This window comes from Drosophila busckii, chromosome 2R (genome assembly GCF_011750605.1).
Source record: "Drosophila busckii strain San Diego stock center, stock number 13000-0081.31 chromosome 2R, ASM1175060v1, whole genome shotgun sequence".
In the NCBI taxonomy this organism is placed as follows: domain Eukaryota; kingdom Metazoa; phylum Arthropoda; class Insecta; order Diptera; family Drosophilidae; genus Drosophila; species Drosophila busckii.
In genome coordinates, this window is record NC_046605.1 from 13,811,208 (window position 1) to 13,953,251 (window position 142,044).

Here is a 142,044-nt window from a genome sequence, read left to right on the forward strand (position 1 = left end):
ATGCGCATTTCCGTTGCTTTTCTGAATGTAAAGAAACTTTTACTTTTGTTTATTTGTCGCTTATTGCAGTTAAAGTTTCTTGCTCTTGTTTTTGCGCTTTTGTATTTTTGTTGTACATCATTTGCAGTGGCAGTTGTCTGTCTGCTTGCCTTTAAATGAAAGCTAATTAAGTTTTATATTTCAACAGTTTGTACACTGTACTCTTTTTTTGTTTTTTGTTGTTTTTGTTGCCTTTGCCTTTGGCTTTAGCTCTTTGGCAGTCAGTTTAAGTGCCTCCATCCGTTCAGTCAGTCAGGCAGTCAGGCGGTCGGTCAGGCAGTGTCCATCGGCTTTGCTGGTGGTGGTGGTGGTGGGTTGTTGGCCTGCTTTTGGTCATTACAAGTTGATTAACTCATAAACATTTACTGACAGCTGACAACTGACGTCTGACAAGTGGCAACTTTGTTAGCGCCAACTGATTTTTATTTTATTTCTCTCTTTATAATGTACTTACATATATTTGGCGCTTAACTTTTGCAATATTGCTTTATTACTTATTTAATGCGAATTTCTTTTCATTCTTCTTCCAGCAGTAATATTTGCGTTTTCCGGAATTTGTAACCAACCTTCCAGCCCTGGCTTTCATTTTAGCATTTGCTTCAGCATTACGTTTGTCTGCTTGTCTTTTGCATTTCGAAATTTAATTTCAAAGAGTTTTATTCCATCTTTTTTTTTTTTTTTTTTTGCCTGCGCTGTCACACACTTTTTTTTACGCCGCTTTAAATTCACAGTTCACTTTTGTTGCCGTTGTTGTTGTTGCTGTTTTCTTGTTATTTGCGCTTTTCATTAATTTGGCGCTATATATTTTTTTCTTCTGCCCGCTATCGTGCGAACGCACTTAATTTTAGCCTTTATTTTTATTTTTACTTTTTTGCGCTCTCTTTTTAAATTATTTCCAGCTAGGTACATTTTGGTCAAAGTAATGTTGATTGTTTGCTTGGCTAACTTTGATTACGAAATTGTTCAAAATAAATACAATTACATTTGGCAGTAGCCAGGCCTAAGCTAAGGGCTCAAAGCTAAAGCTAAATTTTTAATTGCGTTTTTTTTATGCGCAGCAAAAGATTTTAATTACAGCGCGGCATGGGATTAATTTTTAGTGTTTATAAAATTTAATAAAAATGGCAAGTACTATAAGCTCCAGGGTAAGTTGTAGTCTCGACCACAAGCTGAACTCGACGCTTTTCCATTCCAGCGCATTTGAACTTCTGACAAAATGTCTTGTAAACCTTTTTCATTCCTTGGTTAGGCAAGTCAGAGGTAATTACAAAAGTGACCTGTTGATTTTTAAGCCTGATTTGAGCTTTGTTCTTATTCATTAATTAGCCTGCTCAATTAGTGCATTAAATTAATTCTGACCTTAACTTTATAATTACTCAACAATTAAAGCGAAGCTGTGATCACGTTGATTATTCTGTTATCGATAGAGCGATAACTGGAGCTACACAACAATCTAATTTTAGTCTTTATTCCACAAAACAAAACTGATTTCAAATTTCTGAAAATTAAAATGATCACAAAAGCTTAAAGTATAAATATTATATTTAATTTATTTATTCATATTAGTTGATATTATTTTTTATTCAATGCTCATCATCATCATCATTGCATATCAAGCATAAAATATGCATTATTTTATATATGTTAGACTCTTAAAAGATTTATTACTTCAATTGTTTATTCACTTGATTTTGCATAATGGATCAGATTAAGATGAGTTAACAACATTGACCAAAAAGAAATGTTTTGCATATTTTGTATTAAATATCTGATAGCTCTAATATTAAAAATTTCAACAGATTAGATTTCAATATCTCTATATATTAATCATATTTTACTCATTATTTTTACTCATATTTTTTTTTACTTTTCAATTAAACATTTACTTTTTCAATTAAACTTAATTACAGAATTTAAGTTATGGTCTAAACTAAGTGCATAATAAAAATTATAACATTAGTAAAAAAAACACCCTTATAGTTTTTTTTAACTAGTAAAGCAAATGCTGACCGAGCGTTAAGCCAACTTAGAATGCTTAGTATATATTTTTACTACTAATTACTAATTTTTACATTTCTGCAATGAGCCGACATTTCTCTATAATATTTGCATTTTTCATGTGTCCCACTGTGCACACTGGTACGTACGGGGAGTGTGGAGTAACGCGCGTTTTTGAGCGAAACTAAGACTGGCAATAAATAATATTACAGTTCAATAGATGAATTTGTGATAAAATACTGCGTAATTAAATGCAAATACTTTGGCTGGCAGAATTTCAACAAACTCATTTCAAAGTTGAACTGCCATTTTATGCTTGGCTATTAGTTTTGCTTCAGCATTACATTTTTCATGGCTTACTGACGTCCTTTGTGCCCGCCGCCGCCGCATCCTTGTCAATTTGATATGCCCCACTGCAATTTCCGTAAATTGCGCGTAAATCGTTTCAAATTTTCACTTGTCTACGTTTGATTTTGCCTGCATTACACACACACACACACACACATACGCACACATACAGACATAATACACCAAACATTTTTTCCATTACAAATTGTAGCTGGCGCTGAAGTTGGGAGTGGGATTGGGATTGGGGGTTAAGACTGTAAGCCAAAAATAAATCAATAAAAAATTATGCTTTATAGCTGCTTGCTTGTGTACTATATATATATAAAATATATATAGCAGAATTATATGTGTGTGTGTGTGTGTGGCAAAAGTAAACGAAGCCACAGCGAAATGAAAAACAAACTGCCCGCCACAATTTTCTCCTTTTTTGTGCTGGCTTGTTGTATAGAAACGTTTGGCAGATACGTTACGCCAGTGGAAATTTTAAACGGCATCTAAAGCCTGCAAATATGAAACTTATGGCAATAATATTGATGTCGTCTTTGACTCGGCGCAGCAGCACCCCAAAGGCATGAGATCTCTTCCTCTTGCCACTTATTTCTATAACCATTATATCAAAAAGACGCCCGCAGCAGCAGCAGCAAACGCAAGGACTTGGACGGCAGACAACGAATTGCGATAAAGATAAATAAGCAGCGATATACTTGATGATGTCCTTGTTGCTCTTGTCGCGCTCACAGCTTTGCCTACGATTTGTTCCTTCACTTGTTGTTGCTCTCCTTGTTGTTGTTATTACTTTGCTGGTTTGCTTTGGCGTTTAGGGTTTCCCCTATTGTATTATTTAAATTTGATTTTATTTCACAAAAATTGAGTTTCGTTTGCGGGCATTGTGCATATTTCTTATTCCACTGTTCCAAGGGCGGCCCTGTTGTCCTTTCTAACGCTTTTTATCGCTAACGAAAGCGCGGCAAAATTTTTATGCCTCCTTCGTTGCCTGCGCCTTTGCATTTCCCTTTTTATCGTTTCTTTTTAATGCCGGCGAAAGTTCGTAAACAAATTATAATATTGAACTTGTCATAGATACCAACGCCCACTGCCCACCCACACACACACACACACACGCACATTTGTATCTGTATAATGCCATTGTAGGCGTTCCAAATTTGTACTTTGAGGTAGGTCTTAACAGCTAAGCGGATAATGTGTGCGCTCTGGACATCGTTTTATAGATTTCCTAAGCGCTGAAAACAATTTGAATAAAATTAATTCGTTTGCTTTTTATAGTACACTCAGCCCTCTCGGGAAACGAACTCAGTCTGACACGTTTATAAATTGAATTCTATTTTCCCCTTTATTTCTAAGAAATAAAGCTTAAGAGCGAGTTGAAAGCCAAGAGTCAAGATAGCAGCTTTATGTCTGCTAAGCAATGCAAAATTAAATATTTCTCTGACATTAATGTTGACAAATAGGCATTTAAATATTATTATAAGTCTGACATAAGCATTTGGAATTATTGCATAGGTGTAATACGTTGATTTTGAAATTCACATAAATATTAAGACCCAAACTGCAGATAAATGAAATATTTGTTAACTGAATTATGCAACTCAAATCTAAACAATCTATTTGCATTGTTTAATGCAAAAAATCTTAGTTAACACGCTGTATTGATTTCATGTTAAAACCTTTTAGCGCTACCTTTGACCCAATGCAATTTCAGCCATAACCTTATTTCCCAGAAGTGATTTACCCATGCCATGTATTTTATGGCTTAGCTCAAACATAATTACAAAAAACAAAACACTCAAACCAAAGCTAAATGTATTTTAAAATTAAACCTCAACAGCACTTTTAATCTTTGACTTATTGAAAAGTGTTATGTCTGCAAATGAAATAAAATAAATAAAATTCATTGTCAGGCTTCAAACTTTTGTAAAAATGCACAGCAAAACAAAATGTCAGTAACTTAAGACTTAAGCACTTTTAAGATTTTTCATATTGACTGCATTTTGCCAAGTAAGCAAATTAATTGCCACATCAGCTTGACTAAGCTGCTTTCACTACGAAATTCTTAAACATGGATTTAGTATTGTCAGACAATTTTATAACAGAGCAGAGAGAATTTAAAATGCATGCAGGAATTAAGCTTAAAGTGCTTTGCAGTCAACACAATTAAGCAGAAGCACCTTTTCGCTTTCAATGCAGACAGGTACAAAAAGCAACAACAACAAGTACTATATATAACAATAAACTGTGAGCTATGCAAACTCAGAACCAAAGAATGTCATTACAGTGTCGCCGACATTCGTCCTTGTGACTTTGCATGCACTTTGACAATGCCAACGCCTTTGGCTTCATAAAAAAGAATTTTCGCTTTTTGTCATATTTTTTCTGTTGTTGTTGGTTAGCGTTTCATATCAAAATTGGCTTACCACGCATAAACAGACACCAAGGCCCCAGCAAACTGTCTACACTTGAGAGCTCAAGTTGCTGTGATTATCGTGCAATTTCGCTGGCTAGCAATGACAATGGCTGCTGCTGCTCCTGGCTGGCTGGCTGGCTGGCTGGCTGTCCTGGCATTTGACATTACGTGTTGAGGCGTCGCCTTGCCGTGATTATCACTGCCTTACGCTTCAATGCATTTTTGCTACTTTTTCTTTTCATTTCACACACACACACACAGTCAAATAAAAGTAACTGAAGCTGAGACGCTGTTGCTGTTGCAGGTAGACAACCCCTAACAAATGCCTTTGCCTTAACCTTTGGCTGTCTGTGCATCATTTCATTTGAATGCAGCCTCACACACACACACCTAGAGACTTCAGCTGTACGTGTGTCTCGCTCACTTTGCTTAATTAACGCGTTCACACAGACACGCACGCAAAAGGCTACGCCTCGACTCTTTGCCAATCATTGCCCCCCGCTTTAGCCGCATGATGATGACAATGCCAATAGCCCATTGCATCTGTCGCATCACGTCTTGACTTCTAGCTGCTGCTGCTGCTGCTGCTACTTTCCTCACATGTGTGTGTGGGTTTCTTTTTCTACTTTTCGGGGGTTTTCTCAGCCACATTGTGTGTCATGTTTATTTAAACATTGCACACAGCCAGCACTTTGGGTCTCTCCACAATGCTATTTCATTGAGCTCCGACTGTTTACCTTTGCTCTCGTTCATAATTTCGTTTGCATGTTAATTACCATGATTATTGTCTATGCCTCGTACGTTGCTTACACCTTCCCAACTGCTAATACACCTGGGAAAGTGGCCACCAAACCAAATCCTCGCTCTGTCTGTGTCTCTGTCACATTAGTTTGTCTACACATGTAAATGATTGAGCAAATCTCATGCGCAGCGTAAGCTTCACACTTGTAATCTTAAGTAGCTGGGAAATTATTAAGAGCAGCAGCCAAAGCCATTAATAAATGCAAATAAGCTAGTAAGCATTATTCATTTACCAAAGCTATTGAAATCTTAAGCGGTAACAAATTTTCAGCTGTAATCGCCTTCAGTTGAAATTCCTGGAAATGAAACATTTTAAATCGAATTTTCAAAGCAATTCTTGGCATAGCTCTTCTCATTTTCATTTGAAACATAAAGCTTTTCAAATATTTACAGCATGTTTTGTTGTAAAATGTTGAATGTGGCACAACTTTTGATTGGGCATGATATTATTGTTCTGCACATAGCAAAAAGCTAGAGAAAGGGCTGGTTACAATATTTTATGCAAATGCTGAGAAATTTTTTTTATTTTACGCTGGGGACCTGTTTGATTTTAAATTGATGATAACTCCTAAGTCACCCCCAAAAGTAGAACACATAACCTTACTTTTATTCCTAAATTGTAGACTTCTGCGTATTTTAGAACTTAAGAAATTGTTATGGGTTAAGAGGGTACAACCTACAGGGAAAACATTTCAGTTTTGAATGATTTAAGTAATCCACATATTTAGTTAGGCTGCAATTGCCGCAGAGCTCTTAGTAAGCGATTTATTTTAACTTTATTAACTTTTAATAATCAACACTAACCCAGACCTGTTTGGGTTTATTGATTTCCCCCAATCCTTGCAACGAATGTTGGGTCTCCCAATCTATAAGCTTATCAAATTTAAAGAACAACAAAAACTTGTTTAAATTGAATTTTAAATATTTTTTGTAACCATTTTTTCTTACCATCGACTGTTTAACTTTTTACATATTAAAAATTAATACTAATCCCCAATCCTTGCAACGAATGTCGGCTTTGTTTAACACTCCCAATCTATAAGCTTATCAAAATTTAAAGGAACACAAAAACTTATTTAAATTTAAATTTAATTTTAAATATTTTTGGCAATCATTTTCTTTTACCATTCGACTTTTCATAGTTAACATTAAATAAACAAAATATCACTAAATTTATGAGATAAAAGATTACTGCTAAATTATTTTTAGTGCTAAAGAGCAGAACTGATTTAAAAAATAAACAGTTTTAATTCGTTTATTGTTTCATACCACTGTGTCTAAATTAAATTAAAATTTGCACTACATGTCTAAATCCATTTAGAGCAAAAAAAATTTATTTGTCGTGCTAAAAAAATAAATTAAGCCGCTTGTCTAAATACGTTTATTTATGCATTATAAATTTTCTATTCATAAAATTAAGAAGATTAAATACATTTAAATACAAAAAAAATTAGAAATGCTGCTCTTAAGCAAATAATAACAAAGTACAATAGGTCAAAGTACTTTATGTATTTTCTATATTTCTTACAGTTCTAAACTTTTGCAACTTTTAAAACTTTGCAGGACTTCACTTGGCTTAACATTAAGCCCACAAACAAGCTTCATTTATTTTCAATTAAAAGTTAATCACAACTTGCACATGTCAATAAATCCAGCCATGCCCAGTTGCCTACATGTCTGTCCGTCCGTCTGCGTCCAGCAACATCAATAGAAATACTTAAAAAGATTGTTGTTGCAATTATGCTGCAATTTTGTAGCTCGTTCGAGTGCGCCCCGCCAACATTTTAGCTTTATGCATTTTCTATCCGCTAACGCCAATTTTGTGAGCCAGGCCAACAACAATAAAAATAAAAAGAACCCGCGCACAATAGCACAAAAGCAAAAAACAAAACAAAAGCGAAAACAACAAACTTAACAAGTAGTTTTTAATAAGCTGCCGCACTGCGCTGCTGCTTGCAACTGCAACTGCCACTGCCACTGCCACTCCCAGTTCGCCCCCCTCTTAAGCCGTTGGCATTAACTTTGTTTTTGGACAGCGCGTTCGCTGCTTTCTGTTGATTTTTCCGCTTGCCAGTGAGCGTGAGCGTGAGCGTGAGCGTGAGTGCGCTGTTGATTTTCCAACAATTTCATGAATTTTCTTGTCTATTTTGCTTTTCCACCTTATTGGAAAATATATCTAATTGATGTGCTTAAATGAAATAAACGGATTTTCCTTTGTTGTGCACATTTTTGTAGCTGGGCTGCTTGCATTTATTTATAAATATTTCGCCATACATATTTTTTAACTTAAGTATTTAAGCAATTTCTATAGCATTGTTTATTTTAATTAAATTTAATGCCAATTATCGAGCCCCAATGTTTGTTATTTTGACTGATTTGTTTGTACTTTTGCCTTTTAAATTATTATCAATATGATTTCACAGTAAATTGCCCCCAGCCTGGGGGCAACAGCAACAACGACAGCAGCAGCAGAAGCAGCAGCTGTTAAGTGAATTTGTTTTGTTTTGCTAACTAGCTTTTTACCAAAACATTTTGCAATAATAGCCCATGCAATGGGCAACAACAAAAGCTAAAACAGAGCCACAGCAGATTTGTAGTTAAAAAACAAAAAGAAGAGTGCAAAGTGAAAATTATCCCTGGGTCAAAATGCAATAAACAAACACACACAATCGCCAAAAAAACACAAAAAGAAAAAAGATGAAGGGCCAACAACTAACGGCTGTGCAACAAAATGAATCCTAAACGGAAATGTCGATATAAGCATTGCGACTAGAGTTGCAACAACAGCAAACAAGAGACGACAGCCAGGCAGAGTTTAGAGCGAACGGAGAGGGGAGGGGAGCAGAGCTTGCATAGAATATAGAAGCGGTGACAGTCAGAGCTCTGTTTTCCCAGTTTACAGTTGACACACATACACACACACATACATATGTTCGATAGGTTCACTGACCAGTGCATTAAGGATGGAAGCGTGAAGGGAATAACTTGCGGTTATGACAAGTTAAAGAAAGTTAAAGCTAAATTCGAGTAGAAATTAAGAACTATAAGTTTAGTATAGTCAAAGAACATAGAAAATATATAGAATTTATAATATTTGGATTCAATTTTATGCCCAACCTTTACAATAAAAACTTAAACGCTTTTACTAATTACTTTTATATAAATTTTATTCTTTATATAAAATATCGTAAATTTAAAAAGGAATAACTTGCGGTTATGAAGTTAAAGAAAGTTTAAGCTAAATTCAAAACTTAAGAAGAAATTAAAAAATATAAGTTTAGTATAGTCAAAGATTATAGAAAATATATAGAATCTGTAATATCTGTATTAAGAAAAGCAACAATCAAATTCAATTGTATCCTCAAGCTTTACAATAAAAATTTAAGCACTTTTATTAATTACTTTTATACTTTTATATAACTTTTATTCTTTATATAATGTACATTTAAAATAAAAGTTACAATATATGGCTGATTTATATTTTATGCTATTTTAATACTTTTATTATTTATTTATTTAAGCAAATGTTTGAATGTTCTCTCAATCTTTTAATAAATTTTGGTTTGTGCTTAATTTTATTTAACTCATATCTCATATAATTGCAATTGCTGTTTAAACGTTGTTTTGTCACTTTTATAAATTCTAAAGCTTTTTAAATTAGTTTGAGATATAATTTGCTCATATGCTTTAAACGGAAAACGCAAAGAAATTGCTTATTTTCCAGTTGAATGCATTCCAATGTCTTAGCTTCAATTTCGAGATTAAAGATAGCAAATCTCGCAGCTTAAGTGCTTAAGCAGCCAAGTCATAAAAGCAATAAAAACCGAATGCCTTAACTGCTTTCAATTGACTATCTATCTATCGCTTTAATATGCACAGTCACGTGCGCATCTCTAAAAAAATCAACAAAAATTTACAGTGTTCGCGACAACTTACAAAAACAACAAGCGAAGCAAAATGGCAAAGAAAAACGGCCATATTGACCAACTGAGTGCAGCAGCATGCAGTGAGCAAGCATTTGATGATGATGCGTGGGGGGTGCGAGATAGAGGGAGAGAGAGAGTGGGAGTGGAAGAGAGCGGCAGAGGTTTGCCCATTCGTTTTGTTTTTAGCCAAAGTGCGCGAACTGTGTTGACAAACGCGAATGGTTAGCAAGCAAGTATGTGTGTGTGTGTGTATGTGTGTGTTTATGCATCCAGCTGTCTGTGTATGTGTGTGTGTGTGTGTGGTTGCCTCTGTGTGCTGGCAATTCAAAATGGCATGCACTTCACTAAAAACTGCGCATTTCCGGTCAAAATGACGACGACGACGACGATGCGACTGCGACTGCTGACAACGCCAGCCGCATGTTTGTGTGCTCTCTAACTCGCGCTCGCTCTCTCGCTTGCGCTCTCGCTCACACACCCGCTATATGCCTGGGGCTTTCCCAGCTGCCATGTGTATGCATGTGTGTGTGTGTGTGTCTGTGTGTGTGTTTTTTGGGAAACTTTTTTACAGCTTTAATAGTTCCACTTGGCAGTTTTGTGTCCCAAAAGTTTTTCGCCAGCGCTGCGCCAAAGTGCGTCATAAATGTGCGTAATAAAATATTTACTTTTTTTTCATACACATATAGCAATGCTATAGATATATATATATATTTGTATATGCGGCTGACGATAAATTAGCAAAGCCCCAGCTTTAAACAGCAGTAAAGGCAAAAGAAAAGCAAACCAAGGGGTTTGACAGAGAAATAGAAATGGAAATACGTATAAATAGCAATGGAAATGAAAACTGCTGCATTACGTATAACTCTCTGGTCTGTGCCTACAACAACCACAGCGCCAACAATAGCTTGAAGCATAGACGAAAGCCACCACTGACAGCCTTCATGTCCTGCGTCCTTTGCTTCAGCTACAGCCATTTTTTTCTTTTTGCTGGCTGCAATTGTTTACTTTGTTTACCAGATTTACAGATTTCTATTTGGCAACTGAATACACAGCATTTTCCTCGTATTTATGGCCAAGCAGTTTTCCAGCTCTAACTGAAAAATAAAAGAAAAACAAAAAATGCGGCTCGGCTCGGCTTGGCTTGGCTCGGCTGCAAAACTTGCGAGTTGGGTCTGACATGCGTCTCTGCCTGGCTCTGCCAACTCTAATGTTCTCATCTCTACAACTGCATGTCAGCAGCAGCATCCAGCGGCAGCAACTCCCCCACGACAATAACGTAAAAAACTTGTATTGTAGTAACCCTGAAAATTTGCTCGTCAACCGGGCTTAGTAGCGGCTTTATTGGCCAAAAGGTAAGAGTTGCCTTGGTCGCAGCCAAAAGGGTTCCTTACTTAATGTCTAGTTGTCGCTCACAGACTCTCGCATTGTTGTTGTTTTCAATTTTTACTTTTTTTTTTTATTTTTTTGGTTTGGTCTGGGGAAGTTACGTGCCCGTATTTACTTGCGAGTGAAGCTACTATAATTGGCTCTGGCAGCCAGTCCGGGCTGCTTAACGAGGCAATAATGGCAACATGTCCGGTTTAAAGCAACAAACTTATCAAAGCGTTTAATATGCCCAAAATAAACACATCTTATAAATGTTTAATAAACACATTAGCATATTGTAGTGAATTATTTCTAAGCGTATTTTAAGTAGGGGCATTAAAATATTTTACAATTTACTAATCATATTTTTGGTTATGGCTTTAAGACTTTCCTTATATGCTTATAAAAACTATTAAAATCTTTTAAAAACAACTTTACAAATTAATTTATTGCAATGCATTATTTTTAAGCGTATTTTAATAAAAGCACTAAAATAGCTTATAAAATGTACTAATCATATTTTTGGTAAAGCTTTAAGACTATGTTAAGCAACTCAATATATGTTTATAAAAATAACCATTAAAATCTTTAATTAAAAACTTTTGAAATTTAAATTTATTTTGATTATAATTTTTTATTTTTAACTTTGTATTGCTTTAACGCAAAGCTTTAAATTGGTTGTTAGTTAACTGCAATAGAAAGCGTGTGTAATTTAAATCTAAAAAAAAAAAATTTATATAATAATAAAGGTCTTTTTTTGCATGCAAATATTAAGCATACTTAAATTGAATAAAACAAAATCTGAAAAATATTAGCTGATACTAAAAAGAATGTCTAGCATACAATTGTTATGGATATAAATTAAAAATGTGTCTAAATTAGTTTTTAAAAATACAATAAAATGAAAAAAAGATAATCAGCTGTAAATTCGAATGCTTTTCTACTAACATCAAAAGTGTTGCGTGTGAATATAATTAAAATTCAATAAAAAAAAAACTACATAATATTATTGAATTAAACAGAAACAAATGTTAGAGGTATACATAACATTTTAATCCCATTAAAATATTCCTACAGGTCTCGCTGAAATCAAAGTTTGAATTGTTCATTTTAAAAGCATCTTGTTTTTTTTAATTATCTTGAAAACAAACAATTGCTTAAAATCAAGCGCTGCACCAATAGTGCTAATTAAGAGCTATTAGTTACACTTTTTATTGAAATTAAAAAATGTTTTGGCAACATTGCTCATACGTATTTTATTTAAAATAAATGTCTTTCAATGAATTGTTTCAAGCCAATTTGAATAACATATTTTAAATATTAGAATATATGTATTATTTTAAAAAAGTTACTCACATATGCAATATGTAAACTTTTATTAAGCATTTTATAAATCATATAAAGTACGCATAGTTTAGCCCTTTAGCCCTGTCCTTAGTGCTGGGGGGCAACTGTTTGAGAAACTTTACTAGACTTTAGCTTGGCTTGGCCAAGAGCAGCTTGGCCTTTGCAAGTTTGCTGCAATGCTTTTCCCTTTGCCTGCTTTGTGGGCCAAATCCTTTGGCTGTGCGCTGAATTGCTTAAAGCTTAAGTTTTCAACAATAGCGCGCCTTTCACTAAATTTGGCCTTTAAAGCCGCCGAGGCTGAGGTCAAACTTTTGCCCCAAAAACCCCACCAAAGTCATTGGCTTAGCAGAAAGTTCTCTGCTTAAAGTGTGCGCGTGCTATAAATTTGCAAATATCTATTTCACTTTGATGTCAGCTACAATTTTCTCTTACTTTTTCACCCTTATGCCTGCAATTGTGCGCTGCCATTATTTATATTAACTTGGCTAGCGCTCATCAGCCAGCCAAACAGGCAGGCAGACAGACAACAACCCTGCAGCAACATAAGTTTGCCATTGCTTGTTTCATTTGTGTATGGCGTCCGAGTAGTTCTTTTAAGCCAAGAGGCAGCTAAAAGCCAAGGCGACATTGCATTAACTCAAACTCAGCGCAGTCATAAACAAGCAGCGGCCACAGATCGCTGCCAGGCTCCAGCTCCAGCTCCAGCTGCTGCTTCAGCCCACATTTGATTTGAACGAATGTGCGCCACACACAGCTACACACTTATACATATACATATATATATGTATATATATGTATACATATGCAATGCGACACTTTGGCAAGTTTTAGCTTCATTGCGTTGACGCTATTTGATAGCTATAGCTCCATTGGGTTTATTGCCAGACGCCGCACACTTTCAGTTTTGCAGATCAAAAGTGCCATGAATTATTTTTCTATGCAGTCGAGTGTTTTGCTCTTGGAGTAGTTTTGGTTATGACCTAATCAAGAGTTTGTTTATAAATTCATTTGAAAAGGGCCCGTCTTAATGGACTCGTGCGACCTTTGGAGTTCATGGAGCACTTTATATTGTTTAACGGCGACTTTTCACTGCACATTCTTTCACTTTCATCAAACTCATCCTATGACCAAGTCAATCGCACTCTGTCATTGTCAATCCTCGAATTCCAGTAGCGCTGCACAAAAGGCCAAGCAAAAGAAAGCGAGAGAGAGAGAGGGAGAGCAAGCGGCTACAAATAATAAGCACAAACAAAGATTTTCGATATGAAGTAAATAAGATGACAGCAACAAGAGCAGCAAAGCAGTCGAAGACTGTTGGCCAAGTTAGTCCAAGTGAGTGAAAAATGTAACAACAAGTGTGCTGCGCTGTCTCTGTGTGCGTGTGTGTGTGATCTCATATTCATATTTATTGAATTTACGCTTGACAGCTCCGAGAGCGACTCAAAGCACGAGAGGGGAGACCAAAGACTTGTTGTTGTTGTTGTTGTTGTTGTCTGGTCTTCTTCAGTTTTCACTTAAGGGTAGCACACACACATACACACACGCACACATGGGAGTTTAACTGTGTGAGTTTTCATGGGACTTAGTGGATATTTATGTGGCTTGCAATGCGCGACGCTCAGCGCTTAGCGCTCAATGCTCGCACTTTTGACTTTTGCCATTTCTTTTTTCATAAATATTAAAGCAGCGAAAAACATCGCCAGCGCCAATTCCCACTCACTTATTAAGCCGAACTTGACGCTGTTAATCTGTCTCTATGTCTATCTCTCACTTGCTCAGTCGCTCTTTGTTAAATTTGTTTATTAATTGCTAAAAAACCATTTTGTGCATATTCAAAAAATTTTGTTGTTCGATGCAACTTCTACGTGTTGCAGTCAAACTGATTGTTGTCTTGGCTACGTAACTTATATTTTCGAACTCACAGCAATATAAGTCAACTTATATTGCGAGTATAAGTATGCTCATGCGTAGCAGAGCGTCAGTTTATGCGTAGCAGCTGACACTTATAAACTTAGTATAAGTTTAGCAGAGTGACACATTATGCGTATAAGAAGCAGCTTATAAAAATTGTAGCAGTGCGTAGAAGCTGTTACTTATAAACAGCGTAATATTGCGCTTATTCGTAGAATTTAGCTTATAATTTTATTTATGCATAGAAGATGTAACTTATAATTAGATGTGCATAAAATGGAAGTAAGCCTATACCTAAGGAATGTAACTAATAATAGAATATTATAATAAATATACGTAACTTATATTCTGCATAGAAGTACGCTTAGCAGTAGCAGATGAAACTTATAAACTCTTATAAATACGGCCTAACAAATTTATGACAGTTTCAGCTTCAAACTTATAAAATTGTGAACAACAAACGCAGGCAACTTCTAATATGCTATTTTTATACAATTGCTGCTCCTATGATTTATCTGTAAGTTAAATTACAAGCTGCAATTGAGAGCATACTTGGACTTATATTGTAGCTCTATGATGATTTCGAACAAATTTAAATAGATGTGTTGTTCATAGATAAAAACAGCAGCTAAGCTTATACAACTAAATTTATAAAATTTATTATTATCTTTACAATTATATGCAGTACTGTAAGTTACACTGTATGTATTATTAAATAAAAATATATTGTATGTATATTAAGCTGAGGGTATAAAACTCCAAATTTCCTTTTAAACTGTTGAAAATTGAGCTATTTGGCAAGAGTGTGCATTGCTTGCTTCTCAAATTGGAAACTCAGCGCATGAATCTTATTTATTTTGATTCCGTTTGATTTCTTCTTTAGCCCACTGCAATCAACACATGCTGCCCAAAACCCTCGTACGCAACTCTCAGACCAATCACAAAATGATTACCTTCATCTACACACACACACACACACACACAGACATGGGCAAGTGTGGATGAAAGACCAAGCATAATTTTGTATAGCTCATGTTTTTCAGCAAATTAATCACCCGCAGCGTCCACAAGCAGACACACACACACAAAAACACACACACACATATGAAATGAACAGAAAGTATTTGAAAATTGCAGCCACGAAGCGTTGAATAAATACAGAGAGAGTTGTGTGTTGTGTGTGTGGCGCTAGAGCAACCACGAAATATATACTACAAATTCCGAACCGAATCAGAATAATACTAAAAGCAAATAAACAGGAACTTGGGACACATCGAGGCGGCGAGCGCGGACATGCGGAACCCGCGGGGCAATAACTCTGCGCGACACGCAGTTAAATTCACTGGACGTCGATATTCATTTGTTGCTCCAGTTGTTCTCGTTGTTGTTGTTGTTACACTTGCAACTTTAAACCCGCCCGCAGCGTAAATATTACCCCTGTCCCGTCCCTAGTCACGAAATTAACCGAAAAAAAAAAACGTAACTACTAAAGTTGCAGTTGGTTAGTGTAAAGGCATGAGGGGGCAGCTGTTGCTGCTGCAGTTGCTTCCGATTTGTGCGCCGTGACCGCGGGTAACTTTTTTTTTTTTACCAACCCGCAGCAGAACTAATAAATGTGTGTGTCTTAGCAGCGAGGGTGGTTTGAGCATAAACAGTGCAAGGTAATCAATTGGGAGTTATTAAAATCTGGCAAGCTTCTAAATAAACATTTTGCATGTTCATGAAGTTCTGTGAAATTTATTTTATTGTGGGGTGTGCTATCATAAGGCATTGGTTTGTGTTTTAAGCTGCTAGAAATCGGGCACTAAGCGTAGCTTAAACAATTTCAAGCTTTGAAATGCGCTTACTCAACAAAAATAAAGTTGAACTTAAAAGACTGTTATATCTAATATACTTTTTAGCCAATTGATGAGCTATATCTAAATCTAAATCAGACCAATTTTATGTAGCATCAAGCAGAGCTTACTGGCGGAGAGAGAGAGGGTGATAGAGAGAGAGAGAGAGAAAGGGAGAGGGATATTAAATAATATTTACAATTTTGCTTATTGAAGCTAAAATAAAATAAGAGAAATAAAATTTTATGTTAATTTTTAAATACATGCCAAATCAATTTTATTTATGTAAGTTTATTACTTAAATATCAATTTATATATATTTCATATATTTAAGTTTATTACTTAGTTTATTACTTAAATATATAAAATTGATTTGACATGTATTTAAAAATTAAGATAATATTTTATTTTTCTTATAATCAATTTTATATATTTAAGTTCATATAAAATTGATTTGGCATGAGAGCGTTAGTAGCGCTAGCACTCACCACTTTTAGTTATTACATTAATTTTTATGATAATTAATCTTGTGAATACAAATAAATAAATAAATGATTTGGCATGGATATTTATATATATTTTATATAATGTAAGTGTTTAATAGTTTGGAAAAACTGAATAACTTAATCAGAAAAATTTGAATATAAAATATATATTTTGTTCGTGATTCTTTTTAAGCAACAACTAAAGCAAAATCTATTTTAATAATTTTGTCAAGTGAGTTAATTTATTTAACATGTTGAGACTTTCAGCTTGAGTGGAATTGAGATCTCGTTAGAGTCTGTTTGTAATTTCAAAACATTTACATATTGGAAAATCTTAAGCCCTTGCATGGCTATAAAGTTTTACTTATTGAGTTTCTAGTTGACTTTAGCTACTCCCATTAAAGTCGACTATACCGTTGTTTGTTGGTATTTACTGCTTTCTATTAGCGTTACCCTGAAGATGAATAAACCGTTACCCTTCGCTCTCCTGTGCACTGAGTCGTGTAGCCGTTGAACTCGTCAATGCTCATCTAATTTTAATTTACCACCGCTGGGTATAAACTGCATGTAACTGACGTCTCCCAATCCATGGCCCAAAAGCGCAAATAGAAAGAGAGAGAGAAGGAGAGAGAGAGTGAGAGAGACACACATATGAGCGAACGTATTTGGGAACTGAATCTGTCCGCAATTTAAGCTAATTGAAATGTCTGTCAACGGGCATTGGCAGCCCCCAAAAACTAAATGCAACTCAATCAGCGAAAGTTTCCATCAACACACACACACACAGAGACACACACACATGCAGGCGAGCACTTTGTGTCTCAAGTGTTGCCAACTTTGCGCAGAATAATTAAAAAACCAACAGACAATTAAACATGAATTATGTATTAATAATTTCTGGCGCTGCAGCAACAACAACAAAAAGCGCTTGAAATACTAAAAAAAAGTAGAAAAAGCTGCACGGCAAAGTAGCCGGCCAAAAACTCTGAATCAGCAAAATCGTGCAGGGGGTTCTGCGTTTGGTGGGGTGTAGAGAAAAAAATTATGCGCTGCAGAGCAACAAAAGCAGCGGCAAAAATTTTCCAAACAAACAAAACATTGAGATGCTTCCCACGCGCTAAACCCCCGTACCGAAAACAATGGTGAGAGAATTTCGGATTGCTTTCCATTGGTAGCACAACAATCAAATCGGAGGCATATCGGGGCCTCTTGCGGCCAAAGTCTTTTGCCCACATGCAAGCCAAGCCAAGAGGGCAGGTCGACTGGCAAAAAAAATACAAAAAAAAATACAAAATAAAATAAAAGAAAATCTAGACGCTTGCCAGATAGTCAGAGTTTGATAATAAGTTATTAAAGCTGCAGCTCGGCAAAGCTTTTGGCATTAAGCGTGGCAAATTGTTGAAATGCTTGTCACTTTTGTTAGCTATTTTTATTATAAATTTTTTCAACAGCAGCAGCAGCAGCAGCCAGCGCATTATTTTATTATTTTCATATATTGCTGCATTTGAACAACAAATCCCGACAAGCTTTGTTTATGCAGCAGCTTATAAAAAACAATTAAACAACAACAATTAAATTTGCTTTTTTATTTTCAATTTACTCAATGGTTTACATATGTAAGCTTAACAGCACAAATCAAAGCTTTATATATAGATATATGTATTTTATAAGCTTGTATATAATTAAATGTGTGTGTGTGTGTGTATGTGTGTGTGTGTGTGCGTTATCTTTTGAATGTTAAACACCCATTGTGCAATATTTTAGTAGCACGCGTGGGAGTTCACATTGCAGTTTACGTGTGTGTGTGTTTCTCTCTCTCTATGTGTGTGTGTGAGTTTTTCCGTTTGTGACGCCATTTTCATAAGCAGCCGGGGCAACGTTTGCTGCCTGGCCCCGTTGTCTATTGCGCTGCTCTTTTCTTTTACTCTTGTTGTTGTTGTTGCTGCTGTTGTTGTTGTTGTTGGAGTTTGCGGCGTCTAAATAAGTTTTTCCGTTGCTTGTTTGCATATTTTAAAGCCAGTCGCTTTGTCTGTTTAAACTGTCTGACCATTTATTTATTTTATTTGTTTGTATTTTATTTTTACTGCATTGTGTTTTAATTTTGGCTTTGGCTTTGGCTTTGGGGCCACTTTTAATTAAATGCATAAACCAAAAGACTGACGCCATAAAATGTTATATTAAAAATCATTTTTGTTAAAACAAACAACGAAAGTGTTACAATGCGCAGGGTGTAGGCGTAGGCGTTGCAGACGCCTGTGGGCGTGGCAAGCAACTGACTGACAAATTACTGAGAGCAGAGCAGCGCTCTGGCTTTCATACTTGCGGTTATTTTTATAACAAAATGGAGCAATCCGTCTGTATGAGCAACAGAATCTCAGAAACTGTAAAAGGTAGAGTTACCAAATTTGATATTCAGATACTTCTACATAGTAGCTCACTAATAATATTTAAGAACTTATATCCAATTACTAACAATACTTAACAGCTTTGTTTTATATTAAAGTGTATTAAAGTGTTGGCTTCAACCAACTTTAATGCAGCCATGTTTTGTTTATAATTGCATTGAAACTTAAAATCGAGGCCAACTACAGCCCATAGAATTGAATTGTGTGTGTATGAGAAATAAAAATCTTAAGTACTTAGTATCCATAGCAGCCACAAAAAAATTGCGCCAGCAAGTTGACGCTGATTAAAAACTTTTTGAGACAGTTGACGCTACAGCAAAAAAAATGCCTTACAGGAGCGTATGAAAAAAAGTAGTAGTAGAAGAAGAAGAAGAAAAACTACAGGCAAATTAGGTTAGTAGCATAGCGCCACTTGCTGGTTAGTTGAAGTGTTTGCCTGGTGCGGTGGCTGATGTGGTTACATGTGCAATTTGATTAAATTCCATGGCGAGCAACAAGCAAACAGCAAATAGCGTAAATAAACCGCAGCTGCTATGTTTCATATTATTAAATTGTTATATTTCTTAATTAATATTATTGTGCACATTCGTGCCTTTGCAATCGCGCATTTGAATTCATAACTGCCAGTCTAACAATTAAGAGTTTTAAAACATTCAGCTTTGCAGCGTTAGCTCACTGTATGCGCTTTAGCAGCCATAGAGAGCGCCACTTATTTTTATTATTCGCTTAGCTATAGCTATCAGCTTTCAACATGTTGCACTGCTTGCTGTCAGTTACTGCTTAAAACTAATAAATAAATACTCAATGTATGCAATTTATTTTATTAAACAACAAATATATTACGCTATATATTTTAATTTTTATATTTATAATTAATAATATAATGTTAATTGCTTCAAACTTTTTGTAAATAAACATGGCGGACAGCAAGAGCGCAATATGTAGAAATAGAGAGTGAGAGAGAGAGAGCGAGTAAAGGTGAGAGAGTGCGTGCTCCGGAATGCGCGCGCTTTTTCGACTTTTCATGGCAAAGGCAACAACACAAGGCTTCGTTATAAACAGGAAGCTTTCCACACATCAAGCACAATTATTGCGCGACTGCCAATCGTTGCGGCAACAACAGCAAAAGTAACGCTCAGCACTCTGGAGTGAAAAGAAAAACAAATCATAATAACGTTAGCGTTAACGTTAACATTGTGTAGTGCGGTAGGCGGGGATGTTGGTAGGGAGCGCCGCCTCCAGCGACGGCCAACTGTAAACGGTTGCCCATTCATTGTACAGAATTCATTCGGTGTGTGAGTGTTGATGAGGTTAGTTGTAAAAATCTATTGTGCGGTCTGTCGCTACGCCAACCGATAAAGAAGTTTTGTGCTGAAAATTAAACAACGATTCATTTGTTGCTAAATGTGCCAGTGTAAGCAATAAAAAGAAAGCGAAAATAAACTGTTTAAAAGCATAAAGCGACGTATGCGTGGTAGCGGCAACGTAACGAGCGCCTAGTGACGCCACAAATTGTGTTGCATACGTTTGGGCGGCCCGCGAAAAAACAGAGCGAACATGTTGGTAAGTTGAAGCGCTTTAAAGTATACTACGAAATTGTTTAAACTAGGCTAACCATTTGCTTGAAGGCCAAACCAAATTGGCGGCTATATTATTTGCAATTCTAAGTGCAAACAGTAGGCAAGATTTCCATAGTTTATTATGCATATGGTACAGCTTGTACTAGGGGCAATTAAAAATTTTCCAACAAATGATTTATTGATTTTTCCGCATTGCGAGCGTTTTGTCTGCGTATATTTTTCGGTATGCACTTTTTCCAGAGCAGCCACCCCAGCCCACCACCGGCCCGAGAAACAACAACAACAACAGCGCCACTAACAACTATTGTCGTGCTCCAAACAACCCCCAAGAACTAAAAAGCGCCAACTTCTATTTTTCCATCATCAATACATTCTCATACATAGTAGTAACAGTTGTAATTGTATTGGTATGTTTGCTATTCGAGCAGGCGCGCTATGCAGCAAAAATACCAACCCCCAGCAAACAATGCACACACTCACACCCACACACACACACACACAAGCACACGCATGCAAACTGTAGCTTTAGCATTTGAAAACTACAGCAAGCAAACGATTTTTCCCACTGGGTTGGGTGGTTGTTTTTCCTACCACCGACGCTGCCATGACGCTGCTCGCTTCTGGCTCCGGCGCATATCATAAATTTTGTGTCTATAACAATTTTTGTTATGTTGTTCAGCAGCCCACCACCCACCCACCCACTCTAAGCTACAATGAAAAACTGCAAAGGAATTGTTGCAGTTCTGAGAGCGAGAGAGCGCGTTCTCTCTCTCTCTCAACTGCAATTTTAAATTCTCAATTCACTCAAATTTGATGACGCGCTTACTCGCTCACGCTTAAAGTCGCTCTCTCTCTCTCTCTCTCTTTCGCTCTCTCTTTCGCTCTCTAAATTGAAGTGCTGTTGTTGCTGTTTTTAGTGGGCGTTGTGGGGCGTGCTTTGCATATGGTTTTAGCTTTTTATGCAACGTATGCGGCATATGTTGATGTTGCACATGCAACCCGCACTCACACCCAAAAATTCAAATGCATTTATTATATAATATGGCAATGTATTTGATTATTTTTGCAGCACAACTACCAAATAGCAATTTTAAACCCTTTTTTACCCACGTCGCTAGGCAGAAACCAAAGCGGATTAATAGCCTGTGTATATGCAATGCATGATTTATATAAATTATATATGTATATATATTATATATAACGAACGTCAAAGGCAAAGGCTGTGTGTGTGTATTTATCAATATGCAAACAGACATCTAAAATGCATAAGGGTTGGGGGTTCAAATATATTTTAAAGTAAAGCTCTGCAAGCTTAATGGCTTAATTACTTTTTCAAGCAATAAAGATTTGCATTGCAGCTTTAAAGCGTCGTTGTTCACACTGATTTTTATTCAACTGAGATTTATAACAACTGCTGACCATTTCCTGTTGCTTAAATTCCACGCTGTTCTAGCCAAATCAACACCCAATAACCAAAAGGCCGTGACTCACAAGCCAACCGCAAAATACTATAAAAAATTAAGCGGGGGCTACTGTACCCAAACAACATAAAGACAGCTGTGCCACCCACTCCCAATCCCACGCTCTCCATTTATTGCTGTTGTTGTGAGTAAATTGCGCATGCGTTACCGACGCCCCCTCGCTGAACATTAGACGTCGCCATATTGAAATTATGTTGAGCACGATCGTCAGACACCCCAACTCTATTCTGAGGGTACACCCCTGACCCCTCGAGCTGGCTTAAATGAGACGTGACCAAAGCGCAGAGCGAGAGCAAGAATTGCTGTATTCCTTGGTTCATTTTTTCAGCGTCTTGGGCTGGCGCCTCGAATCTGCATGGGAAGCCCTACGCAGCGACACTTTCTCCCACAGCCAAGGGGCTTCTTGGGACTGGTCAACAAGTTTTTGGTTTTTGGGCTCTCTGCTGATGACGACGCTTTGTAATTTACGCATTGCTTATTAAGGTGCTGGGGTTGGGTTATATCACGCACATAACTCGCAGCACAGCTCAAGGATTGTATATTATTGATCTTGAAGATCGTAGCAGCAGCAGCAGCTGCTTTCCTTATAGCCAGTGGGCCACATGTTAACCGAGCTATCGTTACTGCAAACAGGTTTCCATTATGGTTCCCTTTTTGTAATTTTGGTTGGTCGCGTCATCCGTTCGCCTCGTTGAGTGGCAATGAAGTTTAAAAGTAGGGTGCTCCATTTCGCTGGTTAACCTGTTTCTGATCTCAGTCACCTCAGTCTGTTTCTATCTCTGTCGCTGTCGCTGTCGCTGACGCCGTCGCTGATCTTCGACAGTTGTGCGCTGCTTTTAAAGGTAGTTGCGACTTCATAAAAGGGGTGGAATCAATTAGAAAATTCTAGAGAAAGCCAAATGAATAATTTTATACAACATTTATAATAAATTGATATAAACAAAAATGTGTCATTAGACAATACGCCCAAAATGCATGTGACTTGTATCTTCTCCGAAAACGCTCAAAACTTTAATGTCGATTGTAAAAAGATAATTTTTTTTTAATAATTTTAAAGTCTATCTATCCATGAAAATCAATGCCAAATTCTTCTTATTATTATTATATTATTGTTTGCTATGATATTTAAATGTCTATAATTATTGTTAATCTTATTAATGTACAACTTGGCGAGCTGGCCAGAAGCAGGGAGCAGAAAACTGGTTTAATCAATAATATAATAAAAAATAAATAAAATAAAATAATCTTAAATAAATTTAGTAAATGGCAAAAATCCAAAAGGCAAATTACAAACTCTTATCAATTTAATATCAAACTATTAACGTAATTCTAATTTTAAAATAATGTAACAAGTTTTAAGTTGAAGTCTAAAGTTATATTCCTACTTAATCTTAAAATATCGTAACTTTTGAATTGATAACATACAGAATAAGAACAAATCGATTCAAATTTTATTTCTTTGAAATTTGTTCATGTTATTTTGAAAATAATTTTTGCAAATAGAACTATGGCTATTTGTCCTTAAATTTAAGCTAAATTCTCTTTATTTTTAAATTTTTAAATGCATAAAATTTAAAGCGTACAGCATCTATAAACTTACTTAACCGTTAATTTCATTTTTCATCAACTTGAGCTTATGCATTTTTGCCCATACCGTGTCCTCCTTTTCGCCGAAAGCATCAACAAAAGCAATGCAACTTTCCGCTACAATAACAACAACAACAACAACGAAGCAACAAAATTGTTGCTTTTATGATGATGCACTAGTCGCAGCAACTTCTTCTGCTTGCGCTGCGCTGATTGCGTTCAACTTTCAATTTCATTGACTTGTTGATCTCGTTGCTGCTGCTGTTGTTGTTGTTGTTCCTGTAGTTAGTCTGTGCAAATTCTGCGCTACAAATCATTGAGGTGTTTTCCCGCATGACTCATGCAATTTGCATAGCAATGACAAAGCATTGAAGCTGTTGCTTTTTTCCCTTCTAACTGACTTCAAACTAACCTCAACCAACCCACGCCACCCAGCAGCCAACTACCTGCCCAACCTTACTAACACACACACACGCCGACACCAACACCAACACCCAAGTATGTGCATACATAAATATTCATTTGTATATTTCTGCCTCTACCTGGACCTCCTCGTAAACGAGCCCAAAAAAAATACGCGGCGACCGCGCTAATGAACGCAACAGTCAAATCGCCCCCGTCGCTGCCGTCGTTCTCCCACAATAGCAACAACAACAGCAGCGGCAACGGCGGCGCAGCAGCAGCAACCCACATGCACGAAGATCATTACCAACCAACATTTTCAACCCGCCGACGCCGACGCCGTTGGCTATGCGCGCGCATTGGGAAAAAATAAAACAACAACAACAACAAAAAGCGCAGACAGCAACAACAATAACAGAAATCAAGTTGCGCAGCGGACGCCACACAAACTGACCTGCTTCTGCGCGACAGCGCTGCCCAGAATTCTATAAGCGAGCAGAGCCAAGCCACCCTACGCAGCAACAAAAAAGAAAAAAAAAACGTGCTCTCTGGCGCTCTCTCGCTCTGCAGCCCACACACAATAACTACAACGGCAACGCATTAAAATTGAGCGCAGCCAGCTTTAAAATACACTTTGCCAACGCTATATACATACATAACTGATCGTGCTGCTATTAGCGGCATGGGTCGAGAACATGTGTGTTTTATTTATAATTTTTTCGTTATATATTGTGAGTGTATAGCGGTTGACAAGTTTGCTTGTTCTAGCTCTTATGCTCTCTAAGTTCTGGTTGCTGATACAGACAGACAAACTTGGCTAAATCAACTCAGCTTGTCTTGCTGATCAAGACACAACTTCATGATACCCCGTTTCCATTTCATTCAAATATATCAAAGTGTATAAAAACAACGTGATATGAGCGGGTGGCTTGCCGACTGCGTCGCCGGCGTCGCTGCTTGTTTGTTGCAATTTCTCTTTTAGTCGATCATTCGCTCGCTCAGTCTGTTGGAATTTCTCGTAGTGCACGGTTCGTTTCTCGCAGTGCGCGCATCGGCAAAAATTTACTAAAGCCAAAAACCAAAACACTTTGACAGCGGCCGGCGCGTGTTTTTGTCTAAGATTATAATAAATATATATTTGGCGCTCTGCTTTTTTGAATAATTGCACAGCTAATTGTGCGTGGCAGCAATTAATTGCAATAACAACAACAACAACAAGTGATTTATAAATTGAGAGTGTGTGTGTGCAAGTGCAGCAGGACAACAAGCAAAATGGCCTAAGCTGCCAAAACACAACACACACAGCTAGAAAGAGATAGAAAACTGTCAAAAAGGAAAACAAAAGGTAACTAATAAATTAGCAAAATTGCATTAAAATAGCAAGTTGTAATTAATGATTGGTAATAATTAAATATTTATTGCGGCGTCACTTATTGTCAGTTAGAACTCATCATCATCTTATGCATTACATAGAGACCAACAAAAAAATATTGAAGGCCACAGCCAACAACACAACCCACAGGTAGCGCTAGCGGCTATAAAAACCGGTTACCCAATTTCCAATTATACACAGACACACACACACACAAAAAAGTAAATAGCAGCCACTCCAACGCCCAAATAAAAAAATAACGCACAGCACTCCCAAAAAAAAACAAAAAAGAATGCACAGGCAAAGAGTGGGCACCCCTTTTGCTGTCTTTGGCTACGGCGCGCCTGTGGCAAACACAAAAGAGATGCCAGCACACATAACATGAAAACTGAGTCGCCATCGCAATTTGTCCCTCCCTCGCTTGGCGCAGTCGCGACGCTGCGCTGCAAGGGGCAAATGATAATGAATGATGTGAAACCCACCACCACTACCACCAACACCACCAGCAAACCAAACGAAACGAAAAGAAATCCTTGGCGGCAGCTTGCGTGTGTGTCCCTCTCTCCCACGCTCAGGCTAAGAGCTGCCTGCCCCCCTCTCACTCACACACCCGCACACGCACACACTTGTAGCTTCAATGGCCTTTAATTTCGCAGCAACCTGGCAACCCTGCGCGCTTGCCTACATTATCCTACTTTCTTTTCTTGCACACACACACCAATGCACATGTGTATGCTTGTGTGTGTGTGCGTATATGAGTGGGTGATGTTTTATAAAAAAATCTTTACTTTGGAGTAGCTGCTCAGCAGACAGGCAGTCAAGCGACGCCTACCTCGGCCCTACTTTTTTTTTACTTTTCTGTTTGTCACATGGCCGTTGCGCTCTTTAATTGCCGTTGCGCTCTCCCAACTTATGGCGCGACTGACCGTCGTCGTCTCGCCCGCCGCCTGCTGTTTCTGCTTCTTCTTTTCATTTCGCTGTTGTAGTTTTTTTGTTGGCTGCCTGAAACATTCGCTTGTTGTTGTTGCCTTCACACCCTCTTGTTAGTTTAGCACACACACACACACACGAACATTCGCACATTAGTGCGCTTTTGGGCCTGCAGTTCTGCGATTTCTGACGAATTTCTTACACCCACCCAACGTTTTTATACAATTTTGCATTTTGCGCGCATTCGTTATATTTCTTACTTTACTGTCTGCGTTGCCGCCCCCACAGCACGCTCTCTTGCTTTTTGTTGTTGTTGTTTACTTAGCGTCTCTTCTTTAGTTTTTATTTGTGCTGCGCTTTCATCATTTCTGCAGCAAAGGAGTTCTCGTCTCGTCTCGGCTTACAAGTGTCTCTAAACAAAAGACTGAATAGATCAGCTAAAAGCTTCAAGCTCATGCGCATGCTAGTGCTAACTTTTAGTTCAACTAACGGTACCACTAGCGCTCCCTTTTTCCGCTGCGACCCCAAATGCAAAACTTTACAAAACTAAATTACGCACTTCCCGTTTGCTGCGAGTAGAGGGAGGATCGCTGCCCAAAAAGATAGACAGTCAAGCAAATCTTTTAGTTAGGGTGGCTTGCAGAAAGACAAAAGCAAAGAGATAACAAAACGTTGCTGGACTTGTGTGTACCTGCCATGAAGAGGGTTGGCTTGCCATCTCTTTTGGTGCTCTCGACCCCAGTGCTCAACAATCTCACCAAAAAAATCACATAGGAATTTCCTGTTACAGCGCGTCGGCGACGTCGGAGTCGGCGTCACCCTCCCCCGTTTATATCGACCCGTTCTTGGCCCTAAAACCGCTGGCAAGTTACCTGCCCCGTAGAGAGTTTACCTGTTCCATAGCAGCTGTTTGTTTTTGCGGCTTTCAAGGTTTCTACTTTTTACCTGTGGCTACGATTCGAGCGCGATCGCGCGCGTCCCCTTTTCGCCAGCGAGTTCCCAGTTCCCAAGCGAGAGCCAAGCCACCCCATTGCGTGGCATTTCATCGGTTGAGTCTTTTTGTGGACCAAACCTGGGTTGGGCACTACTCTATGCCATTGGGAGGGGTATAGCGCTTAGCTTCATTATTTTCGTTTCGTTTATTTTTTTTTGGGTTGGATTTTTTATTTTTGGGCCCGCTTTTTGTTGTTGGCCCAAAAACGAGAAACTCGTCTTCAATGCGCGTCGTCGCTTTTGTGCTTTGTGATCATCATTATCTGCGTTTCGCTGCCTCATTCTATGGGGCAGAGGCCTCGTGTTGATGATGATGCTGCCGCACATTGCCATCGCCTCCTCCTACTACAATTTGCCTAAAACCTCAACCTCAACCGTTTTTCAATATACAGCCCAAAAAAGAAGAAGAGATATATGTTTGTATGTGTAGACACGAGACGACGACGTCTGCTTGAAGGTTGTTGTGAAATTTCATTATTGGGTTTCTTTCGTCGGGGTCTCTTACAATATGCGTATGTGTGTGTGTGTGTGTGTTTTACTGCCTGCTACTTCTTCTTGTTGTTGTTAATATTTTTAAGAGGCGTCCCAAGCGTCAACAATATTCAGCGCATTGGGTTTTGGGTTGGGTTTCTTAGAGTACACACACTTATATACAATACACATAGGAATAAATACATAAACTATGTGGTGCATGTGTTGGTGTCTCACATGGCCTAGAACCATCGAAATATTTTAAAGTAATCATAGGATTATCGATTAGAAATGAAGTAAAGCACTTTAAAACTTTTATATTGATATACTTGCATCTTTATATTAAAAGTTAAACACAAGTCAATTTTAATACATTTGTTGGTAAAGATCCCCGACACCTTTTCGTAATACAGATGTTAACAATTTGAATCGGTAATTATAAAGTCAAGTGTAACAAATGTTATATTTATGTATTGGTCATGCCGCCCACATGGCTTAGAGCACTTGTCAGCTGTTGGACAGACACACTCAACCCCTAAATGCCAATATGCTGGACAGCAACAGGCTGTACCCCTCCACCTCTCTCTCCCTCTTTTGCTCTCACGTTGCCTCAATTTTCTAGCAGCAGCAGCTGCAACCTGCTCAACATACCCTCAACCAGATCTGTGACAAGCAGGTTGTTGCAAGAATGTAAGAAAAATAAGAAAAAAAACCCACCCCTAAATTGAAGCAACTGCATAAATTGCTACCCCAGCAAAGAGGGGCTGAGGATCAGACAGACGTTGCACATGTTGCTCAAGTAAGAGGCAAAGATTTCATAAGAAAACGATGTAGGATGAGAAGGAGAATGAGGAGGAGGAGGAGGAGGAGGAGGGTGAAGTAGACACAGTCTAAAGCGGTACAGACACGACCCTCAATAGTCGCCATTTTCATGTTCTTCTTCTTCATACGCTGCTGCTTGGTTTCAGCGCCTGCAGTTTGGGTTGTCTGCCAGTTTATGAGGGCGCGCACCTGCCAACAGCTGCCACCGACCAACAACAACAACAACAACAACAACAGCAGCAACAGCAATAATAATAAGCATAGTTAAAAGCTGAAAGTCAGTCGACGTTTAAATATCTTGGCCCGCACTCTTGTATTGCCCTTGAAGATGTTGCTGCTGTCGCTATTGCTGCTGTTGCTGTGGTGAATGTTGGTTGCTGCTGCGCACGCCCACAAGGCATTACACACAGCAACAGCGCCAAGAGCACCACCCAAAAATCCAAAAAAACATAAATACATACACATACACATATATATATAACACATACATGCATATGTCGCTTTATAAGACGAAACCAGCTTTAAGCCCAAACGTAAAATTGCTTTGTTGTCTGTGCGCTCAAAAAGAAGACGCCAAAAATATAAAAGAAGTATAAAGCAGGCAGCAACAACAACAACAGCAGCTGCCAACGCCAACTTGTTGTTGTTGTTGTCTTTGGACTGGCCACAAAATTACCACCTGCCGCCCATATAATGCTGCTGCCGCTGCTGTTGGCTAACCAGGCGGATGTCTGAGCTGAGCAGCTGCCCAAAAAGAAAAAAATGCAAAAAAATAACAGACGCAGCTTAAAAGACAATCAAAAGCGCATACACGCACATACACACACACACAGATACATTTTGATGTTTACACGCATCTGCTTAACTGACCGACATATTTGTCAAGTCGCTTGCGCATTTTATAACACCCCTAGACTGGGACTAACTAACTAACAACGCAACAGCGACCAACCCACGCCCAACAGCAGCAGCAGCCCACACACACATACACATGTGATCTCGCTGCTGCGCCTGCGCTTTGGGCTGCGTGGGTGTGTGAAGCAGCAGCCAAAACGAAATATTAACAAAGAGCAACGACTAACAGCATACGAACATATTTGTTGTTATTGCTTTTGCTGTTGCTGTTTGCTTGTCCCACTCTGTATGTGTAAATAAAAGCGAAGATTTTATATCGCTGTCATGCGACGAGAGCAGCCACAGCTGCGGCTAGGCGCTGTTGGACACCCACCCACTTTAATGAGTGCTGACTGCGAGTTGTTAAAAGTTACAGTGGGTCAAGCATGCAAAAAGTATAAACAAAAAAATTAGTAACATCATAAAAGCAGCCAATTAAATTTTTAAATTTTTTACTATACACCTCTAATATAAAAGACTAAATATACTAATAATAAACACAAAATACTCAACACTAAATTAATGTAAACACTTTTAAAAAAAAGTTTGGTCATTGAATATTTAAAAAATCTAAAGATTCCTTTCATATTTCATTTTCAAATAAAATATAATAATAAAAAATAAATTATTATTATTCTTTATGCGCTTTTTAAGTTCTTATAATAATTTATTTCTGTCAACTTTCATCTAATATTTGCACCACTGTGCCGCCTGCTGTCTGACAATGAGCGCTTTTTAATCACTGCGTGTGGCTTTGAACTGACCAGCGAAGAAGAAGGAGCAAGAGAGGGGGGAGGCGTAGGTGTAGATTTGAGGTCTGTCATTAGCTGCGGCTGCGGCTGCTGCTGCTCTCTTGTTTGACTCTCAGTCGCTCTCTTAGCCTTTCACCGCAGCCGCACACAAATAATATTGTAGCTCACCCTGAGCTGACAGCGGGTCGACTCTACCCACGGGTGTTATAAAAAAATGCCCACACATATACAAATGCAAGCTCGCATTGTCTGTGTGTGTGTGTGTGCCTCGCAATTTAGCGCCCGTCGGCCCCACTTTGCAAAACGCAAAAGGCAATTCTGACAATTATTAACAACAATAATTGCTGTTGTAATTTAAAGAGCAAGCGAACGCAGTCAATAAGGCTTTTTACCGTTAACACACAGTCAGTCGATCGACTGGCAGCTGCGCAGCAAACGTAAAATGCGAACATCCAAAAGCGGCGACCCGACAGCTGCTTTGACAACATTGGGAGGGAGACGTGCGTGCCTTTAGATTGGACACCACACACTCTCCCCACACTCTCTCCCCACACTCTCTCTCTCACTCTCTTTCTCTTTAAGTTAGCAAAGCTTACAACCGGCATTTTTTGCTGTACAGCTGTCGACCGGTTTATGGGGTCTCTCTCTATCTCTCTCGCTGTCTGGCGATCATTTCGCTCTCAATCGTTGACTCCCCCTAAATTGCGTTGTCATTGGCGTCAACGTCGCTGTTGCTGCTGCCCAAGCTGATGTCGATTTTGTGTGTGTGTGTTGTTGTTTTCTTTTTGCACACCCACCACAGACGACGACGACGTCGACGACAGCGACTGCGGATCGTTTGTATGCGTGTGTATATATGGGCGTGTGTGAGTGTATTTGTTCTTGCTGCTGCGCGTGCTAGAGTTGTTGTAAATTGATTTTGTTGTTGTTGCTGTTGCGCCCATTTTCAGCCCACTCGCTAACGCGCCTGTTTGACGCCCGTCGTTGTTGGGTTTTTTTTTATGTATTTTTTGCTTTTTTGTGCTTTTTTTGCGGGCTGCTATTAGCAAAGCGGATGTTGTTGTTGTGCCTGCTGCCCCCAACTGAAAATAACACCCACACGCTCGTGGCTTTATGTGTTGCGCCCACTAGAGTTGACCCCAAAGGGCCTGGTGGCTTATCACAAGTCATAATAATTATAAATATATTTTATGAATTAATAAATTTTGGTTTTATGTACAAAAAATGCCACAACACTTACACTTTTCAAGCTTCAACCGCAACCAAAACTCTTTGATGATCTTGAGCTCAGACAAAGTCAAGTTTCAATCACAAAAGCAACAACAATAACAACAATAGTGCCCTTGGCTTTAAAAACCACACGCAGAGCTGTCTGTCTCGCTCTAGCATAGGCTGTGGTGGTGGGAGGGGAGAGCGAAGAAGAAAAAGAAAGGGTTAAGTTTTGCCTTGTCAGGCAGGCGCGCCGCCGCCGACCCAACAAAAGCCACACAGAGCAGCGAAAACAAATATGTGAAGTAGTCGAACGAAGAAGCAGAAGAGGAGGAGGAGGAGGAGGAAGAAGGAGAAGCAGCAAACGCCCCCAATGGCGCAGATTGTGAGGGCAACTGTAAAAAGCACACGAAGCATAAAATCAAATATGCAAAAACAACTCAAAATACGAAATATGAACTCAAAAGCAAGCAAAGAAAACGCGCTTTGCTTTGGTCTCACACACACACACACACACACACGAACAAAAGCTGTTCCCTACACCCTATGCTTTGCCTATGCTGCTCCCCCTACTGGGTGTGTTTTGTATGTCTGTGTGTATTTGAGCGTGTGTGTGTGGGTGTAACTGTTGGCTCTGGGCCATCGAAACGTGCCCAGGCAACAACAATTGTCACAAATAGAGTCTTGCTGTTGTTGTTGTTGTTGTCAGCATCCCACCAACAGCAAGAAACTAGGCGCAGTCAACATGTGGCGACCCAGCAGCCGCACCGCCAGCAATAACCAAATATGCCACCCACCCGAACAACAAAAGTGCCGCCAAAAACAAAAAGCAAAAGGCAATAGCAACAGCAACAGTTTGTTGTTGCTGGCAATTTGTCATGGGTTTTTATGAGATGCGCTTTGGAAACCTCCTCAGATTTAGAGACGCGCGCACTTCTCAATGGGTAACTTATTTTTTTATCTGCTCTCATGTGTGTGTTTTTGCATTGGGCACGTCAAGGTGTTGCTGAAGTAAAGTTATTATAAAATATGCAAGCAGCAAAGATGCTGCGCGACCCAAAACTAAAGCCTCCAACACAAGTAGGTGTGTGTGTGTGTGCGAGTATGGATATGGATGGGCGAGTGAGATAGAGGCCACAAAGAAACAAGTGGCTGGCGACAAAAGTGTCAAAAGCGATTTCGTTGACAGCAGCAAAGTAAATTGAATACAAATTAAAGTCATTAGCAATAATTAAATTATTACTAAAGCATAAACCTTACTAAATTAAAATATGTTACAAAGTAAAGTGCATAAATCAGATTGATTTATTTATAAAATTCAATATGATGCAAATATATCAAAAGAGATGGAGTAAATATTGATATGTTGATAAAATACATTTTTAAATATTTTTCAAAAACTCCATGGACATTTTTGTCGCCTTGCGCTGCCCGCACACGCTGACTCAGCTGATGCTGCTGCTGCTGCTGCGGCAAACGACGTCAGCGACAAATCAAAACCCGAATCGCATGCACGTCCCTGCCCGTTAACCCACAGTCGCTGGCCCCCCACACCCCTTAAACCCAAGGCAGGCAGGTTCCAAGCAGAGTTGCTGCTACTCTTGTTGTTGTTGTTGTTGCTTTGGTGTGTCAGCGCAGGCGATTCCCAGAATTGACGTCGTTTGTGGGGGGCTTTTGGGTATTTTGAGTGTGTGTGTGTGCCGGATGTGAAATGTGCGTTTAGCTTAGACACATTGACTAACTTTAAGCGCACGCTCTCTCTCTTTAATATACAAATCTCTTAAAGTTCTTGTTTTCTCTTTGATATTTGCAGCTAACGAAGCGCATTTGTGTAGCTAAAAGCGAGAGTAGCAATCGCCGTCGCAGCAACTTTGAAGCAACGTGCGCTCGAATCCCAGCCCCAGCCCCAGCTCCAGCCAAGGCTAAACAGTCAGAGCAATGGCAACACTAATACCAGCGAACGCAGGAAATCCAGCGAGCGCACAGACCTCAAATGTTGAGGCCACATATGAAGATATGTTCAAAGAAATTACACGTAAACTGTACGGTGAGGAGACCGGTAACGGTTTGCATACGCTCGGCACGCCGGTGGCTCAGGTGGCCACCAGTGGCCCCACAGCGGTGCCCGAGGGCGAGCAGCGCTCCTTTACAAATTTGGTAAGCAGCGAATACGCTGAATAAATTTTGAAATCAAATTCATTTTGTTTACTTTTTGTAGCAACAAATCGATCGCAACGCCGCGCCCAGCATTGAATACGAAGCGAATGCTGCAGCGGGCGGCGCCAGCGGCAACAACGTGGCCAGCTCACAGGCCAATGTAATACAACAGCAACAACAACAGCAACAGCAAACAGAGTCTGGCAACTCTGTAGTAGTCAGCGCTGCCACTGTGGTGCCGGCACCCAGTATCGCCGCCGCCGTCGGCAGCAGCTTCAAGTCCGAGGATCACCTAAGCACCGCCTTTGGCTTGGCCGCACTCATGCAGAACGGATTCGCAGCAGGCCAGGCGGGTCTGCTCAAGGCGAGCGAGCAGCAGCGCTGGGCACAGGACAACAACGATCAGCAGCAGCAGCAGCAGCAACAACAGCAGCAGCAACAGCCACAGCTAGTGCAATGGACTACGGGTGGCAAGTTGCAAAGCTATGCGCAAGTGAGTCAGCAACAGCAGCAGCAGCAGCAACAACAACAGCAGCAGCAACAACAGCAGCAACATCAGAGCACGCCCAAGTCCAAGTGAGCAACACTAACAACATTTTATTATTATTGTTACTAAACTTTGTTGCCTTAACAGAAAACATCGTCAAGATCATGGCAGCGAGCTCATCTATGCCAGTCCCTCCACCTCTGCGAATGCAGCACAGAACTTGGCACAGTCCACGCCCACCTCAGCCCAGCCCACCACCACGAACAGCAGCAGCAGCAGCGGCGGCAGCAGCAGCTCAGGTGGCAGTCGCAAGAAGAACGCCGCAGCCCAAGCCGCCGCCGCCGCCAATGGCGTGCACATTGTCAAGCGCTACGCCTGCACCCACTGTCCCTACTCGACGGATCGTCGGGACTTGTACACGCGCCACGAGAACATACACAAGGATGAGAAGCCCTTTCAGTGCTATGCCTGCCTCAAGCAATTCAACCGCGCCGATCATGTCAAGAAACATTTTCTGCGCATGCATCGCGAGCTGCAGTACGATATCAATAAGACGCGTCGTCACGTCAGCGCCGGCAGCAGCAGCAGCAGCAGCGGTGGCGTCAATAGCGCCAGTGGTGCACATCATGCTGGCGGACGTGGCAATGTGACCATCAATGCTACGGGCGTGAACATAGACAATGCCTTCTTGGAGGCACAGCGTCATCCCACCTCAACCAGCCTCAGCATTGTGGAGACCATCGAGGCGGTGGCCTCTGCCGCCGACATGCCGCTCGCACAGCTCAAGCAGGAGAAACTCGACGATGGCGTGCTGCCATTGCATCTGGTGCAGCAGCAGCAGCAACAGCAACAACAACAGCAGCAGCAACTGCAGCAGCAACAGCAGCAGCAGCAACAAGCTGTGGCCAGCTCTAGTTCTGGCTCCAGCAGCAGCGTTGCCGCTGGCAGCTCAGGCAATGGTCTACTCAAACCAAAGCGTGAGAAGCGCTTCACCTGCTGCTACTGCCCCTGGTCCGGGGCAGACAAGTGGGGACTCAAGCGTCATCTGAATACGCATACAAAGCCGTTTGTTTGCCTGCTCTGCGATTACAAAGCGGCGCGCTCCGAGCGCCTCGCCACGCATGTGCTCAAGGTGCACAATAAACGCGCCTGCAGCAAGTGCTCCTACCTAGCCGACACCCAGGAAGAGTTCCAGGTTCACATGAGTGATGTGCAGTAAGTACAAACAGCTAAATGCTTAACTAGTTTGGGTCTCAAAATTGTTGCCCACAACTCTCTATTTCTCTCTATCTCTCTCTCTCTTGCTGCCTCAGTCCGCATGATAATCGACCCGCGCGCAGCAACAGCAGCAGCAATAACAACAACAACAACAACAGCAATAACAATAATAACAATGGCAACAACAATAGCAACAATAATGCCAATCAGAATCTGAACGTCCTACGTACCATTGGCAACACTCTGGTGGCCAATAATCAACTAAACACCTTTCACAATGCGGGCAACGCTTTTGGGTAACTCTTTCTCTCTCTCTGAATCTCACACTCCACACCACACCCACAAATTAAAAACCTAGCAAGCTCTCCTAACTGTTGTTACTACCCTCGTTCTCGTTCTCGACCCTTCCACAAATTAAATTCAGCGCCTCTAGCGGCCAAACCGTCAGCAATGTGAGCGGCAGCGGCGCCGTTACCATCTACACCACCACTACCAATGAGGGCGTGGCTGGTAGCGGCGGCGGAGGGAACATCACGGGCGGTCCACTGCAGGAGATCATTGTGAATCCCACCTCGATGGTGGGTTGGCGTTTGAGCGCTAATGGCTCGTTGATACCACCGCATGATCTACTCACCGGCAGTCTACCGAATGCCGCGACACAGAAACGCGGCTCGGAGCGTTTATTTCAATACCTCGAAGCCGAGGGCAGCGATCCGGAGGACTATGCGCGGTACTTAAATGAAACTTAATTCATTTCTATTTTTCATTTTACATTGTCCTTTGCCGCACATTTCGTTTTTATTATTACTTTTGTGTTGTTGTCCCTTTTATTTCATGTTTTGTTTGCATTGTTGCCAACTTTCAGCTTTTATGTTGTTGCGCTGTTGCCAATTTTCTTCATTTTTTTATTTGCGCATTACTTTCTTGAATTACTTACTAACATTTAAATTATTTATTTTACAGTCTGCTTAAAATGGACGCCATAAGTCGCAATACAGCTTCGGTCGCTCAGGATTTTCATAAAGCGGGAGGCGTGCACGAGTTGAAAATACCAGCTAATCATCAACTCCTGTTCAATAATAAACTGCCTTCGCAATGGACGACACGAGAGGCTGCTGCGCTCTTACACAGCCTCAGCAACATGGGCAGCCATAACAGCAGCAGCAACATTGCTCAGCGACAGAAGTTTGGCAACCTGCGCGCTCGACAACACTCAACGGGTGAGGATGATGAGAATACGCCCTCGTCGGCTTCATCGTCCTCCTACTCGGGCGATGAGTTCAATATGTCATCAAGCACATCGCCCATGAAGCTATCGCGTCATGGCAAGAGTTTGCGTGCCAGCGATGAGGAGCAGCAACAGCAAATCAACAGCAAGGCGATGGCAACGGCATTTCTGGAAGCGGCTGCCTATGAGCAGACGGCCATTGAGTTGCTGGCCAGCAAGCGTAAGATCAAAATTGAGAACGATGAGGATCAAGAGAATCAACAACAACAGCAGCAACAACAACAGCAACAGCAGCAGCAGCGTGTGCAGCTTATTAAATCGTCTCCCGCGTATAAACTAAACAACAACAACAACAATAACAATAACCATAGTAATAACAACAATAACAACAGTAACTATTATAAAGAGAAAACACATAGAAATGCCGTTCATCGTCGCCAGGATGATAAAGAGAACAGCAGCAACAGCAGCAGCAGCAGCAGTAGCAATGCTGTTAGTGTAGCAGCAGCAACTGCTGCAGCAACAGCACCAATTAGCAACAGCAACTCAACCACAAACTTTCTCACACAAATGGAATATCAGAATCTCAATCGCATTGGCACCGAATTTCAAAACTATGTTAAGGACATTATCAATAAATATTATGCAGCTGAGACGCCGCTTATGTTGGCTGCCGCAGCAGCAGCGCTGCCCACAGCAACCACAACGGGACAGCAGCAGCGCGAGCAGCAGTTGTCGCCAGGCAAACGACGACGTCTGCTGAGCGAAACTGAAGAGTATATTGAATATCTGCGCAACAAAGAGGACATCACGCTCACCATTACGCCCAAGCTGCCAACGCCAACGCCCTCAGCAGCTCCGCAGCCGCAGCCACAATCGCTGCTGAAGCGTCAGCTTGACTTGTCGGCGCCGCGCAAGAGTCCCAAGAAGCCAGCAGCACCAACAGCTGTTCATCAGCAGCAGCAGAGCAACGCCAGCAGCAGCTGCGCAGCCAACGCACCACGCAAGTCGCTTAATCAGCTGGCAACGCTGCTGCCGCTGCTGGCAGATGCTGCAAGTCGTCAAGAGTACTTGGCAGCGCCTTTGGACTTTAGCAAAAAGTCCGAAGCAGAGTCAGCGCGCAGCTCGCGCAAGCAGGCGCAGCCGAAGAAGATTCGGCTCACACCCGAAGCTGTCGTCGCCATGCTGCGCGATAAGCATTTGAATCGTATGGGACAGCAGAAATTGGGCTGCGCCAGCTGCTCAGCTGGTGGTGGCGTCAGTCGTCGTGGCATTAGCTTTAACTATCATACGCTGGGCTCGTTGGCGCTGCATCGCTATTGGAAGCATGGCGCTTTGAAAACGGCGGCCCACAGCTGCAAACAGTGCAGCGCACAGTTTGGGCGGCACTATAGTTTGCAATTGCATCGTCGACTTAAGCATGCCAAACTGTAAGCTCTCTCTCACCTTATGATAATTCGCTCTCTCAAGTTTGCTTGCCATATAAATTTTATTCTCTATGTATTATTAGGCAAAACGCGTTGCAAATTTACTAGAAAGAAATACACGAATATAATTGCATTTATTTGTTAAATTTTAAGTTGTGATGTACCTGAAATATGATTTCTTTAAAAAAAAAATATGAAAAAATGAAAACTGAGCAAATACAACTCGAGAACATGATGTAAATTTGCAAAAACGATTATAATGAATTTCATATTATATTAGTTGTATAAGTTTTGTGGTTATGTAAAGCACTTACACACACACACTCATAAACACATACACATAAATTTAAACACACACACACACACGCTTGTGTAATACTCACGCTTTAGTGTTAAAAGACATGAACAAAAGTTATACTTAAATATTTATAAATGAACAATTTAACTTAAGTTTCGTTACAAAATGATTTTGTGAATTAAAATAGCTTTAACTTTTTGCCATTATTTAGTTCGATTACGAGTATAAATTTTTGCCATTTTTTTTACAATTATATTGCCTTAGTTTTTGATGCCTAAGTTCGGTTTTAAATTTAAGAGAAATGAAAACCTCAATACCTTTTTGCCTTATTTTTAATTTTTACATTAAGCTTTAAACACCAATATAATTATGAAAATATACATTTAGTTTTAGTTATTAGTTTTTGAAGCAAATGCCACGCCCACAGTCTACATACGGCAAACAGCAAAGTCTATATACAAATATTTAACGAAAAAGTAACCAACGTCAAACAAGATCTACATACATATATATAACTAACTGTACGTGTAGTTGTATTTATGATTTTATCAAAGAAAGCATTACTAAACAAAATACTCATACAAAATACATTAAATATACAATACATACACATAACTTTTTAACACACACACACACTGAAGAAGTAGAGGAAGCATAAGAACAACAACAAAAAATATTTGACTGAATTGTGTCGGGGGAAATTCTTAAAAAGTTTAAAACATTAATATTGCATAAACAAAATATTGATATGAACAATTTTGTGTACAATGTGTGTGTTTTGCTAAATGTGGTAAACTTAAACGTAACTTTATTACACCAAATGATAAAAAACAAAAAAACATAAAATTAATATGAAACCAAGAGAAATTCTTAAGTAAAGTAAATTTTTGGATGATAAAAGCCATTTAGACAAAATTTTTGAGACAAAAAAAGACATTTACATATGAGTAAATAAACAAAAACTTAAAAACAAATTACTTTAAATTTTATTTTAAGCACGAGCTGCATAAATAAATGGAATAAGTAAATAAACAAGTATAAGTGTTTTTAGTTTAAAATTATATTTCCAAAAACATTCAAATAAATTAGTTTAAAATATAAAACGAAAATGTGTTTTGTTTTTTCTCTGATCAAGGATACAGAACTGAAATCTTGGAATGCCTGTTGGGCCATATTGAAATGATAAGAAATCTTTTAGTTTGGACAATTGTCTTATATTTTAAAATATTACAGTTACAGGTCCTAATTCTAAAATAGTATTCACTGTTGCCAACTATTTTCCAAGCGGATCCTAACGCGCGTCGAAGACAACAACTGCAAGAAATTAAGTTTTAAATAATCGTTTACAGTTTTGCGCACACTGCAGTTTGACAGCCACTGTCAAATGGAACTGGTGTTACTTACGACGCTTTGTGCGCTTCTTGTACATGATGCGGTAGCCGCACTCGCGGCAACGGATGGGATCTCTTGGGCGCATCTCGTTTTCATGATGACACTCTAAGCGAAATAATATATGTATTAGTGCTTATTTAATAAGTTTTGCAAAAACAAAAGTCGGCACATGGTTTGTTGTTACAGCTGCACTTTGGTACGGTAGGAAAACAACTGTTTTAGTTTATTAAATATGCTTACCGCCACAAATATATGTCATAGCGGTCTTAACATTCTCCTTCGAGCTTGTCTCTGACATCTTGGATTAATAAATTGCTTAACTATGTCAACAAGCGTGTTTTGTTATTTTATGAAATGTTTTCAGCCAAGTGTTGATTAATTTTTATTTAAAATGCAGCTTTTACAGCACTTATTACTGTATTCGATATTCGATAACATTGCTCGATATCAATTGGCCACACTTTGAGCGCAACACTTTGCGCTATTTTGAGTTGATTGTTTATTTTTGTTAAAATAGTGAATTATAATGGTGCGAAATCGCAAAAAACCGTTTGCTATGCATCCGCGCAATGTGCTGCGCACTGCGCCCGATTACACCAAGCTGGCCATAAAGCACAGCAACTTTCGCCGAGTCTGCGAATTGGTTTGTTGTGAAATTCATTGATAAACAAAACAAAAATATTAACTTTAAACTCTTACAGGAGCTCAATGGCAAGGTAAGAATTAATTTTCGCAATGAGCAGACGCTGCGTGAGTTAACCAAAATGCTGCTGCTGGAATATTTTGAGCTGGAAGTGGATTTTGCACCAGGTAGTTTGGTGCCCACTTTGGTGCTGCGCTTGAATTATATATTGTGGCTGGAGGATTTGCTAGCAGCGCTAAAACTAACCACAGTGCATGGCATAGATATAGGTAAGCTAGTTGCTGCACAATGCTTAAGTTTGTTAATTGGTTTTGTTTGCACAGGTTGCGGTTCTAGCTGCATTTACTCACTGCTGGCGGCAAAGAAGAATCAATGGCAAATGCTGGCGCTGGAGTCTAAGCTGAGCAACATAGAATATGCGCGTCAGAATATACAACGTAATGGACTGCAAGAGCTGGTTGAAGTCTATGGACAGCCTGATAAACAGAATATATTCAAGAGCTACTTTGAGGCTAGCAGCATAGATGCAAGAACTTACGAGTTCTGTCTGTGCAATCCGCCGTTCTTTGACTCCAACGCAGCGCATCCCTTTGACGCCAACACACGCAATCCTGCACGACGCCCAGCACCAAATAATGTGCGCACTGGCAGCGCTGAGGAGCTTACTTGCAGTGGGGGCGAAGTGCAGTTTGTGCAAAGAATTATTGATGAAAGTTTGCTCTACAAGCAGCGCGTGCTGTGAGTTCATTTATATTAATTTCAAACAATTTCTAATGGATTTACTTTTGCTTGGCAGCATCTACACGAGCATGTTGGGTGTCAAGGCCAATGTGCCCAAGATATTGGATTATCTTAAGCAGCGCGAGATAAACAATGTGACAACAACAGAATTTCATCAAGGACACACCACACGCTGGGCCATAGCGTGGAGTTTTAAGGACATCAATTTAAATATAGCAACTAAGCACTAAATTTAAACTCGTTACTAAAACCAGTTTGGCTTTAAGCAAACATTATAACAACTATGAGAGGCAGTTACAACTGTTGCCGCCCCTCACATACATATATGTATATAGTCTCTGAACATATCGCATATCGTGCCGTCAAAAAGCTTTTCCACTAAATGAAAATTTGCATGTCAATGCTCAATTTCGTGGCCACAACACTGTACGAAATCGAGCAAACCTAAAGGAAATTATCGTTTCGTTTTTATCATTGGCCACTGCCCACAACAAGTCAACAGATAAACATGAGCACGTTCTATCTCTATCGCTCCTGAAGCGTGCGACCAAAGGCGTTGGCATTTTAAAACTTCTAAACAGACACACACACACACATAAAGTAAATGCGTCATTCGTAGTTAGTATGTGTGGCTAGCGTAGTTTAAATTGCAGCTCATACATATTTTTTATATAATTTAGCAAGTTAAGCAATTACATCGTTATATAGCGCACATTAAATGTGCTGCATGAGCTCAGCTTAGCTGACTTGGGTTAGTATAATAAATTTAAAATGTAAGCTACTAAAATATGTAAAATAATTTAGTAAACTGCAACAGAATGAAGCATAAAATGTGCATTAAATTAAAACAAACTTATAAGTATTGGTTCTATTTTAAAATTACAATTTTAGAGCAACTGCGATTCGCATTCGTTTTCAAATTGCTTGCCCTTTTGACTTTATATATACTCAGCTGCTCGTTTCGTTGCTGTTTTTTCTTGTCTTTTATGGCATTTCAACACGTGAAGGTGTAAAGAACAACGTAATTAAAATACAAGTCCATGGGTACAAGCTTCAACTCTTGGGCGTCATACAGACGCAGACAAAATACAAAAGGTGCGTCCAAGTGCGAAAATATGCTTGGTAGCCATAAAAATGTTGCATAAAATTTGTTGAGTGTGTCAGAGAGAAAATACATAAAAGTACTTAAAGTAGCTTAAAAACGGACAATATATAAATTGTTTGAAATTTTTTTCGCTGTTGATATTTCATATTTATTTTTGCTATACTTTTTGCTTTGCCTCTCCCTTTAGAGCTTCAAGTTGATTGGCTTTAAAAGCGTTTGCTGTATGGCAGTGACAGGCACACAGAGCTCAACCCTTTTGAGCTCCCCCCGCACTCTGCCCTTTGAACAATTGTGCGACTGTCAGGCTGGCGCCTGGCTGCATGCCAAGCGCACAACATTAAACGGCAATATGAGCATAGAGATCATAACAGTAACTGATGCGACGAGAGAGTGAGGGCTGCACCACACATGGCTATTAACACAATAGACGGCTGCCAGACACGGGATATGGACACTGAATCGAACAACAAGAACAGCAGAGCAGACAAGCGGCAAACCAAAAACTGACAGTTCGTATGTCAAAAGTGCTCAATGTTTGCCTTTAAAATCATGCGCCAGGTAAACCAGGTTCAATTACTCGACTTGTTGTGGCAGCGCATTGCCACCCACGCTGCCGCCCACTTTGCCTACATGTTGATTGAAAGGGCTGCACACACATACAGACACGCACGCACACAGACAGTCAAGAGAAACGGACTATTTGCATTATGCGCCTGTCTGCATTTGTAGCATACATTTAGGCGCACGTAAAGCGCCCACAGCAGCAACTGCAACAGTCGCCGCCCTGTCTGCTCGTTACGTGTTGTCACGCAGTCCGACAGACAAGCAGACAGACAGACCGACAGACAGAAACACACAACACTCTCAGCAATTTTTGAAGCATCGCCTTGCATTCAAATGAGATTTTTCAATTTCAGTCTGACATGTCAGATTTCAAACTAAAGCACTGTCATCTACATTCCGCTTCGTGTTGTTGCTTTGGCGCCACGCAGTTTCTTATGACAATTTTTTGCTTAACCCCGAACGCTACGCTACGCATTGATTGATGATTTGTTGCGTGATTGATGCTAGTTTTGTTTTTTTGTCACTTGTCAAGGTTGTGACATGAATCAGACCATGATTTAGCTAAAAATAGCAATTTCAAGCGCTTAAAGCTGCACTTGATGTCTCAATTGATACAACAGCAAGCAGCAGCGCTGCCCCGCCCCGCCCCCAACTCAATTACTTAACAATTTTATTTCCATTTGGTAAATCACACGCATTAAACTTGTTAGAAATAGCATAAATATAATTTGTACAGCATTTTACGACGCACATTAAACGCAACTCCTCACCATTTATATAAAACAAAATAACTGTTGTAAGCTTTTAACTTGGCCTTAACAGTCCGTGGCCCAAATACCATTTGGGTTTTTACTTTTTTGTAGAACGCCATTCATGTAAACACTTCGTGACCGTAGCGCGCTTTTAATTAACAATTACAACGACCAGCAGCACACACGTGTGTGCTCAGAGCAGTTATATCAACATATGTGTGTGTGTGTGTGTCTGGCTGTGGCTCAAATTAAGCTAATAACCAGAAAATTACAAAGACCCACACGAGGCAAACAGCTAAGCGAGCAATACACACAACCGTATAAAAAAAACTTTACAAGGCAGCGCGTATTTATTTAAGAGCTTAAATTAAAAAATGTTTAGTTTTATTTGTAAATTAGGCTAATCAGGCGCTGCCTTGACTTTACTTAATTATTTTATAATGCCAGTCATTAATTTTTTGCGTGTGTCCACACTGGGCGTATGATTAATATATGTTTGCTATTTTGTGCTAAATTGCTTGCATATATCATGTCAACGCTTATTTAATTATACTAAAGCACTTTATTGTGTAGTCGGCTAGCCTAAAATATATATAAAAAGAGAGCCAAAGGCGAAAATGTGAGAAATTCTATGAAGAGTTATATGGGTATGTCACATGATTTATTGAGTAAAGTCTGCATAATATATATAAAAGCAGCTGCTTTGAGTAATGAACTGACATAATATACAAATATATATGTAATGTTGATTTTTTAAGCTAACGCGCCGCTTGATTAAAGTTTTCAAAACAAAACAAATTTATTTTTTAATCCAAGTTCACACAAACTCGACTTTCTGGCTTTGTTTGCGCCGCATAAATTTAGCCTAAAGTCAAAGCGCTTTAAAACACACACACACACACACACACACTTTGCTGCTTTTGCTGTTGCTGTTGCTGCTGCTCTTGCTCTGTTGCTGGCTGTTGTCAATTTTGGGCAGTCTGCACCCTAACCTCAAGCCTCAACCAACTAAAAGTTGTTGCGCGCCATTGAACTAGCGACAAAAGGGACGCGAAAAGTTTAGTCTTGGCAGCTGTACCCGAGGGATTCACACACACACATACACACACAGCAACAATGCTTGCCCGCTTTGTTCATAGGCTGTGCGGCTTTGCCGCCACATGGCGTATACGTAATTGGACTTGGCGCATTTATAAAAATCGACTGCGGCTCAGCTCTGTGTCTTGCGTATATATTTGATTTTATTTTATTTTATTTATCCTCTTATTTTGTATAGCCAAAATAATGACTTTGCATTTCGGCGCGCAAATGATGCGCAAACATGAAGTCTCGCTCCAATTATGTGTAAGCTCAAAACCCCGTTGCCTGTCACTTTATCAACCTCAAGAAGCACCAAGTAAAAAAAAAAGGGTTCATGCCTGTCGCCGGCGCATTTGTCATGCTCGCCCAGCTCTCGCCCGCTCACAGCATTTTGGAATTTTCGCCACTTTCACACGCTCCCATCCCAAACAATGTTTGGCCGCGTTATCTTAAGTCCTGACTGTGACTGTGGCTGGTGACTTTGACATTTGAGCAGCGCAACGTTGTCTAGTTTATTTGTGGTTTTCTCAAGCTTTTGTTTTCCAACAGTGAGCGCCGAGTTTTTGGGGCGAAAGTTGTACAAATTTTCGCATTACGTGCAACACTGAACGCTGGAAATGGTTTCATGTCCCTTGGGGCTGCTTTCAGTTGCAGTTGTAAGTGCGACAGCTGCTGGCATGCTAAGTTCCCTAAGCTCTACCCACACTGGTATTGATATCCTGTAATCCTTGCAGTAGTTTTGATGAGGGATACAAATCGAAAAAATAACAAAAGTTATCAAAATAAATGATATGCAAACGAAAAGAAGTTTGCGAGTCTAAAAAGATTTGTTTGCTTAGTTCAAGCTGAACATATTTTTTTTTAAGTTTATATAAATGAAAATTTTATGCTTCCATAAGCGTTAAGGGGACTCTGGGGACCAATACGAGTTTTAAATGAATATAACTCTTAGTTCGCACTGAACTTAACTATTATTTCTTAAGCTTGTGCGTCTTTCAAGAATAATTCAAGGAATATGCATTAGGATTTATAGCCTCTACTTTCTTTTTATATCAGCGGAAATGCTTGTGAGTAAAAAAAACAACACATCAGCAGTTGAAATTATTTTAATAAAAATAAGCTTATTATATAAAATCAATTCTAATTCAATACTACTTAAATTTTTATTTTCAAACCTCTTAGGTTAAGGACTCTACCGCTAAAATCAATGAAAATGCTACCGCTAGTCCAAGAGTTAATTTACTTTTGCAAACAAAGCGTATATTATACAAAATTCTAGAAATATTGATTAGGATTTATAACCTTTACTTTCTTTTCATACCAGCAGAAATGCTTGTGAGAAAAAGTAACAAATAAACTTATTTAATAAACTCTACTTCAATATTAGCTAAATTTTTCTTTTTGCTGCGTATGTTATCAAGGACCTTACAGATAAAATAAGCATGCAAATACTACCGATAGTATGGGGATCATTTCTACTATAATAACCCTTTTAAAACAAAGCGTATTTTGTAGTCAGCTTAACCCAGTAAACACTTCCAATAGCCAAACCACAACTTAAGATAAGAGAGCACTGCAATCAATGTGCTTTGCTTCAATTGGCTTTTATGCAACTTGTAAATTTTTAAAGCTTTCTCAGCAACAAAACTAAATGTTTTTATGTTGCACAAGCAAACTCTTTGTTGCTTTTATTGGAGAAACAAAAGCGCATTCGGTTGCAATCTCGGTTGCCTTAATTGACTGACGGCAAAGTGCATTTAGTTATTGGTTTATTTTGTCTGTCTGGCACATGCTGCAAGCTGTCGTTATATTTTTCTATAATTGCTAAATATTTGACTGTCAGAGGCGTATACAGGATGCGCCAGCTTAAAGCGTAACACAATTTCAATTTTGTGCTTGTAGCTTCAACTTATGTTTGCATGTATGAGTAAATTTTGATTATGCCGACAGCTGCCACAAAGTGTGGCACACACACACACACATACTGTCGCCAAAACTATTTACATACATATGCGTGCAATCGCATTTTGTATGCAGGTATTCGCAACTAGACGACCATTTGAATTTATGCTAACGACACCCTGTGTTTCGTGTAGGGGAGAAAATACAATAAAAGCAGCCCAATTCATTTGTGAGCGAGTCACACACACACACACACACTAATATACAATGTACACACACACACAAGGAAGTCCCAAAAGGCAACGCAGACAAAACATTCACAAAAGCCAGCTGAAAATACAAAAAGCCAGCAGAGAATCAAAAAAAAAAAAATACAAATTTGTGCAAAAGTAGCAAGAGCAGCCACATTGTGGCAAAAAGCGTAGAGAGTAATGAGAAGCAGAACACAAGAGGAGAAAAAAAAACTAGTTAGCTTGATGCGGCAGCTAAAAAAGCTAAAATTGTAGAACAAACTTTTCATTGATATTTTTATAGCTGAAAATGTTTATTTTCTTCTTTACATTACTCTCTGCTTTGGCTGTAGCTGTTTACGGCTGGACGCACGCAAAAGGTACAAACACACACACACACACAGACATACATACATACATATATTTATTTGATATGCATGTGTGTGTGTGTGATTCTTTTTTTTGTTAAAGTTGGTGCGTGTGCAAAAGCGTTGAATGATGATGATGCCATTGCCTTAGCAACGGCTGCTGCTCTTGTTGTTGCTGCTGCTGCTGTAGCTCACACACTCCTGTCGCTTGTCGGCTTTGCCTGTCGTTTTGTTTATTTGCGAACAGGCAATGGCGGCAGCCGAACGACGCCAGCCGAACAGCGAGCAGCTGTTGTGGCTCTCTTTGCTCTGCGCACACTGAAGCAAAGTCTGTCAATAATAGTTATGAGTTTTAAGTTAAGAAAAGAGTTTAAATAGTAAAATTAAAAAAAAATAGATACATTTTTGTGTGCTGTTATAGAATTTTATTTTTAGAATTAAACATACATTTTTATATTATATAAAAACTGCAAACAAAAAATATTTGTTACTAACTATTATTATTTGCCATACAAAGTAAAATGTAAATTTATCATTAAATAAAACTTGCGCTTCTATATATATTAATACATTGTTACCTTATAATAAAGAAATATTTAAATACATAAAAAAAACAATAACGAAAATAATTGTGTTCAACTATATATGTACATATACCCATAGAGATTCTCAAAGCTCTTTGAATTACATGCGAATAGAACAATTTTGTATAAAGTAATGTAAATATTTAGTTAGACCGTCCACTTTAGAAGTAATATTAAATCGTCAACAACTTGTAATTAATAATAATTTATTTATTTAAAAATAATCAGACTAAGACTCCATCATCAAACCTGTACAAGCTGCAAAATAAAAACTACACCCAATGAACAATAATCTAGTTATAATTATAAGATTCCTAAAAGAAGCAAACATTTTTTATAACATCTAACACATCGAACACTATACACAGACTTAATAACAAAACTATAAAACATTTGTTATAATTAAGAATAATACTATATAGCATAACTAACCAACACTTAACAACATAGCCAAAGGCCCCAGCTGCCAGTCGCTATACAAAACATAAGCTAGATGTTAATTTTAATTATAGTCTAGCTGTACATAATAATAATAAAATAAATAAAAACTACACCTACATATACCACTAGATATTTACTTATAAGAAAGATTCAAATATCTAAAACAAACATTAACAACAATAAAATAGAAATAGAATTTCTCAAAGTTCATTGAAGCACAGTTTAATGCATGTAAATAGATAGATTAATTTTGTAAAAATTAATATAAATAAATATATAAACATATACACTACAAACATAAGCAGTTTGTTGCTATAGTTAAATATTTAAGTTAGACGTAATTTTAATTTATTTTATTTTACAATTCAATTTATTTAAAAAGAATTCAAATAATAACTTATATTTAATCATATTTATTCTGTCTTTAATTGTTGTATATATCAACAGCTCTTAAGCTGCTCTTGCACCACTGTGCAGCAAACGCTATGAGTGCGCGCTTACTCTCTTTTGTCACTGAAACTGCCGCTCTTTGCTCTTTTGTTGCCTCGATTTCTGGGGCTCTGGCAAGCTGTTGACGCTGCCGGCTGACGCTGGCGTCGCAGTCGCAGTCACAGTCGCCGTCGCTGCTCCCTGTTGAGCCTGTGCTCCTGCAGGATAACGCAGTCAGCTCAGTCTTAGTGTGAACGCCTCGCTAGTCCCATGTCAGTCGTGCCTGAGCTTGTGCCAGTGTCAGTCAGTCAGTCAGTCTGCCGAGTCAGCCTAGCGCTTAGTTGGAGGAGCGTACTTTCGAAATTTTTATAAGCTGACTGCTAATTTTGTGGTTGTGAACCTTTTTGTAGTTCTTTTGTAACGGCCATAAAAACGTAAATATTTTGTAAGCAGCATTTTTTACGCAAAAAGGTTTCGCTAAAAGTCAAAGTGCAAACAAAACAGCAAACAAATAACATAAAAACCAGAACTGATAAAGTTCACAAAAACAAAAAAAAAGTTGACGCGTGTAACTGTGTGTGTGTGTGTGTATGTGTGTGCGAGTGTGTGTAAGTGTTGTTGTTGCTGCTGCAATTGATTAAACAACAGTCAAACGCTGGTGCTGGAGCTGGTTACCTAGGCCAACTCAAAGCACAGAGACCAAGCAACAGAGTCCTCAGGCGGAGCAACAATAACAATAGCAACAACAATAAAAATCAGCACACAATGGGCTGCAATACCAGTCAGGAGCTGAAGACAAAGGATGGCGCCGCTCTCGATGCGGTCAGCAACGGCGAGCCCGAGCCCAGCGCACCACAATTGGAACTCGATGGTGGCGGTGGCGCTGCCTCTGCTAAGTCCTCGAACAATCATACAAATCACACCAAATCAAATTCAATTATATCCAATGGTGATGCCAAGGCAGCGGCGAAGGCATTCAGCGCCGCCTCCACAAATGGCGTCGCGGAGCGTGCATGCGATAAGGCGGAAATCACCGAATTCAACGATGATGGCGCAGAGGAAGGTAAGAGCGCCAACAGCTCCAAGAGCGCGCAGCTTCAATTATAACATAACAAATATACTTAGCAGACCCCAACAAATACATACAATCATTGCCTTTCTCGCTCTCTGTATGTGTGTGTGTGTGTGTGTGTTTCGATGTGTGTGGGAGCGAGTTTTGGGTGACTTTCTTTTGTGTGTGTGCGCTCCATTATTATTTATAGCACTTCTGCTTATCAGTTGGGCAGATTACACTGAGAAATATTGTGAGTCCAGAATATAAAACATTTTTTAGGCTGCTAGCCAGTTGATATAAATCGGTTGTCAAGCGTTAAGTCCATAGCGAGCACAACAGAGTAGTTGGCAGAATATTTTGCTATATATTCAGTTGAAATAATTTGGGAGTTTCCTCCCCCAACGTTTAAAACACGAACACAACTTTCATTTAATTAGCCCTTGCTTGTGCTTTTGTTAAAAATCTAAAATTTCAGTATCAGTTTTCTGCTTCGACTAAGATTCAATTAATTTTTTCAGAACCATAAGCAAAAGCAACATTTGATTTTAAGCAGCTGTGGCAATTGAAGTTTAGAAAACCTAAAATCATATGACTTATGCTATTTCCACTTCAGAAATTTTAGTACTGGTTGCCACAATTAAATAATAATTTGCACGCTAAGTAAATTGAATTTGAACTCTTAACTTAAACTTAAGTCTCTTACATTAGACTCAACTGATAAAAAGAATTAGCATAATATGTAAGTAAGCAAAAGCTGAAAGAGTGTTGCATAGTAGCTTAAAATTATTAGTGGCATATTTATTTTCATTACTTTAATTCATTATTGATTCTCTATTATTACTTATAGAAAACTGACATCATAGTGTTGATTATAATCATGTGACATATATGTCACAATTCTTAGCTAGTCGAGTATTTTTTAAATTTATTACTTCCAAGTTGTTAGAGCTTACAAAAATGTATAGAACTTATAATTATTTCTTGCCATTTTCGCTCAGTGTATGCACTTACAGTGCGTAGCAATTTAGCCGCCTGTTTGCTGTCGCCATTTCCAATCCAATAACGTGTTTAATGGCCTCGCAAATATATATTGTTTCACATATTCCGATCCCAAAATTCATGACTTCTTTATGCGACGCTACACTGTACAACATAAGAGCGAGAATTCACCGGCTACACATTTATGCTTACGACTTGTTGGTTTCTCTGCAAATTGTTGCTGCCCTTTGGCAAATTTGTGCTGCACTTAACTTGCGTTAAGTAGCCGCACTGTGAGCCAATGCTGTTTATTATGCTTATGTTATCTAATAAGCGTAGCGTAGCGCAAATATATATTTTTATGATAGCTGCAAGCGCAGGACATATACATAAATCATTTAAGAGAGCAAACTAAGGAAATTCATTGTCTTTTCTCTCGTAAGCATCTTACTGAGGTAATGAGGTGTGTGTGCTATGAAGTGGCAGCGAGGTAGGCGAGAGCTAATAAATGGTTTTGTTTTATGTTTGGCAGCAACAACAAAAGCAGCAGCCTTATCACTATTATTTATGCGTCGTTTTGTTGTGCAACTTTCTCCTTAAATTTGCTTGAACTTCTTTCCGCGCTATGCAAAGCGCGCACTTTGTTATATTTAGAAATTCGCATGAAACCATCAAAGAGCCCAAAAAGAAGAAACCAACTCAAATAATAAAAATAAAATTTCGCGACTGTGTATGAGTCATAAATTACACGAACGTGTTCTCCCATGTGGCAGGTGTAACAGCAACATTCCCTTGGCTTCAACGCGTTGGCAAAAATTATAGTCGCGCATTTTATCAGGACGAGGACAAAGCGACAATGCTGCCGTTTCCTTCTTTCTGCTGCTGCTGCTGCTAATACCACAAATTATGATTATTGCTTAGCAATTTGCGTTGCGTTGTTGTCGTTTGCTTTTAATTCCGTTCAACATTTGCAACTGCGCGCGCCCTATTTAAAGCGTTTTCCATTGAAAAGTAAACACTTTGAGCCAAAAATATGCTTCGTTGCGCTAATTAGTGTTTTGTTAAAAGCTTTTGATGTGCACATAAATTTTATTTCATGCAATTTAATTTAAGCTCGAGCTTTGGTTAACGCAAAACTTGGCAATAAAAGATTCGCCTGTCTTTACTTTTTATGTGCAAAAACAACAGCGGAAAATTTAATAAATATTTGGCAGTTTTATGAACGCCGCACTGCAAAAATCATAAAAAATAAAAATACTGTAAAGCTCAAGCTAAGGCTAACACTAAGCATGAGAGCGCTGCCAAGAATCATAAAATTTTTTATATTATAAACACGTAGCACACAAAGCTCAACACTTTGTGCGGCGTCTGTTTGCGCTTCGGCGCTTGGCTGCAAATCAAAATAAATTACAGCAAAAAAAAAGAAGGCAGCAGCATAAAATGCGCTGCCAGCAGCAGCAGCAGACAAGACTGCCTGTCTGCTTGCCATAGTTAGCGCATTTATCAACTAATTAATAAACGCTGATGTCAAGTCGTTAAGTTGGACAGCGCTTATCTTTATGGCCAGACCAAGCCACTCCTTATTCGCATAATTACCTGACTCAAGGCGTGCCCAGACACAGACACAGCGCCTGCTGCATAAGTAAATTACTTAGCTAGCTATAAAGTTGTCAACTCATGCGTAAATCTGCACACAGACTTAAAAATTAGACTTGAAGCAAGTGCCTAAAAATAAATAAAATGAGCCAAATGCTTGTCGCACACTTTGTTGTATGCTAAGCGCTTGTAAAGTGTCTCAGTGGGTAGGTTTTTGGTCTTAACTTGAATGCAAATAGCTTGGCAGCTTACTGATGCCTGTTGTTGTTGTTAGTGAAAGAGCAATTAAGACATTTGCAAACAATAGAATAAATTGAGAGCCTTAAGCAGCATCCAAGTCTTCATGACTTGTAAATGCGCTTTAAAAAAGTTTTTGAACATATTAAACTGTTTGCGAAAATATTCAGCAATTAAAGTTGCCAGCGCTTAGAAGTAGGCAACAATTTGAGTCAAGCAGCTTATACGCTGCGTATGCGCATTATGCTTGGCTTATTTACATAATTTTAATTAAAAATGCAACGCTTTGAACTACAAGCGATTTCAATTAAAGCCAACACACACACACACACAAACAAAGGCAGCCCCCCCTTTAAAACGTTTAGTGCAGACGCACCCATTTCCGCTGCCGCTTCCGCTTGCTCTTTTAGCACTTGCTTATGCTTGTGTGTGTGTGTGTGTGTGTTTGGCAACTTGTTAATTATGCGGCTTGTGACTGGACACAACTCGAACGTCAGCTAATGTTAGCCTAATTGTGAGTAAATAGCTCGTTTTGCTTGCCTATGACAGCCATTTGATTTATAGTCTGACTAATGATTACCATTTGCCAAGTCGTCGTCTTCTTGGCATTGTAGGTGTGCCTATTGGCCATGTTGTTCAACCTGTCAGTTGCTATACATACATATATATATATATAACACACAACGTGTTTTATTTGTTCACAGCTCGCTTTGTTGCTCGGCGTGAACGTGCACGCCAATTAGAGCTAGATTACGTTTTCAAGGTGTGTAGTGTGTAATTTTGTAGATTTTTATTATTCTATTGCCAGTTGGTCAAGCTCTCAACTATTTCTTATTAGAGTTGCGCCGTTGCGCTCATAAAAACAGCTCATCGAATTTAATCAGTGGGAATGAACTGAATTATTTAAGTCATTTAGTTGAGACACTCATCATTCAACATACAATTAACTTTGATGTGCGTTGAAAGGTAGTAAAGTGAATGATAAGCTGTGGAACAAAATGAGCGATTAGGCATAAGTTGCCTGGAGAACTAAATACAGTTTTCTCAACAAGTTTTCCAAATCGATTTTTATGCATTCTAAGTGCTGCACAGACTTTAAAGTTTAATATTTTATATTTATAAGCCACAAACTCAGTCTTGAAAGCGGCGCAGGAATTTAATTAAGCAATGCGCACATTATCTTGGGCAAACAAGCACAATCGTAATTTTGAAATTAAAAGGTCCCCAGGCAGCTTTTCCCTAATGCAAGGGTTGAACTATTAATTTGTGAGCTCATTAAAGTTACCTTGAAATCATTTATTTTATATATACTACTTTATATTTATATTTAAACATTTTATTCTCGAATTTCTTGTACTTTTTCAACAGCTGTAATGTTTTATGCTTAACTGTAACTAGTTTAAAATACAAGCAATTTAATTTACAGCTATTTACAGCGTCCTAATGGCACCATTTACCGTTGAATTCGAAAAAATATACAACAATAATAAACGCTTAACATTTTCAACAACGACGCACAAATTGAAAGCCATAAATTTTTAGTAGCAGCCGCTACGTAGCTACGCAAAGAGTTGTGACGAGCTTAGCCGAAGCTTAAATACGCTACACATATAAATGTACGCAGAGCTGACCCAAAAGGTTGCACCCTCATTTAAATGGCAATTTAAGAGCTTTGGCTTTGGCTGCTGTTGAGCCGCCATAACAAATATTATGTATACGCCCAGTGTGGACATTTATATTAATTTGCCTGCCAAAGCTGCACACAAAAATAGAACTCAATGGCCTTGCGCTAATATGATGAAAGTCTCTGTGTGTGTGTAAAATGTTTGCCAAAAAGATCCATTTAGTGGTAGAGTAGTGCGAGTGGAACAAAGTTTAGTTAACGACTGCATATTTACACGTAAGAAATGCATAAAGCCACACAAATATTGAGCTAAAAATTGGACACCAGAGCAGCATTAAAGTGCCGGACAAATGCCACAAATGCGTGCCAGAATGTTATTTGATATTTGTGGCATTTGTCTGACTGTCTGTCTGTCCGACTGTCTGAACTGTCTGACTGACTGGCGCCACGCACAAATTATGCATATTTTAGTTATAATAGCACATATATATATATATCTAAGCTTTATATATAAGCATGTCTGTTTGTGTGTTTGTGTGCTTGGGGTGTGGCTGGACAGCAATTTAATGTGCATTCGCACGTGGCTGTAAATCGCTTTTAAGTGCGACTTGGCCCAAGCTATTTGCGACACATTTTAACAAAACAAACAGCAAATGATAAATTGACTTTGGCTGCTTATACCACTGTAAGCATATCCGCTTGTCTCTCTCGTATTTGCTTAGCCTCTTTGCTTATTGACTGTCTCCAGCGCCGGAACTCTGCGGCTTTAGCTTTTTTTCCACACAGCTATTCCCACTTGCCTAGTTGACAAATTCAAGCAACATGCGTTGAGCTCAGATAAATATCTTTATATTTCTTATACATTGATATGGCAGCTATAGCTGCAAAATATGTCTGACATTTGTCACTTGTCGCTGCCGTTTTATGAATTTATTATGCCACAATTGATATGCCACAGCATTATTTATGTTATCTAACAGACATTTGTTATGGCTACTATATTAAACTAATGTCGCATTGTTATTGCTTTGCCAGCGCTAAATAATTGCAGCTGTTTATTTGTGCTTTGCTTTCAAACTGTTTGTTTGCATTGTAGTGTAGTGAAAATTTCCATTCAAGTGGAAGTGCACAATTTCTCTATTGTGAATTTAGCTGAAATAACAGTTTTCTATTCAAATATTTGTGTAGCGTGGCGCAGCGTTTGGGAATTGATTAAAAGCCTTTATCTCTTGACTGCACACACCATGCACAAAAATAAAGTGAATTTAATTTGTCCTGCTGAGCTTCAAAATTTAATTAAAAACTGTCTGCTTAATGTCATAAGCAGCCAATCAATAAATAACGTTAGCTGCCACACATATTACGTATACGTCATGTTAAACAGCATTGACAGCTGAGCTGTTGCTTCCGCTTCATAAAAAGCAAAAACTTAGTAAATGTATAAAAAGCAAAACAAAACAATATAAATTGCTATACAGCAGCCCAAAACACACAACACAACACAACAGTTTTGGCAACTTTTCTTGACAAACAAAAGCGGAAATTGATTGTATTACAACAACAGCACACACACACACACACCACACACATACATACGTAAGTGCTATACAATAAAATTGGCGCCACTTGCTATTGAAGCCTTGTTTTGACTTTCAGCTTGCCCAACATTCTTTATGCAATTAACTTGATTATGTTTTTTTGTTGTTGCCAGGGCAATGTTTTGCTTGTTGTAGTTGCTGCTGTTGCTTTCTTTCTAACGTAGGCTGATTAAAAGTTTAGCCAGCGAGGCGGCAACTCGTTCCGGCCCAATTGCCTAGGCAAACAAGTTGAGGCAGGCAAACGTCGCAGACGTCTGACAGGCGTCTAACTTTGAGCAGAGTTTGCCATCTCTCTCTCTCTCTCTCTCTCTCTCTCTCTCTCTCTCACTCACTCTCTCTGTGTCATTTGCAGCTTGAGTTCATTATGTGGCGGCGGCGCCCCACAGCGCTAACAAGTTTCTGATGTTTATGCATTGAACTTGCATACCAATGAGCTTGATATATTTATAAGCTCAGCTCCCAAGACAAGCGACTGTTGAATAATTGAGCTTGAATTGCAGCTGCTCAACTCTATCAAATGTATTTGCAGAATTTTGTGCTCAAGCAACTATCATAACTCGGGAGCGAGACTATTGTGCAACTTTTTGTTGAGTGGCGCGCACTCAGCATTAGGCTGAGTTGTTGGCATTTTATTGCTTTGCTCTTAAAAAACTTTTGTCGTAACTATGAAAACACACTCAAGTAGCGCCCATAGCTTGAGGCTTTTGTCTGTGGCAACGACTTGCTTGAGCTCTTTATATGTTTAAGGCGAGAATGTGCGGAAATTATGCGTGCGCTGCATGTCATTGTCACATGCTATAAATTGAAGTCGCTGTCATTAATGCTAATCAAGCAGCTGCGTGTTGGCAGGAAATTGACTGACATATGCTACAAAATGTTACGCATACGCCGTGTGAGTGTCTCGTGGTGTGCGCTGAACTTGACTCTCACTTTGCTTTCACATTAATTTTCACAATGTCTTACGCTTTGCTCTTGTTGCGCTTTATAAACAGAATTTCTTTTTCTTTTTGTGCTTTACACGATACACACACACAAACAAATACGTAAAAACACAAACTAAAATGTATGAAAATTGACTGCAGATGAAGAACCGGAAGTGGAGATACTTATACCACATCACCATCATCATCATGGCAGCAAGAAAATACATCGAAATCCGTTGAAAAATTTGGATCTCGATTTTAAATTCGATGTTAATTCGTTTTAGCCAGCACCACAACAAACCACAACAACAATACCAACAATAACAACAACAACATCAACAACAATAGCAACAACAACAACAACTGGTGTGTGTTTTTTTATTTTGAGCCAAGCCAAGCTTTGTTGTTGACTTGGCTTAACTTGTAATTGTTACGGCTTAGCCAGCACGTGTTAGTTCGTCTGTAAGTCTGTGTGTGTGTGTGTGTTTGTTGTATTTGTTGTTGTTGCGTACTAACAATACTATTGTTGAATTACTGTAGTCTAGCTAAAAGTTTATGCACGTTTTATTACTTGCTTTGTAGTAGACACTTGTTAAATAAAAATTGGCATGTTTTTAATTAGTTTTTGAGTAAGTTGACTTTCAAATCTACGTTGAGCTTTGCCAAACTTTTTTGTGCAATGCTGGCAACGCTCTCTAAAAAGCTCGCGTGTTAAGCTTTTGAGCTTTTACTATCCTGTTTACTAACATTTTTATATGTGTTGCTAGCTGAGTGTGTTGCAAATTTAAAGTTTATTATTAATTATAATTTGCCAACTAACTTTATGTTTGCTTATTTAATTGCAGGTAAATATGCGCTTGACACACTTTTCTCTATTGCTGCTCACAGGCAGCTGCATCTTTTACTCAATTCGAAATACTGGTTACGTTTGGCATTGAAACAACAGCAAAAGCTCTGCTGGCGCCAAAGCTCTGCTTGAGCTGCTTTCATTGCATAACTTGAGTCGCATTGCCTAGGGTTAGGTGCCACTCGTTTCGCTTAGACCTACTTACGCTGCGAGCTGTGCCAATCCCATTGTGTTCCGCGCGTTAACAGCGCCTTAACAGCGCAGTATCGTTAACAGTTTCGTAGCACAGCTCAGACCACAAACGAGGCCAGTTTAGCAAATCAAGCAAAGCGTTCGGTTTGATAGGTCCTATCTGCTGCAAGTGAAACCGAAAGTGCGCGCGACTTAAGCCAGTTTTGAATTTTAAACAGTATAAAAAAGTGTTGCCTACATTTGTGCTGCAGCCAATTGGAGCGCCCCCCAGGTATGAGTCAATTTAAGTGCAACCACCACACACATGTTGTGGCATTTTCTTATTCTTTTATTGCATATTATAAAACTGAGCCCAATTGAAATATTCTAGCTGTTGTTACTGTGCCTGCCCCCGCCCTGCATAAATAAATAACAAGCAAACGCGCCACAGAGCGCGCTTGTCCTTGCTGTGCTTATTGCCTCAGCATAAAAATAACATAAAATCTGTTTTCTTGCGCCCCTTTGCTATATATTTTTCCGCTTGGCTATGCCAATCGTTGTCTCTCTCTGTGTGTGTGTGTGTAGTTTTAGTTGTTGTTGCTATTGCTTCTGCTTTGAAGTGCCAGCGGTCCGTGGCTTTATTTGCTTTGTCCGCTTGTTTGCTTTATCGCCTCCATTTGCATCTCAATCTACTTTTAAAAATGGCGCTTCTGACCGTCAACAGACTCGCGCAGACTAATTTCATATATCGATACACATTCTCAATTATTATGTTTATACGGAGCAAACAACAAGCAAAGAAAAAAATCTGGCCTATGACCCCATTTCGTATTCGCAGTACATTTTATGCTTCCTCTTGCAATGATTGAGTGTTGACATTTTTCGTGCTGTAATTTGAGCTCTGTGTGGCGGCTCATCGACCCTTTTTTGCTGAATCGCGTAGTTTAATTAAGTGGCATTAAAATGAGAGCCCAGGCTTTGGGCCTGACACAGGAGGCAGCTCTCGCTGTTGCTTGTTGATAAAAAAAATAAAGGGTTAAGTCTGTTTGGGGTTGCATAAATCGGTGCTTAACATAAATCCCTTCAACGTTGAAGGCTTTATAAATCTTAATATATATATTTGCCTGTGATCTTTCATAACTTGGTTAATTGGGTGCAGATTTATTTGGGAAAAATAAATTTAAAGCTAAATTTTACTTTGATCTTAAAAGAATTTCATTTATGTATTATTTCATTTTTGTTCCTAAACTTATTTACTTCTTCTTTAAATTCAATATTTGGGAGTTGCTTGAATTTGGGGTTTCATTTATTCTATATATATTATTGATTATTATTATATTATATATATATTATACTTTTTACTTTGATTTTTAAAGTATATTTGAATTTCTTAAATATTTTATTTTTACACATTTCTCTGCTATTTTTATTTACACTTAAAAGTCACTTCAAATTATAAATAATATGTACGCTTTTATTTCGCTAAAACTTTCTAATATTAGAGGATTGTCGTTTCATGTAATTCATACATTTAGCTGAAATTTTATTTAAATAAATATGTTAATGCCCCAAGTGTCGATTTTGCATAAGATAATCATAAATTTTACAAGCATCAAGCGCAGGATATTTCAAGCATTTGCAGCTGCTTCCACTTGCCATTGAGAGCTTCAAATTCCAAAGATTCTGCACACCCACTTAAATATGCCATCTACACCGTACTACAAAGTAGCGTAAAGCATAAGCATAAATATTAAATTTTCGCTGCTGGCTGCCAAAAAATGTTTGTTATAAATTGTTGCTAAAGTTTTTGTTCAGCGCGCACCAAAAAACAAAGAGAAAAAAATAAAAAAAAAAACCTTTGCCTTCAGCGCTCAAAGTGCAAACAAATAAGCAACGTGCAGTCAAAAACGGAACTGAGCACGCTGAGTATGACACATGACCTACAACGCTTTTGTTGTTATGTTTATGTATTTTTTTTTGCTTTTGCTAAAATATTTTTATGACTTGTTTTACGTGCGTTGCGGCTCAAAGCAAATATGCCCACAAAAAAAAAAAAACAAACAACTAACAGAGCGAGAGAGAGAGCGAAAAAAAACTGAAGTTGAATGAAAAGTATGAAAACATTTCCCTTATGCGTTAGCCAATCAATCATAACGCAAACTACAAGTTGGCGCATAATTTTGCAAATATTAAAATAAATTACATTTGCACAGAATTAAGCATGCATTAAATTAATGTGTGTGAAACCACAAAATAAATTTTGAAATTGATGCATATTTTCGGCCAACACCTTCAAAAGTTATGCGTGATACGTGAGCTGGGCACAGTGCCCAGTAAACTTTATTTATAGTACGCGCTTTAAAATTGCTTTTGTTACGAGTTACGCGTGAGTTTTGCAGCAGCTGCTTGCACGAATTAGTGGCAAGTGGCAAGTGGGCGTTGACATATATACATACACATATATATTATATAGTTACTGCAGTAGCTTTGAGTGCTTAATGTGTATACGCCAAGTGAGCAGTTAAAATAGCGTAACTGTCTACGTATGCGCAATCTGCTCGGTTGCCACAGTTGGTCTAAAGTTTACTCATAAATTTTATATTTAGTTGAAAGCTCTAATTGCCACAACACAAGTTGACTGCAATTAAAGTTTTGCAAACATTTGTTGGCATAAACATATAAAATGAGAATTTTCTTACAACGCAGCGCGTGTTGATTTATGGCAAAAATTATTTGTTTTTGATATTGGAAAATGTGCTCAAATTTCGACAAGAAATCGCTCTAGCTTACATTTGTTGACTTTAAAAGTTGACAGAGCCATAGCTTAGCTTGAGATGCATGGGCGTAGTCTGAGCAGGGAATTCGCCTACGACTCAAATGACATTTGGCTAAGTTTGAAATTCGCCTCAATTCAATCAAGCAAAGTAAAAAGGCATAAAATATTAACAGACAGCAGTTCAAAAATACTTTATGAAGATTAATTTATTATAACTGAGCATTTATAATGATTTTCTAGAACTTGAACTTTCATTTTCAACATCTAGCTGGGCGTAGCTGCCCCTAGCTGGCAACGCCCATGCTTACTTAGATAAGTAATCTGCCCACACACATATACACGCACCTAAACATTCATATGTCGCATAATATTTATTTGGCAAGTTAAAAGCACATGGCTTGTCAAAGATTTGCTTTTGGGCTCTCTGAAGCCACAACATGACTTTAATTTGTTATAATCCCGTGACTGTCACAATGCTGACAAAGTCAATGCTAAAGCCGCAGGCATTTTTAACAGACTGTGCACAAATATAGACACACACACACACGCAATACACATGCATACAAAAAACAAATATAAATACATATAGAAAGTTATCAATTCCACAATAGAAATCATTCAGGCTGACAAAAAGCCAAAAACACAGAGCCACATTGTACTGCTGTACTGTCAGACTATCCAATTGGCGATGACTATCTAATAGCATGTGTGTGTGTGTGTGTGTGTGCATGTTTTCTTTTTTGTTTTTGTACACAATAAATTGGCTTCGTGTTTGCTCACGTCTGTTTTGTTTGCAAAACTCGCACTCGCTCCCTTTTTGGGTTTTACTGCTGCGTACTCAGTTAGTTATAATTCAATTTGAAATATACAACGACAGCAGAAAATGCATTGCATACACATTTGGTGGGCAAATATAGCCACATATCTGGCACGATTTGTCTGACATTGATACGAGCAATTTACAAACAAGGCAATCAATAAGCTGAACAAAGCGCATGACAGCAGCAAAGTCTGTCAAATCATTTTACAAATTGTCAAAATGCTAGTGCCAGCGTCTAAGTCGCCTCATTTTTCAAACACACATAATAACATGCCACATAATTAATGGTGGAGCAAACAGTAGCTGCTGCCCACTTTTTTGCTGCTGCTGCTGCTGGTTTTGTGCACTTTGTCACATCACTCATACGTCATGTTAGCTGCCCCTGTGTGCGAGGTGTGTTTTGACTTTGCATATCTAATGCTTAGCACTACTTACAGTTAGCTCTGCATATAGCCTGTGGGCCCAAGCTGCCACTTGGCCTTGTCAGCGTCAGCGTCAATGGCAGCGAGCGCGCTTGGTTTAGACTATCAAAGTGCCTAAGTAAGTTGACTGTTTGACTGGGGCGTGCAAGCGAAATTTGTGAAAGGTCAAAGCAGCAAAGTAAACTTGCAATCAACACACAATCAACACACAGCATGGCCAGCAGCAAATCTAAAGCTTTAGTAACAATTTATTAAATCTATCGAATTAGTCATGGCTATTAATAAACCCAAGTCTGAAATTATTCAAACTGTAAGTGGCCAACAATTTAAGGTCACACTGGCATTTATCTATGCTGTGTGCTGTGCTGTGCTTGTGACAGTGAATTCAATTAAATATTGAAACACGAGCACAATAAATTACACAAATGCTTGTGCGTAGTCGCTTTCTCTGAATTATTTCTGACCAGCAAAAGCTTCAGCTCGTAAATACACGACCCACATTAGGGCGGGCATGTCTACAAATTACCTTAATATTTAATAACACTAACAGGGTTGGGGGCTTTGACGCTGCCACAAAAGATTTATATGCATGGGCTGACCAATATTAAGTATACGCCACACGAATATATAACAATAGCAGTGGCTAAATGTAATTTCCTGTGGCTGTATAAACTGATTTATTTTTGGCTACGCATTGACGTTTATTAACATAAGTGCGGCCGAATTTAGCCAAGACTATTGACAAGGGGAACTTATTAATGCAGCCAGGCAGGAAATTGAAAACAAATTTGAAATTGATCTGACGCTTCAATTAGCGCTATTGTTGCTGCAAACTTGGGCAAAGGTTAAAAGCTTTAGTTAAGCCCAAAATCAATTGCATTTCAGCTTAGGCAACAGATGCTTTCTCATACTTTTTGCAACGTTATTTTGAGCTCTATATGCATAACACTAACAATGGCAGGCAGAGCGTGCAAGTTTAATACAATATACTCTTGTGCTTGCTTATTGGCAAAGTTCAAAGTAAGCAAAAGTCGGAAGCAAAGTCCATGCCAGCAGCAACAACTGACAGGCAGCAAACTCGTTACGCATCCCCTCAACTCTCTATCAGTTTGATCAGCAGCAAGAGCCTGCAGCGTTTATAGGAAGCTATTCAAATACCCTATGTTGAGCTTAAATATAATGAGCTTATGTTCAAAGCAAAAATAAATGTAAATTTAAGCATTAATTAAAGCTAAAATGAGTACAAAGTAATGAAATGAATCATTGAAATGTAAACTGCTTGAAGTGTGTTGATTGAACTGCTTGAACATACTGCTTGCGAGCGCCAAGTGTATTCCAAAGTAGTTTGATCATTTTATTGTAAATAAAAGCTTTATAAAACATTCAATTTCATAAAATAAATAAACAAAATTAACTTTTAGTCTTACTCTTACTCTTTGCTTATTTACAGTTACATTTTCACTTTTCATAGAGTATCGTGCGTAGTATTTTGTGCTCATTTTTTTAGCAGCGCTGCTGGCATTGAATTGTTATACTTGTAATATAAACTAGTTAGGCGACTGTTAAGTCTTATGCTAACATAGCAGCCCAACAGTTTGTCCATCAAGCAGTCAGTTCGTCAGTCATTCAATCACTCGAGCATGTGTTTCCTTCCTTTCTGCGCTGCAGCGCAGAATTTCCGTTTCAATGCACTCTGATTGAAAGTCTCAAAGTGCTCGTGTGTGTGCCTGTCTGGCTGTGTGTGTGTATCGAGTCCTTGCTGCCCACATACAGCGAATGATAGTGGCACGTATTGCAATTTGAAAGCGCTGATAATGTTGTATGTAAAGCAGCTCGATAAGGCGGAAACTCAAATAAAGGCGAAACTCAATAGCGCGCATATTAAATATACTACATAAGTTAACAAAGCCTCAAGCCACACTCAAGCACATAAACTGTGTCATTTGCCCCACACAGCAGCAGCTGCAACAACAATAGTAAACCCTATCGCTCAATATCGACCATTATGTCCTGGCATGTCCTGACACAATGCAATTGCTTTGCCTCTTCTATGAGTTCAGTGTGTGGGCGGCGCTCTGCGTCTATTGTGCATTGGTTAAGCATTAAGTGTCTAATTAAATTTTGAAGCTTTTTTGTGAACGTTTCAGTTTTTGCTTTCTATTTTTTGTTCGATAATGCGTCTTAAAAAACTTGTTCGTGTGGCGAGCAAATTGCTTTTACTTTAATTGGATTTGAATTGTCGTTTTGCTGGTGGCCCAGGGTCACGCAATTGCTAACTGTTTGCTCAAAGTAATGTTGGGTGTGGGTGTGGGCTGAGCTGGGCTGGGCTGGGGGGTGGGGATAAGTGCAGCAAAGAGCGCGCCAACTATTTTTGCCAGCTGGGTGCTATTGCTAACGCCCTTGGGCGCATATTCTTGATTTTCCTTACCTTTTGCTATCTCATTTTATTTGCTTTACGGCTTGTTTGCGCCCATAACTGTAAATCCGTTTTTATTAGAGACACAGCTCGCTGCAGGCGACCGACCGACCAAAGGGCCGCATGTTGAGCAGCAGCATCAGTGCAAAAATATGTGTGGTCCTAAATAAATTATTTATAAGAATTTAAATAAACAAATGCACAGCTTACTTAAACTAAGGCGTTGCTAGCTTTTATAATAAAAGCCACAGGCATATTTTGCTTAAAGATTTATAAATATACAACCGAAATTATGTTGCACACACACATGCTTACAAATCGTAGTTATGGTTATGGCTGTGACGCTGATTTATGACACAAAAACAAAAGCTAACAAGCACATTAAATTCTTTGTATGTGGCCTTAATTGAAACGAAATTGAAGACAAAACATAACAAGCTACACATTTGCATAATATAGAAATAAAATACGGAGAAAAGTAAGACGCAGTCGACAATTGAAGACTCGGCACATTAAACATAAAAAAACTAGCAAATCGATTTCAGCAATTCAAGCACTGACACATCTAATCAAATTTGCTAACAAATGAAGCTTCTATTGACCTTTTACTCATCAGCTAAAAGCATTAGTATACACAAAAAAATAGCTTACTGCAAAAACTTAAAATAAAATTAAAGAAAGTATAAATAAATAAAAAAAAATGGTATATCTTGAGTGGGAATCGAACCGAGAACTTTTGTATCAGCAAACGCAACTTTTCACAAACGTAAAATTTTGAACATCAAGTTGGGAATTTTAACAACTGCAGCCCACTCTTCATTATATATTGTTTCCTTAATAACTTTTGTGTTTATTATGTATTTTGTGCGCTTTTCTTTCTGTTTGAAGTTGGAAAATTATCAAAATTTAAAAATAAACTTGATAAGCGCCATGTAGGAAAAGAAAAACACAGAAAACCGTTGAGTTGGACGCTTGTGTGTACTAAAAATAATGAGGGGATTTTATATGAACTTTAATATATTGCTGCGAATTTGTATAAATGTTGAAATATTTACAATTTAATTTTCGTCAGCCTTACTAACTATGAAGTATGCAATACGGATTCGAACCACCGACCCCTCACTTTCCACTGCTGCGGTGCTACCCACCAAGCCACATCCACAGCCGTAAGCCTTTCAATATGTTGAGCACTTAACGTGTAAGGATAAACTTCAGCTGGAATCCTTGGCCATAATATAGTTACGCCCAATAAATAGATAACATATGCAAATTTAATGTCAATTACTGAATTGCGGCCTTTCATTCATTTAATATATGCATATATCGATACTAGCATAAATATATCGATATTAGTGCTGCAGTAACTTCAGTGTTGCATAACTAAGCAAGAATATTCCCAAATAACCAACTTGATGCCTTTTAATTGGTGTCTCTAACTCACACATTTTCATTTTGTGCCGCATCAAATGAAAGCTCAACAAATTCATGGAAAATGTTAAGCCGCTTAACGTTATTTCTGGAAAACTTCTCGCTTTGAGCTTGCTAATTTGAAAGCTTAGTTTACTTAGAGCTGCATGCCCCCACACGCTTGTGTCAACATAAACATGCAGAAATAATTTGCAAGTTGGTTTTGCATTTAAAATTGCATTAGCAGCTGCACATAGCCGCAGGCCCCAGCGCAGCTGCAGCTTTTAATTGAATTTAATACACAATTGCAATGCAAATAAAACGAAGACAGCAACAGCAGTCAATCAATAAACACAGCTGACAGCCATTAGAGTTATAAATAATATATAAAATAAATAGCAGCAGCAGCAAAAGCTCTAAGCGCTGCAAATGGTAATGCAATTCTTGCTGCAATGCGAAACGCACAAATATTTGCACACACTTTGTTAGTGTGTGACAAGTAGTTGCTGCCAACTGCTGTTGCTGTCGTCGGCATGTTGCAAGCAGCTAAGCTTAAGCTGCTGCTACAATTCGCACGCCCCACCCACGCAAAGTGTGAGCAGCGCGTTTGGAGTAGCACAAATTTGTAATCTAGCAGCTGGCGCCGAAAATTTTTAGTGCCTGCCACTTTATGTTTGCCACACGCACCACTCACAGCCAAATTAGCTGTGGGCGCATTTTAAAGTCAACAACATTGACACGCATTGAAGCTGCGAAGCTGAATGAGTGTCTAGTGCGTAGTAAGCTGGCGGTCGAGTGTATGTTGCTTTATGTTTGTTGACTTTATGTTTGGTGTTGTAATTGGATTTTTGTAATTGTAACACACACACACAGCTCAAGTATGTCTATGGCAACAACTTGTTTTGCTTATGCTATGTTAGTTCTGCTGATTTCTTACTCTTTGTTGCCCACATGTGTCGAAAAAAAGGGACACTTGAGACTCGAATTTTTTTGCTGTCTTTTGTTTACATTTACATAGACATGGCCATGTTGGGAGCTCTCTCTATTGTTATGACACATTTGGGGCACTGACAGCGTTCAGTTAATTTAATTCACTGTGTTCTATGCTTAATTGAGTGCCTGGTCAAGCTATAGTTTGGGGAATTGCTGCTGCTGCTGACCTACATCAAGTATACGTAACGCTTATACGGCTGCTTAAGTACATTACATGCTAAGCGAGTTGCAAGTTGCAATTAGTTTGGCGTTAGTTTTTTTTAAGTTTAAGCTGCTTTTATCGATTGCGCGCAAGTTTTGCTAAACTTTTGCTAATTAGTCTTCATTAAGCGCACTTAGTGCTATTTAAACTTAATATAAATGTTGCTTTAAATAAAAGCGCCAAGCATTTATCAACATTAAAACAAAACAAAAGCACAAATCAGCGCACGTGTCGCAAGTTTACGCATAAATTACCACAATAAATATTAGCTGAGAGCCACGCTACTACTCCAAACCATAATAATAATGCCAACTACAATTGCCAGCTTACACTACACTACAAAGCAGAGCAGCACACAAATTATAAAGCACAACAACAACAACAACAACAGCAGCAAGAGCAATGGCGCTCAATAACTTACGCACAAGCGCCTTTTGTATAACGACCTCAACAAAAACAAAAACAACAACAAGAGTAATAATAATGAAAACATAAAATAATAAAAAAAGGCCAGCGGAAACTGTTCTACAGCAAACAATGTGTACAAGTAAAGCTTAAGGCTATATATGTATATATAAACATATTTTTTTACGTAAGCGTGACGTGAGGCAAAAAGTTTTATACGATGTGAAAATTAAATTTTCGCATGTCAGCGTTGAATTAATTCTCGTTGCGTAATGAGCAAGCGAAAAATAATAACAAAAAAAAAAAAAACGCTGAACTTGAGCTGAGCTGCAACATAAAAGCTCGCAATTAATTTCAACAGGTGTTGGTTTTATTTATGAGTTGGCACTAAATTGTGCGCGATAGTGCATTTACACTAGTGTGTGTGTGTGTGTGTGCCACATGTGTGTGTGTGGCCAATTTAATGCTCTGTTTCATTTTGTTCCTTTGACGTTTATGTTTGCATTGCATCCAATACGAAAATGTGTTCTTGGAAAAGAACATTTAATGCTCCTTTGCTGTTTTTCCAAGAATAATTTGCACAGTCGTTTGCCTGTGTTGCATTTTCAACAGAACTGAAGCTTAGGTAGGGCAAGCAAATAATATACTTTATCTTTTTCTCAGTAACATTGCTCAACGGTTCTGAGAATAATAATCAAGGCTACTTTTGAGCTGAATGACGTCAATCAATTGGCTACTCCATAGCACAAGCGAGTGTTTAATTTAAAAGCAGAATGCTGTCCTAGATTTGTTATCATGTTATAAAATTTATATTGATGATTGAATGAGCAAATAATCAGCATATTTTTGTATACGTGTAATTCTTTAATTCTTATTTCATAATTTACTCAATTGAGAGCAAAGTTGATTTATTTAAAAGTTATGAGCTGCATGTCATTCCCACAAATTGGCTTTAATATTTATATGTTGACATTCGTACAACGCTGAAATTGGCAAATTTGCGTCGCATACGCTAATTAGAGCGCATTGGGGTTGGCACTTTGGCAGTCACAAGCTGCCACTAAAGGTTTGTTGCAGGCTCAATTGCCATTTGGCCTGTGCCGTTTCATAAGCATTACGAAATATGAGCACTGGCCAGGACTACAGCCAGACAGCAAATTGCATTTTGGCATGCCTGCTCTTGAACTCTGTCCTTTGCAAAGCCAAACACACACACACACACACATACGGCACACACACACACAGCAGTTTCAACTCGAAACTCGTTGCAGTGGGTTTTTATGAGTTGCAAACGCGGCTTCATCGGTGTAATAAGTTTCCATTTCAATTGTTCACACAACAACAAAGGGACAGCAACTATAACAATAATAACAGCAAAGCATAAAGTGAAAGAGCCGTTAGCAACTGGCACTTGCAAGTGGCGAACAGAACCAAAACCAGAACCAGAAACACTTTTCCCACTATGCAAGCGCATTCGACTATATTCTTTATTAATAGCGGCCCAAGCAACAGACTGCCACAGCAAACAGTGCCAGGAGTTATGCTCTGCATAAATTAAGACAATGGGGTATATAGCCACACAGACTACAACTGCCAAAAATGTATTTTTAAATGAGTTTAGGCCATTTATGGCATCAATTAATGGGAATTCATTGATTTTGTATCAGTTGTATACTTACATATATTTCTAATATTTTATAAAACAACTTTTTGTGGTTATAATCGGATCACTACAGTGTAATAGTAATTATATAATATAGTAACTCTATTAATCTAAGCTGAACTCAGTCAGTATTGTTTATATTCTATTTAAATCGGATTACTGTAGCATATTGCTCCTATAGAACTTTCATAAGCTATTAAGTATCATGTTTTGGCTCGCAGTTAAAGCATAAATACATTGCAAGGTGCAAATTTTTGCATAGATCACTCTATAAGCCTTGAAAAAAATGTTTGACATTGCTCTTCTATTTGTTATTAATCAAAAATGAATACAAGTTTATAACCAAAGGTCACGAACATTAAGCTTAAGATAAAAAGATAAATTGATCTTATAAGCATTATAAGATTTTATCGTGTGCGAGTTGAATGATTTCATAGCTACACTTACATATATATTTGCATTTAAATTATGCGTGTTTTCTGATCGGAACTGCTTACTTTAGCAGCGAATAACATAACATTTTCTAATTCTGTTAAAGTTTTTAGCAACAAAGTATGCAATGCAATGATCAACTGCGTTCTCCCTCACTCTCCTGTTAATTGAACTGCTTGCTGAACTGCTTTCAGCTTGAACAGCTTGGCTCAGTCTATACAATATTTATATCGCCTCCCAGTTCCTTTTTAAGCTCTACAGAGTATCTTTTGCTGACATTCCCTGCTAACGTTGAACTTTAACTTTGTTACATATTATTTTTACGGTCCCAGAGCTTCGGTGCTCGCTGTGGTAAGCAGCGTAGTTTTGATTATAACTCTTTCGCAGTCATCTAACCAAAACGAAAAGCACAAGCCGTGCAAAAAAAAAGGAAAATATAAAATAAAAGCTACTAATATAGAGTTTTTTTGGGCAACTTTTGCTTGTGTTTGCAAATTTTAATATTGTTGGCAAACTTTTTGTGCATTTTTCTGTACTGCCGAAACAGCATTTGAATAATGAATATAAGTAGCAGTTGTTTTGTTTTTCATGAGCAGCAAAAATGGTTTCGTAAATATACCGGAAATGTTGTAACGAACGTGCACGGAAGTGGAAAAAAGTTATTTAACAGCTTGTTGGTAAATGCTTAGGCGATACAAGTTTGTTGAAGGGTGCCTTTCAATAAGATAAAATACTTGCGCGCTGTCCAAAAGTTTAGACAAACATGATGAAGTTTAATTTGTGTGCTTAAAGCCATTACCGAAATTCTGAAGCTCCAGCTTAGCAACAGCAAGAGCGCAGCGCACGTAAACAAATTGTCAACAAATGAATTTTCATATTTTTTTAGGCCGGCACGTGAGCAACGTGACTATGACCATGGGCCCCAAATACGCGCTGTCGAGCTTTGGCCTGAAGCGCCCCAACAACTTATTTATAATCTTAAAACAGGCTGTGTGTTTGGCATAGCAAATAGTTTCGTTGAATTTGAAATTCGTGTATGCGTAGCGCTGTCATATGAGGCGTATGCGCAATCGAATTCTAGCGGCTGTCACAACGTTTGCACAGTTTGTCAATCAACGCATTGAACGCAAGTTGAATTGAGCCGTCAGCTTGCCTGCCTGCCTGCCTGATTGAAATCGGTTGTGTATGAAATAAATAACAAAATAAATTGCAAAAGTCGAAACAATTTCAATGAAATTGTCGCGTAATTAAATGATAAATACTACAATAAAATACTCAGTCGAGTATGGCATATTATTAGCTTTAAATAAACAAGTGGATTACGTAAACAAATGCATTTTTGTGCATGCTGTAATTAAATTATTATTGAATATAATACTATGCGCATTCCAAACTGTCAACAGTTGTGGCCAAAATCATATTTTATTGCCTGCAAATAATTATTTGCGCTTTATGCAAATTGTTTGCCCGCATAGCAGCAGCTGAGCCATTCAGATAAATTCAATTATGCAAAAAGCGTTTTTTATTATGCAACCAAATTTGTGTTGTGCCCAGTGAGTGCGCATTTAATCTGAATTAACCCAGCTGAACAGCTTGTGATATATGCAGCTGAGCGAATTGCCACAAATTAATGCAATTAATGGCTTAGTTGAGTGCATAGATAAAGCAACAGCAACAGCAACAGCAACAACAATAATGTGCTTATTTATGACTGCACAGCAGTCAACATAAAACTAAACTGGGTGTAAATATTGCATAAAGTCATTAATACTTAGCCCTGCTCTGCAAGTTTGCTGACATAAAGTTTCACTTATGCTAAATCAGTGTGTCTAGTGTCTACCACATAATAATAACGTTAATTTGCCCACACTTAGTGTCTAATTAATAAACCACAGACGGCGTCAACTTGCTAACAAGCCAAGTGTGCCTTTTGGCTTTATTCATGACCAGACATTTGGGGCTTTGCAGCAACACGAAAATGTTTGACATGTTTCCATGCGGTTTGCGGACGCACGTGTTATCTCTGGACTTAACAATGCAATCAATATTAGAAGCTATATTGCCATGATTGTGGTTGCATGCAACATACAAATTGCGCATTTATTTGCATTTGCAATTCGTTTATTTAATGCTAGCGCTATAAATTTTCATTATTTAACAATTGTTGTAGCTGCAATAAACTATAGAAAACTAATTGCTAACGCTACTGATGATTTATTTAGTTAAATTCAGACTAAAACTAGAAAATAAAAGTGCAGCAGTAGGCTGTTTAAAATATTCTGTTAAGTTAACATAAACTGTTAGGCAGCTGCTAGAGAAAAACTGTAGCGTCGCGTGGAGTTTCAATCGCAAAAAGTTGAAGTTAAGATCTGAAGAAAAAACGTTCACAAATTATATTAAATACAGAATACAGTGTAAAACCTCTAACAACGAGTTAACGCTTTTTGTATTACAATAAATTTTTATTCATTTTGCGTGTTAAGAATACACAGCGATTAGCATCTTAACAACATAGTTAAAATATATGTAGAGCAGCAAAACAAATTCGCACGAGGATTAGTGTTGGGCAGGCTTCCCGATTATTGAATCGTCTGTTAGCAGTCTTCTGACAGTTAGCAGTCTTCTTTCGAGTCAACTGCTATATATAATAAATCTATCTATCGCTTTTAGTTAGATCTCGAAGTTATCTTTTAGATCAGCACTCCGTACATCGAAGCTATTGCTGTTTCAATAATTTGGTGATACTCAGACTCAAAACTCATATAAGTTATTGACAAGAGTTGTCTGTTTTAGCTCAATAAATTATTAATTTAAGCAGAGACTGTATTCTATATTGCTTAAATGATGAAAAATGTTTGCTCAATTACCTGCCAACACTTAAGTTGTAACCAGACAGCTTTAAAAGCTCACCCCTAACTCCCCACCAAAGCAACTTGGTCATTTTGTGACGTCTCCAGCTGTGGCTGTTTATTTATTTAAGACTGTCATTTAAGGTGCACACACACACACACTAAACACAACTGTGCTTAAGCTTTATGAGCTAAGACCACGCAGAGGAGCAGTTAAAGGCAGCTGGGCCAGGTTTTTAGCTTTGCCTGCGCTTGCTGCATAACTCTTTAATTTTAATATGCTCGCCATGCGGGGCAGGCCCAGGCAGGCAGGCAAGGTAATGTGCTTCAAACATTTTATGTGTTGCTAAAAAACAATGCAATGGCTACATTTTAATTAAAATTATAAATTGCAAGTCATTTGTGGCACGTGCAGCGCAGCACGGCATGGCACGCGCGGGCATGCAGCTGCAGTTTGCAGCTTGTTGCAAACTAAAATGAGCTGCATAACCAGTTTGCCCAGTTGGTTGGTCAGTTGCAAGGTCGCTTGTCAGTGGCCAATGGTCCTGCCCTGACGTGTACACTAGTGTGTGTGTGTGTGTGTGTGGCTAAGGATACAAACAGCGTGGCTAGAAAATCAATAATTTGCCAGATAGGGTGCATAGTTATAGGCGAGTAGACTTGAGTGGCTGCTCGCTTGTGGTCGAGGCCATAAAAGCGGTTTTAACTTTTTAGCCAAGTTTGCGATTTGTTATCGCATACTGACGCCCACTTGAATGCATTAATTAAGAGCCCGAAAAACTCATCCAAAGTCAGTGAGGCAAGCTGCCAGCAATCACAGCAAACAGCCAGAGCAACAACAGCAACAAGAACAGTTAAGAGCGTTAGCTAATGAATTTTAATTACGTATAGAAATTTGCTTGTGCACTTTTACTGCCCAACGCAGAGCAGTTGTTGTCATCTTGCTCAGACTAAGTAGTAAATTTATATAGCTAACAACAGCAACAACAGCAATCAGAATAACAAGAAAAGCTGTAAGCAGCTCTGGGGCAAAGCATAACAAAAGCGTAGCTGCGAAAATTTAATCAGAATTCCTTGCAGACAGAACGGAAATGATTTTTGTTGGGCTCATTTTGGTTGTTGTTGCTGTTGTTGCTGTGTGGGACGCGGAAACATGCTTTCCGGGTAAATAAACAAGTCTTATAATAGCTTAATGAAGTGCGCTTACTTACTGGCAGACAACAGCAAATTGCGCATACACCGCATTGTACACACAGCTATATATGACTTTCATACGCCATTAACAAATGTTTCGCATTTGTTTGACATTTATGCTTTTATGCAGGTGCAAATTTGCTACCAACACATGCTTATGAATTTTATTTTCCATCCGAGTGCGCACTGCACGCCATTTGGGCGCATTTGGCCAAGTTTAATGAGCTGTATGCAAAATTTATTTAATAAGCTGGTCACGCATTATATCACACACACAATTTTATGACTGCGCTAAAATTTAATGCAGACTATAAACTGCAAAGCGCTGCGTCCTTTTAGTTTATGTAAAATTTAAAATTCATTAAATTCAACGCCAGGCAAAAGCCGCGGATGTTTACTAACAAATAACGGAAACTGAAACGTTAGAACTTTGCAGCAACATAACAACATTAGCATAACATAATACAAAAGCGATAACATTATCATTAGCCTCAGTTTATATAGAGTTGGGGCTGAAAAAAATCGACTTACGCTTTAATTAAGAACAAAAAGCTTCAACTAACTTGAATTATTAAACATTAATAAATAATGTTTAATAACATTAAATATATAAGCCAATTAGCTCGCCTTGCTTTGCTCAGCGTAAGCCTTAAACAATTTAAAAGCTTTAAATAAAAATGAAAGTTTGCAACAAATTTTGTATTCAAAATGCTTATGGCGTTTGCTTGTTTTAATTTAAGTAAATTGTGGTTTTGTTGTACCAAAACTTTCATAAATCGATTAAATTGATTTTATGATATCACATCAAAGCGATGCAGACATTTGTCTTTTTAATATTTCAATTTAAGCTTTGAACTTTGCTGAACTTTGAAGCAAACCCAAAATGAAATTAATTGCAAAACACACAACATTTTATTGATAAATGGGCAATGCGCTGTTATTGCTTTGCCATTAGCGACTGCTACGAAAAAATAAACGAAGAAAATTTCAATGGCACTGAATGATTTAATGCCTGCCGTATACAGGCAAGTTGATATCAAATTGGGCCACATTCGACGCTTCAGAGCGGCGGAAAGCCATCAACAAATTGTGGCCTGAGCCACGCCCTGACATACACACACACACACACACACACCTGAGCCTGACAGCGGCCAGTGTGGCACTCTCTGTGGCCACAACAGAGTAAAAAGGAAAAGCAAAAAAGAAAAAAGATAGAAACATTGCACAATAGCTATGGGGTTATTGCTTTTGCTGCTGATAGTGTTGTGGCATAAAAGGCCTTACGTGTCAATTTATTATAAGTTATTCAAGGCCAGTCAAGCAGACAGCGAACACATTTTGGTGCTAGCTGCGTGAAAAATGCTATAAAAGAATAGAATGCCAGTGAGCTAAGCGCTTAAGCAGTCAGAGAGTTTGTTAATAAACTAGCGGTTAGCATTAAGCATGTTGCTAACTTTTCGAGTCAAAGCTGCAAGTTCCACTTAACTTAGCTATTTGCCAACAATTTGGTATCTCTCACATTTATTGCAGTTACGCTTGAAGTACATTAGCAACAAAGCGCTAGCAACTGGAGGCACTGGCACTGTGCCAAAAAATGTAGCAAAGCAAAGCGAGAGCCAAGCAGAAATTCCAACTATTTTACGAGCTCAATCAAAATTGTGATCGATTTTCTGTGCGAGCTTGAAACTTGCCGCAAGTTAATTGCCCACTAGCCAAAGTGCTTGCAACAAACTTTAAAAAAGAATTATGAAGCATGCTTATATTTTATTATATTTGTTATTTCTTTTTTGCAATTTTACAGCTAAAGCCGCTGTGAAAATTCAAGCCGTATTCCGAGGTCACAAGGTGAGAGAGACAATGAAAAAGTCGGAAACTAAAACTACCACCAATAATGGCACCGCTGCTGCCCCAGCGACCAACGTGGAAGCAGCCTCATCTTCGATGGAGCCCACCAAAGCGGAGCTGGAGGCTGAGTTCGATCCAAACGACAAAGGTGAGCGCCCCCGCCAAAGTTTACTTTAAATTAAAATGCCAGCTCGCATGTCAAAGCATATTAAACAGCAACTCACACATTGTTTGCAAATCAGCAACAGCAACTTTATGTTGCTGCCAAAACTTGATATCAGTTTGGCACAACTTTTGCCAAGCACAAACTCAAAGCGCGTGTAGGTGAAAATTTGTCAGCGCAGCTTACGCGCGTTGCTGGCATAAAAGTTTACGGCCCACGCGTATTTAATTGTAGCGCTGACAGTTACGCAATGCTCATAAATAAACCAAAAGCGAAATGCGAAAATAAAGCAAAAGAAAAGCAGCCCCGGGGTGGCTTGGCTTAACCCTATAAAGCCGCTAAGCAGTCAGCCTAACAAGTTAGCGCTGCAAGAATTTAGACAGCGCCTCAGCGCCTATGCTCATTAAAAACTTAGAAGGCTGTCATCAAGGCGAGAGCGAGAGCGAGACAGAGACAGACAAGCTCGTTGCCGCTGAGCTTAATTATGGCACAGTGTATGGTATGTGTGGGCGTGGCTCATGCGCCTCTTTATCATATGTAGCAACAATGCGCTGGCATAGGCTAATTAGGCGCAGTTCAAGAGTCAAAGCAAGTGAAAAGCGTAGCGAGCTGCACTCAATTACATCGCATTGGGATTGACATTGGCGCCCAAAAAGCAAAAAAGGCCAAAAGCCAATTGAGATGTGTGCACAGCAAGCAAAATATAAAAGCCAAGAAGCGCCAAATACTCGTCATAAAATGGCAAGCATCAATTTTTTATATTAGATATAAAAATGCATAGCGCTCCAATTTGATTTACGACTAACAATAAACTAACAATAAAATTATTATTGATAAAATAAGCATAAAGAGAGGAAATATATGCAGTTACTAATTGATTTTAATAAAAAAGATAAATCGAAATATATTTTCATAGCAGTCAGAGCAATTATTTGAACTATTCAACTATTCAAATAGAATAATATATAACAAACTTAAACAATTAATACCACAAGCTTATTGTATATAAGTTTGTGCTGTTGTTTTTTTTAATAATTGACAACAATTATGAAAAATGTCAAGTTATTCCGTTTTATATTTGATTATCATTGAATTACTAAGCTACATTTCACATTTTAAATAAAAAAAAAGTCTAATAAAATTATCAATAGCTTTGACTTGTTAGACTATATTTTCCTCAGTGTATTTATGCTCTTAAGGCAGCAGCTTGCTTGCATTTGTCACACTCAAAGTTTAACAACTTTAGCTTGCATTACTTACTGCTACTTTTATTGTCCTTTCGCCTTCATTGCATTTATCAATCTTTATGCTCCACGCAGCGCTTAAAGTTTTATACGCATTTTTTGCACACTTAACGCTTTCACTTACACATACACACACACATACTTATCTACTGTTGGCTGCAGTTGGCACTGCAATTTCACAGCTGGCCACCTTTGACTAGCCAAAAGTTAACAATTTGAACATTATTCAAAAGTTGCTGCAAACCAACAAATTGTTGTTGTTGTTGGCCTAGTTTTAAATTATATAGTTGCCTGCCCCAACCAGCAAAAACACGACTATTTTTTTTGCTAGAACAGCATTTGCAAATAAGCGGCGCACGTAACTTAAATTCGTAAGTCAAATATGCATTAAGGTAAAATGTTCTTGTGCTGGCAAAGGCCGCAACGTTTGCTTTGTGCATAAAGCATGCTCATTTGCCTAGCTAAACACAGACAGAGCTACAAATACATGCACACGCACACACACACACACACACACACAAAGGCATTAAGTATTTTGGCCTAATGCCTTTGTGGGCTGTGCCCCCACAAACTTGTCTATCTGTTGTTGCCAATTTGTTTTTATGGCCATGCACACGCCCCCACAAAGCCGTTTGGCAATTTTGACCTCATTTCGATTGCATAATCATGCCACACTAATTGCTGTTTACGGCTGTTGCTGTTGCAAGTTGCTGGTCAAGTTAAGCTTCGACTTCGACGTTGCGTATGCGCAACTTTTGTGCTGCAAACAAAATTTGATACACAGCTTGTGCCAAATATTTACATTACGCCACATAGCGTAACAACAAAGCAGTTTATAAATAAATTACGTATACGCATTGCCGCTGGCTGGCACGACTTTAATGCACTCGCTGTGGAGTCGACAACTCTGCCAGCCAAGTTGTGCCCATGCCGCCTGTTGACAGCAACAACAGCAACGACTGCGATAAAACAGGCGCTACGCTTTTTCTAATTGGATTTTCGGTTTTAAGCGCGCTTGTAATTTTATTTACACCACAGCAGAAAAAAAACTGCAACAACAACAAAAAAAGAAAGAAAGAAAGGAAGGAAGCTGAAACCAACAACAAGCAACAGACGCGCGATATTTAAACACAATGTTAAGTGTAGCTGTAAGCGTTTGCTCTTGTTGCTGTTGCTGCAACAAAAGGCGGATACGCCAAATATGCGTGGTGGTAATGTCCGTCGTCGCACACAAAGACAACAACAACAACAAAGACTAATGAAAATAAGAACACGCACCCACGCGACATACCGAAAACAACGACACGAGAGCACGCAATGAGCAGCAGCAAAGAAAAAAACATGTACGTGGTGGCGCTGAATTGGCGCTTTTTGCACCACGCACACACACACACAGTCACACAAAAAAGAAACACACACAGCTGTAGCTAAAAGCGCAGGTGCGCCACAAAGTAGGCAACGAAAAAAAGTAAAAGTAATTTATAGAGCACACTGACCAACCAAAAATATAAAAAAAAAACTGTTGGCATAGATTAAGCGTGTGTGTGTGTGTGTTAAGCTTGCGACATCTGCTTTGGCTCAATCTTTGTTTGTTTTCCTTGCACTTGCACGCCAGCCACATTTTAAATATTTAAGCAATTTGCCACCTTTTTTGGCTTTACACTGCGCATTCTCATTGCGCTGTTAGGGGCATGCTGATGTTGATAATGCCTGCTTACATATTCCACTTAGTAAATATTTAATTGCGGTTTTAATACAAAGTAAATTTGTGGCTTATTTGCTTGCCAGAGCGCAAACAACAACAATTTATGATATTTTGATTTCTGCGTACGGAAGTGAGACCCTTAAGCCTTTTGTGCTGAACAAATCTATTTAAATTTGCCTCTAAATATGCATAATGTTTATGTTATGCATAATGCTTAGTTTTGAGAGCAGCTTGCTGTGTAGCTGTGTTTTAGCATCGTTAGCTTTAATTAGTTGCTCACACTCCACCCAAGCAGCTTTAGATTAATTTAACTTGGCTCTGTTTAATCTAAACCCAACGCACATATGCAACGGACAGCTACGCAAATTATCCCCAGGGTGTTGCTTAACCTACAGTTGCTACAGTTTGTTTGAATGTATTTGTGGTCAACCCACACACACACACACACACAGAGTCTCGCTCTAACGCACATTTGTTTGCAGTTTAATTAGCAACATGCGCTAAAATTTATGTGGCAAGTTATTTACGTGCAAATTATCACTTAATCTCTGCAATGCCAACGGCAGTGTCCGCACAATCTCTATGGACGCTACATAAATAAAGCAAAATTATGACACACTGCGTATGCGTAATTATTTTTGATATAAGCCAAAGCACTCTGGACCAACGTATCGGTTTCAACTGTCAAATCAAGCCGCTTGCGCTAACCACAGAACTTCGACTTTGACTTTGGGCTAGCGGAAATTGAAAAATGGCATTAGTTTTTGCTCAGGCCCACAAATTCTTGGCAACCGCAAAAGCAAGGCACGAGTTTTGTGGCAACCACAAAGCGGCCAAACTTTGCTGGAAAACAATTTCCATTTTTTTGCGCTCGCTCTCTCTTTGACAATGCAAGCGTATTGTGCGCTTATTGTTATTTGCAGTTGAAACTAGTAGAAGTAGCTTTGTCTTTTTTCTGTTTTTATTTAAATTGCGTTGCTGCTTGTTTAATCTTAACAAGACAGCGTTAGATCCTCATCGATAGGCGTTAGTCAAGGCTGGATAGCTTATTTGCTTTTTAACAGCAACTGTTAATTTAGCATAGTTAAGCTTAACAGGCTGTAAAGCTAAAATATCTAGTTAACAGCTATGCGTATATTCTATTTACATTTATTTAAACAAAGACTATAATATAATAATATATATAGTGACATATTCTATGTCTACGTTATACATAATATATTCAATGTCCACATTATACATAAGTCTAGACACCAAATTCCCCATTCCAATAACGTAAACTTTCACAGGCTGCAATCGTAAACAAAGAATAGATAATGTAAACTTTCGCAGGATGCACTTGTAAACAAAGAGCAGCTAAGCCGGGCTTCTCCCCCATCGATCAGCATTGATCGAAATAACTAACTGTCAGCAGATTTTGGTTCCCAGCCAACGCTGAGTAATTTCGTTCCCAGCCAACGCTGAGTAACTTCGTTCCCAGCCTTTATAATATTGTAAACATTTAAATGCCCGAAATTAGCTTTCGTTTATAACTCAATACACAATTATCAGTTAGTCTTAAGTTGATCTTGAATAAATGAACTTGTCGTGAAATATCGCCTTGCGTTTTTAATTCAACTTAACCGTTAGAGCTGTGCGTGGTTTTTATTAGACTCAACACACAGTGAATAAAGTAATATCTAATTATATATACAATAATAATTAAGACAAAGCATAGAGAGCTCTTAACCAGCTTAGCAATTTGCATAGAAAATCTTATTTATTTAACTAGCTTAAAGCTTAAATTTAAAATTGTTGGCCAGCAAAAAATAAAACAAATAAAAAACAAGAGTATATGTGTGTATGCAAGCATAAATATATACATGCTTATATGTCTGTGTGCATTGTGTAGTAATTAAAATGCAGATTTATGACAAAGACTTAACAAAGTTATTATGACAGCTGACTGACAATGACAGACAGAGCGGCAGGCAGACACACACACACACACACACAGGCAAGCTGTTATTATGTGCCATCAAAAGCGATGAAGAGAGGCAGAGGAAGAGCGAGAAAGGCAAAGAGTAAGAGAGACACTTAACTTATCATTAAGCGAAACAAGAGGCTCTCTGACAGTGAAGACACCTTACGCTGGCTGACAACTTAAGCTCGAGCTTAAAATAAACCATATTTATGACAGCTATTTAGCAGCAGTAGAAAATGTTGTAAGTGTATTTAAAGTGCGTGTTGTTTAACATTAAACATGTGCGCTCATTATGGGTCTGTTGCTTTGTGTGTGTGTGACACAATTACTTAGCACACGTCACAGATTTACACTTTTACTAATGACACCCACACACACACACACGCAGTTACAGCTGTAAACGGGACACATTGTGTTGCATATGCATTGTTTTTTATATCGTTATATCATATATATAAATGTTTTTTTTTTTGTGCGCGCTATGTGGGTCAAGAGCATTTCGAATGCAACATTTTGTTGCAATTGCTGTTGACTTGTTGTTGTGTAGTCAGCACACTCAATATTGCCAATAATCAGCATATCAAAGAGCAGCAGCCATAAGCTGTCGAAAAGTATGCTATAAAAATTGCAGCACACACACGCCACATGATTGATGAAAGTCAATGCGATATCAGCGCAAAAACAAAGTTGTTAACAAGGCCAAAAGCAACCAGCAAGGTTATCTAAAGAAAATCTGCCAAGCAGTGACCAGCATACAAAAAATGACTGATGAACTGTCGATAATGACATGAAAGAAGTGAAAGTGAACATTTCTTTTGCCAAGTCAGCGCTGCCAATAAACAATTTGCACGCTGTGATAACGAATTTTGCTATAATACAAAAGCCACGAGGCTGTCAATCAGTACAAGCGTTTCACATGCAAACAGTGCACTGGTCACAGGTAAAAACTGTCAGTCAGTCCAACAGTCAGTCACTCAGTCAGTCAGTCAGTGAAGCAGGCAAATACAAACTCAATTTGTGTGCCCTTAGGCAGCTGCTGCTGCATGCAAAGCAGTTTTCTTCATTTTGTTGCTGTTTTGTTGTTGCTTGTGCAGCAGCATTAGCTGACTTTTGGGCATGTCCATGTGACAGGACACGCTCCGCACGTGCAGACAAAGCCAGTGTCAGGCACCAGCAAAACTTTTGTTAGCTGAGAATTGCAGCGAGCCTGCCTCTAAAGCTTTAAGGCAACTCAGACATGCGCTAGGCATGCATATTTATGAGCCACACACATATACACACACACACACGCACACAAATGAGTATAAATGTCAGAGCAGTGCTGTTGGCTTTGCGCAGCTATTTGCACGTCTTGTAGTAATTTTAAATATTTTATAAATAAACATAAATGCAGCTTCGTTGATGTGGCACGTGACCCAGACGCTGCGCACGTTGCCACACATGGCGTATGCGTATTTTTTTGCGCCTACGCAATTAGCGCCGGACACTAGCCGTAGCTGTAGCTGCTTAACATATTAACGCCCAGTCCAGCAACGATGCCGACCTTTAAGTTTGACAACGCAAAATGTGAAATTCAGAATCTTTTTCCTTCGCAGCATTTGCATAAATGCATAAAATGCCAAAAGCTGTGAGCAGCCGTGAGCAGCCAGAAAATGTAATTTTGCGACAAGCTTAGAGTTGAGCTAGCAAAGCAATGATTGCATATAAATTATATAAAAAGCAAACTGTAGCAAAATGCTTAACAAATCTCTTTGGCACAGCAGCATGCGCAATGAAATGCATAAATGAATATGTAATATGAGCTTTAAGTTGCTAGTTGCTACTTTAACTATCCAGCTACGTGTAGTTTGTGTCTGCGCTAAGAGCAATTAAAAGCTAATTAGCTGAGCTATGAAAAAAAGGAGCAGCAACTGTAAGCTCATTAGGCAGCGCACTTGAGCTGCAATTATGACCGCATGCACGTAGCGTTTGCTTTGGCAGCACAGCGCGCATATTAAATGCCAGCGTGCACACATTGCGTATGCGTAATGCGATTATGCGCCTCAGTTGACAGAGTTGTGCAGTTGAGCAGCCTTTGGGGAATGCTGATTTCGATTATTTGTTGTCATGTTAAATTTATGCGACTCAAGCGCAGCGAGACAAGTTTTCGTAATGAAAACTGACAATAGCTAATTCAAATTGGCAGCTGTGGTTAGCCAAGTGCTCATACAAAGTTTTTGTTTGTTTCCTCTTTCAGAGCTTTGCCATGCTGCGTTGAAAATCCAATCGACCTTCCGCGGCCACTTGGCTCGTAAGCTGGTCAACAAGGATGAGCCAGAGGATGAGGATATCGAGGAGATAACCAAGAAGGTGGCCGAGGAGCTGGACATTGATTTAACCGATCCGGAGCTCAACAAGGCCGCTACCAAGATCCAAGCCTCGTTCCGTGGCCACAAGACCCGCAAGGAAGCCAATCCCGAGTAAGCGGCGCTTTCGTTGCGGCTTTTTTCAATTTGTTGTTGTCGGCCCGACGGCCAGAGCAAGCATAACGCAAAAATTTAACAAAAATACAAATAATTAAATAAATAACACACAAATGAACAATTGGTAATATATATATATAATTATGTATAACTGAGCCAGCACTCTTGTAAAACTCTTTAGTGAATACTATATGTTAAAATGAAGTAACAAGTAAATATGATTATTATAAATGAATTAATTTATAAGCAATAATACGCCAGTTTCTCAGCTTGAGTTGTTATAGTTTCCTTACGAACAGAGCTATGTAAAATTAAATAAATAACGCCCCAACCCGAGCCAATTGTTAGCTGAGATCTTATACACTTATTTAGCGAATTAACTAAGTAGCACTTGCATGTCGTCTAAGCGAAATTTGCCAGCTACTAAATAATTTCATTTATCTCTACATTTCATTCTATTAACTTAAACTTAAAATTGCAATTGCAAAACCCCAAATTAAATGAACAATTATTAAAGCAAACGCATGTTACAAAACAAAGGCACGATGTTCCATGATTAATTGTAGGCAATTAAATTATTGTAGACAAACGCCAGTGAAGAACTTAAATTTGCTGAACTTTAAGCGGTTTGTCTGGCCAAAGCCAAAACTAATTAAAAACCAAATGCAGTGTATTGTTGTACCTACATAAATTAACATAATATATACTAACTAATTAACGCAACACATAAATCAATTTTAAACAACTGAAACTCGTATGTTACTCGTAAAAATTGTATAAATGGCGCGTACACAACAAGCGTACGGACGGCTATATTAGGGGTACTCAACAAGCAACAAGCAACAAGCAGCTACAAAAATCGTCAACAAGCTTAAGAAAATACAAAGCGAAAAAATTTATTGATAACATATATATATATTTCAGCGAGCTACTTATAACTGATACATCAAGAACTCAAAACTAATCTTGTGGCACAATTTTTTGTTTTTCTACCAAGTGTACTACAAGTTTGTCTACTTGAAATATATATATACACATATATACAATGCGAGTATTAATTATAAAAATATATATATTGATAAATTGCGAAAGATTTAATGCTGTGAAAATTGTGCAGCCAGGCAAAAAAATTGTTAAAGCAACAACTAAGCGAGAAATGTTTAAAGAAAATTCAAATTAATTACAACTAATTAAATTAAAACGTAAACGTATTAGAGATCAAACTAAAATTCTACAAAAATCGCAAACCAAACCAAAAAATATTTATGCATAAATAAAAACAAATCGATAACATATACAGACAAGCAGAAAATGTCCCAACTAAATTTTAATTGAGTAATAAACATAAATAAAAACTTGAGAAAATGCTACAGCGTCTTTGTTTTATTTCAGTTCAAAGCTTGGGCTACTATATAAATTAACTCTTTGCACTGCAGCTGCAGCTGAGTGACAGCAATACTTTCTCTCTCTCTCGCTCTCGCTCTGCTGTCTCAAGCATACTCTGGCTGAAAGTGTGGCTGACTGTCTGCCAAGGACTTTAGTTGCCTCTGACATTTGCATTTAAGGCAAGCGCTGTGGTTTATAAATAACAAAATCACTGCGAAAACATTACTCAGCTCTTAGTCTGCTAAAAATAAGAGAGCGTAGCTGAAACTGAAACTGAAACTGAATTTGGCTGTCAGCTTGCATTTGTGTTAGTTTTATTGATAGCAACGCGCAGCGCGTGGCGCCTCAGCTGGCTGAGCTTGCAGCACTCTTCAGTGTCAGCCAGGTGACACTTTGGGCACAAGCAAACTTTTTATGACAATAATACAACGTCAACGATGATGAGACAGCCTGACACAGCGCGCCAGCTTGACCTAGAAAAACTGAAAGAGCGACTGAGCGACACGAGGCAGTTGCTGAGCTGCAGCAGCACTTGAGACGCTTTAAGCAATTGCTGAATGCCCCAGGGTTAAATATTATTTAAATTCAGGGCGAGCACTTTAGCACAAATCCAGCGGGAGTGAGTCAAAAAATTGGACAACTGCCGCTGCTTGGCTTTGGCTGGAGGTGTGACGAGGCGAAAAACATTGAACATGCCACATGCCACAGGAAGTTGCACAGCGAAGTGGCATGGGAGACAAGTGCAATTTGCATGCCATTTCAATTGCATGTCAATGTGAGTTTCAGCGCCAGCAGCCTGCCAGCCAAAGCACCGTTATAGCCGCTTTGTTGTTATTTGTCTTTACTGACTTTTTCACAGCTCACAAATATTTCAGCGTAAAATTTATGCGCTTCCGCTGCTGCTGCTTCTGCTGCACAAAAAACAAGCAAACAAAACGTGCAAGCAGCCAGCTGAAGCTGAAGCTGCTTTGGCAAGGCCACCCTGGCGTATGCGCAATTTATGTGGCTTTAAAAGCAAACTGCACAAAACGCTGCTCAAGTGCTACTACTAAGTAAACAATACTACGTTTGGGCGCTTTGTTGTTTCCCACACACTCGTTCAATTTATGCTCTAATCAATTGCTCAAGCGAGTTGCATTTTACGAGCTCAGTTTAAATATAAAATATTTAGCATCAGATTGATTCTTACAATTGAGCTCAGAGGTGGAGCGTGTTTTATTGAAAGCGCAAGCGACTTTCATTAATCTGCAGCGACATAAAGTAAGTCTTGAAGTATGTTCAACGTTCTCTAAGCTTTAATGAAGTATGAGCTAAGAACCGCAACTTGCTTAGACAGCCTGAGAGAAGAACTTGAATTGCCTGACAATTTGAGATGCAAACTTCACTTTACGGTCGAGCAAAATACCAAAGTCATTTATTTCTGCTAATCTATTAAGAGATCTACTTAAATGTTGTAGTAGTCCAGATCCAGATCTAAATAATAGACATAGCTTATCATTTGCAGCATATACTATAATATAAAAATGCATGATAACTGCAGAATGGTTATTGGATCAAGAGATTAAAGCAAAGCATAAAGTCAACATGTCTACTCTAATGTCACAAAAGATCAAATATTCTTTAAAAACTCAATTATATTTAATTCATTAGCTAAGAGGGAGTGATCAACAGTGTGTAATGATTTATTATGTAAGTGAGTATAAATTAATTCAGTGCGCATTTTATTTTGATAACGTTTGATTACCATTGAAGGAACCTATAGCCTATGAGCGCATATTATTTTATATGCCAAGTTTGTTATTAGCTGTCTGACGATAGAAGTGCCTAACGCGATCTTTTTCGCACTCTCTTATCATTCAAGCAACAACTCTTGTTTACAAGTTAATCAAAGGGTGGACTTTAATTATCTTTTTAATTAGAGTCGCGCACAAATTTCCTTAACGCACACAATCAAGTCTAAAGTCTATTCAATTCCAATTTCAAGTTTAATGTCTATCAGTGTCTAAACCACTCTAAATATGAAGCTGTTAAGCTTTTATTAGAATTAATAGCGATGTAGTATTAGATAAAATTAAACGACTTTCTATCGTTTTCTACAAATAAAATTTTATCTGAATAAAATGCAACATAAAAGCTTTCATCCATTCAATATATATTCTTGGAATACAGACTTAAATATTTGTATATTAACTGCATATTTCGTGCAAATGCAAAGCAAACATTTATACATAAACATAAACTATTAATACATATTTCATACTCACTTGCATGAAATCCCAAGTCCAAAATCAAGAGTTATCGCTTGCTTCTATTTTCATTCAAGCAACACGTTCAATAAGCTCACTTAATTCATTGCACAAGTTCAAGTGACCTTTAAAACTGCTAAAAGTGGAAAATGTATTGATCGCATTTGATGCTGCAACACTTAGGCAAATGGCTTGGCTAACAAAAACCCTCGTATGAAATTCATTTTAGCACTTGAATTGCTGCTGCTGTCAACGTCACATTTGAAAAATCACTGACAAGCCGTCGGTCTATTGTCTCTTTGTTTCTCTTTTGGCGCACAACATTTATCGCACATTTGCAGCTGCAACTTGCTGCACACACGCCCATCAACGCTCAATTTTTTGTAAGCTTTGTAGCAACGGAAGGCATTGAAATCCGTGCCAAATAAGCAACAGCATCCAATCGAAAGCGGCGGCTGCTGCGTGGCTCACACCTTTCAACCGCAAAATATGGCAAGAGCCCAGTCCAGTCAATGCTAACCAGGGCAGTTGTGAGCGCATTAAAACGGCAACTACTCTGCTGGCTATTAACAGTTTCAGCAAGCCAATGCTCGCTTTTAAAACAACAACAAAGTACGCGCGTTTGAATTGTTTGCTTGGCTGGCAGTCGAGTGCTCGTCCCCACACAGTTTGTTTATTTGCTGGCAGCAGCATTGCAATGCGAGTTCATTTGTTTTGGTCTGCGCCAGGCGGGACAGCTGTCCAGTCGCTGTCGCAGCAACTCACTTGACACTGTGCTGCTGGCGTATACGTAATTTGTTGGCGCTGCTTTTGTTGCACGCTTAACAACTTGTGTGCTGCCAGCTAAATTTTATAACGAGCTGCGCACTCGATTGCTCTTCTCTTTTTTATTGAGATACTTTACGAATATAACTGGCATGCTTACAACTAATGCTACAGCTACTGGGGTGCGTCGTCTGGACTTGCAGCTTTGTGCTTAGCGTGTTCCCTGAGCTTCTTTGCTACCTGCTGATTGTTGATGTACTGCACCTCGTTACCAGTAGTTTTCACAGCGGTTTTGGGTATGCATCTGTGATTATGCTTATCGAAGGGCATCCAGGGTGGGCACGACAAGGGATCATCAGTTTGTGTCTCTGTTTCGCCAGCCGGCTTCAAGGCTCTGAATTGTTTTGGTGCCAGCACGCACATTTCCCTTTCCTCCACCCATTGATAGCCCATGCGGCAAAACCTCTTGCCGTTCTCGTCTATGCCTGTGAGCTCAGCTTTGCTGCCACTTGCAATGGATCCAAACGAGGAGCATTTGCCAAAAGCGAACTCAAAAAAAGCTAGAAAATCATATGGCACTTGCATTGTTTATTTGCATAGAATTGCAAGGGCTACTCACCTGGACACACGCAGCTCTTTGTGTGTGGATTGTATATATAATTGTGTGTGTCTGCGTAAAAGAATTTAATTAAATTTTACAATTGTTGCGCTTTTTTGTTTTTTTACTAACGGTTACACACGCATTTGCCGTCTTTACACACTGGCTGGTCGCCATCTGGGCTAGTGGGATACACCTGAGGCAGCGCCAGAATCAAAATAAACGTCAAGATGAGCAGCTTCATTTGTAATGAAACTGCAGAGCCAAAGCAAACTGAAACTAAAGCGAGTGCGCCACGCTTTTCAAACTCATTTGCTGCGGCTTAAAGTGTGCGGAATTTTAAAATCAGGCGTGCCAAAGTTAAGAGTTCAATTAAACTTAGTTTAGCCGCCCAGCGCAATGACGTCAGCATGACCTAAATTATTTATGCACACTTGCCCTTCAACTTGAGCGCTCAGCGCCCAAGCGTTCGACATTTCATAACAAGCACCTTTTGGGCTTGCAATGCATATAATTTAATTTAATTACTATTAACGCGCAGCATTGTCAATGCCACAGCCACAATACACAATCCACAATCCACGAACTGCTGTCGTAAAATTTAGTTGGCACCACCTTCCTGTAATTACCGTTATGCCTCAACCCACTGAGCCCTTGCTCTATTATTCAATTCAATTTGTTCGACGTCGCTCGCAAGTATTCACATCATAATAATAAAAACTAAAAAGCGCATAAATTAAAATGTTTTGCCCTACGCCAGGCATTGAAAATTGATTGCGTATACGTGCTGTTGTACCAGTTAATAATGCTGCCTATTTTGACAGCCAAAGTGTTTTTGTTTTTTATGAATATTTATTATTTACGACCAGGTTTATGCAAAAGCCGATAGTCCAAAAATTGATGGAAATTTATTATTTATTAAACTATAAATTGTGTAATTAAACTTTGTACAAGCGCAGCGCCGAAATTGATTTTCGCTGCAGCAAAGTTTGTCGTGGGCGACAGAAAAAGTAAATTAAGAACAAGTCTTGGTGTCATTTAAAAAGAGTGACACTGGAATTTAACCCTTCAACACGATTCATTGCAAAAAACTTTTGTCGCAAGCCCACAGCAAATGATACTTGGTTCTTATTTAGCGCCTGCGCCCCCGCCCCCCATTTGTATTTGCTGTTTGGCATCGACAACAGTTGACAGTTGACGGCATATTGAGCACTTTATTGTCGCTGTCGAAGGATTAGACACAGGCCCAAAGCAGAGAGACAGAAAATAAAAGAGAAATTGCTGGGTAATCCATAGCGCTGACAAAAGTTGGCAGTCACAGTCATAATGAAAGGACACACCACAAAAGGACAGCAGGGCAACAAATTAGAAATTCTTCAATATATTGCCACATCTTTTTTGAAATAAATAAAATCAACTGGCACTACTGATAATTTTAGACTTAGGCAGTATATTAACTATAAATCGTATATTAATTATAATTGTTTATTAAATTTTAATTTTCAGAGACGTTATACTGGAAAATAAATTCGTGCTGGCCTACAAAATTTCAATATATTTTTATTGATTTCTCGACAGATAAATGTGGGTCGAATTGCTTGAAAATATAATCATAGTAACTAGTAATTGTCTAAATTGCTGAAATAATTCGATATATTTTTAGCTTTAGGGGCACACAAACTGTAACTACTTCTGTTAAGAAATTCAGTGCAGGATTGGACAGATGTCCAAGCAAAATGTCATTAAATATTTCATGTCCATACATCTATTTTCGTGTCTGGCCTCTTTCTTTTTATATACTTATAGTCCTGCCTGCAGAGGTTATAAATGACACACGCATAACTTTTGTTCATTGTTGTTATTATTGCTGTTGCTTTGTTATTGTTGCCTGACTTAACCCAAATATCAGTTGTCATTATGCTTAATAGTCTTTTTTTTATAGTCATTAATGTGGTTTGAAGTTCAAATGCGTTTTTTATGTTGCTTGAGCTTTTATTAACATTAGTGTGTGTTTTTGTTTTCTTTTGTGCCGTGATTAGGCACCTAAATAATATTTAACACAAGTGTTAGTGGTTGGATTCCATTGTTTGCCCGATTCACAAGCAGCTAGCAGCAAAGCCAGCAGCAGCAGCAGCAATTGTTGTGAGCACATTTCGAGGCGTAAGCTACAACTGAGCAGAGCCACAGCTGACAGTTATCGATGTAATTATAGTGAAATGCATATAAATTTTTAACGCTACATTGATTGGTCAAGGCTGACAGCACCTGAAAACAATTTAATGCCTGCATGTCCACACTGAAGTAAATGCAAAGAAGTGTGTGCTGCTATGGAAAATAGCTCAAAGGCACAAATCTCACAGCTGACTGCCATTTTCTTTTTCTTTTTGCAACAACAACAACCCCAACAACACCTGCGGCAACAAAGCAAAGAAAAGCGCAAAAAAATAAAGCTGTGGCAGCTGAAGGACATCATCAAACAGTAAAAGGAAACGCCTTTGTCTTATGTGCGTTAATGAAAAGAGTGTGCAATATGTTGCAGGAAATATAGCAGGGACTTAAGTTCGTGTAAAGTAATTTATTATTAACAATCAAAACTGAATGCTAGTTACTTAATGAAATAACAATGAGCGTAGAATGTGCAAATTCTTTTTATTTTGCATCTTAAACGAAATGTAAAGCCATTAAAATTTATCTGCACATTAGATTATCTCTCTTGCTTATCCTTATGTACATAGAATTAAATTGCTAAATGCTGTCTGAGTAAACAATAAAGTGCAGCATAGCTCAGGGCGCTGCTCTTTTACATTTTTAAGCTCGACTGCTAGACAATGGCGCTTTGCTTATTCTAACTAAAGCGCTGTAAGAGAGTAAGTGCTTTGGCTCGTCAGGCGGCAATTCAGTTACGATTTCAAGCCGCTAATGGCTGCTGTCTAAGCTCATTTGTGCCATTTTGCGTGGCCGCCACATTGAGCCAGAGTGGGTCAACTAGAACACAAACGCTGGTCAGCGGCCATTTGACTGTGTGTCTCTCTTTCTATTTCTCTTTTATCGCTGACATTGATGGCTTCAATCAAAGCTGTCATATGCACGCTGACATTGCCTTTCAGCGGCTACGCAGCAACGCCTCTCCCACCACCACCACCCACTGCGCCAGCTACTCGGCTACGCAATGGTGCGAGCAGCTGGGAGTTGTCGCTGGTGTGTGGCATTGAGCTGCCAAAACGGGTTGCTTTAAATATGCAAATTATGCAAATTAAATTGACTGTTGTGTTTCATTATGTGGCTGCTAAAGTGACTTTAAGCAGACATTAAGCGTCAGTCAGATAAGCATAACAATTGTAAGTGTTGCGGCTTGCAAAATTAAACAGCCGCTTTTATTGTTGCTATCCGCAGCAACAAAATGTAAACATTTATACAGCGGCACACAGAGATTATTGGCATGGCAAGCAGTTTGTATTACATTTTCATAGAGGTAATATTTTTCCCTTATAAGCCATTTACTATCAAAATCAGAAATACTATTATAGAACGCGCAGAGCTATAACCAATCGGTTCCTTATATGTATATCCTATCTTAATTAAAGTGACACGACAACTTTAAAACAAACAAATTTGTAGCTTACTCATTCAATTGTGCGCAATGATTAGTAACATAGCATAAATCAAATCCGATTTTCCAAAGCATTTTCTTTGATTGTTTACTAGTTTGTTCACAGCTTGGCAAAATAGAAATCATAATAAACATTTGTTTTCTCATTATATATATGTGCATCAATTCAAAGCAAATTGTACACAACAGTCAAATTCGATTTCATAATTTGTTTTTTTTTTTTCAGTGACTGTTTTTGCTTCTGCTTCGACTGAGATTTTTGTTTGTTCAGCAGCAACATTTGATTTTAAGCAGCTCAAAACAGCTGAAGATTAGAAAAGTTTGAATCGCAAGACTTTTGCTACTTTAACTGAAGCAATTTATACAATGATTTAAGTTTATTGAGTTTATCAACTTAATAAAGTCTACACAGCAGGCAGCAGTTCATTAATAAGTTCATATGTATAAATAAATTTCTATTACAGTTTTCCAGAATTTGTTCGTTAATTTGCATCATCTACGCCCATTTTAGTTGTCTGAGCTAAAGCCTACGTACTTCAATCTCCTACATTATCTAGATGCTAAATCAAATATATATATACAATGTTAGACAAATATAGCGCATAAACAATAATAGCTTCCATACATCAGTCAAGTGCGCAGCTGTGCATATCGTAGACTTAATACAAACACGACTTATCATTATTTTATGACACTTTTATGAGAAAAACACACACACACACACAGGTGTCTTGCTCACCTACACGGCTTGTTGTTAGTGTTGTTGTTAGTGCTGTTATTAAACTCTGACAAGCTGTGAAGCGGCACATAAATGCATTGAAGCGAGAAATAGAGCAATAATCTAGGCAATGGTAAATAGTGCCATTAAGCTATGGGAAAGCTATATATCTCTCTCTCGCTCTCTCTCTTTCTCTCTATTGGGCAGCATTGCAGTTGGCTATTTCTTGGGCGTGTCGCAGTGAGGCAATAAATTTTATAGCACAACAAGTAAGATTTCAAGCTAACCGCAAAATATTTTTTGATTGCACTCAAGGCAAGCTGGCAGCAGGAATAACAGCAGCAAGTGATGCGTCCTTGTGCGCCTAAAAGCACACATAACATTATTATAACTGACCTTTCACACACACACACACACACACATGCATACACGCATATATAGTTAGTTAGTTATTCACATGTCCCAGTAGAACACTCGATTCATTTGGCTAGCACTCGAGAGCAGACCTTTAATGACTGCCACAGCAGCTGTATTGAATTATTGAGTGCTCCATCAATAAGTATGCAATGCATATGTGTGTGTGTGTGTGTGTGTGTAATAGCAGCCTCATCATCAGCATTTACTTATTAACAACAATGATTACACGCAGCTGAGACCAACCGGGAATGCTAACCATAAGCACACTACCCCTGTATGCAGCAAGCAGAGGCGTAGACAGCCCCCCAGGTTGATCAAAATAAAGTAAATATAATATTAAACAATTGTAAGGCTTGCAGCAAATCAAAGATATATGCTACATGCTGAAAAAACACGAAATTAAGAGCTGCTGTCTGCTCAAATTATTTGCTGACTACGTCTATGGTAGCTTTGCCTACAGAAAAAAAGGAAAATTGTTAACATTAGTTAGCATACAGGGTCCCTAAGCATTCCATCTTCGCTTTGCTGTGGCCAACAAGACACACACCCTGTATGGCTAGCAAGCTTTTAAATATTTTATATGGCAAATAATTTGATTGGCCATCGAATGTTGAAAATAAATGCATTTATTTTTTATAAAAAATTTGCAGCCATCAACTGGCATTCATCAAGCTGCTAGCTGATAGCTGTGTACGCCGTACTCAAGCTACGTAAAAGATTAATAGTTTCAAGTTGCCAGCGCGTCATCGATGTTCGTTTGAAATCGTAGCTAAAAGCCAGCTGCTATTTTTACCTGACCTTCTGTAGTTCTCTCTCTCACAATCTCTCTCTCTCTCCTCTTTCGTCACACCTAATGAACTGAGCTCTTAGGCATTTTCAGCTCCTTTGTGTATTGCAGGCATTACATTTTTGAACTGCTAACTAAGCTGCTGTCCTTCGTGCTGTAATCAATGTTATAATTGCAAAATTCTTTGATTTTATTTACTTTGCTTTGCGTTAATTATGTCGGCGGCGCATTAATGAGTCTTTGCGCACCTATGAAATGGATGCGCCCCGGAGGCGCAGGCATAGTAGGTAAGCGCTTAATTAGTAGCGCTCTTTGCATCGATTAGGTAAATCTAATGAGACTGAAGTGCAAGCCAAAAGGCTAATGGACAGCAAACGCTGCTCATTAGACCAGACACAAAATAGTCTTTCTTATGCTCAAGTGCTAAGTGGGCATCGTTAAGCGATGCGTAAGCTGCGTGAATAGCAAATTAATTGCAGCTGCTGTTAGTTCCTTTTTTTGCATAGCAGCTGCTACTTTAAATCTGGCGCTACTTGCACTTGCAGTTTAAGCGCCTCCTATCAAGTTAAACGTATCTTTAATTTAATTTCAAGGCTAGGTATGTCACTAGCACACCTGAGTGGCAGCGTATGTATTTGTCTAATTGGCTCGAAGAACTGTCACAAGCTCGTCAGAGCAGTCAGAGAAACCTTCAGCTTATGCTAATGCTATGGCTGCTTTGTCCTGGGGCATCATTCATACGCCTTGTTGCTCAACCGTCTTCTACTTCTACTTCTAGCTTTTGTCGTTGCCATAACCTAGAGACAGATAATAATCTCACGCGCACACGGTACGCTGCTGCCATGAATGCCTAACAAAGGTCAAATGTTAGATGCGAAATATGCTAAATACCCAGGCGTGTAAGCCTGGAATTGCAGACACGCCCAACAATTGACTGCGATTTGCAACAGCAATGGCCTCATTTAAGCCCACGAATTGTTGTCAATCAACTGAGCACCAGCAACAACAACAACAATCAGGCAAAGTGCAAACTAGGAAATTAATTAAGTTTATGCTAATTAGCCGGCTGTGGCGCACACGACATTAATTATGAGACAGCATATGGCGCGTATACGTAATGTAAATGAAATTCAAATCAATTGCACATTTGCATAACAAGCAGCAGTGAGGTGAGCTAAAAAGCAGGCCAAGCCACATTATCAATCACTAATGGATTAAATCGATATGCTCCTTGCATGTCCCAGCGACCTCAGCACCCACACACACACACACACAAGCACGCACGCAATTTGAAATCGTATTAGAGAAGTTCGTGTTCTGGCTTTTAGCCATCAAAACATATATTCAACTCATTAACAGCTTACAGTTACATTAGCTAAGCCTAGCTCATATATTGTTAACAGCTAATCGAATTTACAGCTGATTAAACCGTTTCGCGATTGTCTGTGTGTGCGTGTGTGTGTTGGCCCTTTGTTGGGCATATTGTGGCTTATGGCAGGCACGCTGTTTTGAAGAGCTGTCAATCATTTTTGTTTCATGATTTATTCATTCAGCTATACCCAAATGCTTTTGCGCCTGAGTTTATCTAATGCAACCGCAGAGGTTTAATGGTATTTTGGATACAAATGGACGCGCTTGGAATACGCCATTTACATTTGGCCTGCCTTCCATTACGGCCTGTTTCTGAGAGCGTGACGAACGTTTAAATGTTAACAATAGTTTGTAAAGCGGTTTGGTTGCTGATTTTTCGTCTTTTGAACCACAGAGCGAACCGAGCAGTCAGCATTCAACATAATTTCACTTAAAGCTGTGCTCTGCTCCTTTCTCACGATAATTGTTTGCCTGGCATTCAGTTAAGCATTTTATAGTACGGGCGAGCAATCATGGTGTTCTCCATTGCTATCTCCAATTCATTTAATGAATTCCAATAAAAATGGTTTTTACTATACATTAGCTGAAATAAAATATAATTTTCATTTATCTATAAATTAAAAAAAAGAAGGTTATTGTTTAATGCAAGACCTCACACTTTTCCTGTAAGACAAATATGTTAGCTGATTATTGAAAGCAAGTTGACTATATACGTATATAGTTGTCGGAGAGAGGACAATAGTTTTTGCATTCTGGACAGCATTAATTATAATGACAAACCCACAGCGACCATCGCTGTCAATTTGTCAGTTGTATGTTTATATTAAATTACCTTATGATATGTTTATAATATATATATGTTTATAAATATAGATGCGCGGCCCGTTTTGCTTCTTGCCATTACGTAGCTACGCCCATGGCCGAATTCCCCAAGTTGTACAGCTGTTAACTGTGACAATGAGAGACGCTTGGAATGAAACATGAAATTCACTCAATGCGTTTCAGCTCAATTGAAAATAATGTTAAATTTAACATTTCTTTAACATGTGTCCAAATTTAACATTTCCTTAACAGGAGTGTACAAATTTAACTTTTGTGTCCAAATTTAACATTTCTTTAACATTACAATTTTCAAAATTTTTTTGGGTCTTGCAACAAATTATAAATATATATGAATTTGCTCGCTCATTCATTAATTTTGAAATGAACAAGCGTGTTGTCTCCTGGCAACCCAAAGCACTTACAAAGGCGTAGCTTTGAGTAAGAACAATTAGTCAAAACAATGTTTTTTATACATATGTATATTTAGAGACGTAAGGCGACGGCATAACTTTGATTTTGTGCTAAATTGAGATACTTAATTATAACTGGATATAACTATGTAAAAGACCATGTGTTAAATATGGTTATTCAAACATATTTGCATAGTGTAAAACATATTTTTCATATATAATATGTAACTTTATACCTTAAAGTCTGCATAAATAACTGATTTACAATCAATATTGTGCCTAGATTAACAAAACCCTGTCATATCTCGCTCTATCTCTCTCTCCTCTTATCAGTTCAGTGCAGATCGGAATCGTCGACACGTACAGGCTTGCGGGACAAATACAATACAATGATGGTGGTCAGCGCGCTGACCAGGAAGATGACATCGAACCAACGATGATAGAAATTAAAGTGCAAATTACCGAGCACCTCGGTAATGATGACGCGATATTCGGCAGGCATATTCATGCGCATCAACAGCACTGAAGAGCAGAAGTACATGCCCATAATCTGGCCCAGAATAAGCACAATAATGTTGCTCGACTTGCTGGATGAGATGCGATAAAAGAACTGCAAGCAAAGGTAAGCCATTAAGAATACCTAAGGTATATAATAATTATGTAAACTTGCTTTTGTAAGAGTCAGCAGCAGGCCACGTATGGAGGTGACCACAATGCAGCCCACAAGCAGAAAGGAAACGTGTTGATTCCAAAATGCCAAATCAATGTCAAAGCCACACCAATGAACGGCAATCTCTAGACCTCGCGTTACAGGATCTTTGCGACCCACGCGATCAAAAATTATATTGATGCAGCACTAGAAATAAAATATATTAAGTAACAGTTTGTAACAAACTTTTAGTTAAACAAGCTTACCATAAATATTTTGTAGACACAGTAAACGCTAAAGAAATGTCCAATCACATTGAAGTACTTGCCCTGCAGTGTTTGAGACCAGCGCTGACGCTCCTCCATGTTTTTCAGCGAGCTTAGTTCAAGAAAAACTGAACGTTGCAGCTCTTCCAAGCCATAGACCTCCTGCTTTAGCTGGTTGATGTCTAAAAAATCAAAGAAATCGCTTGAATATGTCATTTTGTCAATCAACTTGAAAGGTAATGTACCTTCGCCATTTGATGTGCCGCGATGCACTGCCGAGGTGAGCATATCCCAAATTCTTGGTTTTGTGGGATGCTGTTTGTTATGATCGTACGCAGCTTTGGCAATGCGCCGCTTCTTGGCCGTCAGCATGTCAATAGTTAGGGCCAGGCGACGCTCGAAGCAAATGATGTCATTGCGTGAAACGGGCCTGCAATAAAAATAAACCTCAGTGCTGATAAGAGAAAAATACGTTCGTATTGGTAACTACTTGATGAAATAGGTCATGCTGGTGTAGGGATAATTGACGGCACCAAAGCCAGAGAGTATGGCCATGACTGTTACGCCAATAACACTTATGCGGGAGACACCCTGCTCTATGGTAAAGATGCCGTGCGAAGCGCTGAGCAGTGGAAAGGGTTCGCCAATGCGCCACAAGCCATACAGAAAGATTAACCAACAGAGCGTGGTCAATATGCGCACCCATCTGTCGGAAACTGTAAATGCAAATAGTTTTATTAAATGCTAAAGCATTCATTATTAATTGCTGACTTACAAAAGGAAATGCTGTGTATCACAGAATAACAAATATATATGGGTATCACTGCTGTGACCATAAAAAGCAGCAGCGTTAGCCCCAAGCGCCAATGAAAGTAACGCGAGCTGCTCTCTAACACGCCTATGATTTCAAATATAATTAGCTCGAACATGGTCACGGACAAAGCGAATGTCGATGAAAAGATGAGCTGCACAGATATGTGGCGAATCTCATAGTGTTTGAATAACTGCTTATTGAAGAACAACCAGCCGCCGGCAAAGAAAAGCATCTGCAACAAAAACAACAAATGAAATTTTAGACACTGAGTCAGAGTAACCAGAGCCGCCGCTAGTTGCATTACCTGTGAGACGAACACAATCACACAGTCACCCAGAAACGCCATTTTTCCAGCTTATTTGGGAAATTGCTTATGCTTCGGCTACTAATACTGCAATGCTTTTGCTTGTAGTCAGTGACATTTCTTAGGTTGAGCTTAGTTCTTTTACTTTTATGGAAATTGCCAACAAGCAATATAAACAAAACTCTAGGGCTGTCGACTAGCTAGAAAAAGCGGTTCGGAAATGTGGCAGCCTTGTTTATTGTGGCGTTGCCAGACAGCGTGTTAGTGGTGTTAGCGTGCTAGCGAGCAGTGGCATCTCCAAAGCCGCAAGAATCAGCTGTGCAACAACAACTGAAAAAATTAAAATAATTGACTCAACGTTTTTATTCTAGGCTAATTAAAACAAATGTCGTCTTAAGTGTTTTGTTCATGCAATCCAAAGTGTCAAAATGTCCTGTTATTATCGTCAGCATGAGGATTCGTCTGTGACTATTCCAAAATATTCCGTAGAGAGTTCAGCGGGGATTACATATTACGACATCAAGGTAAAAATAGTAATTGTTATTATGTTTAAAACACAATAACGAATTATATCCGTTTTAAGGTGCGTGTCGGCACTGTGGAATGGTTTGTGGAGCGACGCTACCGCGACTTTGCGCAGTTGCATGACAAACTGGTAGAGGAAGCCAACATAAGTAAAAAGCTACTGCCGCCTAAGAAGGTACGCCCACTGCTGTTGACATTGAGAAGGTCTTAATTTAAATTAATTATTACAGCTCGTAGGAAATAAGCAGCCTGCATTTCTGGAGCAGCGTCGTGAGCAGCTCCAAGTCTATTTACAGCAACTGCTGAAACACTTTGCCAATGAGCTGCCACGTCTGCTCGCCGAGTTCTTGGACTTTAACAAATATGATATTATTTATTTGCTGCAGGATCTGGCCAAGCTGTTTAACGAAAACGGTGATGCGCTTTTAAGCTCCAAAAAGGAATACAATCTATCAGCCTTAGAGGTGAGTTTGCATTTGCTTTGAGTTCAAAACATGTTATCTTTTTTTTAGAAAACACACACTTCTATTTATTGTATTTTTTAAATAAGTTTGTCATGTCCAAATTATTAGTGCTCTTAGCATTGAGAGGCCGCTCGCTCAAAGACTTGCACTCTGTACAAGATCGTGGTTTAAAGTTCAGCTTAGGCGTGCATCATGCGCCCTCCAGCAATTTCTCTCCTGAGCTGCAGCAGACACTGAAGTCGGAGCAAAACTTTGGCCGCATTGAGCAGCTAAACACATTGGTGAAACGCCAGCGCAGTTGGCATAATCAGCATGATCAAGGCAAACGTCAGTTCTGTAACTACTTGCTGCTGGATCCGCGTGTTACCAATGAGCTTAAGCAGCGTGCCAAGCGCATGCATCAACTGGATATTTGGTTGACATTTCTGCGTGCTATTTTCTATGTGGGCAAAGGCAAGTCCACGCGACCCTTGGTGCATTTACAGCAGGCGCATAAGTTACTGCAAACTGCCAATCCCTACGTGCGAGTGAAGGATCCCAAATTAGCGCTCATAGTGCAGATTTGGCAGCAGCAACGTGGTGTGCTGCTGCTGCGAGGCTTTCGTGGCATCAGCTCCAACGATGCGCATACACGTGAGGCGGCCATGATAGATGCGCTGGGCATGAATCATTTGACCAATAGGCGCCAAGGTGTTTACTTCGGCGTGGCGCGCAAGAAATTCACAAGCGTGCAGCGCAAGCTGCTGGGTGTAGGACTGCTTTATAATCTGCTGGGTGTCTATATGCGCAGCGAGGAACGTGAGCTGCAGCCAGAGCAAGTGTGTAGCGACAAGAAAATCGCAACAGACGCAGCGGCCTGATATTTGTGTTTTAATTCGTGCAAAATATATATTTTATATGTACAGTCTTATAAAACTGATTCCATTGTAGATTAGCTCACAATAGTTTATGCTTGATTTAATTGCAGGTCTATGCCATCAGCGAGCGCTTGGGGTTGCCCTGTCCGCCCAGCACGGATCAAGGCGGCAAATTTGATTTCTCCCATGTGCTCGACTTTTGCACACAACTCGCTGCTTTGGTGGTCACGCCGGTGAAGGACAACGCCAGCTTTGCGCAGGACTATAATACCGTGGACGTGCCCATTGGTCGCAGCAATATAATACCCAATCGGCTTAGCTTCAATTTAAATGCATTCCGTAATCTCAAAACACTGAAATTCTCAGCGCTCTCCACGGAGAATATTGTCGATATCGATGTGGTTAAGCCCACGCTGGAGGCAATGTGTGTGCACAACACCACCATTACACATATCTACCAGGTGCTGCTCTGCGATAATCTGCACAAAGCCTGCGATGTGCCCAGCACGCTGCCCACGCTACAAGCTGCGCCTCCCAACGGCAACGATGCGCTGCTGAGCACTGATAGCTGGCAGGAGCTAAGCGAATTGGATCTGACAGGCAACTTGCTTACCCAGATTGATGGCAGCGTGCGCACAGCTCCCAAGCTGCGTTGTCTGGTGCTGGAACAGAATCGCATACGCACTGTAGAAAATCTAGCAGAGCTGCCGCACTTGCAGCTGCTGTCGTTGTCGGGGAATCTTATATCTGAATGCATTGACTGGCACTTGACCATGGGCAATTTGGTTACGCTGAAGTTGGCGCAAAACAAACTCAAAACGCTGAATGGTCTGCGCAAGCTGCTTTCGCTTGTGCATTTGGACCTGAGTTGTAATCTCGTGGAGCAGCTAGAGGAGGTGGATCATGTGGCGCAGCTGCCACTGCTAGAGTCCTTAAACCTTACTGGCAATCCGCTGGCAGGCAGCGTGGGTAAGCTTAAGCTCGCAATTTAAATATGATTGCTTATTAATTGCTTCTATCTTTGCAGACTATCGTCCACGTGTGCTTGCTCGCTTTCATGGGCGCGCCGCTGAAATCTCGCTAGACAATGAGCGCGGCTCACAGCAGGAGCTGGACACTGCACTGGTGCTGTCCGCTTTGTTGCAATCGAAGCAAAGACAACTGCAAAAATGACCCAACTGGAAGTGCGCGAATCTCTGCAGACGACAAAAGTATTCCCAAACAATCACAATTCCGATTTCAAGCTAAGATAAGTTTATATTTTTATTTCATATATATATATTTTGTATGTTTAATGTTTTTAGTTTTGTGTGTTTTACAAAATTTAATCTGTGCAATAATTCGATGCTCAACTACAAAATTTGTAGCGTAATTGTAATACAATTTATACTTATACTCAATTGTGAAAGTTTACTTTTATTGATATTGGTGCCAGTTCATAGAATAGTCACGTGGCTTGTGCTTAAAAGCTTTATATCATTGATGGTGGTGATGATGGTGCTGCTGCTGGGCGTGGTAATGTTGCTGCTCGGCGGCGGCGACAGCATCAAACATGGGTGTATGCACTTCGCCTAGAAATTGGGGCGTGGGCGGCGCATTCGGCTCAGCCAGCTCGCCAATGAGCGGCATATCAATGTCTGTGGACAGCGCGCTCTGCCCATAACCTGCCAGTCCATAGGATTGCTGCTGCTGCTGTTGTTGTTGTTGCTGCTGGTGCTGCTGCACAACTGAAACTTGCGCATAGTCTGCTTGTGCCTGCACTTGCTGTGGATCGAGTAGTACTGGCGTGGCTTCTAGTTCACCAAATTGTATTGGTGCGGGCTGCGCCATTTGTGGCGGCGCCTCCATATACGTTTGCTGCTGTGCGGGCTCAGCCTGCATAATCACTTGGGAAGTATGTGGCAAGTCTACAGCTTGTTGTTGTGCCAGATGCTGTGCTGCATCTACTTCACTTGCCACCGGTAATGATTCGTCCATGCGCTCATCCACTTCATCACCCAGGTCTGCACCCTCTCCAGAGGTTTCGCCATCGCGACGCACCAAGCCTAACATGTCTAGCATATTGCGCTTGATGGCATTCTCGTTGGCAGCCTCCAGGCTGGGGTAGCATGTGCTCAGTTGGCAGTTGGCCAAATGCTGTGCCATTTTGTTGCCATTGCCGGTGGCGTAGCCACAGATGCAGTGCATCTCCTGCGGCATATTGACCTCCATGGCATCCACAAAGTTGCCATTGCAGTCTACGCCATGACGAAACTGCGCACGCTCGCAGCAGGTCTGAAAATTGCACTTGACGCAGTGGAGCCAGCCGCTGGAAAGAAAGAATTAAGCGCATAAGTTAGTTAACTAATAGAATATTTAAGCGTCGGCGGCTTACGTATAGTGTGTCTCCTCGTTGGCAAAGTCTGTATTGCACTCGGCGCAGGTCTTGCCCTCCAGGAAGGCAAAGAACACTGGCCGCTTATAGCTATTAAAGGGCGGCTGCTCGCGATGATGCGTGCGCACCTTGGGTGGCGGTATTAGCAACGAATTGTTGAGCAGCATGCGCACGGGTTTGTTGGTCTTGGTCATGCTCACATGATGCAGCACCGTATGCTGCTTCAGATCGCCCTTCTCCAAGAAGCTTAGCGAGCACTTTTGGCAACGCAGCGAAGCATCTTTCTTGTTCACATGCTCATGAAGATGCATAAAGTAATGCTCGATGCGCAGCTGATTGACGCGACCCTTGTGTGTAAAGTAGAATATCTGCAAAGGCAACTTTAGCAACTTCAAAATATAGAAAAGCAATTGAACTTACATCCAAGCAGAAAGGACACGCCAAGAAGTTTTGATTCTTGTGCTCATCGTAAAAGTGACGCACCAGATCGCGATGGGAGGATGAGCGATAGCCGCAGGAATGGCACCAATATGGCAGCTCCAAGGTGCTGTGCACCTTCTGCAGATGTGTCGTGAGCAAGTGCAGCGAATTGTAACGCTGTTGGCAAATCAGGCAGTGGTAAGAAGGCGATCCCTCTGCCTTGGTCTCTGTGGGATGCATATTCTGATTGTGCTTGGCCAGCGACGACTCAGTGGCATGTTTCTCCAGGCAGAATAGACACTGGAACTGATGCTGATTGCCCTCGGGAGAGATGTGCGAAACGAGATGCGTTTGCAGCTTCTCATTTGAATCGTAGCGATCGCCGTTTAGGCAAATAGGGCATTCCACCGAGCGTGTCAAATCGGCAGGATTTGAGCGTGGCGAGCAGTAAGGGAAATGCTCGAAGAACTCCTCGGTGCCATCGCTTATGCCATAGTATAGCTCCTCCAGCCCTTTGAGCTCATCCTCCTCCTTTTTAATTACCACTGGTAGTTTCTCCTCCTTGGCTTCCTTGGGCTTCTTGGGCACTGCCTTGGGTGGAGGTGGTGGAGGCGGTGCTATCTTTGAGCTGCTGGCTTTGGGCACATTCTTGGAGCTGCTGGGAGCAGCGGTCTTGCTTATCTTGGAGCTCACAGTGGGCGGTGGTGTACTAACGCCTGAACGTCGCTTGCTGCCAGAGGGCAGTATGTCCTTCTCGCGCTCCTGTTCCTTTTTAATCTTTTTGGCACTCAAGTAATCCGCATCATTAATGGCTGTAATACGTTTGGAAATTAGTTATATATGCTTAGTTTTATGAGCAACAACAACCGTATGCCATTAATAGTTAGATCACTCCAAAATAAAAATTTTAATGATATGAGTAAGAAATAAAAAAAATGTTCAGTGTTTAACAATTTTAAAATTTGTCTTTAATTATTTTCGGCTATTTTGGTTTATTTAATTTACTATTGTGATGTGTTAAAACAAGTTAACGGTTATACATGGGCAGCATGACGAATACAAATAATACGTAATAAAATCAGTTTTTTATGCTGACACATTGTAAAAATTAAACAAGAATGTGTTAAAAGTTACATTTGCTTTGGAGTGATAAACCAGTTTGGCATTTCTTACAGTTGCTGCACCTTAAGACTAAATTCGACTAACTAAGCTAAGCACGGCCTTAAGCACTAACTAACATAGCTGCACTTGTACTAACGTTTCTTAAGGCGTTTGGGCGCAGCATTGGCCGGTGTTTCCTTATAGTTGGCAGGCAATATGCTCCAGTCCTTAAATGGGTTCGTGGCCACCTTCAAAAGCAAAGCAATATGCATTAAAATCAATACAATAAAATCAAGTAGTAACTTACCTGATATAAGCGCTGTGTAATTGTCTCGGTAGTGGTTACGCGTGTCTGCTCGGCTATGTGTATGATAATGTTATTGAAAGCCTGCAGCGCATAGGTGCCAAAGGATTCACGCCAGACGAGCTCGTCCAGGAACTGCTGTATCATTTGACGCGATAACAGCGACAATGTATTTTGAAACATGCGCGGCACAATGCGACGTAGATACTCCATTACAGCTGAGTTGTTATGCTTGGCGGAGTTATCCGTAGCGGCAGCTTGTACAATATTTTTGAAGCCCATGCTGAAGAGTGTTATCTTGTCCACAGTTAAATCTATGCAGATGGTGCTGTCCTTGTGTACCCAGCGTGACAAGGGTTCCAGTATAGCCTAAGTTAAGAAAAGTATACATATTATAAAGTGTATTATAAATATAAAAGCTGCTGCTTGCCTGAAAGCGTTTCTTATAGTTGCGATCACCATCGGTGATTGGTTCTACCGCACGCAAGCGTATAGATTTCTCTGCATAATCATAGACGCCCAGCACTTCCACTTTAACCTGACGCTGCGCGCCATCCTGCGAGGTAGTGCCTAAGGATATAACGCCCACCTGCAAGACATAAAAATTACTTAAAAGAATCCTTTATGTGCTGCCAAGGTAGTTCGATTTACCTCCACAAATTTTCCAGGTCCGCCCAGTTTTTTGCACTTCTGATGTACTGCCAAGGTGCAAATGGCACGCAGCCAGGTGTAGATGCCTTTAATATACACGCTGTCCACCTTCACCCATTGCACCACATTCTGTATGCTAGTCTGGCATGCCCAGTGATAAATTAGCTTGAGTAAAAATGTTGGCGGATGTTGAGCACCTTCGAATATAGAGTTGTTAAAGACGGAAACAAAGCGATATGGACAACAGTCGCTAATCCACACATAGCCCCCAGTATAAGGAAACTTGCTGATGTCCGAGTAAACGCCTGGAAAGCATAATTCATTATACATAGTTATCTTTTTAATTTTGGTCAAAGCTTACCGAGCTTTAGTTCATTGTTGCGATGATTGATGCAGTTCTGTTGCGCGCGCAGCAGTCCCTCCTGCAGCAGCCACTCGCAGAACTTGTTGGGTGTGAGCATCAGCACCAACTTGACCTTGGAGTCCAGTTTGCTGCGCGTGGCAGCCATGTCTTTGATCTTGAGGAACGGCTTGGCAAGCACAACCAGCGATGGATAGGTTTTGCCCTGCATTTTTGTATCCTTGCCATCTTTATCTTTGCTGTCTTTGTTATCGTCATTACTGCCCACCACCAGACCGCCCACAGAATTAACCTCGGCTGGTCGAAAGTTTTTGGGTGGCGATTCACCTGAAGCAGACTTGCTGCTGGAGCTGCCCTTGCTGCTCTTAAGCTGGGGTGATGATTTACCAGATGTGGAGCCGGATATAGAACTGGATTTTTTGCTCGATTTGGGTGCGCCCGCAGACGCAGCGGCGGCTGCAACAGCTTTTTTACCTGCAGAGAGAGCCAAGCGTTTGGCCAGCGGGACATCGTCTTCGCCCTCATCCGAGGACTCCAAGTAGGCTATGTTTGAATTAAGCCGTGGGCGTCCACGAGGACGCCCCGTACCAGTGCCTGTACCAGAACTTGGAGTGCTAACGGGGGCGGGGGGAGGTGGGTCTGCCGCTTTAGGCGGCTTCTTGGGCAGCGTCGCCTCTTTCAGATCTTGTAACACTTTGCCTTTGAAGCAATATGCCTGAAACACTTGACCATTGAACAGCTCTTTACCCTCATTGGCACTGACGGCAGTTTTTAATGCATTTTTCACCGCATTGTGTTCGTTGGTTATTTTTTCATAATACGCCAACTGCGCCGGCGACAGTTCCTCTACCCAGACCTCCATGTCAAGTGAAATATCACTTCGTGTTATGCGCGCCATCGTTTTGCACGCACTTATTAACGTTTTGCGGCGCTTTTTTGTTTATTTTTTCACAATTGTATCTTAAAAATGCAATATTTTTTCTTTGCGAGCGAAGCTGTACCGTGAATGTACCTGTCCGATAAAAGTGGCGGCTGTTCGATATACGCGTATGTTGAAAAACGCGAATGGCAAATAAGTAGCTCTATAAAACGTATTTGCACGTATCATCTATAATAGCGTGCGACCAGAGTCAAAATATATGAATTTCAAAGTTTGAAACTCAAACTTCTTGCATTTGAAGTATCAATTTTTGGCCTAAATAAAACACAATAAGAAAATTAAGGACATTAAAAAAGTCATTAAACAATATTAATAAGAAAGCTCAACATTATGTAGGAGAGAAACATGTAAGTTAACTATTAGATGCACCCTATATTTATTAATATATTGGCAATAAATTTGTCGGAAAGAGAACAGAGTTATCACAGCACTTTTAATTTATTATCAAACCAGCGGAGACAGATAATCTAGAGTTCATAAATTAATACAAACAAATCATAATATTGAGCAGCTGTGTTTATTTAATATGACGCACTACGCATGTCGTCCAACACTAAATCATAGAGAATCTCTTTGACATTGAGACCCCACAGGAAGTCCAAATGATTCCATTTGGTTTGTGGCAAGCGATATGCTCGCTTCAGAGACTTGGGATTCATGGTGTAGCGTAGCTTATCAACATCGATTAAACTGGCAAAGTAATCATTGTCACTATAGTAAAGATAAATTGGAACGTCAATGCCAGCCACATCATAGTTTGGAGGAGTCTTGCTGCCGTAGTCTTTCTTATTTCTAGCCTTGCCGTAGTCGAATTGACGGAATTCTCCTGAATTATATTCTTGCAGATAGTGGAACATTTGATTCACTGAGCAGCCTGCAGGAGTTGTAGCCATAATTTCGGGAATCATAGTCTCGTTTAGATATGGCGAGTTCCAGCCGCCCATTAGGAACAGCATGTTGCTACAGATTATCTGAGAGACAGCCTGATCATTGCACATCACTTGACCCATCAGCTCCATGGCTCTAGAATTTGGCATAAACTCCGCGCTGCCAAAAAGTTCCACCAAAGCGTTGGGTTGTCCAAACAGGGGTCCTGCAACCTTGGCAAGTGGACTCTCCATGTGTCCCATCCAGGCAACGGGAGCCAGCAAATGAGCCGAGAGTATGCGACTTCTGAAGCGCTTGATCATAGAGTTGAGCACAAAGAATGAAGTGGTGCCCTGAGAGTGTCCAATGTACTGAATTTGTTCCTGGCCCGTCTGATAAATCACATTATCTATCATAGCTGGCAAATCATAGATGCCAATGTCATGCCACTCAAAGTTCCAGAATGGCTGGAACACCGGTGATTTGGATGCGTGCTTTCTGGAGTAGGTATTGCCACGTGCATTGCCCATCCAGACATCATAGCCAGCATCGGAAAGAATGAACGCCAAGCCGCTGTGTGGACCGCCCAAAACCCAATCAGATGAGGAGCACAACAGCCCATGCATTAGAAAAGCAACTGGTCGACGTTTTCCATCATTGCCAGTAAGCTTGGAGTAAGGAATGCGGTGCATGGTCAGTATATAGCCATCAGATGTCTGCACTGGATGCTCCTCAATTGGATAGCCATGCTTTTTTACAATCGTCACCTGTCACAAAATAACAAACAAATTATTTAATTTGCCAGCTAAACTTGCTTAATTTACTGTGAAGTGAATCAATTACCGTTGTTGTTGAGCTGCTTCTGCTGGGCTGTGCCAGAGCTATAGAAGCTAGCACAAGTTGTGCTATCACCACCCGTAATAGCCACATATTAAAAGAGTTTGCCAATTTGTGCACTTTGCAGTGCTTTATATACCCAACCCCCAGGGGCCAGCTAATAGACTTCCGTCACACTGCAATGCTTTGAAGTAGATTTATTACAGGGAACAATGATAGATTTATAGCAAAAAATGTGAGGCGAACAGATAGTAGCAAGAAATTTGATAAGTCGTATGAAAGTTGGTAAAATTAGTTGGCATGAACGAATTTAAAATTTATAACAGCTCTATGTGGCGTTGCCAGACTTCAACATAGCTTGCTACTGTTAGCACTTTCTGTAAAGGGCTCGTCTGGTTTTGAGTTAACAGAGTTGCTCCTCTTATGTTAATTTAAAATCTGCTCCACACTATATGTTTGCACATTTTGAAAAAATAAAATACAATTTTAGCCACTCTTATCACAATGTGCTTCACTCCGAAACCTTGCACGTTTATTATATTTTGGTTGGATTAACTTCGATTAACTTTGACTTGGATTAATTCTAGTTACTTAAAGTAAGATTAAATTTATATGCTATTGTAAAGTTTTATGGATTTCAGAAATTGAATTGTTGTAACTATATTTTTGGGATCTACTATTTCTTCTAGGGTTTTTTGGAGGAGCTTTTGTCTATGTTCTGTGTAAAGGGGGCATTCTAGGAATATGTGGTGTAGGGATAGGTTGTGATTGCATGGTTGGCATGTGGGATGAGGTGTTTTGTCAAATAGGTGGCTGTGTGTCAGTTTAGTGTGTCCGATTCGAAGTCTCATAAATTTTATGATGTCTATTCGGGAGATTGTTGGGTTTAAAGTTTCAATATTGTTTTGCTTTTTTGGGTTGATGAGCTTGTAGTGTGGAGATGTGTTGTTCCAAACTAGCTCGTATTGGGTTTTCATGTATTTACTAATGTATTTAAGCGTATCTGGTATGTTGTGGTTTTTTTCTAATATTAATGGCAATGTAAGTGCTTGCTTAGCAGCTTGGTCTGCAAGCTCGTTTCCAATAATGCCGCAGTGTCCAGGGACCCATATCAGAGTAAATTTGTGTTTGTATTTTGATATAATTTTTCTAATTTCTAATGTGTAGTAACTATGGTTGTTAGGGTTTTCTAGTGCTGTAAGAGCTGCTAGTGAGTCGGAGCATATGGCAAATTTTCCTTTTTGTTTTTCCGCATATCTACATGCGTAGAGAATTGCTGATATTTCAGCAGTGAAAATAGAGGAATAAGGTGGGAGCATTTGCTGGGTTATGATGTCTTGTGTGGAAGTTACACTGAAGGCTACTCCGCTATCGGATTTAGAGCCGTCTGTGTATAGGAAAGTATGTTGTTTGAGAGAATCTTTAATTTCTAGGAATTTTTGATAGAATACTATCGGAGATGTGTTGGGCTTTAATGAGATGTGAAGGGATTTATTTATGTTAGAGAAGTTAAAAGCCCACGTTGGAGTGGTTTCTTTTTTATTTATTATGGGGACGGGATAAAGTGATATCGCATTGCACTGGTCAATAGTATTCTTAATTGTTGATAACAGTTTTGGTATTCTTTCCGCTTTTGAAATTTTTTTAATGACTTGTTCTAATGGAGTTTTTTTTGCGGTGGATATGATTTTAAAGTTTTTTAATATGGCGTGTTTGGTTCTGTGTTCTATTGGCTTTATGTTGGATTCGTATAGTAAATTGTTGATTGGAGAGGAGCGAAAGGCTCCGAGTGCCATTCTAACAGCTGAGTGGTATATGGTTTTAATTTTGTTTATTTTTGATTTGGGTGCTCTACCGTATAGGAATAACCCAAAGTCAATTTTTGACATGATAATTGAGTTAATTATATCTAAGATGGTTTTAATGTGACAGTTAAAACTAGTGCTGCAGAGACATTTTATAATATTTAGCCTTTTAGCTAATTGTATTGCTAGTTTTTCTATGTGTGCGTCCCATTTATATTTATTCGTTATAGTAATACCTAATATTTTTAAAGTTGTTTCATTTTTTTGGTTCAAACTGCTAAGTATACTAAAGTTGCATTTTTTCTTTCGACAAATATGTAAATGTCTTGATTTTGGTATAGAGAGGCTGGCTCCAGAGTAATTACACCATTCTTGTATGTCTGTGAGTAGTGGATTTATGTCTAAAGTTGTTTCTTTCTTTTTTTGTCTCCTTATTATTGTATAATCGTCGGCGTATGCAGTAAATTCGAATGATTTGTGTAGTCCTATAATTCTATTAAGTTTGTTATAGGCAATTGCAAAAAGGATTACAGATAGTGGTGATCCTTGAGGGATTCCATTCTCTAGCGGTAAAGGTTGGGATTGTGCGTTTTGGGTCTGAACACAAATTTTTCTATTAGTTAAGAAGTTTATTATGTATTTAATCATTTTTGGCCCTAGTTTCCAGTCAACGAGCTCGTCAATTATAGTATGCATTCCTATTTTATCAAATGCTTTTGAGAAATCTAGTGAGATTATAGAGAGGTGGCCCTTTCTGGATAGGGTGGTGGTAGTCAGGTAGTCTAGCATTGCTAGAGAATCTGATACCGATTTTCCCTTTCTGAAACCCATCTGACGACTATCGAGTAGCTGGCTGTTGTTAACTAGCCACCATAGTCTTTTAGATATTATTTTATCCATGACTTTGGATAGGCAGCTATTTAATGATATGGGTCGGTAAGAGGTTATTTCGGTTTTGTTTGAGTCTGCTTTTAATATTGGTATTATGTTACTTATTTTAAACTGTTGTGGAATATGTGCGTTAAGTATATTGTTGTAAAGGTTGAGCAGCCTTTGCATTACAGAATCTGGGAGGTTTTTAATCATTGGGTAGCTGATGCGGTCCCTGCCTGGTGTTTTGCCTTTAAGTTGGTTTATGGCGCTTTTAAGTTCGATAATCGAAATATCGCATTCTAAGGGTTGGGTGAGAGGGGATGTGTTGTGAGTGAAATAGTAGTTTAAGTTTTCTTTGTGTGCCCTAAATGTGGAATGAAAGTTATTGTTGAGTGAGGCTTTTGACCAGAATTCGCACAGGGTTTTTGAGATATCATATTTGTTTGTATAAGTGTCTGCTGCGTTATTTGGGTTAACGAGGCAATGAATTGGGATATGGGTTTTGAGGCCACAGAATCTATTGATTTTTTTCCAAATTTTTGGGATTGGGGTTTGTGGGTTGATGTCTGAAGTGAATTCGTATAGAGCTTTGCGTTTTTTTATTTTTATTTCCCGTTTTAGTGTTGCATTAGCTTTTTTATACGCGATTATGTTGGTTGTGTTTATATTTTGGCACATGTTCCGCCAGGCTAATATTTTATTGGTTTTTAGTTTTTGCAGATCTTTGTCCCACCAGGGGACTTGTTTGGATGAATTTGGGTGGTATTGTGGTATGGATAAATGTGCGCTGTGTCTTATTATAGAGCAGAGATGAGCTGTTTCTTGGTTTATTTGATGGCTGGGTGGTCTGTCGTCGGAAGATTGCTTACTTAAAATTTGGTAAAGGGGCCAGTTGGCTTTGTCTATATTAAACTTTGGTTTAATGACTGAGGAGTCAGTTATTTCACTTTTAAAAAGTTCGATTGAGATCGCGAAGTGGTCGCTTACTGAGAGGTGACTGTCGATTGTCCATTTAGAGTATAAGGTTAGTTCAGGAGAAGCTAGGGAGAGATCAATATGTGTAAAGGTGTGGTGTGTGGTGAAGTGGGTGGGTGAACCATTATTGAGTGTGGTTAGTAAGGATTGGTTTATAAATTTAAACAGTATATTTCCTCTTTTGTTACTTTTTTGTGATCCCCAGCTTTTGTGCCAGCTGTTAAAATCACCTGTTATTAAGAGAGGGGTGTCAATATAGTTGTAAGTATCTTGTAATTCTTGTAATGTAAATGGTTTGTTCGGGGGAATATAACTGGAGATTATAGTAAATTTAATTTTTGATTGTACTGTAACAGCGATTGAGTCAAAATTTATATTACGAATTTGGGTTTGTTGTTGTTGCAAGGAGTTGTGAAGTAGAAGAGCTACCCCTCCATAAGGGTTTCTCGAGTTGTTTATGTGGTAAAGAGTAAAGTTTATTGGGATGGGAATATTATTGGTAGAGTGGAGGTGGGTATCTTGAATGGAAATTATTTTAGGGTTCTTGTTTTTTATAAGTGTTTGTAAGTGGTTGTAATTATTGAGGTATCCATTTATGTTTAATTGTAATATTTTTAGCATGTTAGAAATAAGAATATAATGTTAAGGTTTCTTTAAACTAGATTAATATATATTTTTTTTTTTTGGATTTTATAGGTCGAGTTCTTCATCAGTACTCATGGTACTCGTGTGATCGGATATCTTGTTCTTGGTTTTCTTTTCGGTTTTGGTTTTTTGGTTGTTTTTTTCTTTTGCTTTCAGGTGAATTCCTAATTTATTTGATTTAGCATTGAATATTTTAAGTTTTAGTTCGTCGGAGAGTTCAGAGCGTGCTGAGTATTTTGATGTTGATGCAGTGGTGTCCATGGGTTCTTCCGGGGAGTCTTCGTAGGTGATAATTTGTCTTGTAGTATGATTCGGGGTTGATGTGTCAGTTTTTGATGCTTTAGTTGTGTGCGTTGTTGTTTCTGTAACTGGTGTTTTGTGCGTTGGAAGTGCTGCTTTCAGGGCGTAAGGTATTGGTGGGTGAGTGTGACGTGTGTAGTAAATCAAGCGGGCTGTCTTGTGGTCCACTTTTTGAATTGTTTTGATGGCAGTCAGTTCTTTTTGTTTTATAAAGGCGGGGCATGATTTGTCCATTGCGTTGTGGTGTTTAGTTTCGTCATCTTCGTATTTACAGTTGATGCAGGTTTGAGTATTGGTGCATGGCTCATCCTCTTTTGTGTGTTCTTTTTCGGAGCAGTGGGCGCATATTTTAGGGCTTTTACAATAGACGGAGGGGTGTCCAAATCTAAGGCAGTTGAAACATCTCATAGGGGGTGGGATGTAAGGTCGTATGTTTATTACTTCATACCCTATCCATAATTTGTCAGGTAGGGTGATTGTTGCAAAGCCTGTTTCTGTCTTTTTATTGTTGTCGTTGTTGTCTTTTTTTAAGATTTTTCGGACCTCAACAACATTTTGAGGTTTTAGTTCTTCTAAGATTTCTTTTTCTTCTATATTTCGTAAGTCATTGGAGTAGATGACTCCTTTAGAGGTGTTGAGATTTTTGTGTTCCTCAGCGCGGACTGGGAAGTCGTGAAATGTTTGTAATTTAAGCAATTTTTTGGCTTGTAAAGAGTTTTTTGTTTTGATTAGGAGAGTTCCCGATCTCGTTTTTTTACAAGTTTCGACTGCACCGTTACAAGCATAATCTACCACTTTTTTAATAAGGAATGGGGATACATTTTCAAATGTATTATTGTCTGTTCTATTAATTATAATGTATTTTGGTTCACTTGTTATCATGTTAATCGTTGTCAAGGGTCGGTCGGGTGGTCGAGACATTGCGATGTCGTTGGGCTCGGGCCCTGCCACGCGGGAGTTTGGTTCACTTATTCTTTGTGTTTGTTGTTTTTTTTTTTTTTTTTTTTGATCAGATAAGAAGTGGTCGCGAATTAGTTGGTCTATTTATAGATTGGATGCTGATAAGCTGTTGCTTGGAGCGTTGGTCAGTCGCACGTCTTTACTCTTTGAAGGTCGGAGTGAAACTGTACTTCAAATTTAACATGTGCAAAAATTCATTATGTTTCTTCTTAAATAAATTCTTAGGCAGGTGAGCATGTGCATAAATAAATTGAAATGAAATAAATCAGCAAATAAAATTTTGAGCAATAAATGCGTTTTGCGTGCTAAATCTAATTCCTGGCGTGCGAATGTGATTGCCGAAAATGTTATTTTTTTAAACAGCTTTCACGCTTATAGTTTTCTTTTTTTTAATTAAAAACATAGCAATGGAAAACAGCAGTTTTATTTACAGTTGAAGACTTTGTTGTGATTATGTTTGCAATATAAAGTGCATTTACACACACACATATATACATATATTAATATAAATTTATTTATTTACATATGCGCTGCAATATATATGTTTGTATGTATTTTGCGTTTAGAGCGGCAGGTGAGCATGTGCATAAAAAATTGAAATGAAATAAATCAGCAAATAAAATTTTGAGCAATAAATGCGTTTTGCGTGCTAAATCTAATTCCTGGCGTGCGAATGTGATTGCCGAAAATGTTATTTTTTTAAACAGCTTTCACGCTTATAGTTTTCTTTTTTTTAATTAAAAACATAGCAATGGAAAACAGCAGTTTTATTTACAGTTGAAGACTTTGTGTGATTATGTTTGCAATATCCAAGTGCAATTGCATTTAAATTAGCATTCCACAGGTCAAACAAAATATGTTGATAACACGAAAGCGATGATGTTGTGGTGTGTGTGTTTTACAATAATACAAATTTATACCACACACACACGTACCGGATCAGAGCGTCGCTTGGGCGGGTGGGCGATGTCCTAGTCTTGACAATAGTGTCAATTTGCCGCATAGATTCACTTGTGTAGCAGCTACAGACAATAGCAACAACATCAACATCATTCAATTGTAGCCAGCAAAATGCCTCAAAATGCAAATTACGCAATGATTTACATTTGCATTGACATATTTTAGCTGAACTGTTGCCAAAATGCCAAACAAAGTTGCTGGTTACACCCTTTGCTTGTCTTGCGAGTGAAAAATTCAATAAGCAACACCCATTTTCAATAGGTTTTGCTATAAGAAATTTTGACGACGATCATAAACGGAGCTTAAGCTTGTGCAACATGTTGCAACATTGCTAGGCCAGGGCAAGGCCAGGTCATCATTAGTCAGGCTTTCTTATGGCCAAGCACTGACCGCAAAGCATCATAAAAATGCTGCCACGACATAAATGCGTTATTATATAATATGATTTTTGAAAGGCGCGCACACAGCAGCAGCCACTTCAATGTGAGCGTGTGTGTGTGTGTGTGTGTGTGTGTGTTTGGCAGCACAATAGCGTTAGTGCCACATCAACAGCAAAAGCTCTCAAATGGCTGCAAGCGCCGCGCCAGCAGTTCCAGTTCCTGCTGCAGTCTAACCAAACTTTTGACCATCAATGCAAGTTGGAATCAAGAAATTCTCTGAATAGCCCCCTGACCGGCAATATGTGCTTGCATGCCTCTCACCCGCCTGCCTCTCTCTCTCTCTCTCTTCTCTCTTTGTGTATTGTACATAAATTTCATGCCAACAATATGAACGACAGCATTGTGTTGCGTACGTGTGAGATGAAACCTTGACTAGAGTACAGCTCAGAACTTTTAATGATGCAGCAATAAAAATGCTAGAATTTTTCAATTGTCGCCGCTAAAGTGAAAAATTAAGACAAGTCAAGCCCAATTTCAATGTTGTAAAATGGAAAAATTAAAAGTATTGCGGCGTTAAAAAAAAATTTAGCCAAGTGGCATTGCAGCAAGGACAATGCTCAGTGCTGATATGAGCAAGATAACAAGCATATGCTTGTATGTGTGTGTGTAAGTGTGTGAGAGTGTGGCAAGTGAAAGTTCCTTTCAGGCTGTCGCTCAGGAACTGGCACTGCAGCAAAAGTTTTCGTTGGGTTTTTTTTTGTGCAGTTCATGAAAAAGTTGCTTACAGCTTACATACGACGGCATGGCAACTGTTCTGTTTTGTTTTCAAGTGCAAAACTTGACACCAACTTATGATAGAATGGCATGCCAATGGCCTTAAAAAAAGAACTTAGTGCTTGGCAGGCACTTGAAACCAAAGCCCGCAGACTTGTTAAGGTTTTAAAAAATTTACTTTATTTTATTTAACTTCACATTACGTTTATGTTGTCTTGCGACTTAAGAATTAAGGTGCTGATGCTATTGTCTATCCAAAGTTGTTGTAACCGCCATTTGATGTAGATGAGGCTGAAGCAGAAGCTGAGGAAGAGCTGAATCCGCCACCGCCACCACCGTAGTTGGGATAGCCACCTCCGTAGTTGGGATAGCCACCACCGTAATTGGGATAGCCACCTCCGTAGTTGGGATAGCCACCTCCAAATCCGCCGTATCCTGGAAAGCCGCCTCCGAATCCGCCCCCACCGTATCCGCGTCTTCCGAAGCCGCCGCCATAGTGAGGCGACGCTTCCAGCACGCTGAGGAGCGCAAAGATCACAACCACAAAGAAAATTGCAGCACGCATCTTGTTTTCGTATTGACTGTATTGAATGTATTGATAAACTCTCTATGCTGAATGCTCGTTTTTATACAAAAATCTTTAGTCTGGTTTCGCACAGAGAACTGGAAGCTGCCAGCAAAATTTCATTCTATCTAATTAACGCTATTTTTTATGCCCAAATAATCAATAACAAAGGCAACATTATTCAAAATTGTGGAATAACTAATACGCTTACGTGTAAAGAAAGCAAATAAAAGGTTACTTCAGTTAAGAAATTAAGAGACTCGCAGTCAGCGTAAAGCGTGTCAGAGAATTAAACCGGTTCACATTTGAAATTTTCTAAGCTGTTTTTGGTTTTTTGTTTTGATTTTGGGGATTCACTTTATCAGCTGCTTTGTTTGCCGTAAATATATAGTATAAAATATACAAAATATTTTTATTTTTGTTTACAATTTTCCCCTCTACCATGTCACATGTTTTATTTTTGTACACAAAAATTAATTCAGTTTTGGCTCAGCACGTTTCTATTGAACCTTTGATTGAACGCAAATTTCTGGCTTTTGTTATTTATTTACTTTTTTATTTTTGGCAAGATGACAATTGCTCATACCTGTTCGATTAATCATTAATAATCATTACTAATTAGATTATTTGCATTTTAAAGCTGAATTATTGAATTACAGTTACTTTGAGTTTGTTCAACTACTTACGATTATAAAAATATTGCTGAATTATTAAAGATAATTAAAAATAATTTAATATTAATTTAAAGTTTATTAAATTGCTAGTGATTAATTGAGTTAATTTTTGATTATTATTTTAATTGAAGAATTTTAAAAATAACAATTTAAAATGTATTTAATTGCTTATGTTTAATTGACCTAATTTTTGATTATAATTTTTATTTTATTTGAATATGTGTTAATAATTAAATTTATCATTTATCATCATTGTACCTGTATTCTCATATTCACTCACTCTAACTTTAATATTTTGTAAGAAAGCAGTCGGCTAAAAGTTGAAAAGTAGTAGTCGACATAATGTTAAAATAAACGTACACACACATTTTTAACTAAAGCAACTAATTAAACGAAAAGGTTTATTTAATGTGTTATTAGTTTTAAATTTTAAACTAGCGATAAACAAATAGATTGTAGTTCTTGTAGCTTACCATATTATTAGCCACTCTCTGGGAAAGAAAATGTTTAAACAAAACTGTTTTGTTTAAACCTTCAAATAATTCAGCGTGAAAAGGTTGGTCAATAATTTTATTTCTTTTACTTTTACTGAGTAAAAACACGAAGCGCGTATCAAGAAAATTTTTTAGTAGAACTGCAACATTACAATTCCTGTTTTATAAAAACACAAATGTTTAATGATGTTTCCTTCTCTTTATATCTCTTTATGTCTATCAATTAATCCAGTTCAATATTAAAAGGAGCTAATGAGTTTCCTTCACAAGTTTAGCGCGCAGTTCAGTTCTGTTTAAAAAATAAAAGGTTTAACCTATTTTCAAGTATCCTTACAAGTTTCAAACTTTTATATTAATAATAATTTTTCCATAATTTCATAAGCATTAGTGCTTAAAAATATTTCACTTAATTTTACGATTATTTTTAACAGATAAAACTATTTAATTGATTGGTAATGATAATTGAAATTTAACAGCTATGCATTGGAATAATTCTAATAATCAACTAAACTTTGTTCAAATATTCAAACTAAATGGAAAATATATAAATTTTGATGTATAAAAAACGCAAGAAGCGCGCCACACGGGTCTCGCCCGCATGTGATCGCATCACAAAGGACAGCTGGAACTATATCTGCGATTCGGAATATCCAAGTGAGATCAAATCGCGCTATGGCGACACCTTGCTGGAGACGGGCGAGCCCTATTCAACCTACTTCATGAACAATAAAATGTCAACACTATTGGTCATATTTCGAACCGCCGAAGCGGCCAAATGCGAAACACTTGATATGGTAAATTCGACAGCATTTAATTGCTATGGCTCCATTGGAGAGCCGAGGTTACTTAATTATGAGGCGAGAAAATTGACGTGTGTGGATTATTACGTGGGCATGGCAGATGACCTGGTGGCGCATTGTTCGAAGGAGAAGTATCCACGCAGCGTTTACTCGGCCCTGTTCTACACCAGCATTGAGGAGAAGAGTGATCAAGCTATTCAGATCACTAGCAAGTGCAGCCAAATGTGCTCAGGCAGTTGGATGCTTTTGCTAGTGGCTATTTTGCTATTGTTTTGCATTCTTAGATGGCATTAAAAATTATTGGTAGCACTCCCTCTCTTTCTCATCTTTATGTTATGACAGCGCACAAATCACAACAACAATATCATCATAATCATAATCATCATCATCACATACATTGTCGGCTACTTAAGCGTCTGTCAAGAGGGTTGCGGTTGCGCCTCAGCTCGCCTTTCATCTGACAACCAGGAGTTGCCCCTTGTCAAGCTGCTGCCTACACATGTGTTTATTGCCTCATATACTTGTGTTTGTGTGTGTGTGTGTGAGTTTTACTCGTCATTAGTTTTGATATTTATAAATAATTGCTTTTTAACAGGCCTAGAATTAACACATAATTAAGTTTGCCTGCTTGGCCCAATCAGCACTTTAAACTTAGCAGTTGCTTTTAGCTACGGCGATCAGACAAATTATACCCACTCTATTATCTGTAAATGCCAGTTTTAGCATATAGATTATTTGCCATAAGGTTTCATACATAATTTACAAACCTCGTCTTTGTAATATTAAGTACCGTATAAGTTTTATTTTAAACATTATGTGGTAATGATTATATTCCTAGTCCTACGTTTAATTTTGATTAATTTCAAGCAACATCAACTTATTATTTGTTAGCAAAAAAATACTCAAAAATTATTATAATCAATGATTTTTATTTATTTCGCTCAAAATAAATAATTCTCAACTATTTATTATTTTTTTTTTTGTTTCGCTAAGTTGCCGTAAACGGAATTGCCATATTTTACGCTGAGATCTAAAAATTAAAAGCTTTAATTATCATTATTTTTGAGCTTTGGTTTCTTTGTTCAGAATGAATGATTAACATTGAAGACAAAATCTAAAATTTAAATATCATTGAGGAAATGTTGATTTGATACAAATTGATTTCTTAATTGGAAATGAGGCGCCACGCTACGAATTATTAACTTTGGGTAAATAAGAATAACAAATTCGCAACCCCAGAGCAGGGCTAATATTTAATTAGTGTGCTTACTAATATAATAATGTGCTTACTAAATATAATTGTGCTGCACATTATGCGAGTTGATGGTGGTTTCATACTTTGTGAATTGTTTAAGCAAATTATAAAAGCTATTAAATATTTCGTTCTATATTAATCCAAATGGAGCTTATGTGCACACTAAAAACTGATAAAGACCATTATAAGTCAATCTTTTAACAGCCATGGCACTGAAATTCGTGCAGATGATGATACGACCCACCAACAAGTAAATAAATATGTTTTTAAATAAATGTCAATTGTAATTATGCCATGATATATTAAAACTCTATTAAAATAATAAAACTTTTGAAGCCTTTTTGAGCCTACTTGCATTTATATTAGAAATATGACAGTTCTTGTTGTTGTTTAATACAAACTACGTATACTTAATAATAATAATAAAAAAGTATATTCTGGCTTGAGTAATACCCGATTGGCTGTCACCTTAACTTGTGTTTATGTGTCAGCCAATTGAGTGAGTACTTATCAGAGACACTGTTGAAGATGATGCTGCTGATGAGACTAAGAGCATAAGCTAAAGAGACGCGAGTGCACCAATGGCAAGTATTCGAGTCTTATTATCATTTGTTGAATTGAAGCCCTTTGGATTCTAAGATTAACTGCCACTTACATATATTTATACTATATTCTTCTTTAACTTTACCTGCTTAGCTGAGTTATGCAATAAAAAAAGAGTCGTATACACGCTCGCATTCTTTGCGAGACATTTGATTTGACAGCAAACTTTTGCAAGGAATCTAGAAATTTGTATTTGACTTAAAGGATACAACGCATTTTTTATCCTGCCTTTCAAACTGGCAACAATATTGCAATTTAGGAATGCTTGAGCCAGAGTATGTCCGTATGTACTTGTAGCTAGGCATCCTATGCAAATTAGCTGCAGACACTAGTTGTTGCCAAAGTATTTACCACACATTTGCATTTTTATTTGCTTTCCTTTCTGCTTTGTGTGGTGCCTGTCAAGTTGTAGCCAAGACAAGGAATTTTTATTTGCATTACAAGCTGTATACGCTGGTTAACCTTTAGTTTGTATAAGCAAAACGCTGCAGAGCAGCAACAGAAAAAAAATATGAAACCATCATTTTAATTACGTTTGCTTATCAAACTTGGCCACAGGACCTAATGCGCTTTGAAAACTTTAGCGCAAGTCTTTGCTTTGTTTACTTGCCTGTGACTTTAATTAAGTTTTATTATAAGCACACACACATGCGGGCACACACGCACACATTGATAGCGCTGTTATGAATTTGAAATGAATTTAACTAGGCTAGTAAATAATTAAATCAGCCAATGCCAAGCTGACGGCATTATAATTGAAAACAAAGTACAAACACGCTGTGAAACTTTCAACTAAATTTAATTAGATTAACACGTATATTTGTTTCGATTGTGCTTGCTGCTTAAATATAAACATTAGTCAGGTATAAGTTTGCTTAGAAATTAAGATAATTGGGCTAGTTCGCTAGTAGAGAGAGCGGCAACCTCAGAGCGTCGAGTAAGCGTTCTTGGCATAGTTGACACAATAATTGGGCGCACCAAAGAACGAGCAGACGCCAGCAGAGCTGCCGGCAGAGCTTGCGCCGAAGCCGCCGTAGCAATTCGCATAGTTCTGACATGAGCGCAGCTCTAGTGGCGCAAAGTTCAAGGCATAGGCGCTGGCGCTGGCGTGTCCGAGATTTGTATACTTGGCCATGGGCGCGGGCACCAGCTGAGTGCTATGTGTGCCGTCCAGCAGTGGGCGACTGATGCTGACGCTGCTGCGCTCATTGCGCCTGAACTTGGCGCGACGGTTCTGGAACCAGACCTGCAATCAAATGTTACTTGCTGGACTTCTGGACTTGGATGAACTCACCTGCACCCGCGCCTCACTCAAGTGCACCTTGCTGGCCAACTCCTCGCGCACAAAGGCGTCCGGATAGTGTGTGCGCTCAAAGACTTTCTCCAGCGCTGTGAGCTGCGCCGAGCTGAAGGTTGTGCGATTGCGTCTTGGCTTTCTCGCATGACCCGGGTTAGTCCCATGTGCTGCACCCAGATTACTGGCGTAGTCGGCGCCTGCAAGCATTAGACAATTATTTAGCCATTTGGGAGAGTGTCTGTCTGGCTGCCTCATAAATAATCGATAAGTGCCCACGGAACATGAATTGCGTTAGTTTTATGGCGCAGACATAAAAGTTTTTGCATTCCGTTTGATCCTTGCTTTGCGGCTATACGCTCAACGCTCAACGGGTATGTCATAAATAAATGGACAAGCTCATAAAATATATTTCCATGTGGCACTGTGGCAGGGGCAGCTGTCGAATGCTACCAAAATATTTACGATCTATTAATTAAACAGAAATTGTGACATTAAGCGGCCATAAGCGCAGAGCAAACGTCAACTAATTGATTTCATAGACATACGTTGGCAAAGCAATTAGAAAATTATATAGAAATTGTATAAATAGTATAAATATAGTATTTTTTTGGAAATTCTGTTTGTTTGTGTTGTGCGCCAGATTTCAATCTAACTATTCTCTCAATTAAAATTTGCTTGCATAAATAATACACAACTCTTGTTGAAATAAGAAAATGCAATACCCTTTAGTACGATTGGAAAGCAATTGGTGCAACGCTAGCGATTGTGGAAGTGTCGCTTGGTAATCGGTGAATTCGAATTCAGACGAACTAGTCTAATAAGCAAACTCTTCAGTATGTCTGCTAGCATTTGTTGAATACGAAAAGGAAGCAATAAGCTTCTTTTGGCATAAAGTCTTATTAAAAAATTAGAAAGTGAAAATTAAATACAATTGTGATTAATAAAAGGAATTCTATTTTATTTTCTTCATTTCGTCAATGAAAGATACCAAAATCCTTTCTTTTTTCAATCTTCTTGAGTGAATACAAATATTTATTTCAATATAACATTTATCTGCCGCATTAATATTGCTTAAGTTATTTACTTATGAAATTCGCCAGCAATATGAAACTTGACTTAATTTAAAGCTTAAAGTAAAAGCAAAAGGTGTTAGCAGCAAGTTTGAGTTAACAGCTTAAATTAAAAATTTGCATAGTTACTATTTAGCACAAATATATTCTACATTTTTTGTAATTCAAATTGCATAAAAATTAAAAAATGCTACTCTTAATGATTTAATGTATATATGTGCAACGCAAAGTACTGTAGTAGTAATAGGTAATGTTATTACTTAATTGATTTAACCAACTTTTGTTTTGTCTATGCGGTAACTAGTTGGGTAAGCAAAGCTGCTGACTGGTAACTGATTAAGTGGGCCGTACTAAAGGGTATTTTTTTCATATATTTGCAATTCTTTGATTGAATTTTCAATTTTATTAAAAATTTATCAAAGCTGATAATACATTTGCAGCATTTTTTTTGGTTTCAAGGCTTACTTTATGCCAACGAACGAGGCGCATTAAATTATGTATTTAATAAAATATGCTTTATAAAGATTTCAGTATGTGGGAAAGCTAACGATACTTCTTACTTTATATATGTTTTCGTTATATAAAAAATCTTTTAAACCAAACTGAATTTAATATCATACACCTAGCATATATTTTTTTTATGCTCAGCGCATAAATGATAGATTTGAAATGGGTTGAGTTGATAATTTATGACGCGACACACATGCGCTTGTGTGTGTGTGTGTGTGTCTACGTGAAAATTCATGCATGACATTTAGGTGCCATATGTGGGCGACATGAGCTCATTTATGCCGCCGCCAATTGTACATCCGACTGGCTGACAGTGTCAGATCTTCATGCATTTTTGCTTGCTTTAGATTGCAGCTTGCAACAGCAGCAGCAACTTGCAACAGCAACTGCAACTGCTTCACCGCTGGCGACACATTGTCTGTGCGCTTGAGGTCCTGCGTCTCCTGTGTTGTCAACGGACATAATTTGCAATGAAATATGCGCTGCGCATTGTCATTGCTGGCAAATTGCAAAGCTATCAGTGGAGCTTGCCTTTCAATCGCCTGCTCGCTTAGGCATAAAAGTGTTCCTTCTTTTTCACTCTCTCTCTCTCTCTCTCTCTCTCTCTTTCTCTCTCTCTTTCGTTGTTTGTGTGTGTTTGTGTTGCACAGTTGCATTTCCGACTGCAGCACGCCAGACAACACTTCAACATTGTCAACATGACAAAACGTAATCAAAGCTGACATGATATCCCCACAGAGGCCGCATGCCTTTGAACAGCAGCGCCCAGCGACTATATTTTCCAAGTGGAGCATAAAACTACCAAACAGCAATCCCCAATCTGCCAAACCCCCTTCTCCACCACACAACCACACACACACACACAAACATGTAGCTAACCCTGCTCGTATTTCCCCAATGCTAGCCGCAGTTCCATGGCGCATCTATCCATCCCGCGTGTGCTGTAAATGGTTAAGGCCAGCGCCAAAGGCGTGTGTTTATTTTTGTCATTGCTCGGATTGTAACATGTGCCAGTCTCAGTTCTCAGTGCTCGCTGCTCAGTCTCAGCATTATCTCTCTCCAGCATCCCATGCCTGCCTGCCTGCCTGCCGTCCCCTTTTGCCTTGGCGCACAAATCTGATTGAGGTTTCCCTTTCGATTTCAATTTGATGTGTGCTCTCTGTCTCTGTCTTTTAATCTCTTCGCTTTCATTCGCCTCGTTTTGTGTATTTTTTATTAAGCTGCAACTGTTTTTTATCGTAGCCCATAGCCCGATTCGCTGGCAATTCAAATTAAACATCTCGTTTTCCACCCCTCCCTTGGGACCCTATTGGCTCCACTGCAGTCACTAGCTAGTCCTATAAATGCTTCGCATTTTACACAACTCGTCGCTGAGGCTGATCTACGATGCAACTCAGCGGACAGCTCCGCTGACAAATTGAGACAAATGGCGTGGGTAAGAGATTTCTTTCGGATCAACCACAAAATACATACAAACATACGTATGTTGGTCTGGAATCCGTGATTATCACTACCACCCAGAAGTCTATCCCTATGTTTTAATCCATCAACATGGGTTGCTTGAAAAGGGAATCAGGGCTTGAAAACTACTATCAACATATAATGTAAATTCGAGGATGAAATTTGCTTTTTTATGCGACAGGCTCAGCACATAAATTCTGACTTAAAAATCTTTTTCATATTTCTTGATCGAATATAATTGTTAATTGATATTTAGCAAAAATTTTAATTCAAGCCATATATGTAAGTCCTGACCTACATCCTGATGTAGCGTTCGTTCATAAACACTTCTTTAAACATTGAACATAACATAATATTGAAACAAAGCTTCCAACTACTAAAATGTTTATTGTTTTCCTCTCTCCTATTTGTTATTTGTTTTTATAACTGCCTTGGGGTTATCTTGTTACAACTTGCTCAAAAATTATCAGATTCTTGTGAGCTTAGTTCTTTTATGCTCAACAAAGTTTCATATTTATATTTTGGATCTTAAAACTTTTATCTTTTGATGATAACAATTTTTACCTAAATCCGAAAAGAACACTGATCAATAATGTGAATCCCAATAAGATTATAAAGGTAAGAAACTATTTCCTATTTCCCTTACGCTAGTTTCATAAAGCATTTGTCTTTATTGTTTACTATTTACTTCATAGTAGCTGAGCTAAATCTTATTTAAAACAAAATCAATCAAAATGCGCTTTACTTAATCTTTAGTATGCATTTGAATGTTATGTATAAATAATGAAATTGCATACCAAATTAAAGTCTGCAAGAGTTTTTACTTATAAAAAGCTTTGCTTATTATTTGTTAAATTATCTCTGAGCTTACCAAAATTGTCATTCAGCTCCATGGACATTTTGCTCTTAGCTTCAATGAGATTGTCCACCGAAAATCGATGCATTTGCTCTAGATCTCTGCGATGGCTGCTGTGCTTATCCTTGGCAAAAGGGCTCTCTTGCAGCTTCGACTCCAGTTCGATGGGTTGAGACTGCGCCGGACTGGCATAAGTCACGTTTGCTGGCGGAGATGCGTTGGCGTTGGCGTTGGCGTGGGCGTGGGCTGCCGACGGCAATGAAGAGGAGGCGGTAGTGGCGGCAGCAGCTGGCGCATAGTAGAAATTGCTGGCATTGCCGACGGGTAACGTGTGCAACTGTTGCTGATAGTTTAACATGGCTTTTGGCAAATTGAATTTGAATTTGAATTTGTTGCAATCAGTTTAACAATTAGTGTTTCTGGCTAATTGAACAATTGGGCCACGGCAACAAGCAAACAAACAAATGCGTTCGCTCTGACAATGCTGCGGATGTTGACGCTGATTGCGATAGCGATGGCGAGGCGATGGCTGGTACTGTATTAAATTGAATTAGCCACAAACGAAATGAAAATTCTTGAGTGAGGCGCGCACACACTTAATTGCCAGCTGATTGAATTAATTTCTTTTCAGTGGGGGCATCCTGCGAGCATGAACTTGGTTAATTCGATTAGCACACAACACATAAACGCGTTAATTACAATAATTGTCGAGACGATACACTAAACCGTGCCAAAGTCGTCTGCCCACTGAAATTAGTCTCAAAACACTGCGATCGTCGCAGCAGCAGCCACAGCCAAAGCATCCACAGCAGTAATCACTGTTGCTCTCGTTCTGTCGTTGATGCTGCTTATGATCCCAGCTAATTATAGCCGAGTCGTCTGCCATTGGCTGAAGATCGCTTGGCCGACATTTTGGTGGGCGTTGCATCGCAGTCGCCGTCGCTGTTGAGTTGTTGAAATACGAGGTGAAAAGTAGCAACAAGTAATGTTTGCATTCAAGCAGCAATAAATACCAATTAGTTAGGACCTTAGTTGCCACTGCCACTGTGTCCTCTATTTACAGGATGTGTGCTTGTTAGCAGTAATACATCATGCTACTTGAGTACTCCAGTTGCACATAAATTCTGGCACGCAGCATGTTTGTCATCCTTTTGAGCTAATTTCCATAACCACAACATGAGGCTAATGCAACTCAACGTAAGTGTGCATGCATGGAAGAGAGCGAGAGAGAGAGACAGGGAGAGCGAACTAGTGCGTGTGTGTCATAGCGATAGAGCAATGTGGGCGGAACTGCTGGTTAAGTGCATCTTGCAACGGTTGCTGCTGTTGTTGTTGTTGTTGCTGTTGCTGCTGCTGTTGACTGACTGCAGCTGGCATGCAACTGAGTTACGGGGCGTGTCTGTTTGGGCTTGAGATAATTGATTCGGTGGAAGATATACTTAGTATGATAAGTAGCTTAAGTTTGAAGCAGTCTATATGAGAGCGTACTCTGCTCAATTAAGTTTTTTATAAATATAATCATATAAATGTTTAGCACTTATAGCTACTGTACATTTAATTCCCTGTCAAATTGATTTGGGGCAATTTAGTAGTAGCAAATATTATAAATTATTTAGCTACAATGTTGACTACAACTGTTGAATGTTATTGTCGCTGCAGAAGCTTGAAAGTCAGCCAACAGACTCATAGCACTCTCACCCTCTAATTACTATACTATTAACTTTGAAATTAAGTTACAAATATCAAGACTTATATTATATACAATATTATATTATTTATTACATTATTTTCAGTCTGTCATACGTATCGAGTGCAGCTTTTCTTGCTGCAAGGATAAAGAAGCTGAATTATTATTGAGTTCGGATTAAAAATTGATATACTTTTATTAAATTGCACGTCAGTAATAAGTAATACTGTAATAAGCAATAACTTATTACATATTGTGCGTCAGCAAATGTAAATGCATTCAATTCCTCAGATGCATCTTTACGCCGTTTCTCATTCAGCTGAGCGCAATTTGGTCATAATTGTCTAGAGACAAGTTAAGTCTTAAAGGATTATTAAACAGCTGGTCGTACTATACAGAAGTTCTTTGTGGAAATATCAACAATTATTATTATTACTAAACTTAATTCTATAATAAAATAGTTTAAGTAAATTAAATGTGTAATGCATTTCTTGGAACTGTTAACATTTTCTATTATTATTATGCAGATCACTGCACTGAGGTCCAAAAGCAAGAAATGTTGGCTTTTACATGCATGTATGTTCTTAAAACAGAAGAATATATATATACTTCAATTTAAAAATATTTTATTTCATTTCATATTTCTGCCTTTAAATTGGCGCTGCTTGAATGTAAGTCTGAGCTTAATTAGACTTACACTTTGATAAGCTTAAAATGCATGTTGGGTGCTTATTTACCAAATTATAAACAAATTGTATATATGGAGAATGTTTGTACTGGTATGCTAAATTATAATTTGTAGTTTGGCTTATGTTATTCGCTGTAGTTTAGTGTTGTTAACGTATTTTTACAGCTGAAATCTAACAAATGTAATCGTAATTTTTGCCCAGCGTGTCCTAGCGCGCAGCTTTAAATTGTATGTTTTAGCTTAAAGTATGCAGATTACAGTTTGAACAATGAACTTTGTCTGTTTTTGCGCTTTTTCGAAATTAATGTACATGTTGCAGACAAATGTTAATTTGGCCTTTTAGCATCGCTGGAAGCTTTGGGTCAACAACTGATGTACAAAGCGAATGAAATTGTTCAACAAGTTGCACATTATTCGACACATAATCATATTATTATTATTATTAAGATTTGCCCAAATTATACAGCAACTTCACTCCCTACACTTGGTGAATTCGCAGTTCAATTACTAAAAAAAATAAACAAATTCTTGATTAAATTTATAAGTATTAAGACAACGAGCTTTTTTTTTATCCATCTGCTCCATCTGCGACAAATGTGAATCTGTTAGCTAAGAATTTACCATTTATTTGGGGCTACCCCGAACAATTAGCATATCTGCAAAATACGAACACTTTAGCTTTTAAATTTGAAGGGGGGAAGGGCGAAGTCCAATTAATTAATTAATCTTAGCACATGTGCCAAATTTCAGCTTGTAATTTGAAATAAGACTTAACTTACCGCTGCCTATTCCTCTTACCACACAAATTAATATAAGTTATAACTATATTTAAATTTATAAACTCTAGCAGGCTGCCAAGTTTTCTATATGTGCAGCGCCTGGATATAACCACGTTAACTGTCTTGTTAGCCAAGTTTGAAGACTGCCGCCATTAGCAGTTAACCGGCTGACTTGCGGCTGGCTCATTAGACAATCCATAAAAGGCAGCTCCAACTATCAACTAATATTCTAAAAAAGCGCTGCTACTCATACGTCTAGCGTCTCAAATTGAGCTGTCACAAAAGTTTATCCAAACTACTTGACACTCAACTGCGGTAAGGGAGACGATGACGATGACTATGACGTTAGCGTTGGAGTTGGAGCTGGAGTTGGCGTCTACCTTGCCTGGTTTTGGGCAGCTAAAGGTTGTCAGTGACAGTGGCAGTGGCAGTGGCTTGGCTAAATTATCTCACGTTTTCGTGTGCGAAACTTTTTTGAGGAATGTTGCGGTGTGTATTTTTAATAAAACTGCAAAAGTTTTACGCTTACGCTTTAGTATGTCGCTGCAACATTTTTCTTTTGTTTCAGTTTTGAAATTCTTTGTCACGAAACACATTTCTCGCGTGCAAGGCACACAAACACACATACACGCTCACGCACGCATAGTACAGTATATAATGCTGGGAAATGAGCAGCGGAAATTCTTCAAGCAAGTTAGAAAATTTGAGCAGACACTTTTAATGTTGTCAGATAGCGTAAAGTAACTGCACTTGGCATGTGTAAGTTGCAGGTAAGAAAGAGACAGCAAGAGTGAGCGAGAGAGAGAGAGAGTGAGTGAGTGTGTGTGGGACAACACTTACAAAATTTCTATAGTGTGTGTTACCGTTGTATCATATTAGCTTGCGCATTAACTGACGCGATTTGTTCGGCAAGCCCTCCAACAATATTTAATAAATATGTAGACAGAAGAGCTTGTATAATTTAGCTCTGCTGCTTAAATACGCTGATATGCATTTGAATAGAGACAAGCGTGCTGAAACTTTAAGCTCTCTAAATGAGCAAATGCAGTTCAGTAAAGACTGGAGAGATATATTGCTAATGTTAGGACAACATCTTATTTCCTTTTTCATTAAATTATTTTATAAAATGAATTGTTGCTACCCACTACTATATATTTAATATAGAGCTAAATTATAGTTTATATAATGGCATAATTAATGGCAGTGCTTCCCTAATTGAAATTATATTTTGATATTGAGTTGTTTTGCTTGACAGACTGCAGCATTAAAATAACAAAGGAAAAGTGTAGCTGTGAAATTATAATAACACATGATACAAATATCGTACAGCGTAGTTTTAAAATACAAATTCGTTTAGCTTAATGAAAATAAGAGAAAAGTACTTAAGCTTAATTTAACATAAAGCAACTTTACCTTTTATATGTTTGCTTCACATCTTTGGCATTAAACTGCGTGGTTAAGGAATTGTAAATTAAATACATTAATTTACGTAAGATTGTGTGCCTTATTTTTGTGCTGCTGAAATTAAGTTACTCAACTAATATGCGTATATTTCTTGTGCAATTGCATGGAAGTGAAATATGTTTCCGTTTCCTAGAAGTAGGCAATGAAATTTTAGCGAATTCAAATTTTCATTTCAGCGAAACGCACAATTGCTTGGCATCATTAAATAACAAATAATTGCCACTATGCTTTCACAGTTAGCTGAGCGCGTTGCATAATATGCACAAATAGAACGGCGATTTGATAGTGAGAGGGGAACGCGGAGCTCGGAGGGTTACGAGCAAAGGTGTAACCGTTACCATATTGTGGTGTTTTTTCGTGCTCTGCGGTTTTTTGGTGGCACTCGTGAGCGCGTGTGTGTGTGTGAGTGTGTTTGTTTGTTGCATGCAACATGCCAAACATAAATTGCAATTCTCAAACAAACTGCATGTACTCGATGGTTGACAACAGATAGAAAGAGCGAATCATGCAACATGTTAAGCCCGCAGCAAAATGCTAATTAAATGCCACACGGGTTGAAGCATAAGCTTTGAACAAAAAAAAAACCTGAACGGAATATACATGTGTGTGTGTACAGCTTGCAGCTTACGGCAGCAGAGTTATGTTCAATAATCATGTCAAATCGCCATTAGCATACAACTTGACAGAATGAACAAAAAATGCTGCAAATTGCAATCTACAGTTTCACCTGCTCTGCTGGCCAAGGCCATAAAATGTAGTACGAGCGGCTAAGAGATTCAAATGGCTGCAGCAAGCAGCGCTACATGCCCCATGCCACATGCCACATAAATTATGCAAGCAATTTTCAAAATCGAACTTTTGCTATGTTTTCTCGAGTTGCGCATGGTCAACTGGCAAAAATAGCAGAGGCGAGTATGAATAAAGGCGAGCTGACCTAACTCAGCAGCAGCAGCAGCAGCAGCAAACTAACGTTAAAATAAGGCTATATGTGTGTAAGCAGGCTGCTGTGCATGTGTGTGTGTGTGTGTGTGCTTTTAAAAACTTAGTTTGCCTCCGTGGGGTAATCAAATATTCATGTATTTCATATAGTGCGTTCAACGTTGGGCCTATGTCACAATAAAAGTCAAAAAGCTTTTCGTGCCGTAATTAATGTAAATCCCCGCTGACCCAAACTATGCAAACTACTCAATAGCCAAAGAGAGTGAGCGAAAGAGAGCGGGAGAGAGAGAGTTTGTATGCACATGTAATTGATTTTGTGTTTACGCACTTCAAGCTGCCTGCATTTCTACAAGTGCATGTATGTGTGTGTGTGTCAAACAGCAGACTTCCTGTGCGCTGCTTCCGGTTATTTCTTGTTATTATATTTCATTGCCGTCGTCGTTTGTTGTAGGCATTCGCATTTGCGATATGAAAAAGAAAAAAGCGAGTCGAGTCAAGAAAACTTTTGCTTTGCAAGTTCTGCCATAGAACATAGAGAGATGACAGCTAAAAGTTCGGGCTTGAGAGGCGTGTGTTAAGCTTGAGGGGTGCACATGCCAACACTTGTTTTCTGTTAAGTGATTTAGGCAAAAGTTTTGCACCCTTCACTGCTGCTCTTGTCGTCGTCGTCATCGTTGTTGTTGCTGCTTTTGTTGGGTGCTGTCAGACAGCGTTTGCGCCTTTTGGCATTTTGGTTAGACGACACGCTCGCCGGTTGAAGTGGAGAGTGCAGAGCTTTCTTTAATACTACTGCCTTGCTTTGCTATTATTTGAAGTATCGGAAATGTTTTACAAAAAACTTTTGCCAGCAAACAACTTGAGCGCGCCGTCAAGCTTTGAGCTCTGACAAGGCAACATGAACTCCAAAGATGCGAGCAGCACACGCTACAAGTTATTAATTGCGGCTACAAATTGTTGTTACCTGTCGGCTTAAAAGTTGCGCGCATAGCCTATTTATAGTTTTATTCATTTGTTGCTGCCACATTTCAATCAAATCTTTTGCTCGCTCTGCGCTGTCAGCCGAATCGAACGCACTGAACTGAACAAATTGAACGCCATTTAAATTTTGCTCACGTTGCGCGCTGCCAAATGAAGTGCAAGCCAAAAAAGGAAGAAACAGCAAAAATCAGAGACTGCGCTGCAGGATATTCAAACAAATGCAATCAGCTGCAATTAGAGCGCGCCAATTCTTAACACGAAAAAAAGCAAATCAAATACAAATGTCACAGAGCAAAAGTGAAATCTAGCACGACGCTCTTTGCTCGAGTTTTGTCAGCCTGCCTGCCTGTCTTATTATTTTTGCACATGCTATAAATTGGGTCAAGTATTATGTCGAACTGCACTACACAAATTATAATTATTTTAATGCTCGACAGCATTTCGCTTGATTAATTTGACTATTGTTTACGCAATCGAGTGAGCCGAGGCACTTCAGAGACTATTCAATCAATGAATTCCATGTATTTATTGCTGTGGAGACCACTTCACTGCCAAACTGAATGGAAATTCATAAAATACTTACTCACTTGCTCACTCGCAACTTATTGCCATTTGTTTGAATTGCTTATTGTGCCTAAGCACAAGTGTCAAGGCAGCAAAAGGTAAAGCGCAAGCTTAAGTTGATTTTATTACGTTTATTCAATTTACTTGGGTAAAACAAATGCAAACAAAGTATTGTATAAAGCATTGTCAACTCTTTACTTTTAAATCTAATTTTTCTTTATGCACGCAAATTAAAATTCGAGTGTATTTGACATCAATTGCTTTGAGCTCCGCAGCAGCTAAGCAGTTCAACGAGTTCGTTTTTAAATTTGAACTGCTTGCAACTTTAGTTCCATGTTATGTGGCTGTTAAATGATCATGAATGGGTAATCGAATTTTCAGCAGCTAAGCAGTTATATTCAAGCAGTTTGTTTTTAAATTTCAACTGCTTGCAACTTAAGTTCAATGTTATGTAGCTGAATTGGTAATTGAATTATTTATTTAAAAAATTAAATATACAAATATATATTTTTTGATTTTATATATTTAAAAAAAAAGAAAACATTTGAAATAACGAAAAATACTTGTAATTCAATAAATAATCATTTGAAAACTAGTGACTACAAGCTTAAACTTTGTTTGCTTTTATCTTTTTATAATATATTTGCCAAGTACGTAACAGCCAATAAAACTAACACAATCAACTAATCCATTTGTAATCATTAAGTAGCTATAAATTTTGTATTCACAAAATTAAATTTAACATAGTCGATACAGATTTAAAATTTTCTTTGATTTGACTGCGTTTAATTATCTTTAACAAAATCAACTTGATTATAATGTCTGTGTTGATGAGACTAATGAAACATGAAATGCATTATTTCATCGATATATGCATTGATAAATAAGCAAACAACATTCAAAATGATATAGAACATGCTTGGTTCTCTCTCAGTGCGCCATATCTGATATGCTTGCGTTCACATTATGGACTGGCTATGGTCTGAGTAAATATTCGAGCTGCGCTCCCAAGATGCTTGAGCAGTGTAGCCGGTTGCTGACTGTCATTCTACTTGAGATGCAAATAATTTAACTGTAAGTGCGCACACTTCAAAAGCTGCAGTCGCCGCCGCATTGATTAAAGTCTTGTAAGCTGCAATCTTTGTTGGTTGACAGTCGGAGATATGGACGTCATTATTTGTGTATATATATATTTAATGCGGCAGTCTACTCGATATTGTTGGTGTGCCGCTAACTAATGAGTGGGCGTGGCAATGGCAGTGGCAGTGGCGTTGTGCCAAATACTTTAACAACTTCAAGTTGAAGCTACCGAGCGGCAGCAGCAGCAGCAGCAGCAGAAATTGTAGCAACATAAATCAAAGTGTTTCAACTTTGTTGCTTGAGTTTGCAGTGCTTATTTCGTTGGCGTATATATTTCATGTGCAGCGCTTAGTAAAAGCCATGCCCGCCAAGGATTAGGCCAGCATGATATACGTTCCTGACGCGTGAGCAGATTGCTGCATGCAGCTTTACACCCATGCCAGCCAGCCAGCCAGCCAGTCAGCCAGCCAGTCAGCGAGCCATAAAGGTGAAGGTCTTGCTCTCTCGCTCACACCCACACGTGCCTTTTTATGACAACGCCCATCAAGCTGTCCTTAGTTTGGGCGCTGGGGCGTGGCAAAGGACATGCTGACACTCGCGCCAGCGTTGATTGTGCTGTGACGCCAGAGCGCCGCATAAAGTCAACGCCAGCTGCCGTCAACGGCCATGTGTGTGTGTGTGTGTGTGTGCGTATGTGTGTGTATGTGTTTGCACATTAAAAGCCATAAAAGATTCATAAAATGCATTTCGCACGCCGAAACCAAATATGCCGCAACATTTACGTTGCTGCCGCATCCATAAATACAAGCACAAGTAGCAACACACACACACAGCTACACATGTGTGTGCGTGTGTACATAAATTTTAAAGTTTATAATGTGCAGGTGTATATAAAAGCTATTTACGAGCCCAGGACTTGAGCCTTTGGCCGCTTGCAAGCTGCTGCTGCTCGCAGATAAATGACGAACCCTAATAAAAAGTCTTTGCAGCTCCTCGGCCAACTAACAAAACAATATAATATGATGTAACTTTCTAAGCATACTGCAGGTCATTTGTAAGTCAAGCTTTAAATTCAATTATAAACAGCATTGCGCGATTGCAACATTTACTTTCTAAATTGCAATCGATTTGCCAGCGAAGAACGAACTCAATGCACTTGAGCGCAATTTAAACGAAGAGTGCAGAATCTGCGCGTCATCACGTACGCGACATTTGCCAATTGCTGCAAAATTGTGCACAAATTATATCAATTTCAAAACGTAATCATTGAAACTTATCAATTTTCTCAGTTTCCAGCATTAGACAAGCAGCCAGAAATCACTTTGAGAGACGACGCTCTCGAGAGTCTTGTGTGTGGCTGTGGGTTGTGGGTTTGGGTTGGGCGATTGGGTTGCAAAATCAAATATTTATGATACGTTTGAGCAGCATATTTTTGTGGCCTGCGGCAAAAGCAACTACAGATTTTCTATTGCCGTATATATTATATAACACATATATATATTTATTGCTATGATTTTGCGTGCGCGTCTTTTGGAAATTCAATTTAATTTTCATTTCTTACTGCGCGGCATTTGCTGTGCATTTTTGAAGATTGCGCCAAAGAAATTATGCAAGAAATTCAAATGCAAAATGCGAAAAGTCGATCGCAGCTGACAATATGAGACCACGTACATAGCGTAAAGCAATTATTATTCATCTATTTTATTTACAATGTTGAATTTGTATACAACACGCATCTCCTAATTGCTACAATTGCATTTAGTTTCAATACAACTAACATATGAGAATTAAAATTAAATGAGCATTTAAACAAAATTTTCTATTCAGCAAAGTTACATATATATTATATTTAAAATATATATTTATTGGCTTGCTAATTAATTATGCTTTTCTTTCTTTTGTTTAGCATTTTTTCAATAAGATGTTTTCAATTGATTTAATATAATTGAGCAGACCTAGCATAAGCTACAAAAATTTAATTAAATTAAAATAAATAAAACAAAGAAAATTGCATTGCAAACTCTGCTAATCGTACAGAAGATTACCCGAGCATGAAATAAAAAATGCAAAATAAAAAAATAAATTCATTTTGCAAATTAAAGTACTTTGTTGTCTTTCTTTCTTATTTATTTGGATTTTTACAAAATTTGTATAAATTCATATTACAGTTTATATATTTATTGAAAGTATATTTTTCCAAGAGCTTTGCTTAAACAGCTGCATGTGTATCTGTGTGTGTGTGTGTGGGAAGCGATTACAATGGAAAGCTTGAAGCTAAGCTTAGCTGGCTTTAGCCAATTGATAGAGCAAGACCCAGAGAGATATTCACTGGCCTGACCGCTTCGCATTTCGGTGCACATTACTTGGATCATTTTGTGGTACATGGCAGTCGCACTTTGCATACACACACATGGCTAAGCTAACAATCGAAGTTGCATTTGCCACTTGAGCGAGGCATGCAACAAGCATACGGCCATGCAGCGTTGAAGTGTCAGGCACTCTGTCTGTCTATGTGTGTGTGTACAGCCAGAGCATCTTTCAGCTGGGGAATGCTGAGATACTGGGCTATGCATTATGCTAAAATGTCATTGCGTGCTTATTGGCGCTACGCCCCGTCTGTCTATCAAGCTGGCGCAAATGCATATTGCCCTGGAACAGCGACTTATGCTAAACAGCGACAGTTGTTGTTGTTGCTGTTGCTGTCGCAGTGTCTGTCTGTCTGTATGCCCAAGTGCTTGTGGAAAATTGAATGGAAAACTCGTTTATATTGTTGGCATTGTGGCGACGAAGAATTGACGCAACATCGAGCGTTGCGTATACGCAATCCAAAACCAACAACTGGATTTGTCAGCTGTCGTTGCTGTTGTTCTTGCTGTAAACGCAACATTGCCATTTTATAAAATGCCTGGCCAGTAATGCACACAAAAGGAATCTTGGCAAAGGCATTATCCATTGTCATCATTCCCCACACACACACTCGAACACACGCGTACACACACACATACAGTCGCTTGACTTTCTCTCAATTACACATGCCATTGATACAGCTACAGTTACAACTTGTGTGTGTGTGTGAGTTGTATCCCTGAGCTATCCTTGTTGCCCTTGCCTTGTTTTTACTCATTATTATATTTTTTTTGTGCTGCTTGTGTGTCAACAAAGGCTTTCGTTATATGGCAGCTTTATTCCTGACATCCATTTCAAACTACAGAGCCACAGACGCTTAATTAAATTAAATTATATAACTTATCAATTTTTACTTTTTAATATTTAAAAATATATTTGAAGCATTTGCTTTGCAGTTCCAATTACTCACAATATTCTTTTAAGCTTTATTTTAGTTTTATTTTAAAATAATGAATCGATAAATAATCTTAAAATGTCAGCTTAGCTGAATATTAATTTACTAGCATTGTTTGCTTACAATTGCTGTTTGCTATAACAATAGCATGAATGCAGGTCGCTAAACTTGTTAGACTGTCTAGCTAAGCGCCCCAAGGTCTTTTATTTGCTTCAGCTTGACTGCTTCACAGTCAATAAACTTTGAACAATTAATATTTATTTATTAGTCATACCTGCTAAGTACCTAGCTAGCATTTATCAATTTTTTAAGCATTTAATAGGTCATCGATGAGCAGGTTTCTAAACAAAAGTTTGACACTGAGTACTTAGCGCTAAGAACTTTCAATGTTTCGTTTTTTACCTAAGTAGTTTCAGCTAAGCAGGTTTTATATCATCAACAGTCTAATAATAATATTTCAATCACGTGCATGATCGTGTTGTGATTGATTCAAAAGTTTAATAAATTGCATTTCAGCACACGCAAGAGAATTCTTTAATATTCTTTAAATCACAGATGATTTTAAGCGTTTATTAATCTTCCTAAAATCTCAAGGTGATTTAGCTTAAAATGATCTATGAAATGTTAAATGGGCAAATATTACATTACAAATCAATCATTAAGCAAATAAATATTTTTTAAAAGGAGAACTAATAATACATTTTTTCCTCTATTTGCTCAATTACTAATTAATTATAAATACAACTAATCAATATATAGAGCAGGAATAATTGCAATTAATCAAATCTTATTAAAATAAGATTCTTTTCAACATAACAATTTTATTTAAATATATTTTCATTGAAAATGCGTATAATAATAAGACTTGCACTTTTTGATTTCAAATTTATTTTATGTACATGAAAATAATCTGGAATAATAGACATAAAGCTGACTACTGAGCACTATATATAATTATTTTGAAATCCGTATTGTTTTTCGTGTATTCGTAAGCATAATCAATTAGCAATCGATACGCTTTATTTCCAACAATTATGTAAATGATTATTAATCCTAATTGCATCTTAAAAGCTATGCTATAAATTAACTTATTTAGTTTTATTAACTGAAACTAAAATTCTGCCTTTCGCTATCAATCTTGCTTTTGATCTAATACACCCAGATACGAATTTTTCAACTCATCATATTTGATATCGTATTGTATGAGGACTATAGAATTAGTTATCATGGAGCTGGCCATGGATATAACAGCGCTGCGCTTGATATCGAAGAAGTGAAGCACATTGAGCCTTAGCGGATTGCGCGCCAATTGCAGTTGAAAACTTTCGTACTACAAAATAAATATAAATTAAAGGAATAAGCTGATGAAGTCATAAGATATACCCACAACTGCTTCCAAGCGCTGATCCAAGCCTGGTCGGAATAAAGTGCGCTCTGCCAGCTGTGCCTGCAGCTCCGCATGATCATCCAGCACTTGGTACATCATATTGGTTGTAATTGTAGTGTCCATGATATAGAAGAGCATTTGAGCTCCACTCAGCAGAATGAGCCACGTGGTTACGAAAGTCGGAACTCTATGATTCAAGACTGCAAAGTAAATGCCGCCCACATTGCTCATGTAGTAGGCGATCCAGATGCAGAATAATTGCAGCTCAAAGACGCGCATCATGCTGTGGGTCAAGGCCTGCAGTCTGCATTGCCGCAGTGCTATATCCTCCAGCTGATCCGCCAGACTGCAGCACTTGCTCATGAAGCTGCCATGACGCTGCTCCGACTCCAGCGCACGCGTCTGAGCCATCACAGAGCGCAGACTGCGATTCAGCAGCACATAGTGGCCATGTATGTTCAACAGGCCAAAGAAGAAGTGAGTTATAAATATATTGAGCAGCGCCGTCATGGTGCTCAGCATGAGCAGAATGACCACCAGGCTGAATGAGAAGGCTGCGCGCACCGAGAGCAGCCCCACAATAATTTGCCCAATCTCCATGCCGCTGACGCTTATGAACTTCAGTATTAGGCCACGACGCCAGAAGCTTATCACCTCCGGATGTTCTAGGATAAGCTGGCGAAACTCGTTAACCAGTCGCATGTGCCGCTCACGCTGCCACCAGCGACTCAACAGCGTTACACAGACGCAGCTGATGCGCAGTCCCAGCACCATGAGTATCACATACTCGTGCAGGAAGCCCACGCGATTCCACAGAATGTCCAGCAGGCCACTGCTGTAGCCCATGGGCAAAACGCTAAACAGCAGCACATTGGCAAACGCCGCATAGAGCGAGGCCCGGCGTGTGGTGCGCGGCTGTCCCGTGGCCGTGTCAATCTCAAAGTTCAGCACTCCGCTCAGGCGTGCATAAGTGTAGATCATGCGCACCAACAACCGCTCGACTTTGTACATTCTGCGGCACTGAAGCGCACTGGCAACAACTTCCAGTGGCCGCCAGCGTCGTCTGGCTAATGGAATTTCAACTGTGATGCGATGTGCGGATTAACTGATTAGCGCTACTCACTAAAATGCTAATGACTAATGGAACTATAATGTGTGCTCATGTGGCTCACCTAAATTGTTTTTCACTTGCACAACAGCGTCGCCAAGATAAAGGTAATTATATTATGTTGAGCGCATGGACAACTCTTAACCAAATAAATGTGCAACAAGCAAACAAAGTGTAAGCAGCAACTTTAAAAAGTTTCGCTGCAGTTCGAGTTCGTAGAATTGGAGCTTAATGTAATGAAAGAAACAAAGCTGTTGAATATTTGTAAATTTACCAATAATTGGCAATGCAGACGGTCAGTAATGTTGCTGGGCGTTCAACTCAAGAGTTTATATACTTATTAAAGACTTTGTCCTTTGTGAATTTGAGTTGAACAGAAGATTTTGGGATGCTGTTACTCCAACATCAGCTAGCTGCATAAGCAGCTTATATTGCTCATGCACAACAACAGTAGCTAGTTCATTTGCAAGTAACCTGCTTAGAATGCCAGAGCTATGGACGCTCGTTGACCAAATTCCCAAAGTTGTTAACCAGACGCATTATTTTGGGATCAACTGGTCGGATATATGGTCATGCAATGAACATGTTCAGCGCATTGCATAAGCACTGCTATCAATTTATGTGGATTTAGCAAAGTCAGCATAGGATGCATGTAAGTAACAACACTTTACTCAGGTACTGTGATGCTGACACGATTGACGCAGAAATTGCTCTTCATACGTTAAGCTGTAGTGCCAGATTGCATGGGAACTGCAATTAGCAAAGTGAGAAGAAGCAAGTTCGTTGTTATTATAATGACATTAAACTCTATTGATTGTATATTGCTATATTGGCATATTTGTATGAAATTGATTCAATGTAAATATAATCCTTTCATTCTAATGCAGCATAATTATCTCTCTTATTCCAAGAGATTTTCCATTTGTTCTTAAGTTAAGTACACCAAGAAAATACTTGACTTTGGAAATTTTGTTGAAGGCCTATGGCATTCCGTTTATATTCTAAGTTGCTAAAGAATGTTTATCCAACAATTAAATATTAATCTAATCAATTAAATCTTACCATCATAAGTATATTGATAAGTTATTTACCTGCATAATGTAATTTTTATTATTATATGTTGCTATACTTTTGTTTCGTAGTGAAAGATAGTAAAGTAAATAGTGAAGAGTTACAATGTGGAATGTGTGGAATAATTTAAATTCAAAAATTCTGCATGTAAAAGTGGCAATTGAAATTTATTTTAATCTTTAAAACAAAATAACGTTATTATGCTAAAAAAAAATGTATATATTAAAGTCTTAAAAGGCATTAACAAAATATGAATAAATCTGAGTTCATGCCTTTGAGACTTTGACTCACTTTGAGGAGAGCTCACGTCAGTTTATCCATAGACAAGTGTTTCAGCCAGTCGGCCAATGGCTTAGCCAGTTAAGGGCATGATGAATATTTATTGGGAAATTCTAATAAATATTGTCTAGGGTAAACATTGCTGCCGCCACATAAATTACAGCCTGGCTACGCTCATGATGAAGTTGATATAAAATAAGCTACAATGCTTCATTGCAGTTTGGCTAATTAGGATTAATGATTGGTGAAACGAGATGTACCCCGATATTAACACATAAAAATTAAAATAAATACATATTAATTCTGAGACTTTAAGCCACGGGTTGACGTACGCTTAAATATCATTAATTATATAGCGTATTTTATAGCTGATTGTCAATCTCTTTGCCGTCATATGCGACAATGACTTTTGCACAAATCTATTCACACACACACGCACACACACACACACACTGAGAGAGACACAGACACACACGCAGACTGTCGCATTCCTTTTGATTTGAGGCTTTCGTCGGCCATTTTCCGCCGTGCTTATACGTGCATTTTTCATTTCCGCCTCAGCGTTGCGGCATTTCCGTACATTTTTCACATATTTTACAGCTACGTAGAGAGCGAGCGAACGAGCAAACGAAATAGAGCGAGAGGGAAAGCCCGTCGCCGTACAATGTGTGTGCGCTTTGCACCTTTTCCCTTTTGGCTTTGGTTTTCTTTTCATTTTTATGCCAGCGCAATTCATTTTTCATGTCGTCAACGCTGCCGCAGTCGCAGTCGCAGTCGGAGTCGGTGCCGTCGTCGTTGCCATTGCTGTTGCTGGCTTTGCCTTAAAGCTGCTGGTAATCCTTTTAGAAATTACGTTTCTCATTTTTGTTCAATATTATATGTTTTATTTCGCAAATGGCAGCTGGCAACTGGCAACATTGTCAATACGATTTCCAGCAGAGAAAGCGAGAGACAGAGAGCGAGGAGGAGCTTGTCGTGCATTAAGCTTAAGCGCAGTGTCAGTCAGCCAGCCAGCCAGGCAGCCCTCAAGCTGGTGGCAAGCTGGTGGCAAGGTGTGAAGCCTTTGCAAATAACTAAGAGCAATGTCTGTAAGTATTTGCCAACAACTAGAGTAAATACAAACTACAAGCTGTGGAGGTCGCTTGTAAGAAGTCATAAACCACTCAGTGGCCAACTGAAAATACCGCAAATATTTGCCGCTAAGCAACTAGCCCGGTCGAGCTCCCAGGCGCTCTCAGTTGGGGACGTTTTATGTGCCTTACGCTTTCGCCTTTTGATATATGGCCCTTGCACCCCCCTTTGGCCACCCCCTTTGCAGCTTGCCAAATTACCTTTCTTTACTTTGCTTTAGTCTCTTTCGTTTTACGAATTTTTTCCTCTTGCGCTTTGACAGCGATTGCTTGCCTGTATGTGTGTGTGTATCTGTGTGTGGGTAAAACCGAAAGTGCTGCCATTTATTTTATTGCCACCTCGGCGACTGCGGCTGCAGCTGCTGCTGCTGCGTGGTTCGTTTTGTCCAGGTGGCGAGTAAAAACTTTGAAAGCTGCCATAAAATAAACGGCAAACGTACTGACCTCACACACACACACACACACCAATACACCACTACACATATAAATGTTGTTGTTTTTTAAGCAGTATTTGGATTTATGCTGCTGTGCTCATTTTTATGATGGGATTTTTAACGAAATTTGCTTTGGCTAAATTGAAGTGACAGCAGTGCAGGAGGCGCACAAGGACAACAGCTTAGGCTACTCAAGTGGCCAAGCTTTAAACCCAATCTTCTAGCAGTTGTCAGCTCATTATGAAGCTCATTGCTTCGCTGGCATTTGTAGTGCCAGCGGGTTGGGATTGAGGCTCGCTTGGGTGCCTAATTGAAAAGCAATGTTGTGACATAGTTTGTGCTTAAAATGCGATTACATTAATTTCACACGCCACAAAACAGTTGACAAAAGTCAACACAGGTACAGGCAGACAAAAAGGGTTTGCCTGTCTCAGTTGCTGCTGCTGCTTCGGCTCGGAAGGGCAGACAACGAACGAACGAACACATGGCAGGCCACTTGAGCAGCCACTCAGCCAGGTGTTAAAACTAATTTACGACAATTTGACCACACACAACAATGGTTAGGACTGAGTCACATATTGATAGCTGGCACATATTTTACACTTGGCTTGCAAAAGGGTACAC

At 38.9% G+C, this 142,044-nt stretch overlaps 12 protein-coding genes across 18 annotated transcripts; 5 read left to right on the top strand and 7 right to left on the bottom strand.

Moving 5' to 3' along the window:
* Positions 1–20,009: 20,009 nt before the first annotated feature.
* LOC108596907 (protein charlatan) lies at positions 20,010–38,370 on the top strand. 5 transcript variants are annotated; one of them, XM_017983104.1, is made up of 7 exons: positions 20,010–20,445; positions 33,189–33,532; positions 33,594–34,108; positions 34,167–35,234; positions 35,333–35,533; positions 35,662–35,967; positions 36,201–38,370. In XM_017983104.1, the coding sequence occupies exons 2-7, from the start codon at positions 33,314–33,316 to the stop codon at positions 37,897–37,899; spliced, it is 4,008 nt and encodes a 1,335-aa protein (XP_017838593.1). In that variant the 5' UTR covers positions 20,010–20,445; positions 33,189–33,313; the 3' UTR covers positions 37,900–38,370. The 5 variants fall into 5 exon arrangements, with proteins under 5 accessions (XP_017838593.1, XP_017838597.1, XP_017838592.1 ...); XM_017983103.1 differs by lacking the exon at positions 20,010–20,445 and adding an exon at positions 25,069–25,277; XM_017983105.1 differs by lacking the exon at positions 20,010–20,445 and adding an exon at positions 25,069–25,277 and having other exon boundaries at positions 35,671–35,967.
* A 995-nt stretch (positions 38,371–39,365) lies between these two features.
* LOC108595969 (DNA-directed RNA polymerases I, II, and III subunit RPABC4) lies at positions 39,366–39,945 on the bottom strand. Its single transcript, XM_017981256.1, has 3 exons — positions 39,823–39,945; positions 39,595–39,687; positions 39,366–39,504 (listed from the first exon to the last, which is right to left on the bottom strand). Exons 1-3 carry the CDS (start codon positions 39,878–39,880, stop codon positions 39,482–39,484), a joined length of 174 nt encoding a protein of 57 aa, XP_017836745.1. The 5' UTR covers positions 39,881–39,945; the 3' UTR covers positions 39,366–39,481.
* A 107-nt stretch (positions 39,946–40,052) lies between these two features.
* On the top strand, positions 40,053–41,785 carry LOC108595689 (U6 small nuclear RNA (adenine-(43)-N(6))-methyltransferase). Its single transcript, XM_017980970.1, has 4 exons — positions 40,053–40,225; positions 40,284–40,494; positions 40,549–40,963; positions 41,022–41,785. The coding sequence occupies exons 1-4, from the start codon at positions 40,109–40,111 to the stop codon at positions 41,194–41,196; spliced, it is 918 nt and encodes a 305-aa protein (XP_017836459.1). The 5' UTR covers positions 40,053–40,108; the 3' UTR covers positions 41,197–41,785.
* A 7,207-nt stretch (positions 41,786–48,992) lies between these two features.
* LOC108597323 (cilia- and flagella-associated protein 91) lies at positions 48,993–83,774 on the top strand. Of its 3 annotated transcripts, none has more exons than XM_017983812.1 (3): positions 49,172–49,484; positions 74,830–75,021; positions 82,185–83,774. In XM_017983812.1, exons 1-3 carry the CDS (start codon positions 49,187–49,189, stop codon positions 82,409–82,411), a joined length of 717 nt encoding a protein of 238 aa, XP_017839301.1. In that variant the 5' UTR covers positions 49,172–49,186; the 3' UTR covers positions 82,412–83,774. The 3 variants fall into 3 exon arrangements, with proteins under 3 accessions (XP_017839302.1, XP_017839301.1, XP_017839303.1); XM_017983814.1 differs by lacking the exon at positions 49,172–49,484 and adding an exon at positions 57,593–57,741; XM_017983813.2 differs by lacking the exons at positions 74,830–75,021; positions 82,185–83,774 and adding an exon at positions 56,591–56,740 and having other exon boundaries at positions 48,993–49,484.
* Positions 83,775–86,766: 2,992 nt separating this feature from the next.
* LOC108595883 lies at positions 86,767–87,655 on the bottom strand. The gene is made up of 3 exons (XM_017981174.1): positions 87,538–87,655; positions 87,427–87,477; positions 86,767–87,367 (listed from the first exon to the last, which is right to left on the bottom strand). Exons 1-3 carry the CDS (start codon positions 87,647–87,649, stop codon positions 86,982–86,984), a joined length of 549 nt encoding a protein of 182 aa, XP_017836663.1. The 5' UTR covers positions 87,650–87,655; the 3' UTR covers positions 86,767–86,981.
* Positions 87,656–95,617: 7,962 nt separating this feature from the next.
* LOC108595535 (Golgi pH regulator) lies at positions 95,618–97,749 on the bottom strand. The gene is made up of 7 exons (XM_017980790.1): positions 97,574–97,749; positions 97,231–97,501; positions 96,946–97,171; positions 96,701–96,885; positions 96,456–96,637; positions 96,211–96,396; positions 95,618–96,150 (listed from the first exon to the last, which is right to left on the bottom strand). The coding sequence occupies exons 1-7, from the start codon at positions 97,613–97,615 to the stop codon at positions 95,875–95,877; spliced, it is 1,368 nt and encodes a 455-aa protein (XP_017836279.1). The 5' UTR covers positions 97,616–97,749; the 3' UTR covers positions 95,618–95,874.
* Positions 97,750–97,882: 133 nt separating this feature from the next.
* On the top strand, positions 97,883–100,604 carry LOC108596969 (nischarin). The gene is made up of 5 exons (XM_017983217.1): positions 97,883–98,097; positions 98,157–98,273; positions 98,329–98,562; positions 99,530–100,388; positions 100,447–100,604. The coding sequence occupies exons 1-5, from the start codon at positions 98,002–98,004 to the stop codon at positions 100,590–100,592; spliced, it is 1,452 nt and encodes a 483-aa protein (XP_017838706.1). The 5' UTR covers positions 97,883–98,001; the 3' UTR covers positions 100,593–100,604.
* LOC108596970 (ankyrin repeat and LEM domain-containing protein 1) lies at positions 98,602–99,610 on the top strand. Its single transcript, XM_017983218.1, has 2 exons — positions 98,602–99,461; positions 99,530–99,610. Exon 1 carries the CDS (start codon positions 98,655–98,657, stop codon positions 99,420–99,422), a length of 768 nt encoding a protein of 255 aa, XP_017838707.1. The 5' UTR covers positions 98,602–98,654; the 3' UTR covers positions 99,423–99,461; positions 99,530–99,610.
* An 88-nt stretch (positions 100,605–100,692) lies between the features above and the next one.
* On the bottom strand, positions 100,693–105,620 carry LOC108596968. Its single transcript, XM_017983216.2, has 8 exons — positions 104,631–105,620; positions 104,270–104,574; positions 104,049–104,207; positions 103,622–103,987; positions 103,472–103,562; positions 102,214–103,025; positions 101,794–102,161; positions 100,693–101,727 (listed from the first exon to the last, which is right to left on the bottom strand). Exons 1-8 carry the CDS (start codon positions 105,526–105,528, stop codon positions 100,896–100,898), a joined length of 3,831 nt encoding a protein of 1,276 aa, XP_017838705.1. The 5' UTR covers positions 105,529–105,620; the 3' UTR covers positions 100,693–100,895.
* A 448-nt stretch (positions 105,621–106,068) lies between these two features.
* On the bottom strand, positions 106,069–107,389 carry LOC108595323 (lipase 3). Its single transcript, XM_017980542.1, has 2 exons — positions 107,281–107,389; positions 106,069–107,204 (listed from the first exon to the last, which is right to left on the bottom strand). The coding sequence occupies exons 1-2, from the start codon at positions 107,365–107,367 to the stop codon at positions 106,092–106,094; spliced, it is 1,200 nt and encodes a 399-aa protein (XP_017836031.1). The 5' UTR covers positions 107,368–107,389; the 3' UTR covers positions 106,069–106,091.
* Positions 107,390–120,262: 12,873 nt separating this feature from the next.
* LOC108594738 (paired mesoderm homeobox protein 1) lies at positions 120,263–124,889 on the bottom strand. Its single transcript, XM_033295020.1, has 4 exons — positions 124,786–124,889; positions 124,547–124,716; positions 120,632–120,831; positions 120,263–120,583 (listed from the first exon to the last, which is right to left on the bottom strand). Exons 1-4 carry the CDS (start codon positions 124,887–124,889, stop codon positions 120,263–120,265), a joined length of 795 nt encoding a protein of 264 aa, XP_033150911.1.
* A 12,254-nt stretch (positions 124,890–137,143) lies between these two features.
* Positions 137,144–138,409, bottom strand: LOC108594739 (putative gustatory receptor 59d). Its single transcript, XM_017979877.1, has 2 exons — positions 137,399–138,409; positions 137,144–137,341 (listed from the first exon to the last, which is right to left on the bottom strand). Exons 1-2 carry the CDS (start codon positions 138,407–138,409, stop codon positions 137,144–137,146), a joined length of 1,209 nt encoding a protein of 402 aa, XP_017835366.1.
* Positions 138,410–142,044: the final 3,635 nt, after the last annotated feature.

Bases quoted from the DNA above. Each gene is read 5' to 3' on its own strand.
- LOC108595883 (XM_017981174.1), bottom strand. From the start codon at position 87,649: ATGAAGCTGCTCATCTTGACGTTTATTTTGATTCTGGCGCTGCCTCAG. The intron at 87,478-87,537 runs GTTAGTAAAAAA...TCTTTTACGCAG, and splicing joins CGGCAAATGCGTGTGTAACC to ACACACACAATTATATATAC. The intron at 87,368-87,426 runs GTGAGTAGCCCT...ATGATTTTCTAG, and splicing joins AAAGAGCTGCGTGTGTCCAG to CTTTTTTTGAGTTCGCTTTT.
- LOC108595535 (XM_017980790.1), bottom strand. From the start codon at position 97,615: ATGGCGTTTCTGGGTGACTGTGTGATTGTGTTCGTCTCACAG. The intron at 97,172-97,230 runs GTAAGTCAGCAA...TTGCATTTACAG, and splicing joins GATACACAGCATTTCCTTTT to TTTCCGACAGATGGGTGCGC. The intron at 96,638-96,700 runs GTACATTACCTT...TTGATTTTTTAG, and splicing joins CGGCACATCAAATGGCGAAG to ACATCAACCAGCTAAAGCAG.
- LOC108595689 (XM_017980970.1), top strand. From the start codon at position 40,109: ATGGTGCGAAATCGCAAAAAACCGTTTGCTATGCATCCGCGCAATGTG. The intron at 40,226-40,283 runs GTTTGTTGTGAA...AAACTCTTACAG, and splicing joins TTCGCCGAGTCTGCGAATTG to GAGCTCAATGGCAAGGTAAG. The intron at 40,495-40,548 runs GTAAGCTAGTTG...TTGTTTGCACAG, and splicing joins AGTGCATGGCATAGATATAG to GTTGCGGTTCTAGCTGCATT.
- LOC108596968 (XM_017983216.2), bottom strand. From the start codon at position 105,528: ATGGCGCGCATAACACGAAGTGATATTTCACTTGACATGGAGGTCTGG. The intron at 104,575-104,630 runs GTAAGCTTTGAC...TATGCTTTCCAG, and splicing joins CAACAATGAACTAAAGCTCG to GCGTTTACTCGGACATCAGC. The intron at 103,026-103,471 runs GTTAGTACAAGT...AACGTATTACAG, and splicing joins GCCCAAACGCCTTAAGAAAC to CCATTAATGATGCGGATTAC.
- LOC108597323 (XM_017983812.1), top strand. From the start codon at position 49,187: ATGGGCTGCAATACCAGTCAGGAGCTGAAGACAAAGGATGGCGCCGCT. The intron at 49,485-74,829 runs GTAAGAGCGCCA...GCAATTTTACAG, and splicing joins CGATGATGGCGCAGAGGAAG to CTAAAGCCGCTGTGAAAATT. The intron at 75,022-82,184 runs GTGAGCGCCCCC...TTCCTCTTTCAG, and splicing joins GTTCGATCCAAACGACAAAG to AGCTTTGCCATGCTGCGTTG.
- LOC108595323 (XM_017980542.1), bottom strand. From the start codon at position 107,367: ATGTGGCTATTACGGGTGGTGATAGCACAACTTGTGCTAGCTTCTATA. The intron at 107,205-107,280 runs GTAATTGATTCA...ATTTTGTGACAG, and splicing joins GAAGCAGCTCAACAACAACG to GTGACGATTGTAAAAAAGCA.
- LOC108596907 (XM_017983104.1), top strand. From the start codon at position 33,314: ATGGCAACACTAATACCAGCGAACGCAGGAAATCCAGCGAGCGCACAG. The intron at 33,533-33,593 runs GTAAGCAGCGAA...TACTTTTTGTAG, and splicing joins AGCGCTCCTTTACAAATTTG to CAACAAATCGATCGCAACGC. The intron at 35,235-35,332 runs GTAAGTACAAAC...TTGCTGCCTCAG, and splicing joins GTTCACATGAGTGATGTGCA to TCCGCATGATAATCGACCCG.
- LOC108595969 (XM_017981256.1), bottom strand. From the start codon at position 39,880: ATGTCAGAGACAAGCTCGAAGGAGAATGTTAAGACCGCTATGACATAT. The intron at 39,688-39,822 runs GTAAGCATATTT...TATTTCGCTTAG, and splicing joins TATGACATATATTTGTGGCG to AGTGTCATCATGAAAACGAG. The intron at 39,505-39,594 runs GTAAGTAACACC...AATTTCTTGCAG, and splicing joins CAAGAAGCGCACAAAGCGTC to TTGTTGTCTTCGACGCGCGT.
- LOC108594739 (XM_017979877.1), bottom strand. From the start codon at position 138,409: ATGTACAAAGTCGAGCGGTTGTTGGTGCGCATGATCTACACTTATGCA. The intron at 137,342-137,398 runs GTGGGTATATCT...TTTATTTTGTAG, and splicing joins ATCAGCGCTTGGAAGCAGTT to TACGAAAGTTTTCAACTGCA.
- LOC108594738 (XM_033295020.1), bottom strand. From the start codon at position 124,889: ATGTTAAACTATCAGCAACAGTTGCACACGTTACCCGTCGGCAATGCC. The intron at 124,717-124,785 runs GTCGGCAGCCCA...GACTTATGCCAG, and splicing joins ACCGCCTCCTCTTCATTGCC to TCCGGCGCAGTCTCAACCCA. The intron at 120,584-120,631 runs GTGAGTTCATCC...ATTTGATTGCAG, and splicing joins TGAGTGAGGCGCGGGTGCAG to GTCTGGTTCCAGAACCGTCG.
- LOC108596970 (XM_017983218.1), top strand. From the start codon at position 98,655: ATGTCCAAATTATTAGTGCTCTTAGCATTGAGAGGCCGCTCGCTCAAA.
- LOC108596969 (XM_017983217.1), top strand. From the start codon at position 98,002: ATGTCCTGTTATTATCGTCAGCATGAGGATTCGTCTGTGACTATTCCA. The intron at 98,274-98,328 runs GTACGCCCACTG...TAATTATTACAG, and splicing joins AGCTACTGCCGCCTAAGAAG to CTCGTAGGAAATAAGCAGCC. The intron at 100,389-100,446 runs GTAAGCTTAAGC...CTATCTTTGCAG, and splicing joins TCCGCTGGCAGGCAGCGTGG to ACTATCGTCCACGTGTGCTT.